Below are 144,179 nucleotides of genomic sequence, written 5' to 3'. Positions count from 1 at the left end.
CTCATGGGGAGCCTGCATCTTCTTCTGCCTGTGTCTCTGCCTCTCTCTCTGTGTCTCTCATGAATAAATAATATCTTTAAAAAACAACAATAACAGAAAACATTTGCCTTCAACTCAGCTCATGATTCATGTTCTCCCTCTCCCTTTGCCCCTTTCCTCTACCCCACCACTTGTGCTCTCTCAAATAAGTAAAATTTTTGGGAAAAAAAAAAAAGGCTAAATTAATGTTACATTGTAAAAGCCTTTCTTCTTCTTCTTTTCTAGATTTATTTATTTCTGACAGACACGGAGAGAGAAGCAGAGACACAGGCAGAGGGAGAAGCAGGCTCCATGCACCGGGAGCCTGATGTGGGACTCGATCCCGGGTCTACAGGATCGCGCCCTGGGCCAAAGGCAGGCGCTAAACCACTGCGCCACCCAGGGATCCCTAGCTGATGTTTCTATAGTAAAATATTCCTTCAATCAAAATTAAGCATCTTCTATGTACCAGGCACTGTCCTAGATGTTGCAGGTTTAATAAGGAATAAGATACAGTCCCTACTCTCAAGAGATCGATGGGAATATAACTGAGGCGCAAGGGTGTAAGAAAGAGCACCTGGCTCCTGGGATCCCAAACAGATCAGGTGTGGCCACTTGCTACGGATAAAATCCAAAAGCAAAGAAACAAGTGGTAGTGAAACAAGAAAGGAATTTATTTCTGTGAGGGCAACACTGGGAAGACAGCAGACAAGGGTCTCAAGGACTGTCTCCAAAGTGCCCTGCTTATATGAGGAAAATGTGGGACCAAAGGCCAGCGGGTACGAGCAGGTGGGCATTAAAGGTCAGGTCATCGCTGTCTTGGGATCAGTCACATGAGATCTTGGTGTTTCGGGGCAGTCTTTATTGCTTGAGGGGTAGATTCAGTTTCAATCATGGGATGCTTTGCCCCCAAGGGCAAAGAGATAAGAGATAAACTGGAAAGGAGAACTTAATTAGAAAGTATAGATTGAGGTCAAAATGGAGGTAGTTGAAGTCCTCTTTTAGGAACTTCTAACTTATAAGGCATTATTATTATTATTTTTTTAAATTTTTTATTTATTTATGATAGTCACACAGAGAGAGAGAGAGAGAGAGAGAGAGGCAGAGACATAGGCAGAAGGAGAAGCAGGCTCCATGCACCGGGAGCCCGACGTGGGATTCGATCCCGGGTCTCCAGGATCGCGCCCTGGGCCAAAGGCAGGCGCCAAACCGCTGCGCCACCCAGGGATCCCGAAGGCATTTTTATATATATTTCCTTCCTTGATTTTTATAAAAGTTCTGTGAAGTAGTCATGAAGAAACAGAAGCTCAGTGAGTTCTAAGAATTGCCCAAGGTTGACGATCAAGTAAATCAGAGTATCCAAACAGGTTTTCTCATGGAAGAGTTCATGATATATACAAGGATTAATATTTAGTATCTGAATTTGGAGAAAACCTAGAGATCTGACTTAATTCTCTGTATTTTCTTTCTTTTTTCTGGTAGGCAAAAGGAAATTTTCATTCTTAGCCAATGAACACATTTGTACTTAATATTTTAGAGAACCATTCATGTTCTGGCTATTTATCTCTTGAGACTACTTAAGCAATAATCTTTAAAAGATCTTAAATGATAGTGTGGAGGCCGAGGAAAATTAAGGCCATCCCACCTAAAGTTTAGCATTAGCACAAGTACAACCATCTTAGGCCCCTGTGAATAAGAGCTGAACTTTACCGGGGAAAACTGCAGAATGTCCTCAATGTCCTTGGCAGGGAATCCCATATCAGAAAGACAACAGAGCCCATGCCCCTGGTAGAAATTCCCATATTAGAATGAGAACTGAGCTCAATACCCTTGAAAGCCCCATATCAGAATGTAAACAGAACTTGAGAAATTCCCTCCACCCCTTCTGAAAATCCCCTAGACCAGCCTATAAAAAACCCAGCTGTAACCCACTTCGGGGTCCAAGTTCCTGCTCCACTGTGTCGGGTATACTTGGACCCAAGCTCGAGTTTGCAAATAAACCCTCGTGTGCTTGCATTGGTGTCGGCTCCTTGGTGGTTTCTCGGATTCGCAGTCTTGGGCATAACAATAGATAACAACTCCAAAGTGCTCTTGTAGGAATTTTTGTTTTTGTCATAAAATTAAATTTCCAGTAGAGCAGAGATTTCTTATATTTTTCTTTTTGTCTGCAATGTGTACTGTAGTTAAGTTTCACTTTCCCTTCGGGTGTTACAGTCATGTATAAAAAGCTTTTATTACATTTAGATTCTGTTGTGTAGGAAGCTCATTTTATTCACCTCTGCTCTTACCCCCTTTCCCATCTTGGCAAAATGCATATGAGGTACATGATAGATCTTCATTAAAACTTCAAGTTGAAAAGAGCAAGAAAAGACAAACTGAATTATGAAAATTCTTTTTGTATGGATTGCAACATTCTTCAGGGTTCATATTTTAGATATTGCAATATTGCAATTCATATTTGCAATTAGAAAAACCAGCTAAGGGACCTATGTACTTTTTTCAGTATTTAGCGAATGAAGATAACATAGCTTTCTTTGTGTAAAAGCATTCTGGTTTAGCTTTTGTTTTGTTTGGGTCAGCATTTTCTTCTCATGTAATCAGTAGCCTGAAAAACACTTGAAGGAGAAAAAAAGTTTTGACTGCAGGAAGAGGTGATCTGGACATTGAGCAAGATTGTAAACATTGGCTCTGCTTTTACTGTCTGATGTTGGCCAACCTGAGAGAGGACTTCAACCGCCTCCATTTTGACCTCAAACTCTCCAACTGATTAAAATTTTCCTTCCTATGTATCTCTTATTTTAGGCAAAAGACCCTGCAGGCCAAGCATCTTTTACCCCCCTCAAGCTGCCCTGAGCCAGCAAGATCTCCCCCATGATTGAGCTCATGATAATGATGACCTGACCTTTACTGCCCACCTGGATGTACCCACCGACCTTTGTCTCACATTTTCCTTATATAAACCTGGGAGTATTTTTGGCACTTTAGAGACAGTCTTTGAGATGCTAGTTCTCTGTCTTCCCGGTATGGGCCGCATTGAAATAAATCCCTTTCTTGTTTCCCTATAACCTGTCTCATGGCCTTTGGATTTTGTCAGTGGTAAGTGGTCACACCTAGTCTGTTTGGGATCCCAGGAGCCAGATACTCTTGCATCCCCATGCCCTGGCTACAATACCACAAAATCCTGTTCAATACCACAGCTTAAAGAAAATATGAGATACAGTAGCCAATTTTGTTCCTAAGTGTGTGTAGAGAGTTTATTATGATGTATTCATTCAACAAATATTTGAGCAGACTGTGGAGACTACAAGGACACAGTAGAGAAAAACGCATGCAGGTCTCTGTTCTGAAAATCCATTCTGAAAGGTTTAATCCAAATGCTTGTGGGTTGACTGAATCACCATTGTGTACTATCTGATTTTAAGCAGACTTTTCTCTCTTCCTAACTCTCCATGGAATAGAACAATCTATATGCAGGAAACATGAATAGTATCTGGTTCTAGCTGATTAAAGGGATTAGTATCCCTTTCCTTTCATGGAAAATCGTTATTCTTCCTACTGCCTGGAAAAAAGGAACACCAAATACTGCGGGTAAAAGCGATATATAATCAACATTAACCAGTTTTGTTTCTGTGCTTTGCCATCTCCAAGATGTGTCCTCAATTGCATTTTGGAAATATAAGTTCCTTCAACTGTTATTTCTATCTTTTACACTTCTATGTGATATCAAGCAGGGAGTTGAAAACATTGGGAAGGAATAGACAGTAAATATTTTAGGCTTTTCAGACTATGGGGTCTCTGTCACAACTACTCACGTCAGCTGTTAGAATGCAAAAGCAATCATAGATTCTACCTAAATTGTTTAAGTGGAACTATGTTCCAATAAAAATTTATTTATGGACACTGAAATTTGCATTTCACATAATTTTCACATATCACAATATGTTCTTCTTCATCTCCTTTTTTCCCCCAACCATCTAAAAATGTAAAAAGATTCTTAGCTTGTGGGCCATAAAGAAGTGAGATTTGTTTTTTTTTTTTTTTTTTTTTATTTATTTATTTATTTATTTATGATAGTCACAGAGAGAGAGAGAGGCAGAGACACAGGCAGAGGGAGAAGCAGGCTCCATGCACCGGGAGCCCGATGTGGGATTTGATCCCGGATCTCCAGGATCGCGCCCCGGGCCAAAGGCAGGCGCCAAACCGCTGCGCCACCCAGGGATCCCCAAGAAGTGAGATTTGGCCCATGAATCATAGTTGGCCAATCCTTCATATGAAGGACTGGTTAGTGCAGTTAATTAGGACCTGGTGATGCGGCCAGGTTGTAGATTTAATTTTCACATGAATAATTACATCAGTTTTGCATTAATGAACCTGTTTCAATTTTAACGTCCACCTTTAGTCCTGGCCAGTAGCTGAAGATGTGGGCCATTAGGAGAAACCAGTTGAAAAACATTACTTCCTTATGCTTTCGTTTCTAGCATAGATTATTCACGCTTTTTCTGTCACTTGAAAGTTTCTGAATTCCACTTTTTCAAAGTAAGGTGACACAAATTGTTGTGTGTTCTTCCTCTCTAAATAAGGCAGAAAAGGCAGAAATCTATCTTGTTTTCATGTAGAAAAACTGACTTGTTGGCTAATTCTCTGAGAAAGCAAAAAACAGTTGTGTTGAGTATATTTAATATTAATGTTGGGGATCCCTGGGTGGCTCAGCGGTTTAGCACCTGCCTTTGGCCCAGGGCGCAATCCTGGAGTCCCAGGATTGGACTCCAGGCTCCCGGCATGGACCCTGCTTCTCACTCCTCCTGTGTCTCTGCCTCTCTCTCTCTCTCTGTCTATGATAAATAAATAAATAAATCTTTAAAAAAATATTAATCTTGAACTTTTTATTGACCAGGATCATTTCATTCTGTGAATGAAGCAACACCCTTAGGAATTCCCTAAGCCATTCTGCTTTTGTATTGGGAAATAAGAGTATTTTGGGGCACCTGGGAGGCTCAGTCAGTTAAGCGTCTGCATTTGGCTCAGGTCATGATCCCAGGGTCCTGGAATTGAGCCCCAGTCGGGCTCCCTGCTCAGCAGGGAGTCTGCTTTTCCCTCTCCCTTTTCCGTTCCCCTTGCTTATACTCTCCTGTTCTCTCTCTCAAATAAATAAATAAAATCTTTTTTAAAAAAGTATTCTTGCTTCATGCTTAGGTCATTTCTAACACTTTTGCAAGACCTAGAGCTCTGTTGACCTTAACTAAGCATTCCAGATAGCTTTGTGCTATTTTCTTATGAGAAGACATTAGTTTTCCTAACCTAGATTCTCTTGCCTCTTTCACATCTCTTAATTCTCTGCTTTTAAAATGGCTTTGTTTTTGAGGTGAAGCAACTGGCCATGGTGCATTTGCAAAGTGTGTAGAGCCCTTGGAGGAAATTTATAAACGAAGCCAATCTTTGTCAGTTAAAATTATAAACTGGCTTAAATTCTTTCAGTAAGAATGATTTCTTGATTACAATATAGCTAGGTTCAAGGCTATTCTAGCAAAGCTTTGTCACGTGGACTACTTCTTAAACCTGATATTACATTGAGGTTTGAAGGAGTGATTCCTGCTGGATTCTCTGTGTGATCAATCATACCAAAAACTTTGTACAAAAGACCTGGGTTCTGGATGCCTGGGTGGCTCAGTCGGTTAAGCTTGCCTTTGGCTCAGGTCATGATTGTGGGGTCCTAGGATGGAGCCCCACGTCAGGCTCTCTATTCAGCAGGGAGCCTGGTTCTCCCTCTCCCTCTATCTGCCACTCTGCCTAATTGTACTCTCTCTCTCTCTCATTCTCTATCAGATAAAGTCTTAAAAAAAAAAAAAAGGAACTGGGTTCAATCCCATCTTCATTAAGTCTGAAAACCTGGAATCATGCTTGATACTCTCTTTCTTGTATCCCAATCCCATCCAAGAACCCTATCATGTCTAATTCAAAACATATCCAGGATTGAATTCCTTCTTATTTCTTCCTACGATGCTACAACCCTGACCCAAGCCCAAACCATCTAGCTCCTGGATTACTGCAAAAGCTCTCCCTGCTTCTCCCTGTTTGCTTCTTCCCTTGCTCTTCCTCAGTCTATTCTTAACAAAGCAGCCAAAGTGGTCCAGTTAAAAACTTAAGTTAGATGACATCTGTCCTCTTCTTAAAACCCTCCAATGATTTCTTCTCTATTGCTTCATAAATCCAAAGGCCTTAAGATGGCTTACTTTATCCCCCCCAGTCCCCATATCTCTTACCTATTGTGTTATCTCTTATCTATTATCTCCTATTACTCTATCCATTGCTTACTCAGTACCAGCACTCCCCTCTTTACTTCCCAGACAACACACTTCTGCCTTGAATCCTTTGTACTGCTCTTCCAGAGGCGAAATATTCCAAGCAGAGCATACTTGTTCAGGTCTGTGCTTAAAATCACTAAACAAGCACAAAAAATGGATAAGATGAAAAAGACTGACGCAGTTAAGTGTTAGCAGGGCTGTAGAGGAGTTTGAACGCCCATACTTTGCTGGCAGGAGTGTAAAATGGTTCCATCACTGTTCATCATTAATTACTAAAGCTAAACATATACCTACTACATGACTCAGCAATTCTACTCCTAGGCAGATACTCAAGAGAAACGAGTGCATACCTATCAGAAGACATATACAAGAATATTCTGTTGTGCCCAAGATTGCGAATCCGAGAAACCACCAAGGAGCCGATACCAATGCAAGCGCACAAGGGTTTCTTAGCAAGCTCGCTTGGGTCCAAGTATGCCCGACACAGCAGAGCAGGGACTTGGACCCCGAAGTGGGTTACAGCTGGGTTTTTTACAGGCTGGTCTAGAGGATTTTCAGAAGGTGTGGAGGAATTTCTCAAGTTCTGTTTACAATCTGATACGAGGCTTAAGGGCATTGAGCTCTGTTCTCGTCCTTGAGAACAGCGTGTGGATCAGCTGGTCGGACGTGGGTGTAGTGGACCCAGGGGGTAATCCTGCCGACCTTGAGAGCAGTGGGAGCGGTCAGGATCATGGCTGGTCCTCCCCTGCCAACAGGATATCAAATGAGGGTCCTCATTTGGTGTTGGGCTTCATGCACAGCGGGAGTCCGCTTCTCCCTCTCTGCCCCTCCCCCTGTTTGTGTGGTCTCTCCCTCTCTCTTTCTCTCTCTCTCTCAAATAAACAAATAAGTCTTTTTTAAAAAGAGGACAATGGTTAAATTGTGATATAATCTATGAAATGGAATACTACATAGCAATAAAGAGGATAGCTACTTTTATATGTAACAATATGGATTAATCTTACAGACATTATGTTGAGTGGAAGAAGCCAGATACAAATGGATACATACCTTAGGATCCCATTTATTTGAAGTTTAAGAACAGGTAAAACTCATCAATGGTGACAGAAGTTAGAACAGTAGTTTGCTCTTGGTGGACATTGACTGGGAAGGGGCACAAGGGAACCTTCTGGGATACTGTAAATGCTGTGTTTCTCAACCTGGGCAGTGGTTATATGAATGTGTGTAAAAATTCATCAAGTTGTGCACAGGTGTGTGGTTTACATGCTTTAGAGTATGTTTATTAGATAGTTAAAAAAAGAAAAAGCAAATTCACCTATCTCAAACAGCCTTTTCTACCTTCTCATCACTTCTCACTCTTATTCTATTTTTATATACAGCACATATCACCAGCTGATATATTTTGTATAATTAATATATTGGCTTATTTATTATCTTTCTCCCCCACCAGGATGTAAGCTCCACGAGAGGGAGAAGAGGGTTTCATTTACTGCTGTCTCTTAGAGCTTAGAACAATGCTTGGAACATAGGAGATCTCAGTAAAGATCTGTTAAATAAATGAATTGCTGTATTTTAGCTTTAGCTCTAGATGTACTTACAAATCAATTTTTCCCTGGAGCATGAGATACTCTTCTTTCCCTATAATCAGCACAATGACTCATTTACAAACTGCTTACAGATTGTGAAATGGACTTGGGGACGATGACGTCAATCTTTGGGCTGAGTTGCAGGTTTTTTTTTGACAAAGATGTAAGTCGATTGACTTCTGGGCCCAAAGCTAAGAAGGCAAAAGAGTGGGGGATATCGGTTCATATTTCTCACTCTCCCAAGATTATTGACTTGCTCGGTATTATTTTCTCAGAAGCCAGAAAAGGAAAATAAATAAGCCATTGTCTCCCTAAGAAAATTGCTTGTGGGCATAGTCAAGATTTTTGACCCTGGAATCAGGTAGGAAAAATTAGCCAAGCAAATCTTAAGAAATGTAATACAGTGAAAATGGTCAGGGTGGTGGAGCTAGTCCCTCCAGATCTGGAATGCTCTTGTTGATTTGAAATGTAAAATTCAGGGAGAGGATGAGGAACATATAACAAAAAGATATTTGTTTTAGGGTAGAAGTGCAAGAATGTAGATATGAGAAATGAAATGAGTAGAGGATTTTGAGAAGTACAGGAGCATGGAAATAGTAATAAATGTGCAAACTTTTCAACTATAAGCTTAATCATAAAGGTAGAAACTGGCATGGTTAGAAATACATTTATTGAATATTTATAATGTGTTTAACATTTAATAGGTTTTTTTCACTTAGTCCTCACAACAGGTATTTAGGTAGATCTTTTTAGCTTTGTTATTTTATTAGAGGTCAGGAAATTGAGGTTCAAAGAGCTACAGAATTTGTTCACAGATGATGAGTGAAGGAACTCTGACTTCTGACACAAGATCATTTTCTTATGTGGTGATAATTCCCTCCTCTACCCACAATTATTACTATCTGTGCCATTCATCATCATAGCATATTTTACCACTTTATTATTTATTTGATCTCATAATTCCATTGCTAACAGGTTCAGCTACCTATGGCTTGTAACACCCTTCACAATCTGACTCCCCACTGTCTTTCCTGTCTTCTTTCTTCCCATTCCAAGCCATCCTTGGTGACAGAATAATTTTTGGTGAAAGCTATTTCTGATCAAAACTCCTTCAAGGGACACCTGGGTGGCTCAGTGGTTGAGCATCTGCCTTCAGCCTAGGGCATGATCCCAGAGTGCCGGGATTGAGTCCCATATCGGGCTCCTTGCTTGGAGCTTGCTTCTGTCTCTGCCTCTCTCTCTCTCTCTCTCTCTCCTTCTGTGTCTTTCATGAATAAATAACTAAAATCTTAAAAAAAAAAAAAAAAACTCCTTCAAAACCTTTCTTACCCTGTTACTTTTCTGATAAAGTTCAAACTCCTTAACATATTTTCTTGCTTGCCTGCTTTTGTTTTTATTATTAAGATTTTACTTATTTATTCATGAGAGATGCAGAGACATCGGCAGAGGAAGCAGCGAGACTTGATCTCAGAACCTGAGCCAAAGGCAGACATCAACCACTGAGCTACCCAGCTGCCCCACATAGTATGTTTCTACCTACCATTCCAGAATCCACCCCCATTCCAAATAGCCAAAACTTCAGCTACACCAAACAAATGCACTGTTCTCCGTGCAAGCAGCAGTATTCAGCACCTCCCCAGCAATACCCATTTGCCTTCCCTCAACCCTTCCCCAGCAATCCCATTTCCCATACCTTTACACAAGTTCTTTCTGCTCCTTAGAATCCACTTTCTCCTTTCTTTGCCTGGTGAACTTTGTTTACACGGCATCAATTTTTGTTTACACGGCATCAATATTTGTTTACACAGCATGACAAATATTACCTCCTTGATGGAGCTTTCCCTGAGGTGTTATACTGCTTTGCTTTATATTTTTTGACCATCTATTTATTTTCCCAAGAGTCTTTCAGCTTCCCAAGGAAACACATAATTCATCCATATCTTCAGAGCCTGGCATAAGCATATGCTCAATAGATGTTGTGATGGGTGAAATTAACAATTCTTCCACAAGACTAGTACATCTCTCTACTAGATAACATGCTTTGTGCTTACTAAGAATAAATGGAGACGGATGCCTGGGTGGCGCAGCGGTTTGGCGCCTGCCTTTGGCCCAGGGCGCGATCCTGGGGACCCGGGATCGAATCCCACGTCGGGCTCCCGGTGCATGGAGCCTGCTTCTCCCTCTGCCTGTGTCTCTGCCTCTCTCTCTCTCTCTCTCTCTGTGACTATCATAAATAAATAAAAATTAAAAAAAAAGAATAAGTGGAGAAATAAACCATATATTTCCAAAGGAGAATACTAATTAGTATAAAGATATTATATCATCAAATAAATTCTTTTTTTTTCATCAAATAAATTCTTAGTGTGGACTAGTTTCCATCAAATCCTCAAAAGTTTTTTTTTTAATTTGTTTTTGTTTTTATTTGAGTTTTGAGACCAATTTTTGAAAAGTTCATCTGGAGGGGTTCCTGTCTGGCTCAGTTGGTGGAGCATACAACTCTCGCTCTTCGGGATCAGGAGTTTGAGCCCCATATTGGGTGTAGAACTTACTTCTTAAAAAGAAAAGTTTATGTGGAGTGTTTATTGTACAATTATTTAAACTTTTCTTTATATTCATAAATTTTCATAATTGTAGGGAAAAAAGAGTTTATTTGGGAGGATGAGCAGGCCTACCAGCAAGGAAGTGTTACAGAAGAATTGTGGATGTGGGTAAACGAGGTGCCTGGCTGGCTCAGTTGCTAGAGCATGCAGCTCTTGGTCTCAAGGTCTTGAGTTCAAGCCCCACGTTGGGCATAGAGATTACTTAAAAATAAATAAATAAAATAAAATGCTTTGCCAATAATCAAAATTAGAATGGAAACAAAGACAAATCAATGGAATACAAACAGATATCCTTGAAACAGATCTTAGGATAGATAACTCTATGACACTTTCATTGTATTTATTAAACAAACATTTATACAAAGCTTACTATGTGCCAAGCACTGTTCTAGATTCTTTACAAATATTGACTTATTTATACTTTAACTAAGAATGAGTCTCTGGAGCCATACTACCTATGTTCAGAGTCTATCTCTGCCATTCACTAGCTGTGTGACCTTAGAAAGATTACTAAAGTTCTCTGTGTCTGTTTCCTTAGTTATAAAATGTGGATAATAAGTTATTTATAAAGTTTTTAAGAGATTAAATGAGTTACTATTTTATAAAGGGTGCATCACAACAGATAAGAAATAATATCATCGGGGATCCCTGGGTGGCTTAGCGGTTTAGCACCTTCCTTCAGCCCAGGGCGTGATCCTGGAGTCCCAGGATCGAGTCCCACATCAGGCTTCTGCATGGAGCTGGCTTCTCCCTCTGCCTGTGTCTCTGCTTCTCTCTGTGTCTCTTATGAATAAATAAAAATCTTTAAAAAAAGAAATAATATCAATAATCTGAAGAAACTGGATATAAATATCTAGTTGGAGTTTTGCCTCAGACCATATATTGAAAATAAATTCCAGAATTTAAAGAAGTATATCTAAAAAAATGAAAATTGATGACTTTCTAAATATAAAGGGGAAAAGAAACAATAAACTTTAATATATCAATAAAAATTAAAAGTTAAAAAAGATAAGTTAACAAAAGAAAAAGATTTAGAAATAGATAATTGGGATAGATGACAGGTGAATACACTTTTGTATCAACTTTTATGAATCAGTAAAGTATTATAGAAAAAAGGAAAATTACATAAGCAATTTACAGAAGAAAAATACAAATAGCCTAAGAAGAAAAATACAAATAGAGAGGTATAAGCATGTGGAAAAAATGTTCAATCTCACAAATGCAGGTCGTTTAAACCAATGATGTATCATTTTAAACAAATGAATTGGTTAGGATTTTAAACAGAATGCTTAATGCTGATAAATGAATCATAAGATAGGCTCTCCTATAAATAATAAATTTGGTATGATCTTTTGAAGAGCATTTTTGTTTATTTATTACTTTAAAATTTTATTTATTTGACAGAGAGAGAGAGAGAGAGAGAAAGAAAGAGACAGAGCACAAGCAGGGGGAGCGGCAGGCAGAGAGCCCCGAGCGGGACTCAACTCCAGGACCCTGGGATCATGACCTTAACCAAAGGCAGATGCCTAACCAACTAAGCCAGATGGGCAACCATATTTTATTTATTTATTTATTTATTTATTTACTTATTTATTTATTTATTTGTTTGTTTGTTTTTAAGATTATTTGTTTATATGAGAGAGAGAGAGAATGGCTGGGGGTGGTGAAGGGAGAATCTCAAGCAGACATCCTGCTTAGCAGAGAGCCTGATGTGGGCTCCATGTGGGGCTGGATCTCATGACCCTGAGATCATGACCTGAGTCAAAATCCAGAGTTAGATGTTTAACTGACTGAGCCACCCAGATGCCCCTTGAAGAGCATTTTAGAAAAATGTACTGAGTTTGAAACTGTTTATATATGTTGATCTTGTGATCTATTTTTTTTTTAAGATTTTATTTATTTATTCATGAGTGACACAAGAGAGAGTGGCAGAGACACAGGCAGAGGGAGAAGCAGGCTCCATGCAAGGAGCATGATGGGGACTTGATCCCAGGACTCTGGAATCAGGCCCTGAGCTGAAGGCACGCTCAACCACTGAGCCACTACTTTGCAGTAGTTTGTTATGGCAGCCCTAGGAAAGTAATACGCTCTTTTGGGGGAATAATTAATATGAAAAAAATAAATGTTCAAGGATACTTATTGAATTATTTTTTAAATTTTATTTTATTTAAATTCAATTAATTAACATATAGTGTATTATTAGTTTCAGTAGAGTTCAGTGATTCATCAGCTGCAAATAACACACAGTGCTCCTTACATCCAAGTGCCCTTCTTAATGGCTGCCATCCAGTTATTCCATCCTGTCACTCACCTCCTTTTGATTTTAATTATGAAAATTTAGAAGTGACCACAATGTATAAACAATAGTGGAATCATTAAATGAAATATATTTATAAGGTGCCAATAAAAATAATATTTTTGAAAATCTAGGTAAATATTACACAATATAATAGAAAAGGCAGGAAATAACACTGTATATTCCATGATTCAAATTTCATTTTAAAAATAATAAATTACATATCTATAGAAAAAACTGGTGGCAAACACTCTAAAAGGCTAATAGCGGTTAGATTATTTTCCTATAATTTTCTACAGTTATAGCAAAGTATAGATGTTAGAAATGTCAGAAAAAAGAGATAGCATATATAAATTTGATGGTCTCAAGGACAGACAACAAAGACAAAAAGAAAAGAAAGAAGCTGCACCTATCCAATTTATACTATTTCATTATTACGTGTATCCAATTTATACTAGTCATTTCTCCACACAGCTGGGACTTGTTTTACTCTGGAAATACAGACTACTAGCATAGAAGGTGGCAAAGACTTTCAGGCCCAAGCCTTTGTTTCTTAATGCAGAACCAAAAGTAGAGGCTATCAATTTGACTCTTACGTTTTATTTTCTTTGTATTCTAGTTTACGCAACTGACGAGAAAGCACTTAGAAGATTCTAATGAGGGGCACCTGGCTGGCTCAATCAGTTAAGCTTCTGCCTTTGGCTTGGGTCATGATCTTAGTGTCCTGGGATTGAGCCCTGCCTTCCTCTTGTTCCTCTACCTGCAGTTCCCCCCCGCTTGTGTTCTTTCTCTCTGTCAAATAAATAGATAGATGGATAGATAGATAGATAGATAGATAGATAGATAGATAGATAGATAGATAGATAGATAGATGATAGATACATAAATAAATTCTTTAAAAATTTTTTATATTGGAGTTCAATTTGCTAACATATAGCATAACACCCAGTACTCATCCTGCCAAGTGCCCCCCTCATTGCCCATCACCCAGTCACCCCAACCCCCTGCCCATTTCCCCTTCCACTACCCCTTGTTCATTTCCCAGAGTTAGGTGTCTCTCATGTTGTCACCCTCACTGATATTTTCACTCATTTTCTCTCCTTTCCCTTTATTCCCTTTCACTAATTTTTATATTACCCAAATGAATGAGACCATATAATGTTTGTCCTTTTCCGATTGACTTATTTCACTCAGCATAATACCCTCCAGGTACCTCCAGGTCAAAGCAAATAGTGGGTATTTGTCGTTTCTAATGGCTGAGTAATATTCCATTGTATACATAGACCACATCTTCTTTATCCATTCATCTTTCTTTTTTTTTAATTTTTATTTATTTATGATAGTCAGAGAGAGAGAGAGAGAGAGAGGCAGAGACACAGGCAGAGGGAGAAGCAGGCTCCATGCACCGGGAGCCCGACGTGGGATTTGATCCGGGGTCTCCAGGATCACGCCCTGGGCCAAAGGCAGGCGCTAAACCGCTGCGCCACTCAGGGATCCCCCATTCATCTTTCGATGGACACCGAGGCTCCTTCCACAGTTTGGCTATTGTGGACATCGCTGCTATAAATATTGGGGCGCAGGTGTCTCGGCGTTTCACTGCATCTGTTTCTTTGGGGTAAATCCCCAGCAGGGCAATTGCTGGGTCGTAGGGCAGATCAATTTTTAACTATTTGAGGAACCTCCTCACAGTTTTCCAGAGTGGCCGCACCAGTTCCCATTCCCACGAACAGTGCAAGAGGGTTCCCCTTTCTCCACATCCTCTCCAACAGTTGTTGTTTCCCGTGTGTGATGGTTTCCTGGTGTGAGGTGGTATCTCATTGTGGTTTTGATTTGTATTTCCCTGATGGCCAGTGATGCGGAGCATTTTCTCATGTGCTTGTTGGCCATGTCTATGTCTTCCTCTGTGAAATTTCATGTCTTTTGCCCATTTCATGATTGGATTGTTTGTTTCTTTGCTGTTGAGTTTACTGAGTTCTTTATAGATCTTGGATACTAGCCCTTTATCTGATAACGTCATTTGCAAATATCTTCTCCCATTCTGTAGGTTGTCTTTTAGTTTTGTTGACTGTTTCTTTTGCTGTGCAGAAGCTTCTTATCTTGAAGTCCCAATAATTCATTTTTGCTTTTGTTTCTCTTGCCTTCATGGATGTATCTTGCAAGAAGTTGCTGTGGCCAAGTTCAAAAAGGGTGTTGCCTGTGTTCTCCTCCAGGATTTTGATGGAATCTTGTCTCACATTTAGTTCTTTCATCCATTTTGAGTTAGATAAATACATAAATAAATTCTTAAAAAAAAAAAAAGGTACATTCCTTCACTGCGACTTCTCTGAGGAGTGATGAAATCCAAGGCCTTTCTCGCTTTCTTCCCTATACACACTTTTTCCTGGTTAAAGTGATCCCAAAACATTCTTTACCTATAGATTTACATTTTTAGGAAGATAATTTACCATGAAAGCGACATAACCTAATAGAAACTTATTCCTGGGGCACTTGGGTGGCTCAGTGGGTTAAGCATTTGACTATCGATTGCAGCTGAGGTCATGATCTCAGGGTGGAGAGATGAAGCCCTGCTTGGGCTCCACGTTCAATGGAAAGTCTTTCCGTTTGCCCCTCCCCTGACTCACACATGCTTTCTCTCTCTCCCTAGAATAAATACATAAATCTTTACAAAAAATGAAAATAAAAAGTTATTTCTAGTAATTAGGCTAACCTTAAAATGACTTGGGGAGTTGTAGTAAATGGTCACTTTTTTTAATGGTCATGTTTTGTATTGCCTGTGGTATTGGAAACTGGTAGTCTTTTAGAAAAACAACATGACAATAAATTTTTTTATGACAATAAATATTAAGAGCTAAGGAAAACAGAAAAAAGAAACAGAATAACAACAGTAATTTCTCTATTTACCATGATCTATACAATGTATTTGGCATACACAATTTCGTTTCATCATTATTACCACAGTCTCCAGAGGATCAGAGAGCTTAAGTAAATCATTCAAGTCACATAGGTGGTAATGGACAGAACTGAGTTTGGAACCCAGGCTGCTTAATTCCAAATTCTGTGTTCTTACCCATTCTGTGTTGCCATATACTGTTTACATTTTTTTACCCTGAGAATTGGACTCCTAGAAAGATATCTTTAAGAAATACTTTAAAGAAAAACACTATTGCAATGTTAGAAAAGAGAATGATTTGAAACAATATAATTGTCTAACAATAGAAGAATGACTATAGAATATTTTTCCTTCAAAATGGATTATCAGACTTTAGAAAAGCTAATGGAGACTCTAAGGATATGAAAAAATATTTCAGATACAATATTCAGTAAAAAAGTGGAATATGATAAGTTATATTTATTGTGCAAACATGAAAAAATATATATGTACAGGAGGGCAATTGAAAGTAGTAGATTGTGGTTGTAATAGACTGGATGTAATTTTTTCCCTCAAAATCTAGTTTATTTGTTATTATTTATTTATTTATTTATTATTTTGAGAGAGAGAGAAATCGCATGTGTGTGCAGGCAGAGGGGAGGGGCTGAGAGAGAAACTTTAGCAGACTCCATACTAAGTATGGAGCCCAAAGCAGGGCTTAGTCTCACAATCCTGAGATCAAGACCTGAGCAGAAACCAAGAGTCGGATATGCCACCCAGGTGCCCCCAAAATTTAGTTTTTAAAAAATTATATGAAATGAAGAGTTTTATCACATAATCATCTCAAATCTGGCCCCAGGCCAGTTTCTTTCTCCACTATACTTCTGCTCAGAACAGCATTTATCGTTTGTTTCTGTTCAGTTCCACAGCATGAGCTCTTGCCACTCGTATTCATGTGAACAAGGTTGACCCAAATAGAAATTGCACGTTCTCAGAAGTCACTTGTGACAGTGTTAAGCTGCACATTTTATTGGAGAATCTGTTTTCATAAAACAGGGTCTCCCCCCACCCCATTATAACATACTCCTTTGAACACAGCTACAACCTTATACACCTGTACACTCCCCTAACCACAGGGCTTCTCGACCTCAGCATCCTTGGCTTCTTATTACTAGTTGTCAGTAGCATCTCCTCCAAAAAGTGTGACAACTAAAGACATCTCCAGGTATTGTCAAATGCTCCCAAGGGCTGGGGTGGGGCGGGTGGCGAGGGAGTGGGCAAAATTCTGGTTGAGAAACACTGAATTGAAAGAATGTCAGTGGTCTAAGGTGAGAAATGTGTAGTTGGCCAGCTATGTCCTTGATTAACCACGAGAGGTCTCCCTAGACCTCATTATTGTTTTATTTATTTATTTATTTATTTATTTATTTATTTATTTATTTATTTTAAAACTAGGATTTTTTAAAAGTTTTTATTTATTTATGATAGTCACACACACACACACACACACACACACAGAGGTAGAGACATAGGCAGAGGGAGAAGCAGGCTCCATGCACCGGGAGTCCGACGTGGGATTTGATCCCAGGTCTCCAGGATCGTGCCCTGGGCCAAAGGCAGGTGCCAAACCACTGCGCCACCCAGGAATCCCCTCATTATTGTTTTAATCTGGAAAATATGGGGCTATGGCCACCACCAAATAATTAATTGTCTTGATTAGGTGGTAACAGCAAAAGATTTACAAAGAAGAGATCAATCTCCCATGCAGAATAATTCTACATAAATTATGTAGATATTCCATTCTATAGAGCAGGTGTGTAAATTCCAAAATTGTGCTGTATGCAGTGACTTCCCGCCAAAGAATGCAGTATGAAAGGGGAGTGGGAGTAACAATAGTGGAGAAACCTGACAAACAGGACCTCAGCCAGGTGTTCAAGGTCAACATCAACATTGATAAATCATATTAATAGATATGCCCTTGATATGATGTGATAAAAATGACACTTTACCTCCATGATCCTCCCCAAACTCCATGCTCTCAGTCTGATTATGAAAAAAATATCAGACAAATTCCAGTTCAGGGGCATCCTACAAATACCTGACCAGAACTCAAAGCTGTCAAGGTCATTAAAATAAGGAAAGTCTGCTCCACATTGGGCTCCCTGTATGGAGCCTGCTTCTCCATCTGCCTGTGTCTCTGCCTCTCTCTGTGTCTCTCATGAATAAATAAATAAAATCTTAAAAGAAAAGAAAAGAAAAAGGACATCAGGTAAATATTAAGGAAATCTGAATAACTATGAACTTAAATTAATCAAAAACATCAATACTGGCTCATTAAATTATAACAATATACCACACTAATATGAAATATTAATAAAGGGAAACTGTACAGGGGCAGGGTTATATGAGAACTCTGTACTCAGCTTAATTCTTCCATAAATCTAACACTGCTCAAAATTAAGTCTTTCATTTTTTCTTTTCTAAAGTTTACATTAATTTTTTCTTTAATTCTAATTCAATTTGCCAACATACAGTATAGCATCCAGTGCTCATCACATCACATGCCCTGCTTAATGCCCGTCACCCTGTTACACCCCCTCCACCTCTCCTTCAATAATCCCCAGTTTGTTTCCCAGAGGTTTTCTTTTCTTTCTTTTTTTTTTTTTTTTTTAAGATATTCATGAGAGGTATATATAGAGAGAGGCAGAGACAGAGACAGAGGGAGAAGCAAGCTCCATGCAGGAAGCCCGATGTGGGACTTGATCCCGGGACTCCAGGATCACACTCTGAGCCAAAGGCAGATGCTCAACCACTGAGCCACCCAGGCATCCCTGTTTCCCAGAGTTAAGAGTCTCCCATGGTTTGTCTTCCCCTCTAATTTTTCCTCATTCAGTTTCCCCTCTTTCCCTTATGGTCCCTTTCAATATTTCCTGTATTCCACATATGAGTGACCGCATATGATAATTGTCTTTCAAAAAAAAAAAAAATTGTCTTTCTCCGATTGACTTCTTTCACTCAGCATAATACCCTCCAGTTCCATCTATGTTGATGTAAATGGTAGGTATTCATCTTTTCAGATGGCTGAGTAATATTCCATTGTGTGTGTGTATATATATATACATATATATATATATATATATATATATATATATATATATATATCCATTCATCTGTTGAAGGACATCGTGGTTCCTTCCACAGTTTGGCTATTGTGGATATTGCTGTTATAGACATTGGAGTATTGGAGTGCAGGTGTCCCATCGTTTCACTACATCTGTAACTTTGGGATAAATATCCAGTATTTCAATTGCTGGGTCACAGGATCGCTCTCTTTCCTTCATTCTATAAGAATGAAGGAGACCCAAATTCCTGTTTCTGTTGTTAATCTGCATCATATTAGAAAGAAGGAACTTCTTTTTTTTTAATATTTTATTTATTTATTCATGAGAGACAGAGAGAGGCAGAGACACAGGCAGAGGGAGAAGCAGGCTCCATGCAGGGAGCCCGATGTGGGACTCAATCCCAGGTCTCCAGGATCACACCCTGGGCTGAAGGCAGAGCTCAACCACTCAGCCACCCAGGCGTCCCTCTATTTTTACTTCTTAAGGAACCTCCATATTGTTTTTCAGAGTGGCTGTACCAGCTTGCATTCCCACCAACAGTATAAGAGGGTTCTCCTTTCTCTGCATCCTCGTCAACATTTTTTGTTTCCTGTCTTGTTAATGTTAGTTGTTCTTGATGGTGTAAAATAGTATCTCATGGTGGGTTTGATTTCTATTTCCTTGATGACAAGAGATGCGGAACATTTTTTCATGTGCCTATTGGCCATGTGTAGGTCTCTGTTCAAGTCTACTGCCCATTTCTTGACTGGGTTGGTTTTTTTGGGGGGGGTGTTGAGTTTGATAAGTTATTTTTTTTTAAGATTTTATTTATTTATTCATGAGAGACAGAAAGAGAGAGAGAAGCAGAGACACAGGGAGAGGGAGAAGCAGGCTCCATGCAGGGAGCCCGACGTGGGACTGGATCCCGGGTCTCCATGATCACGCCCTGGGCTGGAAGCGACGCTAAACCACTGAGCCACCCGGGCTCCCCCGATAAGTTCTTTATAGATCTTGTATACTAGCCATTTATCTGATATATTATTTGCAAATATCTTTTCCCATCCTGTAGATTGCCTTTTAGTTTTGTGGACTGTTTTATTTGCTGTGCAGAAGCTTCTTATCTTGATGAAGTCTCAATAGTTCATTTTTGCTTTTGTTTCCTTTGCCTTTAGAGACATGTCTTGAAGAAGTTGCTGCAGCCAAGGTCAAAAAGGTTGCTACCTGTGTTAAAATTAAGTCTTTTAATTAAAATTTTTTTAAGATTAAAAAAATTTATTTATTCATAAGAGACACAGAGAGAGGCACAGACATAAGCAGAGGGAGGAGAAGCAGGCTCCATGCAGAAGCCTGATGTGGAACTCGATCCCGGAACTCCAGGATCACATCCAGAGCCGAAGGCAGACGCCCAACCCCTGAACCACCCAGGTATCCCAAGTCTTTTTATTTTTTAAAAAGCATCTGATCAAGCATTGTCTTGGAAAAATAAATGAAAAAGTTTTGAAAATGGTGGATTTGCTAGGATTATGATTTCTGACCTAAAAGGAATCATTTGGTGACTATAATTAGAAATGTCACCATCATGAACCAGTCAAACCCCTCACTTTATGCAGTGTTAGGTAAGAAAAGCAAAAATTGATCCTGAAGACAATTTAATAGAATAAAGGAGCCCAAGTACTTAAAAAAAATCTTTGGAGATTATTTCTATACTAACAAACAAGTAAATGTGGCACAATCATCTAATCAGAATATCAACTATTATATCTCACTGATACCCCCTTAAGTTGGTACTATATTCCAGTACTATATTCAGATGAGAAAGATTGTCTCAGAGATTATATATTTAAGATCATGAAGCTAGTACGTAGCAAAACTAAAATTCAGATTTTTACATCTGACTTTAAAGTCTTTGCTTTTGACTCCTGTGTATTATTTTCTGGCTATATTTGGCAGCCAAGGTTATTAACCTCCACTGTAGGGGTAAGTATTGCATAATTAAAAGAGTGCTGAGCAAAAAACAGAAGTCTGGAACCTTAGTCAGCTCAGGATGTTAATTTCCTTACCAGAAAATTGTGGATAATAATACCTGTCCTGCTTACCTCATTGGGTTATTTTAGGAGTCAAATGAAAGAATATGTGAGAAAATGTCTTGCAACCTGTTAAGTGTGGCATTGTATCATTAACACGTTTTTACTTTAGCAGCTTTTTGCAAACATGTCTGTGAGCTAATTGCAAAATGGAATGTGAGCGGATGATTGAGGGGAACTTCAGAGCAGAAGGCTTACAAGAGAATTGTGTCAGCTTCAAATCCTTCTTTTGAATGTAAGATCTCAAGTCTGTGGTCTTCATCACTGACTGCACTTATCACCTGGGGAGCTTTCAAAGGCATCCATGCCTAGGTTGCTCAACCCCAGGCCAATTAAATTACAATTGCTAGGAGTAGGGCATGGTCAGCACTCTGTTAAAAAGGCTCTCCCGGTGATTCTAATATGCAACGAAGGCTGAGAACTTCCATCTTAATTGATCTAACGTCAGCCCAATTCCATGGGACCCACAAGACCCTTCTTGCATAGGCTGCTCCTCACTCCTGGAAATCGCTGGAATCGGAATATTAGCATGAGGCAATGAGGCTAAAATAAAAGTCTGGTCAGCCAAGCTGCTAGGACAGCTGATGATACTGTCATTTGACTAAAGGAAATGGATCATTTCAGTTTCATTCAAAGAAGGAAGAGTCCAGTCATGGGAGGGAGAATGCTACAGCGGCCAGCTATACAATTATTTAGCACTCTGCCACAATCACCAGCGAGGCTAGCAGAGAGGTTGCCCCAGGTCTTTGTAAACTTGGTTCTGCAGGTAAGTTTATCTTGTCTATCATGCTTTCTGAAGAGTCTTTGTTGGGATCCTTGGCCTTGGTGCCTGACAGACCAAAGCAGCAATCAGCTTATAAATTAGTGAATTAATACTGTTCAAAGCCTGGGGCCATAGAAGAAAAAGCTGTTGAGCAAGAATAACTTTAGGTGTGCTACAGAATTCATGTAACGCAGAGCTAGAAACCCCCTTCTTTTAGAAACAGGCCCAGTTTCCTAACTGTATTGTTCTTCAGGATTTTTTGGTGAAAGAATTTAGGTTACTGGCAACCACTGCCAAGAAAGAGTAACGAGATGGAGAGGTCATCTGGAGGAACTGAGGGTCACCATTGTGAGGGTCTCGGTATCACCTTGACAAACCCAGGAACTTATTATGTCATAACACTTAGAGGTGAGCAGTCTTTTGGGGATAAACCCACATTAACCAAGCTCACGAGAAGTCCAAAACTGAATTACACAATGACCAGACAGTAATACCAGATGGTACATCCTCTACTTGTAAGAAAGACAACATTGGGAGCCACATTTGAGGCATAAATTTTAATTGAAAGTCAAGGATATGATTGAGAAATTAGTTGGGTGATCACAAAAGATGGTACCATCAAGTTATAGTAGCGGGATTCATTCAGTCTCTCTCTGTAAGAGTGACCAGTTAAGTAAAATGAAATACCCCAGACTCTGGCTGAAGCACCTTCTGTCTGGATCATGTTGAAGAGTCACTGATGAATTCTTGCTCTACAGTGGTCATTTTTTCTTTCTTTTTAAAAAAATATTAATTATTTATTTATTTGAGAGAGAGTGAGAGAGAAAGAGAGCACGAACAAGGTGAGGGGCAGAGAGAGAAGCAGACTCCCCACTGATCAGAAAGCCCAATGAGGGGCTTGATCCCAGGACTGGATCATGACCTGAGCCGAAGGCAGAAGCTTAACCGACTGAGCCACCCAGATGCCCCAGGGGTCACTTTTTTGAACCAGAGATCTCCAAACTTCTTTTCTGATTGTGTGTTCCTAACAGGAAAAAAAAATGTAAGCCATTTTTCAAATAATCTGTAGATAATTTTAATTTTTTGGTATCATCTTCTTGTCAGAGCTGACAAGAAGAATATTAGCTGACAGCTAATATTAAAGGTAAGAGAAATGTCAGCCCTACCATTTTATTGTTTGCTTGTGCTGTAATTATTAGTATTATATTTAATTTGTGGTTTCTTTGAAGAAATTTTGTTAAGCCTTTGTCCATTTTGTGAGAGCCAATTAAGTGAAAACTGAATACTATAACATTATATAATCTGCAAATCTGTTGAACGGGGCTTGGTAAACTGCAAGGTGCCACAAGCTGTGCTGACAGGCAAGCACTGAGTAAGGTCGCCATTGTCAACCCTCCCGTTGTGGAATTCCCATTCTGGGATACATCAGTAATGAAGAAGGCTATTCTTCAGATGATTATAATACACTGCATTCACTCAGAGCCTAGAATATTTTATAGGTTTAGATACAATAGCAATATACTGTAGTTCTTAGAACAATACTTTTAACAATAGTTCTAGAAATTATGCCCTAATCCTGAATTGGATATGGCCACTCTTATTTTTTTTAATATTTTATTTATTTATTCATGAGAGAGAGAGAGGCAGAGACACAGGCAGAGGGAGAAGCAGGCTCCCTGTAGGGAGCCTGATGAGGGACTCAATCCTAGAACCCCCAAGATCACGACCTGAGCCAAAGGCAGATGCTCAACCACTGAGCCACCCAGGTGCCCTGTACACAGTTTTATTTAAACTAGGAAGCAAAACAGGTGAACAGAGAGTTAATTTGGTTGAAAGAATCAGGATGAACTAGTTTTGCACCTCTCTCTTCAGAGACTTCACCTACAGGGCTTCCCAGGAACGGGAAGCCCTCTACAGAGTTTGAAAATTATAGCTCTAGAACATTAAAAAATTGGTTGAGATGGAATTTTGCTATAACTAGTGCTGTGTTATAATTAAGTCTTCAGGAACTAGAGACAAAGGAGATTCCATGTACAATTTGCATTGAATTAAGAACAACAGAATTCTGATCCATGTTTTATCCTAAAGTTATCATAGTACAGAGTTTTAGAATTTGGACTCTATAGTCAGACAGCATTGGGTTGTTCTTTTAATTTCCTCCACAGAGAATTTATTTATTTATTTATTTATTTATTTATTTACTTTTTCCTTTTTTTTTTTTTTTTTTTAACACAGGTCTCATGGCCCTGAGATCAAGAGTTGGATGCTTAACCAACTGAGCCACCCAGGCAGCCCCTCCACAGAGAATTTTATTTTATTTTTTAGTAGGTAATGCATACATATGATACAAAATGGTAAGATTCCCTCTCCTTCCTCAGCTCCCCTCCCTTAGTTCTTCTCCCTAGAAGCAACCAGAGTTACAAACTTCCTGTGTATTTTCCTAAAGGTAGTAAAGGCATATCAAAGCATACCTGTATATATATATATATACATATATACACTGTTTTAAAATATGTATTTACGTTTTATGTATATATATATTTAAAAGTGTTTATATATACAGGTATATATATATTATATATTTAAAAGTGTTTATATATATATATAAAACGTAAATACATATTTTAAAACAAACTGGCAAAATTTATACCATTGTTTTGCACCATGCTTTTTTAAAAAACTGAATTCTTGGAATTTGTTCATTCTTTTTTCACTATATATTTATGGAGCACTGTGATAGATTGTAATATTGTTCTCTACTTCTCATGATAGGGTTATACATCTTACTTTGACTTTGGAGACTCTTCTAGTTAAGGAAGGTATAATATACTTTTCTCTCTTGTCTTTGGGTTTGGTAATATTTTCTTTGGCCAATGGATTGTGGGTAGAAGTGACAGTGTGAAATTCTAAGTAGAAGCTCTAAGGGGCATCCTATGTTTTCATGTACTTTTTGTACATCAGTGGTCCCTAAATGAGAAGATACTAGAAGCCAGTCTAAACCTAACCTGTGACCCTCAGCCTAGAGCAGTGCTCTACATGTCAATTAGGGAAAAAAATGTTTTGGGGTCACTTGTTACCACAGCCAGAAGTAAATTAATGCTACTATGTGCTCAGACACTTTTCTAGGTATTTAAGTTCATTAGGGAACCAAAGATCCTCACCCTCATAGAGTATCTACATATAGACCTGCCTCTTTTTTAATGGCTACATAGTATTCCTTTGTATAGAGGCATTGTGATGTATTTAATCTTTTATTGATGGATTTAGATTATCTCAAAGCATCAATCTCAAAAGATGAAAAGCATATTTCTAATATCAATGCATAGAAAGCACATATTCAAGTTTTATTTAACTTACAATGAATAACCCACCAGGATGACAAAGTTGGTTTAAAGGAGAATGTGTGGGGTTCCTGAATGGTTCAGTCAGTTCAGAGTCAGACTCTTGATTTTGGCTCAAGTCATGATCTCAGGGTTGAGAGATTGAGCCCTTAGTCGGGCTCATGCTGGGCATGATGGAACCTGCTGAAGATTCTCTCCCACTAGCCTCTGCCCGATCCCTCACATGTACTCTCTCTTTCAAAAAAAAAAAAAAAAAAAAAAAAAAAAAAAAAGAAAGAAAGAAAAAAGAAAAAGAAAAGAGAGGCTGAAAATTGAAAATTATAGTCAGAGGATAAAAATAAATTCTGAAAACAATTGTTAATTTTTTAAAAATATTTTATTTGACACACACACAGAGAGAGCACAAGCAGGGGGAGTGGCAGGCAAAGGTGGAGAGAGAAGCAGGCTCCCTGCTCAGCAGGGAGCCCAATACAGGCCTCCATCCCAGGACTCTGAGATCATGACCTGAGCTGAAGGCAGACACTTAACCAACTAAGCTACCCAGGTGCCTCTAAAATTGTTAATTTTTTAAAAAAGATTTATTTTATTTTAGAGAGAAAGAGAGAGAGAGCAAGCAGAGGGAGGGCATAGGGAGAGAATCCTTGAACAGACTCTTCATTGAGTAGGAAGCCCAAAGTGGGGCTTCATCCCACTGAGATCATGACCTGAGCTGAAATCAAGAGTCAGATGCTTAACAGAACAACTCAGATGCCCCTAAAATTGTTAATTTTGATACAAAATTGGATAATGGACTACAGGGTAAAAATAATTTTTGAGGTTTCCTTCTATGGTACAAAAGAAATAATCATCCCCCATTATCAGTTTTAGAGAGTTGTAAAATATCTGGGCTTTCATCAACTGCAAAGTTACATTCCCCAAAGAGAGTTTTTGCTAACACTAACCATGCTACAAAAACATTTTATATTCATTTTTTTGTGCACATGTGTGAGTGTACCTTAAGAATAAGTTCCTCGAAGTGAAATTTCTGAGTATATCAATTTCTACTTTTTAGAGTTTACCAATTGCCCTTCATTGAAATCATACCAATTTACCTCACTGTGAACAACATACGAATGGCTGTTTCTTCATATCTTCTTCAACACAATGTTATCAAACGTTTTACTAACTCACAATCTGATAGGATAAAAATAACACCTCATCATAATTTAGATTTAAATGTATTCTTGTTATTTTATGATTGATTGAATATATTCTTTATATCTTTACAAGTTATTTCTTTTTCCTCTATCATGAATTGTTACTTCATATCTTTGACTTCAGAAAATGAGCCTTTACCTATCATATGTGTTCCAAATTTTGTTTTCATAGTTTTAGAAAGATTTTTAATCCTAGTTCTGATTAGCTGCATGACCTTGGGCAAATTAATTAACATCTCTGAGCTTAAGTTTATTCATCTGTTACATAGGGATAATAACATAGTCCTCAATCCCATATTTGAAACCCTGAGATAGAGATGTTTTAAATTCTAGGACTTTCAGTGCATATACTGTATATCACATAAAACGCTAGGGAGCGTGAGCTCTTTAAGCATTAGTATTCTCATGAGAAACATATGAATATACTAGATGGGATTAATAAAGCCAACGAATGACCTCATGTCAGTTGAAGTTTGCCATCAAATGAGCTGCATCAATTTTTTCTTGGAAGGTGGAGCATGGGAAAGTCTTCCATGGTTTATTATATTAGTTCGTTGAAAGTTAAAAATTGTGCAGAAGAGAGACATCCTCAATAACATTGCAACAGATTGGGAGATATAACCTATTGATTAGACAAATATTGAGATTAGCTCACGTGGGAAGGACTGGGAATGAAAAAGAGCTCCGTGAGAGTGCGATTAGTAGCTTGTGAAAATAAAGGAAGAAAAATACAATTGCTTGTATCCTGTCACGTTTTTTTACGCTACAGATTTTACATATTGAATACTACCGCTCTTTTATTGTTCCATATGAGCTGTGTCAAACTCACTTTTGATTTTCAGAGCTTTTTGGATTTTGAACTGTGCTTAGGGGACGTAGAACTATGGTATCTTTTGGGCACGTGGGTGGCTGTTAGTTAAGCATCTGCCTTTAGCTCAGATCAGGATTTCGGGGTCCTGGGATGGCGCCCCACGTCAGACTCTCTGCTCAGCCAGGAGTCTGCTTCTCCCTCTCCTTCAGTGCCTGCTCTCTCTCAAATCAATACTCCCCCCACCCCCGCGCCAAAGGGCAGCCCCGGGGCGGGGGGGGGGGGGTGGCGCTTAGCGGTTTAGCGCCGCCTTCAGCCCAGGCTGTGATCTTGGAGACGCAGGATCGCAGGATCGCAGGATCGAGTCCCACCATCAGGCTCCCTGCATGGAGCCTGCCTGTATCTCTGCCTCTCTCTCCTCTCTGTGTTTCTCATGAATAAATAAATAAAATCTTAAAAAAAAAAAAAAAAGACCTGTAGCATCTTTCTCCATAAGGTTCTTGTGAAGATTAGATTAAATGAAACAATGCATGCAAAGTGTCTATACCAGGTCCTAGAACATAGGAGGAGCAAGATAAATATTATTGTTGTTTTCAAGGTTGGAAGTGTTAAGCCCTTACAACTCTTGTTTCCAGACCCTTTAGCTTGACATAGAGTTTGGCTTCGTGTGGTAATTTGATGTTCAGATGCCTTTCCTTGTAAAGGTGACTGAAATATTTGAAGAGAACAGGAGAGAAGCATTTTTATTCTTTGGTAGCATAGAAGAAAGAAAGTGAATGGACTTTGAAGCCATATAGATCAGGGTTCAAATTTCAAATTCTATAAGATCAGCTTTTTAAGAAAAAAAAAAAAAGAGAAAATTACCTATCTTCCAGGTTGCTTTGAGGATTAAATATAACTAGATATAATATAAACTGCTCTGTGCACAATATGTACACAATAAATGATGGTGGCTGTTTTGTTGAGAGTATGTTTAGAAAGGCTTAGGTGCAACACTTACCCATTTACAGTCTGAAAAGCATATAATCAGCCACTTTCATGACTGAAAATGAGGGACTTGGACAAGGATCAGAGAAGGCATTTATTGTACATAAAGAAACAAAGCACTGTTACCATGATCTGTCCAGGGGAAGATGGCACCAGGCCCTCTTCCGTGATGTAATGTCATGGGACTTCACTTGTTGGGGGAGGAGGGGGAAAATTAAGCCTGGGAGGAGCAATTTCCCCTCCCCACACAGGCAGAAGGGAATATTTTCCCAGGTGATGATAGTGGCCTTTAGCCTCCAGGAACTTTCTATTGTACTGTGATTTTAAAATGGAGGTTTTATTATAGAATGTCCTTGAAGTTTCAGGTTTAATGTTGTCATACTACAAAGTAAGATTGCTATCTTGATCAGTATACTCTGAGGACAGGCCCTATCCATTCTTACTTGGATCCCTACTGGATTCAATTCAGATATAAACCTTGAGAGAGGGCCTACCATGTGTCAGTGCTGAAAACACAAAGAACATCTGATAAGGTCCTAGCCTAGGAGGGACTGGCAGAAGGATGGATAACTGACAACTCCTGACGGGGAGTGCAGAGTGTGGAGTGAAATAACAGTGCTATGAATAAAGGGCTATGAGGGTACTGGGGAGAAAAATTAATTTTTCTAGGGAGATTAAGGGGAGCTCCTCTGGAGAAGTGACATTTGATCTCATCTTTGGCCTGAGTCATTAAGCAAAAGGCTTTGAGATGAGAGGGAAAAAAGTAGAGGGAGGAGGAGAGGGGTGAAGGAGAGAATAACATTCCAACTGAAGGAAACTGTGGGTCAAGGTTGTGAGGCAGTGGGCATATTCATTCATTTGTTCACTCATTTATTGAACAAACAAACATTGGTTGAGGGGCAGATACTCTTCTTAGCATGAGGAAAACAATAGGAAGAAAGACAGACAAGGTCCTTGGTTCTTTTATGGAGTTGACACTTTAGAGAGTTGGATGGGGCAGACACAGAAAACAAGTAAATACGTGAACAAGGTAATTTCAGAGAGTGATATGTGGTATGAAGAATATGGGGATCCCTGGGTGGCGCAGCGGTTTGGCGCCTGCCTTTGGCCCAGGGCGCGATCCTGGAGACCCAGGATCGAATCCCACGTCAGGCTTCCAGTGCATGGAGCCTGCTTCTCCCTCTGCCTGTGTCTCTGCCTCTCTCTCTCTCTCACTGTGTGCCTATCATAAAAAAAAAAAAAAAAAAAAAAAAAAAAGAAAAGAATATGAGGTGAGAGAAGATATGACAGAGGGTACACTGGCAGGGAGGCATGAAGATTGGGTGGTCAGGGAGGCTTCTCGCAAGGCGGCATTTGACTTGGGGACCAAGTGGCAAGGAGGCAGCCTTCTGGGGCAAAGTGTTTCAGGTGGAGGGAACAGCAAATAAAAATACTATAACAGTCTAGGTAGGCCTGGTGCATTTGAGGAAAATAAAGGCAGCCAGCTTGACTGGAGCAGCACGAGCAAAGCGGCGATAGGCGAAGACCAGAGAGGTTGGCAAACTTGGTTAACAGTGCCTTATGGGCCATTGTAAGGAGTTTGTTTTGAAAAAGTACCATTTGGTGTGATGAGCACTGGGTATTATACTATATATTCGCAAATTCAATTTAAATAAGAAAAGAAAAAGAAAGAGTATCATTTGGTGTCGTGTAGAGAACAGATTGGAAGCCAGAAGATCAGTTGGGAGGCCATGCTTCCTCTAGGCAAGAGATGTTGGTGGCTCCAATTAGCAGACAGACGTGTCTGGAACAAATATACAAATATACATTTTTGAAGTAGACCTGACATGACCTGCTGATGGATTAGTGTGGGGGTGAGGGAAAGGAAGGTGTAAACATATCAAATGTGGATGTAGCAACAGTGGGAACATGGGATCAGAGAAAAGATGCTGGGAGAGAATGGCTGTTAAGGCTTTGGAAATGAATGTTTGGCCTCACAGACAGACAATGGTACCAGGCCATTAACAAAGCCAAGCTGATGACCTGTGAGGCCAGGAACCTCTCAAACTTTTACTGCCAAGCCTCTTACTTTTACTGGCAGTAAGTGTTGTTTTTTAGAACTCTTTGGCTAAACTTGAACAAATTTGTGTCTTTCCCTACATTCTCTCCATCTCATTTTTTGCCCTACAGGATAAATATCTATTCTTATACACTCTCTATTGGTCCCAGTTTCTCTCGTCTGTAGATTCTTCAGAATAGTATCATCCGAGTCAAGCAGGAAGCTCTGTTCGTAATAGGGACTGAGTTTATATGTACCTAGGGGCAATGAGAGGTGCTTGCTTTCAGAGAGGGACAGAAGTTGCTTCTACTACTTTGTTCCACTTTTACCTTCACGCTTAGCAACTCACCATAGTTGGCGCTTTTGACTGGAGGAGGCATAATCAGTCTTAATAAATATTTTTTTGTTGTCCTTTGGCTGGCTGGTTGGTTCTATTGTCTCCTGGTCCTACCGACCTGTTCCCTTCTCCTGTCCCCGGCATACACACTGCAGGCCTGCAGGGGTCCTCAGATCTCCCTCTGAGCCACTGCACCAGGCTTGTCCTCCTTAGCTAACGTTATCTCTTATTTAAACAGAAACAGTAGCCACCAATCTTGTTACATAACATCCAAGTATCCTAGGTGTTAAACTAATGCAGCATCTACTGTCAGGGAATGTTGATCTGGCAACACAAATATTCACCAGGAGAATATTGCTGAAACGTTGTAGCAAGTTTGATTTCCTGGCCTTACTTAGAATTTTGGAGGGGAAGGGACTTTAGAAATCATGCTATCTCAATCTTCTTTGTTTTCCACTGTGAAATTTGCCCAGAAGGCACATCAGGGTTAGAAATCAGCCTCATGGTAATCTAAAGAGCCCATCACATTTTAGATAAAGGATTGTTAAACCTTTCTTGTTCATGATTCTTTCTTATCTGAAGAGCTTCCCCACCCCCCCCCCCAGCTTTAGACTTTCCAAGTTTGTCAAATGTGAACAGTGACAGTGACATGGTGCTCCTGCTTACACCCAAACTGCAAATTTGAGATTGATATGTATGTATGATACTCATGATTTTTTGTTGTTTTTACGAACATTTTACTGACATTAGGACTGGATTCACATCCAACCATGCAACGTCTATCAACTGAACACAACATGAATGCGATGTATAGTAACTGAATCAGATCTATTTTAAAGACAGCTGGATAGACTTGCAGGTGAAGTTAGAGTCACCTGGGGATCTACTACCCCAGTAACAATTCTCAGCTTCTGTGCAAACCAGTATATGGAAGGAGGTGGAGTCAGCTGCACCTCCAGGTGCATCTCACATCCTGAGAGCTGCTCAATAAAACATGGGGTTTCCTACAGCTCTCTGAGGAACTGCAGAACCTTGGTGGTGATGTGAAAAGGCCGGGCCCCTCTCTTCCCCTCACCCCTGCGGGCATTCTTTCTCATCTCAAACTGACCTGTTTTACTACAGGGACACTGCCCACTCCACCCACCTGGTACCTTCCTGGATTTCCTGACTACCTGGGCTTATTTTTTAACCTTCTCTTTCTTGAAAAGCACTGATCCAGAACGTGGGCTTCTCCCTTCTGGTCACTGACCATCCTACTTTTGTAGGCTAACCATCCACATTTCCCTTCAGAAAACTTGGAAAACCAGCAGCAATAGGAGGCTGGGCGCCTTCCAGTTCCCCTACTACATCTTTCCTACTTTTAACTGGTTGGAATTACTGGCAGAACAGAGGGAAGTGGAGATATGCCTTGCTTCTGACTAGGGCCTGGGCTCGTTCGGCATTATCTTGCTAAATTCAACTGGCCCGGGTCCTGGGGACCTCTTCAGGTAACTTAGGCTCTGAGTCAGGAATGGCTAAGGTGCAAGGAGGCAGTTACTGTCCTGGCCCTACAAGTACTAGGCAGTCTCCCCACTCCTAACCCTAGGTTCTAGGAATCCCGGCCTTGACCTGGGGACAAAACCCAAGCGCAAATAAACGGTCTCCTTCCAGGCACTGAAAGCCAACCGTCCCCATCCGTCTCTCTGCTCCTCGGCCAGTGGCCCAGCTTAGCCTGGCACGGCAGGAGGAGCACGAGCCGCGGCGGGCCAGACCCGGCGCTCGCCGCACTCCCCGCACCCCAGCCGGGCCGGGGCAGAGGGGTGGGGGGTGGGAGGATGGGGAAGCGGGGGGCGGAGTTCCGTCCTTCGCTGATTGGCTCGGGGCGGATGGGCTGCGGCCGTGCCGAGCCAACCCGCGACGTGTTGCTAGGTGCCGAGGCGAGGGGATAGGCGCGGGGGCGCGTCCGTCACCTGGCAGCCCCCGGCCCCGACCCGGAGGGATGCGGAGTGGCGGCGGCGGCCGCGGCGGAGACTGTGGCTTTAAGAGCGCGCCCGGAGCCCGGGAGCCAGCCGGGCGGTCCGCTGCTGCTGCGCACCCCGGCGGAGCCGAGCCCTGCACTGGCCGGACGGGGCCGCCTGCGGCCGGGTAAGCGAACCCGGAGCGCGGCGCGGGCCGGGCGCGCGTGGGCGTGGGGCGCGCTGTCAGCGCGGGCGCCGGGCACGGGTCCCGGAGTCGCCCCGGCCCGGCGCCCGCGGAGCCCGCGGAGCCCGCGGAGCGCGCGGCGCCCTGTGCCCTGCGCGGCCGAGGCGGGGCCCGGCGCGGGGTCCCCGCGGGGGCTGCGGGCGCTAGGGGGCGGGCGGCGGGCCGCGGAGCCACGTGACCGGTTTGTTTACAAACACTGCCGGGCCCCGCGGCTCCTGCAAAAAACACCCGGGGTGCTGTGGGTCCCCGGGTCGCGGCCCGGGCGAGTCTAGGGCGCGTGGCTTGGCGGATGGGACTCGGACACCCGGTGGCTGTGGCTCCTCAGCATAGTTTCTGCGGGTTCGGGCTCCGTCGGGGCCCGGGGGCGGGGGGGCGGCGGCGGAGTTGCTTCGGACGCTCTCCTCGGTGACGCTGGGTCCCGGGGCGCCGCCCTCGGGGCCCCCGCCTGTGGAGGGGGGTGCTGGCAGCCCTCGAAACTCCCAGCGGCGGTTGGCCGGCCCAGGGCCGAGGTAACCGCAGCCGAGTTCCTGCCTGGCCGCTTCCCGGAGCCTCCGGCTGTCCTTGCCAAGGGGGTGGGCGCCGACTCTCTCCTGCCCGACGGGACCGAGGGGCCTCCCCAGCGGGCACCTCCCAGGACCTGGCGCCAAGGGGCAGCCCCGACCTCCCACTGCTTCAAGTCCACCCTCCTTGGCCGCTGACCTCCTGGGTGTCTTGACTCAAGTGGTGGCTCTTCCCCCGTTGGGGTAACCACCTGTTCTTTTGGACGAAGCCCAGGAGACTGCCACTTCTGACTTCACTCTCAGCTTACAACCGCCTAAAAAGCCAAGTGAGTGAGTGTCCTCCGTTTTTCTCTGCTGCATGTAGCAGACCCTCCCACAGCCCCACCGGTGTGAATGGCACACAAAACTGCTCCTAGCTTTGCTGGAGGTTTTGCTTTCTGGCCGCCTTGTCAATTTGCTGTCTTGGGGTCCTGAGGATCTTTTAAGCGAGTCCTTGCTTCTGGTGAATCTAAAGGCTAATGAGACATCTAGCTATTTATCTTTTCTTTGCCCTTCCTCTCTTGTTCCTCTCTTCTGGTCCAGTAAGGTGGGCTCCTCTGTCCTAGCGCATTGGGCAATCAGGGTAATTGCTTCCCTGTATCTCATTCAGTAACAGAACATGGGGAGAGCAAGGAAGTTAGGAAGTTTAGAAGTTAAGTGACTTGCCCAAGGTAACTCCTGTCACTGGCTCTGGGGAGGGAGATGACCTCACATGTTTGTTCTTCAGTACTCTCCTGGTTATGAAAACTCCAGGCCTTGTAGTCAGTAGGGTCAGATGACCACTCCCTGGCTTTGCTTTGACTTTGTCATTGCCACAGGATGCAAAGGTGGGCCGAATCTTGAGTTCTGTTTCTCTCCTCATTTCCTTAGCACTTATGCTAAGGCTAAATCTTGTCCCTGATGTGGAACATTTTAATTCCTCTGGGCTGTGATATGAATGGCTATAAGTTCTTTACTGAGAAACTGGTCTGGCCTGAGGAGAGTTGTGCAAACTTCCTTTTGGCACCATCCCTTATTCCCAGCTCCATGGTAAGGGTCTCAGGCAAGAGTGGGGGCCTTGGGCTCCTACCCCTCGAGTTATTTGCGTTATTGGTTTAGGATTTGGTAATAGAATTTCTGGGACCTGTCTTGGTATCTGGTCTTGAATTAAAATAAAACTTGCTGTTAGGGATGGAAAATGGAAAATAAACATCATGCACAAGAGTACTGTTTTCCTTCTTCCCTCTAGGAGAGTGGTTTTCAAACTTTGAGTGGGATCCAAAGTAAGGAATACCTTTTATATCACTGCACTGAGGTTCACAACTGTGATAAGTTCCAGGAAACAATTACCCTTGTTACCTGCTGTGTGCTCTCTAGTTTTTTCTTAATTAAAACAACAACAACAAACCAACTGCTGGTCATGGGCTGCTAATTTGATTTATTGACCAAATGGGTGAATGGGTGATGGCCCACAGTTCAAGAAACGTTGCTCTAGGGCAGAGGTCCTCAAACTTAAATGTGTACAAAGATGACCTGAATAGTGTTGAGAATTGCGGTCTGTCAGTCCACTCTGGAGATGTTTATTCTCAATGGGGTGCATTTTTAATAAGTGGACTATGAGGTTGTGATGCAGGTGGTCAATAAGAAACCCTGGTCTAATGGGAATTTGGACAATGAACAATGAAAGGCATTAACTGGATATGAAGCATGCAAAGCCTTAGTCATGTATGTGACCCACTCTATGCAAATCCAAGATCATTCATCTGCTAGTCACACTAGCCTAGACTTTGATAGGTCTAAGGGTATAGCATTGTTTGCTTTCAGCTGCTGTGAAGCGTTGGCTTATAAGACCCCCATCCCTCCCATACCACCGTGCCCAATCCATTTGAGGGCTGCTGTTCAGTGTTCTGTATGGCTGGATGTTTTTAGGTGCGTGGGGTTGGGGTTGTGAGTAGTGTTGATGAGTCTGCTGTACTATTCATAGATTATGTGAATTTTCATGGTTTTAATGAATTTAATAGTTTTGAGGCAGTGACATAGTTATTATGCCTGGGGTATTAACAGTTGGTCAGCAGAAAATGTTGATGTTGTTGAATAGCTGAGTATTCCAAGCCATGTGGCCTGGGGGAAGGGCAGGCAAGCTGGTGATTTTTCTTGGAGGATGGGGGAGTCAGGGTTTGTCAACAGTTTAGTAAGAAGAGGCACAAGCTCACCTGACCTTGCCTACCTCAGGCCTGGTTCTTATGATACCATGGCTCCTGTGTGCAGGTGAATCTTGTAAGTTACCTCTATCTTTACCTTCAAGTACAAACATACAACACCTGATGCATCCACATGTTAGATGTTTCCCTCTCACTGTGTCTAAACATGTTGGTAGAAGAAATTTCCTTATTAATCAAAACTGCATTTAGCTTCAAATAGAACTCTATCCAAATTCAAATTAAACTATGGTCCTTCCTGCCAAAAGTATGCTTTATATGGGAACACTAACTGTAGGATTGTTTAATGTTCAGTTTGGTCAGCTGCTTACATTTAGGATGTTTAGTGTTTTGAGCCTACAATAAAAAAGAAAGCAACAAATGGATGGCAAAGGATAGGATATCCTAGTATAGAAAAGCAGAGGGAAGAGATGTCTAGATGGGACTGAAATGGAGGATCAGGATCAGTTTCCTTGGTAAATTATCTTGGCATTTCTCTAGGGTCCATCAACAAACCAGTAGGTGAGGGATTCCTAGGTTGAGCAGCGGTTTGGCGCCTGCCTTTGGCCCAGGGCGCGCGATCCTGGAGACCAGGGATCAAATCCCACGTTGGGCTCCCGGTGCATGGAGCCCGCTTTCTCCCTCTGCCTGTGTCTCTGCCTCTCTCTCTCTCTCTCTCTCTCTCTGTGTGTGTGTGACTATCATAAAAAAAAAAAAAAAAAAAAAAAAGGATTATTTAAAAAAAAAAAAAAAAAACAAACAGGGATCCCTGGGTGGCGCAGCGGTTTGGCGCCTGCCTTTGGCCCAGGGCGCGATCCTGGAGACCCGGGATCGAATCCCACGTCGGGCTCCCGGTGCATGGAGCCTGCTTCTCCCTCTGCCTGTGTCTCTGCCTCTCTCTCTCTCTCTCTCTCTCTCTGTGTGACTATCATAAATTAAAAATAAATAAATAAATAAATAAATAAATAAACAAACAAACAGTAGGTGCCCTGACAATTGCATTCCCTTAGCATGAAGGGGTATAAAGTTCTGGAAAGGGAATCATCTTATAAAATTGTAGCCTCCCATTATGGAAAGCCAGAGCCTGCAGGCTGAAGGTATTTTGTTAGAGTAGATAGTTTTCAGTGATCTATTCCTTAACAAGAGATGTGACTTGTATCTTTTAAGGACCACACCTATTTGAATTTCCCTGGGATTTGTGAATATAGCCCCGAGTTTTTAAAATAAATCGGATTATGCTACTCCCCTGTTTAAAGTTTTCCTGTGGCTTCCTATTGCCCTTTAGACATAATCCACCTTGGTTCCCTGTAGGCACTGCACAGCCTATCCCTTTCCCCCAACTTCTCTTGCCCGGTTTCCTACAGGTCCTTACCTGGTCCATTTTGCTTCAGTCTGCTCTACCTGCACCAGCTTTCCTCAGGTTTCTATAACGTTGAAGGTTTGTGTTTGTTTTTGTCATTGGGCCTTTCTATTGGTAGTTACCCTTTGCAGAATGCCATTCTCCAGACGTTTACATGATGGCATCTCACTTGGGTCTCAGAGAGCCCCTCTGGAACAAGTCTTCCCTTCTCTGCCCCTCAGCCTCTCTTAATCCCTTCAAGTCACGTTAATACCATCTGGAAATACATTGTCTATTCGATGGCCCATGGAAGCTTGGGAGCTTCTGTCTCGCTCACTGCTGACAGTCCCTGGCACGGGTAGCACTGGATAAATATCTACCCGTTGGTGGAATGAATGAATGACTAGAGAGCCAAGATTTTGAGTCTCTAAGAGTAGGAAATAATAACTTTTATTTTCAGGAAGAGAAGAGGAAAAGAATTTTACTCTCCCTTTTCCTGGAGTGTGACAGAGTTCCCTTGGAATTTATTTCAGGATTTCTGCTTTTCACAATATTTTTCACCCTTTCATACTTTTTTTAAAGATTTTATTTATTTTTTCATGAGAGGCACAGAGAAGGCAAAGACATAGGCAGAGGGAGAAACAGGCTCCTCACAGGGAGTCTGATGTGGAACTCGATCCCAGAATTCCGGGATCACCCCTGAGCCAAAGGCAGATGCTCAACCACTGAGCCACCCAGGTGCCTCAGCCTTTTATACTTTTTAATAGATTTCTAAAAGCTCCTTTGTCATTTTGTTATGGTTGTCAGTAAACAACTCTCGCAATCCCAGTAGCTTTATTTTGTTTTCACTGTTCTGACAAGCATTTCTATCAGTAATCACATTTTTTTAAAAGATTTTATTTGTTTATTCACAAGAGACAGAGAGAGAGAGGGGAGAGAGAGAGAGGCAGGCTCCATGCAGGGAGCCTGATGTGGGACTTGATCCTGGGACTCCAGGATCACGCCCTGGGCCGAAGGCAGGCTAAACCGCTGAGCCACCCAGGGATCCCTCACACTATAAGTAAAGGCTGAGAGCCTGGGCTAGGAACCAGAAGGTCTGGATAGTTAGCTCTGTGACCTTGGCAATTTGCTAAAATTTTCTCTAATCTCTGTTCCTTATTTGTAAAATAGGGCTAATAGTTACTATCACACAGAATTGATGGGAAGAGTAAATGACAGGATGTATAGGAATGCAAGCACAGAGCCTGACACAAGTACTTGCTGTTAGCTTTTATTTGTTTTATTTTTAAAAGATTTTATTTGTTTATTTACTTACTTGAGAGAGAGAGGGCGCGCGCGCGAGCTGGGATGGGGGGGGCAGAGGGAGAGAATCTCAAGGACACTTGGCCAAGGGGCTGAGGCTTAGCCTGACATGGGGCTCGATCTCCCAATCCTGAGATCATGACCTGAGCGGAAACCAAGAGTCCCATACTTAACAGATTGAGCCCCCCAGGCTCCCTGCTGTTAGCTTTTAATAACAACAACACTCATAGTAATAGATTTCCCTCCTCTCTTTGGCAGGAATTCCCGATCTGTTGATTTGGGAGTGTGTGGTAAGAGGAAGATCTTAAATCAGTGCCAGTAAATGAAGACCAAACATGTCACTTATATCTATCAGAACTAGAAAGGAAGTTAGAAATCATCAAATCAGGGGCGCCTGGGTGGCTCAGTGGGTTAAGCCTCTGACTCTTGATTTAATCTCAGGTCATGATCTCAAAGTCGTGAGATCTAGCCTAACATGTGGCTCCATGCTCAGCATAGAATCTGCTTGAGATTCTCTCCCTCTCCCTCTCCCCCTCTCTCCCTCTCTCCTCCTCTGCCTTTCCCCCATACTTTCTGTCTCTCTAAAATAAATAAATAAAAAACCCCAGAAATCATCTAATCACAAATTGATGCCTAACTTTTACTAACACCTCTGTGGAAGAAGTCATGGAAATTTTTGGAAGGATATGTTGTCTGGCTGTTCCTCAGGCCATTCTTAGTTTTATCCTTGGATTAAGCTGGGCTGACTGGAAGCTGCATCTTTGGGCCATATTACCTCAGCCCCTCCAGGATTATTTTCACTGAGATGAACTTTGGTGTCCTGCCCTTTGCTTTCATGGAGGGGCACAGTCTGAAACAGCTTTAAAACTCTACTACATTTCTCATAAGGGTTGATGATGTTGAGGCCTTAAGCTACAATTTCACTTAGTGTCCCCTTTAAGTGGTTAATAGGAGAAATTGCTTTCAGGAGCGAATGCCAGAAAAAGCTTTGCCTCTCTGAGGAACCAGTATGATATTTCTTTGTAGACAATTGGAAATGGATAACTGATCATGTTTCTCTTTGCTTTGCATGCCAGGAAGCACAGAGCCAAATCCCTCATCCTCATTTTTTTCCTTGTAATTTCTATTTTTTTCTAATTTCAGGTTAATGATTTATAATTCTTTTAAAATTAGGTATATGCTTATTTGGGTATTAAACTCATTTCAGATTTTACATTTTGGAGATACAAACACTGAGTCTTGAATAGGCAAAAAGGACCTGCTTAAGACAGCTAATTAAGTCAAAACAGAGACTATAAACCATACCTTTTGTTTCCAGGCTCTCTGGAAGTAGGAGTACAAAGTCAATATTCTGGAAGAATGTCGACTCATGAATAAAACCCCAAATAACCTGTAATGTCTTGATCCTAGGCAAAGCCTGCCTCCTCTGTGATGAGGCACAGGAACATTCTGCCAGTGAGGTAAACACTGCCACTCGCATTCCTGGTTGGGTCAGCAGCACTATGCTCTCCTGTTTCCTGAGCTATGGCTTTCTCCTGTGGTCTTGAGAATGTGGTATGTCCAGATTTAGTGGTTTTGATCTGAAACTAGATTGCCAGCTCAGAATGAAATTAGTCTCTGTTGTTGGAGTTCTCTTGTCTATATTTCTTGTTAGAAGGGGAAGGTTTGGTATCCAGATGGCAGATAGGTGCTACTGAGGCTCAAACAAGGTCTTCTGGCTGGGTGTGAACAGTAGCTCAGTTTGGTTCTACTGAAGAAAATGGCATCATTTTATCTGATAAGAAATTTAATCATAGGAAATATTGACTTTCCTAATGATTTGTTTTGTTTTCCCATGCTGTTTTGGTTGTGAGTACCTGGGGCAAGAGAGGATAGACTTGGATGGAGCACATCCTGCCTGAGTCAGTAAAATTTTGATTCCTATTTTGAGCTACAGAAGAGGAACCTCTGCCCTACGGCTGAAAATGAACCTTTGGTTTTGCTTTATTTTCCTGGCTAATAATAATTCAACAGATAATATATAAGACCTTTGGGAGATAAAGATGGATTAAGATAGGGCCCCTGCCCCTATGCATATACTCAAATAAGAGTGATTAAGGCATATGTGTCAATAACCAGAGCATAAGGTACAAAGAGTTTATAGTCCTTATGGAGATACAGAAAGAAGGGTAGGCATTTTGGAGATGTGGCTGTGAAGAATGATGAGGATTTAAACATGCAGAAATGCTCCAGGGGGAACAGTGTGTGCAAGGGCTGAAAGTGTGAACCTAAGTGGTACTGTATGGGGAATGTTCAGTAGGCACGTGAGATATTGGAAGAGAACATTGGGATTTTGCTTGGGCTACTATTGCTACAATTATTTTTTTCCAAAACTTTGTTTTTTAAACAATCTCTACATCCAACATAGGGCTTGTACTCATGACCCCAGGATCAAGAGTTGCATGCTCTTTTGAGCCAGCCAGGCACCCCACTATTGCTACAGTTTAGAGTAATTCCATGGAAATGTACTGTTGCTTCCATTCACAGAACTCTGAAACAGATAATAGGCAGTCTCAAACCTGGCTCCTATGCATAAGAACTTCTAGTCCAGCCAAAGGCCTACAATATCAGAATGTTCAGGATAGGGAATCTAATAAAAGAAAGCAAATAATAATCCCCCCTCCCCCCAAAAAAATTCCCAAGTTTTTCTGATGTAGCCCACCCATACATGTCTGAGGTCTGGAAATCCCTGAGGTTGATCGCCTTAGCAGAAACCAACTACTAAGCATCTTTGACCTTTGGCCTCCTTTCCCTCACTGTATTTTTGCCACTTCCTTTTCTTCTCTTGTTTGTATCGCTCCTGCATATGTCATCCATTATATTTGCCTCCTGTTTATCTCTTCTTTTGCTACTTTGGCCTTTTGTCCGTTGGGGGTCCCTCCCTAAATTCTAAATTGATTCTTGGCCAAATGGACCATAAAGTAGAAATGAATTCTTTCAGTATTTGTTGTATTAATGGTATAAACATGTTTATTATTTATAAATGCAAATTAAATAGGGCTTTTGGTTAGTTTTACTTATGGCTTAGTTTGTTTCCTGTAGAATTTGAGGGAAAAATTAATATGACTGCAGCCTTAAAGCTAAAAACCTCTTAGCAGGAAGATGCGACAGGAACTGAAAACTAGCTTTTTCTTGTGCCAAATGTGTTGTCCTATCTTCTGGTTGAGGTTATTCCCTTCTTTCATTTTTGTTTTCTCGTGTTTCTATAATTAAAAGTTGAAGTAGTGAACTTACCCTGAGAGTTTGTGAAGATGTTTTATGAGAATTTGACACTTTTGTTTGTTGACTTAGTCTTCCTCTGGAAGATAATCTGCTTGTTGCTTTAAAGGGCTCAAGGACCAAGGATGCCCATCTTCAGACTCTTCTCAGGCTCATCTGGGTTGAGGGATCCATGGTGGGTAGAAGGTTGTCCCAGGATTCAAATGCTGGTTCGGGTACTTTCTAGCGGAGTGATCTTGGGCAAATTGTTTAGCTTCTTGTGCTTTCTCCTCATCTTTCAAATAAGGGTAATCATAATAATGCCTGCCTCCCTGGGTTGTTATGAGGATTAATTGAGATAATGCGTGTCAAGTACTTGGTCCCTCATGGGACCATAATAGGAAATTAATAAACTGTAGAGTTCTGAAGGCTTACTGACAGTTTGCTGCAGGGCCTCAGATGACTCCTCCCTACCTCCTTCCCCCACCTTCTGCATTTCTTCAACCAACCTTCCTGAGCTCTTACAGCAAGCTGGGCTTTGCCCTGGGTATGAAGGATGATTAACCAGATGTGGTCTTTGGTCAAGAATGGCTTACAATCTAGTGGGAAGACTGACCCATAAACAACTAGCTTTGTGGATGTTTCTTAAATTATATGAAAAAGCTGCACTGGCAACGTGCATGATGCCCCTTGATGTGTGTGCCATGCCTAAAAGGAATAGAAGCTATAATTTTCACTAAAATCCCATAGCAGGAGAAGTCCAGAAATCTGCTCTAGAACCAGTCTTTCTCTCCCACCCTACTCCTTTTCTTCTTAATGAGATGGCAATACTAGGTGATAGTTTAATAATTGTCAGGACAAAATACATCCATCTTCGAGCTGGTTGGGACTTGGGACTTTAGACATGCAGGCATCCTTTTGAAAGAGCTTCTGCCCTTTTTTTTCTCTTCAGTTTTAAGTTCAATTTCCAACTTCCAATTGTGAAAAGGTGGGGAGCCCAGCCACAGATGTCAGAGTCTAGAGTTTTGGATTTATTTGAATCAGGAGATTAAAGTGAGGATGCCAAAGGCATGCTGACAGCTGAACAACAGAATTGTATTGGCAGATTTGGGATGGATGGTTTGTAACTAATTGGGACCCCAGCTGTGCCCTGAGGGAGCAGCAGTTAAAGAGAAATCAAGGTCACACAATGCCCAGGGTCCAAAGACATTAGTTTATTCAGTAAATAATATTTGATCTTTGAGAGAGTGTGAGATACAGATGACAATCAAATAATCTCAGCAAAAGTACAATTGCAGCTGTGAAGAATGCTCTGCATGCCTGTGGAAGAGGAACCATTGGTGGAGGCTAAGGGGAGGGTTCCCTGGTGAAGTAACTTCTAAAGATGGGCTGCATTGCTTACCCTACTTTCCAAAATGTTGTTTTCTTGATAGATCTTCTAAATGACTGTTTTACATTGTAGTTCAAGAGTAGCCCGGTCTGGGGGACAGACAAATGGAGCAAGTCCCTCTTTGGATTCCAGATCATGAGAAAAATGTATTTGTTTGGTTTTAACCAGGATTATCTTCTCTGAGCATGGCCAAACACAAAACAAAGTACTGATCCTGAGGGCGGCAGCTCTGGGGGCTGGAGGAAAAGAGCAAATGTGGCTTTTTACATGTGGAATAGAGAGGCAGCATCGAGGCACCCCTTTCCTTGCTGGCCGGAACCAAATCTGACACTTCATTTTTCTCATACTCAGACTGCCCTGGGGGTCTGAGGGCAGGGTCCCACCCTGGGAGAAAGAAGCTTCCTGGGTTGGAAGTCTGAGGGTTTCTCCAGGAGTCAGAAGTCAGTGCCAGTCTGGGGTCTCGTGGGAGGAGGCTACCCTGGGTGGCACACAGATGGTGTGAAGGGCAGGGGAGGTGGAATGGGAAATGTCTCTGCCATCAGACAGCACCCAAGTAAAAACCACCAGAGGATCTTGTTGTGTGTCTTCTCAGAGCTTTGGCTCTACGGTACCGAGTGAGTACTGTGCTCCATTTGCCAGCCCAAGCGAGTTAACGTCACAAGAGTTTGCTGGCTTTTTAACTTTGTGGAGCATTAATGGTGTGTGAGTCCCACATAGTCGCCAGAATTAGATATTTTAAATGTACTGGATAGTGTTTAAGATTAAAAATATCAGCTTTATAGGGTGCACAGTTTCACTGAAGGTCACTCATTTTACTCAGTTAATTACCATTTATCAAGACTCTGGAGGGATTTAAAAAAAAAAAAAAAGACTGATGTGCCCAAGACTGGGAGTGCTGGGGAAGCCAAGGAGTGTTAAAGACTGGACTTGAGCTGCAGGAAGCTCCCAGTGTGGGAGACAGATGTGTGAACAATGTGATGGAGCACCATTCAGGAGAAAATAATTTCTTGCATGCTGGAAAAAGGGGGCTCCCACCTCTTCTTAGGGTCTTATTTGGTTATTAAGGGATGAGCAGGCATTTACCAGGCAGTGAAGATAGGTTAAGGCTTTGCAGGAGGCTGAACCAACTTGGGAAAAGGTAGTGAGTGAACGAGGTCGGTCTACTGGGGAAACAGGTTTAGAGTGAGCTGGGAAGGTGATGGTGAAGATAAGGAGAATCAGCCCCGTTTCTTGGTGCCATCTGAGGGGTTGGACCTTTTCCTATAGGCTGCTAAGAAACCACTAGAGGGGGAACCCTGGGTGGTGCGGCGGTTTAGCGCCTGCCTTTGGCCCAGGGCGCGATCCTGCAGACCTGGGATCAAATCCCACGTGGGGGCTCCCGGTGCATGGACCCTGCTCCCTCTGCCTGTGTCTCTGCCTCTCTCTCTCTGTGTGACTATCATAAAATGAATAAAAAAAAAAAAAAATTAAAAAAAAAAAAGAAACCACTAGAGGTTTTGAAACATGAGAGATGTGATCAGAGTATTGTATAAATAGAATTCTAGAATGGGCTGGAGAGGTAAAAGCTGAGTCAGGGAGACCAGTTTAGGAAGTTGTCAAGTGAATTCAGGATGAGGGAGGGTAGGGCTTACACACATCCAGGTGTGAAGATGGATATGGGAGACTGGATTACAGAGCCAGAACCAACCGTCTAGGGCACTGATGCAGTGTGACATAGAAGGGAGAGAGAATAAAGGGTCGTTCCTGCTTTGGCAACTGGGCCTTTAGGAGAAAGGAACAGAATTAGAGTATAGGTGGTAGGAGCCAGGGGAAGGGGAAAGATGGTGCTGGCTTTGGATGCATTTGGTGTGAAGTGCCTTCCTAGAAGCCAGTTAGAGACATCTTTTAGAAAGGGATCCAGGTTTCAGGAGCAGGAGGCAGAGGTTTAGAAGACTTGGGTGTGGATGGGAATGTGCTCATCATGGGGAACAGGCGGTCAGGCACATGGTAGAAGCACTTCAAAGGAGAGGGAGGAAGGAAGAGCAGCCAGGGAGATTGAGGCTCAGAGAGAGAGAAGAGGCAGGAGAGGCTTGAAGAGGCAGAAGGGGAGTGTTTAACAGAAAAAGCAGGCTGAAGCAGCCACAAGAGAGCTAACTGAATACAACACCAAGGCCAAATTCAAAAGTATTAGTATTGGGACTTGGCATGTTGGAGGCTGCCCATGTTTTTGTAACTTAAAAGCCTGGTTGTGATAAATGATATTCGTGGAGCTTTGCCAGAAGGTTCTGTAGCTCTTCCATTCCTCTGGAGAATCTATATCACTGGATAAAGCCAGATCATCAGAAAGTCATGGTCTTGGGTTGCCTTGATTTGATTCCCATGTAGAATCCCTTTTACTGAATTGCCCTTTGGTGTTAACTGTTATGCCGTGCATTTTCATGGAGGGATCCCTAAGAAACAGACTTGTAAGAGTTTTATGGTAGGAATTATTGGTGTGTGCTGAAGGTCTTGTCTATTGGGTTCACTGCTCATCATCTCCTCTGCAATCATGCATAGGAGAAATGTATTAGAAAATCTGTAGCTTGAATAACCAAGATTTATAGGAATTATGAACCTTATAACTACTGATATTTTCTTTTCTGCTTTGCTTACTGGGGAGCTCAAAGCCAAAGATGCAATAGAAATTCGATTAATATTTCGCAACTTAAAGCATGCATTTCTCTGTCCTGACTCTCTTTGTGTTCTTACATTTTTCTTACCCTAATTTCTTTATTTTAAGGTATCATTTATGTTTTTGTAAGTTACCTTAAGTTCTCTTTGGAGTTGGGAGTTGTATCAAAAACAGAAGGAAGTCATTGATGAACTTTAGCCAAGCGTCCTTGGTAATGAATCTTCAGACAGATCATTTGTGCTTTTTACCTGTTTTTTTTTATGGAAATGTAGAAACAACCCAAAGTAATATCTGATCTCTACAGAGCCAGCTAGTAACAGTTACGTCTGATATCTAGTGAATTACATGCAAGTGTCAGGATGTTAAGGGGAAGAACCTCTTCTATGCAGATGTTCTAACAGATGCAGTCCTCATGTGGGACCTCCCCAGGCAGAGTGCTGAACTAAGGTCCATGTGGTAATCTATTGCTCTGCTAACAGATGTTGCAAAGGCACCGTCCAGCAGCCATTTCTGAGTGGACTCTGCACGACTGACATGTTCTGTGACCTCGCTGAAACCAAGGTCTTACCACAATGAAGGATGTTGGATGGATACTGTACTCTGGGGCAGGATTCGGCTGGCAGAGACATCATTACAACATGGAATCAGGATTTTAAGGTCCGAAGGAATCCTAGCGATCATGTAGGATTATCATCTGATAGATAATCCCTGTGAAATCAAGACTAGGCCCTGTGTCCAGGGTAGAGATGAATGGTTGGCTTTGTTTATGAAAGACCGTGGTTCCTTGAATATCCAAGCTGGCTTTTATTATCTGGATGAATTTGAAGTACCACCTGGGTCCGGTGCTATACACAGTAGGTAACTATGAAATGATGACCCTGATCTTGTGTGTCTTGATGGTCAGCTCCAGAGTAGTTATTTGTTATTTCAGGGGTATTTCAGTGAAGTTTTAGTGGTGGCCCCATACTGGGAGGAGTTGAGTCAGTGTGGGCTGCAGAGGTAACTTTTCTACTGTGTTACATGATGGCGTGGTTCATTGTTTGGAATGATATAGCAATAATTTCAGATCCCCAGCTAAGCTTAAACCAGTGTACCTTTAAGTGGATCACTGTAGGCCCTAACCACCATGAGTCAACGAGGGAGATAGGAACACTGCTCTTTTGAGTCCTGTGAATAGGAACAGTTCCCGTGCTTTTTTTCCCTTGCTGGTAAGGACGATTATAGCTAATCAAGGTTCTTGAATGTTAACTCAGGTGCCAGGTGCTATGCTGAATGCTTCACTTGCAGTATCTCATTTGAGTCCTTTATCTCCTCCATGAGGTAGGCACTATTGTTATTCCTTTTCGGGTAACTTGCCCAGTGGTGATGCAGCCAGTGAGAGAAAACGAGACTAGATCCAAGTCCATTGGCCTCTAAACCCTATAATCCCTCAACAGTGGACTACACTTCCAGCCACTTATTTGATGGTCCAGGGAAACTGGGTTTCTCCACTCTTGGGTCTGGGTTCAGGATTCTGGTGAGATTAGGAGTTGGGAAGGAGGACCTTCCTTCTGGGATAGAAGCCTTCTATCCCACAGTTTATTTTTTCTGTTTCCCAGTCCTAGAAATGGCGCACCTGGTCCTTTTCCACTGCCACCTTTTATTGCCTCCAACTAGAACTTCTGTTTTTCTCGATACATGTATATATTTAACCTAGCCTCCCCACAAAGGCAAAGAATGGACCTGGAGGTCAATGACAGGCCTCTGATTAATACCCAGGACTTAGAAATCTCCTATAGCCCAGAAGAACCATAGTTCTTAGCATCTCTGCACAGGATCTAAATGGGGGCTGTCAGAGAATAATATTTCATGGGCCCTGGGGACCCAGAGTAACTTTGTTTCCTACCTCATTACTTGGAGGGGGAAGGGAAGGTCTTCAGTCACGTCTGCTACCACATGGGTTGGTGAACTGGTCTAGTCAGCAGCCTGACGGGAGGCAGAGGGAGGCAGTAATGGCTGCTACTGTGTGTTCTGTGCTGCTGAGTCCAGGCAGTACAAAAATGTGGTCCCTACTCTTGGAGCTTACCTCCAGTAGAGGATCCAGAGTCAGAAAAGGATAATTTTAGTTTCGATAGGATAAGTGTTAAGATAGTGAGCCCAGGGGAAGGACTAGTAAGCCCCATGTTAAAGGGCATTTGAGTGGAGCCTTTTTTTCTTTTTTTAAAAGATTTTATTTCTTTACTTGACAGAGAGAACAAGCTGGGGAAGTGACAAGAAGAGGGAGAGGGAGAAGCAGGCTCCTGGCTGAGTAGGGAGCCCGATGTGAGGCTCTATCCAAGGACCTGATCAAAGGCAGATGCCACCCAGGCATCCCTGAGCTAATGGGCAAGTTTAAGGGCCTAGTGAGGACAGGTAGGAAGAATGCATCAGGCCGAGGGAATGATATCAACAAAACTGTGGAAGGGTGAAATATAAGCATGGTCTTTTAGGGGATACTAAAGGAGTTTGGTTGCCAAATCTGAGCACTTAGAGTCCCTGACACAAGGTAGACCCTTTAGTGTCAGTTTAAAAGATAGGAGTATAGAGAATGAAGTGGTAAAGATGAGTCTGAAGCAATTCGTGAGTGTCAGTGGTAGATGGTTGTCAGTGGTAGTACACACCTGGAACTTACTGTGTACTTACTATATGCAGGTGCACATGTGGGTATTAGCTTAGCTAATCCTCACAGAGCCTTATGAGGTTGATATTATTATTTTCTAATGAGGAAATCATGGTCCAGAGAGGTTAAGTAAACTTGCCTGTGGTCACACAGCTTGTATAGGATAAAACTGACATTTGAAACCCTTGAATAAGATTCTAGAACCCATCTTCTAAACCACTACCCACTATTGTCTTTCTGAAGGCCATCAGAGTGGTCATGGTTAAATCTGCTTTTTTAATAGGTAACTGGTTGAACTGCAGAGGGTGGATTTAAGGGGGGAAAGAGGCTCAGAAGAAGCCTGATAGGGCTGTGTAAATCAGAGATGTGTTCTTTGTACTTCTTTAGGGCCTGTAGGGAGTATGGCCACTGAGGAAGCCACCTCTTAGAAGGACCTCAATAGCAATTATGGAAACACTCCTATGGTTCCTCCAGTGTCATCATGTCTTTGTCTCATCTTGAGATGAGAAGTCTAGGTTTGGAGAGACCTCACCCCAATAGTACCATCTCCTTTGGTGCCCGAGGACAAGCTAGAGTGTCCTCATGGAAGTGACAATGTAACTCAGGCCTCCTCTTCTTTTTTTAAGCAGCAGCATCTTTTTTTTTTTTTTTTAATTGATCACTAAGAGTAATAATAACTATAATTCTCATGTGTGTTGCATGCCAGCATGTATGTACTCTGACATAATCTCATTTGCTGTTTATAACCCTGTGTGTGTTGGTATCAGTTGGGGGAGCTGAGGGTCCAGTGGTTGAGCAACTTGCCAGAGGTCACTGAGCTAGAATGGAGTAGAGGTGGTTTGTGATTCCATGGGCCACTTCTTTTCCAAGCAGTCTTGGCCCATCCTCTACCAAAACACCTGATAAAAACAACAATGGGATGGTCCCCTCCTGTGGCTGGAGGTGTTACTTCCTCTAGTGAGTTCCCCTTCTGAGTTCTACCTTCCCTCATTCATTGAGTCCCTTCATGGCTTACCTGGAGAATCTGTACCTCCTAACCCTCCATCCTGGGGACACTCAGAACTTTCTCTTTTAAATTTCAGCTGCCTTTACAGCTCTTTGTGGAAAAGGTCCATCAGGTGGGACAGCCAGGTTTGCTGTGTGCTTCCTATGCCTTTGGCTCTCAAAGTAAGATATCTGAGGCCTTTGTTTTTAATCATAATAGTTCACATCTTTTCTTTCAATGTTGATCAGCAGGAGCCAGCTGGGGGTGGTAGCAAATCTTCCTTTAATTTCCACTGATGGATTATTGCTTCACTTAAAATGGTGTTTAATTTGTACATATGCCCCGAGGCTTTCTAAATATCAAGTTTGTTTGATTATTGTTGGAAATCAATTTGGACTCCACAGTTTGTTGGACTCTATGGGTTGTACTTATGAAGCCCCATGGAGCTATGGCCCTATTATAAGTACCAAGGTCCAAAAATCAAAATGTGGTGAGTTCTGCAGCCCCATACCCTTAATTTTTTCTTTTAAAGAAAATTCAGGGCACCTGAGTGGCTCAGTCGGTTAAGCATCTGACTTCTTCAGCTCAGGTCTTCATTTCAGGGTCTGCTCAGCAGGGAGTCTGCTTGTCCCTCTCCCCCTGCTTCTCCCCCTGCTCATGAGCTTCCTCTCTCAAATCTTTAAAAAAATTTAGAAAGAAAGAAAAGAAAGAAAGAAAGAAACCATCGATTTTTACCCTCTTTCTGAGAATTGACCCAAAGAAGCAGCTTTTAAAATTTTCCCTCAGGAGGGAAGAAGACAATAATAGGTGATTATATTTCAGATCTAGCTGTTACCTCTTTTCTGTGACAACCTACTCTCTCTCTCAGGCACAAGGGCCCTCTCTTGATTCTGCTTCAGCGTGCTTTCTATTTACTCCTCTCACTGCTTCCAGCTTGCCCTGTAGCAGTTGGATGAGATGCATATTTCAACAAGCCACTTGTTCTTTCCTTGCTTTTTTGGAAAAGAGTCACCTTTTGGATGCCTGTAAATTCCTGTTAAAGAGGGAGAAGAGCAGAGTGATCCTGAAACAGCAAAGTCTTATGCGGCTCCTTAGGCACTATGAGGTTTCTCTAGTACCAAGGAGCCTGGGACATTGCTTATGGGGTCAATTTTTCTCTTGTCTAAAGTTCAGACCTATGGTGTGTGATAAATGTGTACATGGGTACGTATTTGTGTGTGACATGTTCACATTTAGTACAGACTATAAATGCTTATTCCTCAGAAGGTAGCTTTGAACAAGTTTTGGAATTTGGATTTGAAGCTGAGCATAACCAGAAACCCCTGCCAGCCTGCAAACTTCTTTTTCCCGCCCCTACAGAAGAGAAGTGAGAGAAGAAATAATTCTACTCTGGGGAAATGCATAATTTAGAAGCTGTCTGCATGTATAAGAAAACAGACTCTGTGGCTATTCTGTAAACCCAGACTGGCAGCCAGGGCTCGTTGTTTCCTTTTCTTTCTTCAGTGTTTGTATAAGACTGATGGGACCCGTGCTCTGAGTGCTCCCCACTGGGCAGCTAAAGCTGTGTGGACTTCAGAAGCTGGCCTGAGGCAAGCCTCCAGCTCATTTTGCTGCCTGTCTTTCCTAGTCCTTACCCTGACCTACCACCCCTTCCTTTCCTGGAGATATTGCCCTTCCTGAGAGCAAAACAGGGGTATTGGAAAGTTCAAGGGTATTTCAGGAAACCTCAAGCAGGATACTTGGCTCTTTCTACCACCTTAACACCTCAACACCCTGAACACCCAACACCATTGATTGACCATGGGTTTTTGTTTTGACCGCATTCATCTTACCTACTATCAGAGGATGTCCAGGGTGAGAAGGAGGGGCTCTGGATCTAAGGGGTCATGTGTCTTCCTTCCTCATCTCCTGTTATGGTCAGGCCTAACTCCCAGGAAAAGCTGGGGAAACTAATTCTCACCTCCATATTCTTCCAAGTACTTCTGTAATGTTCAGTTTCACCTGATTTCACATCTTTAAAAATAGTGGTGGGTGGATCAAGTAGGGAAGACACTGTGCCTGGGCTCTTGTCTGAATCCCTTTAGCAGTTGGACATCTTATGTGTAATTGGTCACCCTGAGTGTGGAGTGCTCTGTGGCTCAGGACTGCACAGAGGGACATGCAGTGTAAGAGTAGTGTGACCACTGTTGTCCTTCAGTCTAGAGCTGGCCAGTGCTGTTGGCAACTCAGGAAGATGTACAGAGACCCAGGGATACAGTACTTTCAGTGACTGCTATGGTGGGAAAGATGTCAGCATCCGTTTGGGAAAATTTGGTTAGTAAGGTTTAGAGGAAAAAGAGAACTATGATTTGCAGCTTTCTCTAACCATCCAGATGGATCCCAGACATAATCCAGCAAGGAAGATCTGATTTTGTTGGTCTTCCTCCCCCATCTCTCTAAATAATTTTATCTTCAAAGCATGATGCAGGCATTAATTAACAGTGTGACTCTCCTGGGAGGTAGGCAAGTGGGAACACCATCCCTATTAGTGAAGCCCAGGGAATAGGCAGGCCCAGAAGCTTCAGGCAGGGGAGCCAGAGAAGCAGAGTGTGTACTGGACCTTGGGGCTTTGCCCTCAGACCTTTATTTGGACATAGTCTGGAAACCACCCACTTTCTCAGTGCCCTGGTGCCCAATAGAATAAAATTACTGAGGCAATGGCAGGAGAGCTGTTTGGTGCTATGGGATGACTAATGGAAACTTTGAGGATTGAGGAGAAATTCTGGTAAAATTCACTGTCCTTGTGAATTTTGGTTGCAGAAGTCTGAGTATGCCATTTGTTTCATTCATTTGCTTGCTTTCTTTTCAAACAAAAAAGTACTAAGCATCTATTTCTGGGCAAGGTATGGCAAAGGAAATAATGAGCTTAAAAGAGCTTGCTAGCTGTGAGGGTCCTTGCTGGTTGGGAACCTTTGTATCATGCTTAGTCTCAAGCAAAGGGTAGTGTGAGGTTTGTGGCCTCTGTAGGTGGTGGTTTTAAGTGTTGGAAGACTCCTGGCATCTGGAGATTGATTAGAAATACATGCCTGTTGATATAATGATTTTGTAGAGGCTAAACTTTTCCTTTTCATTTAGTCCCTTTTCTTGGTTGGCTCAGAAGAAGAGGCTTCTTAGGAATCTTCTCTCTGGGGCTACAGGTGGCATATCCTTAATCCTGGCCTTTTCTAGGGTTCCCTAAGAATAGTGATCATGCCAGTTTCGAAATGTTGGTTGAGGGTACCTAGGGTAACTGCTGAGAACCTTGGGTTGATATTGAACCTCCAACTCTAGAAAAGCAGCAACACTGGGATCTTCAGTAGTTTCATTCTCATAATTGGACATCTTGGCAATGATGGTAAGAAACAGAGAAGGAGTCATTTCTTCCTGTAAATGTTGCCGTCTCTGTTGAGTGGTAGTTGAACTCTACTTGCTTTGCAGGAAGTCCTGTTCCATCAACTAATGATATTCCCCTTATCTTGGTACTGCAGGCTGCTGAGAACCAGCCCTAGACCTCTGCTTGAGGGTCCTTCCTCTGAAGACATCACCAGTGTGTGGAGCCTGCCCCACACCTACCCCCTGCCAAACCACGGCCTTTACCTGTGTCTTTCGGTGTTTCCCCTGCGATCCATCCTGTGGGAGTGCCTCGTGGGCCACTCCAGAGTTCACCCCACGATCAGCGGCGCCAATGGTGAAGATGACAAGATCCAAGACTTTCCAGGCATATCTGCCCTCCTGCCACCGGACCTACAGCTGCATTCACTGCAGAGCCCACTTGGCCAATCATGATGAGCTCATTTCTAAGGTATATGTTCTCTGTAGGCCTTCCTTGCCCTCCTCTAGGTGGGGGGACACTTCTGGTTCATAAGGTTGTACAGGTTTATAGTTCTCCCAAAGAACCTGGGATATTTGTATTCTGGTTTTTTTTTTTTTGGTACAGGGAGGGCTAACCTGCATGGCTTTCTCACTCAACTGAGAGATAACTAAGTTGGAGGGATGATGTACTAGTTTAAAATTACAAACTAGTACTAGTTTGTAATTTTGGAAATTAGATGTCATCCCTTTTGGAGGCTGGGGGGCTGGTGGCTCATAGGCTGGAGGGGAGAGGGACTGAGGAGTGATTGGAACCTCTCACTTGGCTGGCTTAGCTAAGTTTGCAGCTAAATGCTATGTAGAGTGCTGCCTGCCTGGAAAATGAACTCTAAGAAAGGTGGTAGGGGCAGGGTATCTTGTAGGAGGGGCTTTTTTAGCTGAGATGAGAGGATTGCCTTCCAAGCTCCCTGGGAAGGTTATAAGACGGTTGGTTGAATTACTAAAATGAGTGGCCTTTGGGGAGGACCAAAAGTGGCTTGGTAAAGAGCTGACCCATTGACCTCAGGGATCTTTAGGGGTTCTACACTGTATTTTACCTCATGTAACACTTGGTCATAATCAGAAGAATAGAACCCTATCTTCCTGGAAAAGCTTTAGCGACTGTTTCCTACAATTGGGTTGGGGGGATTATGAATCAATAAACCCAACATCCCGGTGGGCAGTCCAGGAAGTGGCTCCTTCAAGGCAGTATTTTCAAGGGAACTCCCTCCTGGCCCTAAATTCCCATGGGAGGAGAAGTGGGTTTTACTAGGCTGCACAAAAAAGAGAAAGATTATGAGGACCTTTTCTCTTTAAAAAGCATCCTTCCTTAGAACTTGGGACTTCATAACATAAAAAAAACAAAACAAAACAAAAAACAACTTTATACATACCTAGACTAAATAAAAAATCGTGTTCTTGATCTGCTTTCAAGAGCTGTTAGAAAAGGTGGCATCATTTTCTCAGCCTCTGGCTTGGTACTACCAGCCAGAGAGGTATGAAAGATCAGTAGTTCTAGAACAGTCCTATCCGGCTGGCTGATTTGATAGGAAGTAAAGGAGGCTGTTTGAATAACTATGTCTGTGGTTGTGGGGCTTCTCAAATCAGAACTGAGGACAGAAGTCCTCCTCTTATGTCCATTCCAAGATCCAGGGTTACCACAGAGCTTGAACCCTAGAGCCCTCAGAATCTTAGCCTCTGGACCACTTTCACTTCTCTAGGTTTCTGCTAATTACTCTCTTTTATGCCATTTATGTTCCAGCCACCCTATAGCTTCCTTCTCTGTCGGCCTCATCTTGTCTCAGGTTCTTCTTGAATCTTTTGGGAGCGCCTTAAGTCTGGAATTTGTTGTTGTTTTTTTTTTAATTTTTATTTATGATAGTCACAGAGAGAGAGAGAGAGAGAGAGAGAGAGGCAGAGACACAGGCAGAGGAAGAAGCAGGCTCCATGCACCGGGAGCCCGACATGGGATTCGATCCCGGGTCTCCAGGATCGCGCCCTGGGCCAAAGGCAGGCGCCAAACCGCTGCACCACCCAGGGATCCCAAGTCTGGAATTTGGATGTGGGGAGGCTGTGTCAGTGAGGGAAGAGAAGAGTCAGTCCCCCTTGCCTTGGAAGGGGGCCGGCAAGCTTGCAGGGAAAATGTAAGCTGTCCTATTTCTGGAACTCTCCAGAGAAAATAGAAGCCAAGACATCTTTTTAATACCAGGAGAAAGTGCTATGTATCATAAGAAACTGAGGTAACAATAAAATAAATGTATTTTAGCACCTTCTATGTACTAAAAACTGCTAGTTGACACTTTAAACTGTTATCTCACTTAACCCTCATAAGAAAACTTTAAGGGAGGTGATGTTAATCTTATTTTATGGATGGAGAAGTTGAGACTCCTACAGGCTGTCCAAGAATGCAAATTAGAGGCCCAAAGAAGAGAGAGCAGTTACTTTGAGCACTTCAGGAAGGATTTCTGGAAAAGGTGGTGTTTAAGCTGGGCCTTGTTAGATGGACAGAACATGTGGAGATGGTAGTGGCCTTCTACACTGAGATTTGAGATTTGAAGCTGGTATTCCGGGCCTCGGACAATCTGGCCTTTTTTGAATGAAGTTTCTTGCCAGTTCCTTGCTTTATGTTCCAACCACTTGGAACTAAACAACGTCCCTGAATATGCAGATGGAGGTATTTTAGGCCTCTGCACTTCAGCCAACAGCAGCCGTTTTCCTTCACCTCTTTCCTCTCTCCCAGGAGCCTTTGTATGTTCTCTCTCACCTGGGACCTTGTCTACTAGTTTTGCATCTCTGGGTCAGAACCTGACCCATGGCAAGAGCTCAGGAAATTATCAAATAAACAGATGGGTGGAGCTTGAGCCTTGGGAGAAGACAAGTGATGAGCAAAAAAAGTCTTTGTTGGCCTCATGTCCTCCTTCCTGCCCCTTCTGGGGCAGAAAGGCTCATTCACAAGTCCAAGCCAAAGTCAGCACAGGCTTCAGTTTCATTGGCTACAACCGGCACACAGATGGGGTGCATTAGAGCTTGATGATTTAAAGAGTTGGGTTAAATGCCTGGCTGTGGGGAGGGAATGAGAGAACTGTGGCTGGCATCGCACAAAGATTCCTTTATTTCACTCCACAGCCACCCCCAGCGTTAAATAATCTATAGATTCTTATGCAGGTCCCCTTAACGGAAAGATTGTTGCCCCAGCCCCCTCCTTGAAAAATAGGCCTTTCTTTTCATTTTGTTTCTCTCTCCCATTTAAGAAAGTTCAGGGATAGAATGTTTCTCCTGTTCTCCCCTCCTGACACAATCTCCTATGCGGTTTTAGAATCTGCCCAGTGGGAGTTAGAAGCTGGAAAGCAGATAACTGGAGCAGCAGTGTAATTAAATGATACTTTGTACTTGTAACAGAGCCTTTCATCTGGAAGCTTGACATTCCGTTGTTTGGTTTAAAAAAAAAAAAAAAAAAAAAAAGTGTGTCTGACTTCATTATGGAGATGGCAACACAAAGGTCCAGAGAGCTAAAACTCTATTCGGCTAGTAGAGAACTGGGAACAAAATCAGGACTTTGGGCTCCCATGGAAATGTGTGATTGTAATGTTTTGAACTATTAGGATCTATCCTAATAGGGTGCAAAGAATCCTCCACTAGTTTTTCTGCCTTCCCAGCTTGCTATAAGCCCCAGAGGCCTCATTGCTTGGAATCAACTGTCCAACCTCAAGTCTCAGTTTCTCACTAAAAAAATGAGTGAAGTAATATTTGCTGCTGTATGTAATGCCTAGTAGCTAGCACTCACTGTGTGCTTACTATGTGCCATCTCCATAACAGTCCTATGAGGTAGGCATACCTTATTTGAAGGTAGAGTGAGGAGGTTTACCTCACTGGGTTTTTATGAGACTGGATGAGATCATGGGTGTGTGGGTGGTTGGCAAATCACAAAGCTCCTATGCAGATAGAAAGTAGTCCCTTTGCTTGTCTTGGTTTGCTGTCCAAAGGAGGTTTGGAGGGGGTGGAGGGGATTGTTCTTGCCTGATACCAAGCAAATTTGGTCTAGCCAAGATAGTTTCACTTTAGAATGTAGAGCCCAGGAGTTGGATTTCTCAAAAGGCCATAGAAGCAAAGTTGTATGTGTCTGCAAAAAGGTAACAGAGCATTTTCTCTGTAGGATGGGGATAGGGGGCCTTTTTGAGTTGATGATGGAACTATCTAGGGAATGTGCTGAGACATCCTACATTTTCTTTCTTAGGGGGGTGTTGTGGTCTAAATACTGGAGTGTTTGCAGGCAGAGGTATTTTAAGTTGGCATGAGGAATTGCTCATATTGTTTTTTCTCACTTAATGGTGCAAGCCCCATTATGAAAATATACTTGGGTTATAAAATAATAATAGTTTCAGTTAGACCAGCTAGTTGCCCCAAGCAAGAAAAATCTAATGTTCATTTCAGTGGGAACTGGCTGTTAAAGAAAGCTGGATCGTCATAAGCTTTTCTGTGAAAATTTTCTGTCTGTGATCCTTCCTTTGCTTCCCTCCTGCTGACCCCATCACCCTTTGATGGCTTTGTGAAATAGGCTATTTGGGAATGGTGAATTGGATTAATCTCTCACAAACTCACTTTGGGAATGGTGGCTTCATTCCAAGACACAGTTTGCTCTAGTGTTCTAGGTGCAGTGGTGTCCAGTCCAGAGGTGAGGCAGAAATCTCTTCACCATCCAAAGCTATATAAATTACTATATCAAATATTCAAGTCAGATTATCGCCTGGTGACAAGTACAGAATTCCCAGAACTATGGGTCATCTAGTCTAGCCTCTTTTCCTGAGGAAAGAGGCCACAGACAATTCAGTGACTGGCCTGAGGTTCCACAGCCTTAATGCCAGACATCTCTATCTCACACCCCCTCAGCTGTGCTCTGTGTGAGGAGCACTGGCTGTTTTTCAAGCCCTGGGCCTCCCTCTGAGGTTGGGCACTTTTAGGAGGACAGTTCTTTTTGTTTCCTCTTGGGTTCCATCGGGTTTACAGTAGTAGCATTTTGGATTTACCTGCCTGCCTAGATGTAAGATGCAGCATTGCTTTGAGAAAAGTGGCAGAGAGGAAGATGTTCTGAAGCCATGTATTGGTCTTCTGGCTACCGAGAAGTCCACCCTGCCTGCTGTTTCCTACCTCTGCTTCTGAGACCTAGTGTTCCACACCAGTGATTCTCAAGAAGACCTATACCCCTAACACAGTGGCCTAGAGGTATTAGACTTGGAGGGGTGCTGGTATGGAGGTACAGAGATCTGTTCCATCCTTTCCGTTCTACTTATCGGGGATTTGTTTCTCTTAATTTACACTGTCCACCAGCTTGTCTTTAATGTCTAATAAATATCCTAGAAAATTGATGTAAAGAATACATACAAGAATAGGATTTCTAAAAATCCACTAATTTCTTTTAAGTGTCTTGAAAAATTATAGTGAACTTTGGATTGTATGTAGTAGTGTTGATGGCTGCTGTGTCACATCAAGTAGCATAATTCATGAAGAATATGTACAATAAGATATGTCTCTTGAAGATAATTCTGAGCTTTTCTAACTTGCAAAAAATATATGAATTCTAATTTTATTAATTGAAAGATTTTTGGTATCTAGTAGATATGTGAGAATGCCTTTTACAAAAACTATAATTCAATAAAATTAGTATTTCTATTCCAGCAGGAGGAAAAAACCTTAGATTGTATATAAACATATAAATGTCCATATCATAGAAAGTGAAAATTTTGTTTCTACAATACTGGGATCTATAATTGTACCAGAGTGACTGATTTAAGAAAAATGAGGTTGAGAAAAACCATGTTGGTAGGACCTACACCATAGTGGGTACCTTTACTTCCTTTGTAATGTTGATAAAACATCATTGAACATTTGTTGATTTCCTAAAGACCATTTCTGAGGTACAGCAAAGGCAGAAATGATAAATTATGAGAAGAGTTCCAGAGTAAGCCAATAAGCTCTGTTTAAAAACACATTCAATTAGTAGGCTCCATGCCCAGTGTGGAGCCCAATGTGGGGCTTGAACTCAGGACCCTGAGATCATGAGATCAAGAGTCGGACATTTAACCTACAGAACCATCCAGGCACCCCCACTTTCAATTTAGCTTTTGTAAAGAAAATTACGTATTTAATCTAAAGTTACTGACTTCTTTTCCCCAACTATCTGACATTTAAAGCCCTAATCTTCTAATGAAGTATTATTTCTGGAGGAGGGCAAAAATCTGTTGATCCCTCAGGAAGGGGTGACAGGTAAACCAAGTCTATACAGAAAATCTCCAAAGGGATATAGTTAAATGACAGTGTTCCTTGGTGAAAAGAAACCATTTGGAGCTTGTAAGATGTAATATTTTATGCTATCTTCTCTCCATAGGGAGGGAGATTGAATTACTTCAGGTGAGATAAAACATAAATTAGTCTGGGATAATTTGTTTGTATAGCATGATTGCTCAAATAGGGAACCACCTTACCTGGATCCAGAAGCCTCTGACATATGTGGGTAATGGCAGTGGGGACTGTGCCTATACTTGCTGTTTTGTCTCATTGGTTCTGTTCTGTCATTACACATCCACTAAATCTGTACTATGTGTGTATGTAGCACTCTAGTAGTATTAGAATATTACCCTCAGAGGTTTTATCTTCAAGGAACTTGGACTCTAGTTAAGAGATAATAGGTTCATAAGTTATTCTTTTTTGAAGTTTGTATTTCATCTTATGTTTATCTTAGAGCAGTTATCACAGTGTAACAGTGCATGTCTCCATTAGCTTGTGAACTGCTTGAGGAGATAATTGTGATACCATCTTTGTTTCTCTAGCACTCCACACAGCTCCTAAAGACTGGTAGATTTTCAGTAAATATACGAATGAATGACTGTCAGTACTCTGAAATAGAGACAGACATAGATGATCTTAACTTGGGATCCATGGACTGGCTTTAAGGGATCCCTGAAATTGTATGTTTAATTCTGTGTGCATGTCTGTTTTTCAAGGGAGGGTTCCATAGCTTTCTTCAGGTTCTCAAAAGGTTGTTGACAAAACAAAAACAAAAACAAAAACAAAAAAACCCCTTAAGGTCCATCTGTCTAGAAATTGAAGTTCTGGGAAGACTTGGTAGAAGAAATGACATTGAGATGTGCTTTGAAGCAAGAATGTAGACACTTGGAAATGGGTGGGGAGGGGCCAGTAAAAAGAGCAGCATGAACAAAGAAGTGGAGGCAGGAAGCATGTGGGGAGCTTTAGGTCAGATACTGAAGAGCTATGAAAAGAGATCCAAGGAGTAGGTTGAAGCCAGATTGTTGGAAGAATAGAAGTCCTGATTTTATACTGCTGGCGTTTGGGTGCCATTGAAACTTTTGAGCAAGTAGTGACACGACCAGAGCTTTGCAGATGTTGTGGTGTGGTAGGTGAACTGCTAAAGAGGAGTTTGGAGATGGAGGAACTAGTGTGTATGCATTGCAGTGGTCTCTGGCTGTTTGGGGCACATGATGGTTATTCAGTGAAGATTTGTTGAGCATTGCTTGAGAAAGAAATACAAGCGTTCTAGGATTTTAAAAAACCTGCCATTTATAGTCACAAATAAGAGGGATTAAGTTCAGGAAGTCACACTCTTTGGATGGGAGGCAGACCTGTCCCATCGTCATGTCTGCTCCCTCTGAAAATGATATAGACACAAGTAGAATTGCTTACCGATTTATTATCAAAGGAGCTGCTAGGGACTAAGTCTGGTGAATCATCTGTGTTTTTTGCTGCGGACTGCAGGCAGCTGGAACATGAATCTGCTCAGATGTGATCCTTTCTATGTGGTTGCTTTAAATACCAAAAGGAAATGTTGACTTGAGCTATGAGGCGTACCCTGAAAACTCTGTGGTTTGCAAATGCCTGTAAGGTTCCAATCCTAAGATTGGTTTGTACATTAATGCCTTGGCATTCAGTAAGGATGCCGATGATTGCAAGCTTGTGTACTTAGTCAAAATCCAAAGAAACTCTTTTCAACAGAATGCCTTCTCTGGGAAACAAGAAGTAGGTGCAGGACCCTACCCCTATGTTTTTATTTGAATGCTGGCACTCGGTCTGTCTCTGGAATAGTAAAGCTGCACCATTGCTGGTTCTGCTGTTTTCTTTTTGGGGCCTGAACAGAATCCACCGTCATATTCTGATTGTTCAGTTTTTATTTCAAACAACATGCCAGGCTTTATGCTGGGTATTGGGGATAGGGATGAAGTCAGTGTGATTCCTGTACTTAGCCTATTATCTTTAGGGTACAAAGGAATGTGAGGCTCACTGTGGAGGGCAGAAGAATGTTTACATATGTGGTTGTGTTGTTGCCCTAAAAAACACAGGATGAAAAATGTACATTGCTGCTTAACTACTATTTATTGAACATATACTATGTTCCAGGGACTCCTTTAGACATTTTTCTTATTACTCCATCCCTTACTTTACAACAGCCCTTCACGGTGGGAATTAGGTGACTTGCCTAAGGACATAGGTTACCAAGAAGCTGTGTGTTGTGAGATCTAGATAGGTCTGTGCCCTCTTTACCATAGCTTGATAGTCATGGCCTTGGGTAGCTTTTTGGCATCAATTATTTTTCTTCTTTTTTTTTTTTTTCTTCTTCTTCTTCTTCTTCTTTTTTTTTTCTTCTTCTTTTTCTTCTTCTTCTTCCTCCTCCTCCTCCTCCTCTTCCCCCTCCCCCTCCTTTTTTTTGTTTTTTTGTTTTTAGGATTTATTTATTTGAGAAAGGGAGAGAGCACTCGTGCGTGCACACCCAGAGTGGGGAGGGGCAGAGGGAGAGGGAGAGAGAATCCAAGCAGACTTTGTGCTCAGCACAGAACCTGATACAAAACTTGATCTCAGGAGCATGAGATCATGACCTGAGTAGAAACCAAGAGTTGGACACTTAACTGACTGCACTACCCAGGTGCCTCAACATCACCTATTTTCTGGTCTCTCAGTAGTGTTGGTGGTAAACCCTACTCTACTGTGTTTCCCCTCCTGCCATTTCCCTTGCCTGAAGAGTCCTTCCTTCTCCCTCTTTCTTTTTTTTCTCTCTCTCTCATTCCTTCCTTCCTTCTCTTCTTTCCCTTCCTTCCCTTCCTTTTTCACTTTCTACCCATTCCTGAAGACTAGTTTAAGTATTTTCTAGGATGTCTTGCTGGACTAGAGGATCCTTTCCCTATGTTGAACTCCTAAGTTCACTGCAATTAATAATGACTGTCTTATAATAATATGGTCTGTGTTATTGTGGTTATATGCACTTTTTACATATAATTGTCTTCCTAATAAGACTCTAAATGACCTAGAGTCAAAGGCTCTTCAGAACGTTAGAGCTAGAGAGGCCTTTGAACCTGGATTTTTTATTTCAGCTCCTCATTTTATAGATTAGGAAACCAAAGCCCAGAGAAACTGAGTACTTCTTGACTTTGTACTTTGCCACCTCCTCTCTGCCACACCACCTACAGCCATGTACATAACTGGTGCTTGTAAATGCTAGAGGAAGGCCTGGAGGAGAAGGCTGACAGGGGCAAAGCAAAAGTATCAAGCTGTATGATCTTGGGCAAGACTGTTCCCTTTGGCCTTCTATTTTCTTCAGTCATCCAAATGAGGCATTAGATGAGACTGTCATTAAAGTGTCCCTCCCCTCCTCCCCCCATCTTCTGATTCTAATATATAGCAGCAACAGATGATACAAGGCAACGTAACTTAGTGGTTAACAATATTAATCTCTGAGCCAGACTGCCTGGGTTCAAAGCCTGACTTCACATAGTAGTTATGCAAAGCAAGTCACCTCTTTGTGTCTTAATGCTGTCATTGGGAAAATGAGAATAATATTAATATTAGATACCTAAAATATTTCTTTTTTTAAAAGATTTTATTTATTTATTCATGAGACACACACACACAGGCAGAGACACAGGCAGAGGGAGAAGCAGGCTCCATGCAGGGAGCCCGACGTGGGACTCGATCCCGGGTCTCCAGGATCATACTCCAGGCTGAAGGCGGTGCCAAACCTCTGGGCCATCAGGGCTGCCCTAGATACCTAAGATATTTCTGAGGAAATTAGGGGAGGTCATCAATATAAAGTATTTCTCACAGTGCTTGACATAATAGGAAATGCTCCATAAAGATTGGTAGTTGTTACCTTTGTATATTCACTAAGTAAAACTAAAGTGGCAAACATAACCAGATGCTGGCACCCCTAACTGTCCTGGTATATTGGCCCTTACTTCTTTCTGAGTCTCAGCTATTACCTATTGGCTATACCCTTGCCAGTGGTCTTCTGAGACCTCTATAATCGCCGAATTTCTTGTTCCTTGTAATTCCGAAGGGATGAGCAGGTCTCTGAAGATAAATAACAGCAGCAGCCTCTACTCTCTGACAGCGGTGGGGTTTGGCTTCCCTGCAGGCAGCCATGAGGGCACTCTAGAATTTAAATGGAAAAAACTGCCCCTGCCCCTTTCCCTTCTAGTCTGTCAGGTGGTGATTTTTCCTCCGACTCACACTGCAACCAATCTGAGACCTTAAACTGCTCTAACAGCAGCCTGGATTTGACTTCATAGCCAAGAATTGCTTGTCAGTTTGGTTCACCCTGTGATGCTTCCTGGTATGGATGGAGTAAGGTTCTTTGAAAGAAGCCATTTTCATTATTTTTAAAAAACAAGGCCCTAAAAGAATCTCTGATATCTTTGTTTCCAAAGCAGTGGGCCAGCTCCTGAGGGGAGGGTTTGACCTGGTGACCCAGAGTATTGTCTCTGGGGTCAGGGCTGCCAAGCCAAGGAGAGCTTTAGCTCTCTGCTTCCCTCCCCTCCCTTGCCTGTTGCTAGTGTCTGGACTGTGACTCAGGGGCAGAAGGGGGAGGAGTGGAAGAGAGGAGGAGACAGCTCCACCAGCTGCTGCTAAAAACAACAACATCTAATCAGTCCATGAACTCCCTCCCCTCCAGACCACAGTGATGTCAAGAGGCGGAACAGATGGCACTGGCTCTCCCCTCCTCCTTAACACCTTTGGGCCTTTGAAAGGACAACTTACATTGTCAAAACGAAAATAATTTAGTCTGGGGGACCAGGAGACTCCTTTTCCTCCCTGTTAGGGCTGGTCCCACCAATAGCATTTGCTTTAACTTTAACTCTCCAACAGATTGATGAGGGGATAGAAAAATTTTTCCTTGCCAAAACAAAAGATCCCAGAATGAAACTCCCTGCACTAAATCCTACCATTTATTCCTCTCTCTTTCTCTCTCTGTCTCTTTCTTTTCATGTATTCAACATTTAGTAAACTCCTCTTACATGTTAGATATTGGGAATATAGTTGCAAACAGATGTATGCTTTGTCCTCACCCAGCTTGTGCCCAGTACCTTTTGGTCACTGGAAAGCCCATCATCTGCAGAAGCAGCTGGTGGCAGAAGTAGGGATTCCCATCCTGAACTTGGTACCCAGGGTTGTCTGGGGCAGCTGAGAAACCAGCATTTCCATATTGCTTTCCATCCAATTTGCCTGATTTCATGAGGATGCCCACCTACGCACGGCTCTTTCCCTGACTGTCCCAGTCCTCCATTGCAGTGTCAGCCTCGGCTCTCCCAGCCCAGTAAAAACTGCCAGCTAGGCTCTTGAAGTTTGAGGTGGCCAGTGGATTAGACCCCCTGTTCTCTGATGTGGCTTTGGAGGAATGTCTGTTCTCAGGAACAGGCCTTCAACCATTGGGTGGTAGTTGTTTTGTTTACTTCTGAAAACTGTACAGTTCTACCCTAAGTCCCTCCCCCTTTAGATGCAGAATGTTCCAAATGACAGGTAGAGCTCTGGAGAGCCCTTTAAAGTTTTCCCTAGACAAATTTACCCAGGTAACCAAAGGAGAGAGGAAGCAGGAGAAACCAGACTTACTGGAGCTTGTTAAGCTCCAAGTCCCCATATTTCTTGATCCTCACTTCAGCAGGAGAAAGAAAAGGCAAAGTATATTTGTGGGGGAGGAAAGCTCCTCCCTGTCTGTCTCCTTCTCTGTAAAAACAACAGGCCAGTCTGCCCTGGGCACTGTGGGGGCAGGTGCTGGGTAAATACACAAGGAAGGAAAGCCGATAAGATAAGGTCTGACAAATCTAGGTCACCAGGCTGCTGCCAGGCACCTGTGTGACTGGTCACCTTGAAGCTGACAGGAGGGAGGATGGACTTTTGTTCGGGGCACAGGCTGACTTCCCATGCCTTTGTTTGTTTATTTAATAAACATTTGTTGAACACCATTATATGCCAGGCTATATGCTAAGTATTTCAGGCCCCTGTATGTCTCTGTCAGGCAAAATCTCCTTCTGGATCCCAGGCCTGTAAACAGTGCTAAAAAAAAAGAAATGACATCATGCAAAATCCAGTCGGTCCACTAACTTCCAGGGTGGGGGCAACTAGTCTCTTGGTAGAAGGGAGGGCTCTTTGGAGTCCTTATTCCGTCTTTCTTCAGCTAAACCAAGGGTCAGGCAAAATTTTCTGTGAAGGCTGGATAGTAAATATTTTAGGCTTTGCCGGCCATGTGGTCTCAACTGCCCAACTCTGCAGCCATAGAGAATATATAAACAAATGAGAAGGGCTGTGTTCCAGTTAAATACTTATGAAGCAGGTGAGAGGCTCAATTTGTCCCTTGTGCATCATTAGCTGATTCCTAGGCTATAAAACAAGAATTAGTGTTGTGAAGCGAATGTTGGAGAAATGGGTTTATGTGATTTCAGGAGGACTCTAAAACCAACATGGTGGTTACATTTGGTACGGATAATGTAGGAGCTGATGCAGTGTGCTCATTGACTAGTCCTGTTTGATATTCTGTGGTGTCAGCTACACAGGCCAAACTTTAGCCTCAGCCATCAAGCACCCCCAGATTTCCACTGAAGGTTACAGAGTGACTAAGCCAGACAGTGCACAAAGTTTTACACAATCTCATCACTCTCATGGGAAAACAATGTGGGGCCCTGCAGACACAGAGTCCGTGGCATCATTTTAAAAGCCCTGAATGCAGGGTTAAGATGCCTCTGCTCTAGACCTGGCTTTGCCACTAACCAGTGTGACACTGAGTAAATCATGTAACCTCTCTGACCATTCAGCATATATCGAATACTACTGTATGAGGCATTGGGGAAACAGCAGTGGACACATGAAAATGTTTGCCCTTAAATAACTTATGGTCTAGTGGGGAAGACAAATGGATAAATTATTATGAGATGTAGTGAAACACAGTCTTTGAGGAGGTGATTGTTCAGGATGCTATAGGGGCAAAGAGCAGGATGAGTTTTTTCTAAGAGAATGGGAAAGGGAGAGAGGTTCATTCTGAGCAGAGGCAGAGAAATGCCCTAGAGGAGATCATGCCTAAGGAATCACAGAAAGAGATGGAGAGGGTGAGAGGGGGAAGCAGGAGGTCAAAAAGAGTGCATTGCACTAGGTCCAGAAGGCTCAGCTAAGAAATTTAGATTCAGTTTTGTATGCTCTGGGAAGCCATGAAGAACACTTTAAGCAAGAGATGTTAATGTTTGATTGAGATTAGAATATTATACCATGGCCTATTTCACAAAATCAACGTATCCAGCTTCTAAAAACTGTATATCCATGAACTTTGTGTGGACAGGGATGTTGATATTGTATAAAGTTAATCAACACCGATAATTAAGCCAGTGCTATAATTCTCTGGTAATGCCTTCAGCTAAACAGCAGCCAGGTCAATCATCAGCAAACACCAAGCACCCATAACTTGGATGGGTTTTCAGAGGAAGGCCTTTCAGAGTTCCCTGCTTTGCTGGGCCAGGTATTCCCTTTTGCTTGGCCCTCTTGGCTGGCTTCTTGAAGCTCACTTAGTCATCATTAGGTGGCAATTGCAACCCCACGTTTATGAGTTTTTCTATTACATTAAAGTGAGAACTGAGTTGCAGAATTCACATGGCTTTTGGTGTAGTCATGGGGCTTGGGACAGTGAAAAGTGAAGGGAAGAAGTAGATGGCTTCTGCACTCTTCCCAAGAGTTCCCACTCTTCCCACTACTATGTCTGAACGTAGTGGAAGCCAGCCTTAGAAAATGGGGATTCTTGGCAGAGATTCTCAAATCTACAACACATCAGAATAATCTGAGACAAAAAAGCCTATCTTCAGGACCTACCTCCATAAATTCCTATTCTGTAGCTCTAAATGTGACTGGGAATGAAAGCCGTGCCAGGGGAAGGAAATAAGTCACTTTAGCCGCAGGATTTAAGGAGGCATCCACTCTTAGGGCTGTACAGGTGCAGGGGCAGCACCTCCTAGCGAGGCCCTCCTTAAATGCCATGTGCTAGCTTCCTGGCTTGCCTCACCCAAGTCCCAGCTTCCTCAGCACTTTGAAAGTAGCCAGGGCTTGCTGGCCCTACTGTTCCCTGTATGCCTTCTAGCCTTTTCCACTCCCTGAAGGTACAAAAGGGTTTTTTTGTTGTTGTTGTTGTCATTGTTTTAGATTTATTTATTTGAAAGATAGCACAAGTGAGATGGGGTAGGAGAGACCAGAGAGAGTGAGTCTCAAGCAGATTCCCTGCCAAGTCCTGAACCATACACCCTAATTGGGCCACCGAGCTACCTAGGCACCCCACAAAGGGTGGTTTTGACTAACATTTGTTTGAGAAAAGAAAGAGTTCTTTGGAGACCTTCTTCTAATAATGATGATAATAGTCCTCATTTTACTGAGTGCTAACTATATACCAGCACAAGTGCTGGGCACTATTTGTGTGACTCACATCTTTTGTCCTACCGACCAAGGGAGAGATGTACTACCATTGTTATCAGTTGGGGATGAAGAAAACGAGGCTTAGCCAAATTGAATTGGCCAAAGGGACTCAGTTAGGAAATGGTAGAACCAGAATTGGAATTCAGTTTGTGACCTCCAGTTCATACCCCTAAATGCTATGCCACTCTATTTCTTGTTTTTTTTTTTTTTTTTTTTTTTAAGGATGTTATTTATTTATTCATGAGAGACACAGAGAGAGGCAGAGACATAGGCAGAGAGAGAAGTAGGCTCCCTGCAGCAGCCCAATGTAGGACTCAATCCCAGGACCCTGAGCAGATGCTCAACCACTGAGCCACCCAGGTGCTCCTCTTGTTCTAAATTAGTAGGCTGGGCTGGGTTTCTCTGCTGTCTTAGCGCTTCCCAGGCTGTCTGCCTGGCTCTGAAATCTTTAGGTAACCCCCTGGGGTCTTGAACTTGCACCAAACATGGTACCCTATGGTCTATGTTTTCTTGTTTTTTAAAAAATAGGGTTTTTTGACCCATAGAGCCTTGGCAGACAGGGGAAGGGTTGAAGGAAGAGCATAGGTGATTCTCAGCAGAGGCAGAATAAGTTATTCTTAAGCTGTTTACTAATTAGCTCCTTTTGCTCCTGAAACCAGAAAGAAGAGGAACTCAAGAGTCAGCAGGGCTCGGAAGCCCTAATTAATTTGTGGTCCAACTGGGTCAGGGAGAGTGACCCTATGCAGTGGCTTTTTTTTTTTTTTTTTTAATTCCCCTCAGGGACATGTGTGCCTCAGCTCACTAGAGCAGAGTTCCACAGCACTGAGGGGAGGGATTCCACTCTGGGAGTTAGATCTCCTGTGAAACACATGTCTGCCTATTCAGTCCCTTCCTCCCTAACCTTCTGGCTGGGTTCCTGCTGGTGTTAAATTGCCCCAAATACTCAGTCTCTTATTTCACATCGTCAGGCAAAGATCCCACAGCCAAGGTGCCCTTTCAGCTTAGCTTTCCCATTGGCTGCTGCTCTCTGACAGATAAGCTTCTCAGAGAGGGAGGAGGGAAGATGGAGAGGTGGGTAAAAACTGGAGCAGACCCCTTTGTCCCTTTGTCATGCGGTGCAATGGGTCCTGCAGCTCCCCAGGATTGTATTTGACGGGGCAGGCTCTGGGGTGGTGGCTAAACTTCCAGCCCTTCTTTTATTGACAGATGGAACCTCACTTGGCTGAGGCACTATTATACATATGTTTAGACTTTACCTTAGGGTCGAAATTGGAGGCTGAAAAATTTTAACTGTCAAGAGACAAGGAAACTTTGTTCAATGTGTGGGCTGGGAAGAATGCAGGGGCTCCTGAGCCAGGCTCTGTTTCTGCATAATCTGCTATGGCTGTGCCTGACTCCCTGTCTGTTCAAACCTTGAAATGTTTCATTCCTTGGGCTGGGTGGAATGGAGACATGAATGCTACTGCTAGTCAGGAGGGGGAAGAAGCCAGTGGACAAAATGTTCCTGTGCCTGGATGACCAGCCACAGCACAGGCTGAGTCCCTAGGAATTGAGATGAAACCTTGCCTCTTTCTTTAGCCAACCCATATCTTGAGTAACAGATGAGTTACTGCCAGATGAACTGGTTTTAATTTACCTTTTTGAAGAGATAGATACACTTAAAAATGAGCATGGGGTTTGCAGGGTTAGCTTGCCTGTCTCACTGCTGTGTGGAATGAACATGTACTCCTGGATTTACACATCTTCTCTCTTCCCTGTCATTTGCAACCAAAACAAGTCCCTGGAATCTAGTTATAGAAATTATCATGTTATGTGGAGTTAGTTGATATTTCAGTCAGGAAATTTCCTCAAGACAAGGTTCTCAACCATGGCCTCTAAACACAACCTTGAAGGTAGGTGATATCATGATAGAACCCAAGAACTGGGCATGTATGTATAAGTTGATCTTGAGTATCCAGAGACCATTTTAAATGTGTACAGAAAGGTAGCAATTAAATGTTTGTCTTGGAATAAGCCTGGCCTCTGCATTCTCCCAGGAGCCCTCTCCTAGGGAAGATGATTAAAAATAGATCTGAGTAGCACTTCCTGCTTGGCAGATGGCTGATAGCAAATGCTAGGGCTTGCAGCTGACCTTTCCTTTCTGAAATCTGCTCTATGTTTCCATGATGCTAATTGAGTCCCTCTCCAGACCTAATCAAAGAGCTGGCTGCAAAAAAAACAAGGTTTGCTGTCCTGGCTGGGCTCAGTTCATGGAGCAACTTGAAAGTGCTGGAATTTGCATGGAAACACCCACTCTGTGGTCCAACTGGCTGGTCCTTGTTTAAAAACTAACAAGTTCTGCTTTCAGATTTGCTGCCTGGTGCTGTTAAGGATTCCACACCCTCTCCACCCCCATCAATAAGAAAAAAATTAGTGGAAAGAGGAGTGGTAAGAATTCCCTGTGTTAGATGTGTACACAATAGACAATGCTTACACTCATCCAAAAAAGAGGCAGAGATTTCTTGAGATTTGGCTTCCAGGAGTGGTTCTGTCCCTATCAGCTGTTGTATTTCCTCACTTATAAAACACTGATAATACTTGAGACAATGCCCTGAGGTGGTATCCAAATACGGAAAACACAAGATATGGTTGCAAGCATCTGTGGATCGCTGCTGAGTTCTCATGGAGTTATTCACCTCTCCTGGAAGGGAGATGGGGAGGTAGATGGGTCTTGCTGAGACTGTGCTAAGTGCTCTTGTGTCTTCAGTGGCAAAGCACCCCCACTGTATCCACCCTTTGAGAATGTTCTCATCCTCTTCAGTTCCATTCTCAAAAACTCTTAATGTTCATAATGTGTCACAATGATATACATTGTTTGGTACACATTTTTTGTATTTTTGTCCTGTTTTCTAGTTAGCTAGAGATTACAAGCACCTTCAGAACAGAGCTGACTTTCTGTATTGTTCTTGATGCCTGGCAAGGTCTGGGACATAGCTCCTCATTAGATACTTGTTGATTTATAATTATGGAGGTACGGTATTCCTCATTATGATATATCACAAGATTTTAAGTAGACCCTTATTACTTACTATTAATATTTAGATTTCTCCCCAGTTTTTTAAATCATAGACTATATTCATGTGACACAAAACTGTTTTCCTTGGGAAATGATTTTCCAATGCCTGATATTTCACAATGTGCCTGGGGCTTTTGTGTTGGCCAGGGAAGAATGTTGAGCACCAGAATATGTGAAAAGAGTTTAAGTCTCTGTCTTGAGGATGAGAGCCCTAAAATAGGAATTGTTGGATAAGATAGGCCAGCTGATGAACAGAAAAGGCTTTTTATGCAGATAAACAGGAAGTTTAAAAACATGAGAGAAGAGGTCTAACTCTGAGTCAGAAATGCTCATCTAATGTGTGAGACGTTTACTCTCTTGAGAACGTGGACTCACAGAATGTTTACCCTCGGAAGAGACCTTACTCAACCCCCTCATTTCACAGATGATGCAACTCCCAGTTCAGAGGATCAGGATCTTGCCCAAGGACATCATGCAATTGGAAGCAGGCGATCTAGCCTTGCCTGGCAGGGGTGGGAGTGAGTTGGCTGGTTGTTCTGACCCAGTCATGTTCTGTTTCTAGAAGGAGTACCCTGAATCACCGGTGCCCAGCTTTTACACTTTGGCAAGCACCTTATCCTCATTTATAAGAACCCTTGGGCTGTGATTTCATCAGGCCCCACCAGGGCACTTTTAATTAAATAACATTGGCTCTTCCTTCATAACTATTTCTTATAACTCTATCCCTTAATCCAGTCCTTTGGGTTGTGGAGGTATATGAATCTAGGGGTTAAATGTAGATGTATACTACTATGTTCACTGGAAACATCAGGAAAACCTGATGCTTGACAGCTGCCACAGTGGCGGGGAACGCATTAGTCAACCTACTGTAGCGTGTGCAACCTGAAGTCCAATTGTTAAGGCCCTGTGCTATGATTAGCATTTCCAGGAGAGCAAAGTGTTGAAGGTGTTAGGGAACACCAAATAAGAAATGAAAAATGAGGTTTAGAAGATAGTGGTAAACTTGGTAAGGGTAAAACCATGCTATATACAGAAATTTGAAGGAACTGGTGGAAGGAAGGGTGCTGCCATTAAAAAAATTTTTATTGTTTATTTGACAGAGCGTGTGCGTAAGCACACAATTAGGGAAAGCTGCAGAGGGAGAGGGAGAAGCGGGCTCCCCGCTGAGCAGGGATTCTGACTTGGGGCTTGATCCCAGGATCCTGGGATCATGACCTGAGCCAACGGCAGATGCCCAACCAGCTGAGCCACCTCAACACCCTAAGTCCTGGCATTTATGAAAGGCTGTTATATGCCAGTGACTTTACTTTCTGCGAGGTGGGTATTGTCATCCTATTTGGCAGATGAGGAACTTGAAACCAGAAAGGTGAACATATCCAAGAACACATGGTAGAGAAAGTGCCACAACTGGGAATTGAATCTAGTTCATACAACTATATAATTCTTCCACTATACCAAGCTACTAAACCGGGAGAAATTCACCCAGTACAAGGAAACCTTGATGTGAGCAACATAACAGCTTGAAAGCTATCACTCGGAGTTTTATTTGGCACCAGAGAAAATAATGATGGGGCATCCAGGAAGCTCTCAGGAGGCGGAGTTCAGCCTATATGAGGAATTTGGTAGCATTGGAGTGACCAGCAGTAGAATGGGCCTCCTGCGGAGGTAGTGAGTTCCCTCTCCCTTAGAAGAGGTTTGGTAGGAATGTGGATAAAAGCCATGTATCAGATGATCTTTGGAGATCCTTCAAATCCCGGTGGCTTATGAAATTAAAACTGGACAAAGTCATATGCATATTGTTCTGAGATCCTCTACTATAACCAAACTATAGTCTACTGCATGAGATTCCTGCAGACTGCAATTAGTTAAGTCTTTCTTTTCTTTTCTTTTCTTTTTTTTTAGCTATCTCCCCAAACATTTTTCTGGGTTCTCTGCTCATTCTTTGCCATGGTGCCCAGGTGCCAAAGAAGAGATTTTAAGTGATTTCTTTTAATTTTTTTCCGCTTGTTGTGAAATGAGAATCATTCATTCAGTTGTGAACTGGGAAGGCTGTTTTCAGGCTGGGTTGCAGAGAACATTCCTACGGTGGTCCTCAATCAGCCTTAAACATTGTAGGCTTACAAATTTAATTTTACCTATTCACTCAAGAGTGGCCAAACTCTGGTGAAACAATTCACCTAGCACAGCTCACAGGAATCTAATTGATAAACCAGGTTTCTAATTCATTAATTTATAGTGGAACAGGTAATCCTGAAAGCTCAGACTGTGTGTTGCCTTCCTTGAAAGTAAACCCACTTGAGTGAGAAAATTAAATTTAGGCAGTTGCTAAATAAATATGGAATCAGAGCAGAGGAAGCTGAATAGCCTAAGAGATTTTCATCAATGCTGACAGCTTGATCCATCCTTCTTCATCAAAGAGACAGAATTTCCAGGTGAACACTCTCTAGAAAAATCTTGGGACTTTGAATCAAAAGCCAAGGATTTGTGTTCTGACCTTGACTTATAAACTATATGAAACTGGGAAAGTCACTGGAACAGCTCTGGGTTTCAGTTTCCTCTGCTGTGTAGAGAATGAATCATTTAATGTATGTGCAAGTGTTTTGTATAGTCTGATGTCCTGTATACATGTCAGTATTAGTCTAATTGTGTTAGGCTCCTTTTAGGGAGTCACTTGGGACAACACCATTGTTTTCCATCTTTATTCTCCCTTAGACTTTGGAGCCTACTGCCTGAGTTGTTGTCATCTGTTTGTTGTTTGACCATGGGCATAACCTTAAGACCCTGGTTTTAATCTCTCTCTGCCTTAATTTTCTCATCTTAATGGGAACAATGATCGTCCTACTTCATCAGATTGTTAGAGGATTAAATTACTTGGTTTATATAAAACAATTTGAATCTTGCCTGGCATATAGTAAGCAATATTTACATGGTAAGCACTATATACAACTGTACTGTTGTTATCTCAGTTTCCAGTTTAATGAGCCAACTTAATCTCATCTGTAAACTCTCCGATTTCACTATAGTGATTGGTTGTTAAAAATATTTTAAAGGGCACCTGGGTGGCTCAGTCAGTTAAGTGTCCCAACTCTTCATTTCAGCTTAGGTCATGATCTTGGGGTTGTGAGATGGACCCCTGCTTCAGGCTTCGTGCTGGGCATAGAGCCTCTTAAGACTCTTCTCTCTCCCTCTGCACCACCTACCCCCCAAATATTTTATTTTTTAAGAGATTTATTTATTTATTCATGAGAGAGAGGCAGAGACATAGGCAGAGAGAGAAGCAGGCTCCCTACAGGGAGCCTGATGTGGGACTCAATCCCCAGACCCAGGATCACACCCTGAGCCAAAGGGAGATGGCTCAACCGCTGAGCCACCCAGGCATCCTCCCCCCTGCCACCAAATATTTTAAAAGCAACCTCCTCTATAGTGCATGGTTTCAGTTTGGAAGCCTTTTCTGGCCTTTTTTTCTTTTTTTCTTTTTTTTTTTTTTTTTGGCCTAGATTGGTTGCAGGGGAAGATTTACCTTGAGAGTCTGTAGGTTTTGCCCCCTGACATCAGATATCTTTTGTAGTGTAAAGATGTTTTATCTGCCAGTGTTGAGTTGGCTTTGGAAACAGAACTATAGATTAAAACAGAAATCCATGAAATTGTTATTTGTTCTTTCGTATATTAACTTGTGTTATCTTTTTACTTTTAGCAGTTTGTAGTGAATTATTTTAAAGGCCCGATGGTTTTGAGAGAAATTTGAGTTCCATTATTTCAGCTCCCTTAAAGTTTTAGTTTTATATTTGAACTGCAAAGGGCCCCAGTATTAATCACTGCCTGCCATTACATTCTGATTCTACTACCTCTGCTCTCTTTACTTAGAAGCCAGTCTCCCTGAACAGACCTAGATAGGGTGATCTGTGCAGCTTTCTTATGTAGAGGTTGGGCCTTGTCTGATTATGGGAATCCTCCACCCCTTTTCTTCCTGAAAAATGCCTATTTTCTGTGCCTTTTCAATGGAGAGCAAGGAGTGAATGCAGGATGTTGAGAGCTGGCAGCATTTGTTTTCCCACTGGCTGCATGTTTACATTGGCATCTACTGTCCTAACCCTTTGCCATCAACTAGGGTGTCTTATCTGCTCATGATTCAACAGAGAACAAACCCACGGCCCCAAACCACATCTGAGGCCCTTAGAACAGCTGGGAGAGGTGTGGGAGAGGAGTTGTGGGGATCTGTGGCAGGAGATTTGGAAGAGAGTCTGGGGAAGCTCTGGTAAGACAGTCCAGAGTAGTCTCACAACTCCCATTTTAAATCCGGAAGGACCGTGGTGGTGAAAGGAAACAGACATTTACTAAGTGTTGTTTCATGAGCCAGGACACTGTGCTTTATGTACGGGCATTTGTTTAAACAACATCCCTTTAGAATAGGGCTTTATGGAATAGGTGTTATGTTTCTCTCTTTTGTAGATGGGGCCCTGCGGCTCAGAAGGATGCAGTGACTTGCTTAAGGTGACACAGCTTGTTCCAAAACCTGCATCCTTTACACTGAACATCCAGCAGACATGGTAGTGAGAGGGAACAGACTCTCCAGCCTCTTTCTCTACTCCATCTTCCAGTTTCCTTTCCGTGTCTCTAGTTTAGGTTCATTCCTAAAAGCAGCCTGTTTCATGTAGGTCTACAGGAAGGTGAATTTGAATGGTCTGATCTTTAAGTGACTTAGATCCCAGAATATCCCCTTTAAGCAATAAAATGTGGCACCCAGATTGCTCAGCACCTTTTGTTTTTGCCATTCATTCCTTGCATCATTTGCATCATGTATGCTCCCATGCCCTTGGAATTTTATGACTCCACACAGCAGATATTTCCTCCTTGAGCCAGTCCCTTCCCAACCCCTCCCTTCATCTGGTTAGGGAATATGAGGGTGAACTGGAACCTTCCAAAGCTCAAAGCCAGGGGAGGAGGGCTCTGAGAGGCTATGCTTTTGTCCCAGGCAGCACACGTGGCTTCCTACCCCATCTCAAAGTTTCTAGACAGATAATGTGAAAGCTTTTTGTAAACCATAAACAAGTGTAAAAGACTTTGTTCTTTCCTCATCTTTCTTAGTGACCCATGTCCTCGTGTGGAAGTCCTACAGAGTCAGGAAATCCTTCCCTTATAATTAACCCAGGTCTCTCTTATTTCCATTTATGTCCATTTCCTCCTCCTCCTATTGCAGAGAAAATGGAAGAAATCTCCTTTAATCTTCTTTTCCTCTTAGCTAAAGACTCACTGTCCCTTTAAGTTGCACTTGGGTTCTAATTCTGGAAGTTTTTCATCATTTTCATTGTTCTGTATTATCACCCTTCCCACTTTTTTTTTTAAAGATTTTATTTATTCATTAGAGACACACACAGAGAGAGAGAGAGAGAGAGAGAGAGAGAGAGAGGCAGAGACACAGGCTGAGGGAGAAACAGGCTCCATGCAGAGAGTCTGATATGGGACTCAACAAGATCAGGCTGTGAGCTGGAGGCAGGCGCTAAACTGCTGAGCCACCCAGGCATCCCCTTCCCACTTTCTCCATATGCTTCCTCAAGGGTGAAATCCAAACAGAATCCAGTATTACTTTGCATGGGTTTCAGCCCTTTGGAATGGAGCCTGTGGCTTACCCTGACCCTAAATGGGAAACTCTACTGGGCCTGACCATGGATGGAGAAAAGAATGAGAAAGGAAAAAAGACTGGGCCCTCCCCAGCAGAATGTCAGACCTGCTGAGGCAGGATGTTTAGCCAGCACTCCAAGGACAAGGGTTTTGCTAATCTTCCTTTATATATCTTACTAATACTCCTACTGTCTTCTTGCTGAAATGATGTATAGCATGGTATATGGTGCCTTCAGCAAACACCTGGAGACAGTAGATTTGTGGATGCCAGGAGCTGCAGCAGGGGACATGGAAGGTGACAGTGGCATGAGATTTTGGAGAGTGGAAGTGAATTGGTGATGATGATTGCACAACCTTATGAATATATCAAGAGCCACTGAATTGTATACTTTAAGAGGATGACTTTTATGGTAAAATGTATTACATTTCAGTTAAAAAGAACTCAACTTTACATTTGTACTAAGTTCTTCTATAGCTATCTAATAAGAAATTGTAACAATGATAGAAATATATAAAGCCTTGAAGTGTATGAAGTGCCTTCTTGCATACACAATATCTCATTTATTTCTCATAGAAAGCTGGTATGAGTGTGAGTACTGTTTTACTGTACCCATTTTGCAGATTAGGAAATCAAGTCTGAGAGTAGTTAATTGGCTTGCTCAAGTTAGTAGCATAGCTGGTACATAGCAAAGCCACAACTCAAACTCTGGCAGTTTGCCTCTTTGAAGCCCATGTAATTCACACTGCCTGTGGATGGTAGGTCAGAGAAGCAAGCACTGAGTGCTTTAAAGGATTCACGGTATATGACTGGAAAGGATCATGGGGAGTGTCAGTCTCCTGTCCATTTTTATGGAGACCTTGAGTTGCAAAGAGTAGAACACTTGTCCTTTGTGGTAATAGTAGAGAAAAGGGAAGATCAAAGTCACTAAAGAAAAGGATTTTGAAAATCCAAGTAGATTAGAATCAGCCTTTTCATCTCTTTCTTTTCTAGGCTCCTGAAAAGGTCAAAGAGGAAAGAAGGAACTGACCTTCCTTTTACTCTGGACTTCATTTACCTTGTTTTACTTATTATCTTTAAAACCCCTATAAAATAGGTGTGGTTTCCATCTACAGATGTAAAAGATGTCAAAGCTGAGAGAGGCTGAATATTTTCTCCAAGGTCAAGGAGCTAATAAGTTGTAAACCATGATTTCATCCTGATTTTCTGATACCAAGGCTAGATCATCTTAGTGTATGCAGATAGGCACTGAGCTCCCAGATACTGCAGCCAGATAGGCAGGTGACATCTGTTTTCCTTCTCTCTCTGTTCACCTCTTGAGGCACATGCTTCATTAAAAATGGTTGACCTTTGTTAGGGTGTCTGAGGGACTCAGTCAATTAAGTGTCAGACTCTTGGTTTCAGCTCAGGTCATGATCTTGGGGTTGTGAGATTGAGCCCTGCTTTAGGTTCTGTGCTGAGTGTGGAGCCTGGTTGGGATTCTCTCCCTTGCCCTCTGTCTGCCCCCCCCCAACCCCCAATCCTTCTGCCTCACCTAAAAAAAAGAAAAAGAAAATGGTTAACCTTCCCAGTGAGAAGAGAGAGTGCAAGTTGGAGAGGTTCTGCTTCATGCTATGCTAGGAGGACTTCTTGCCTGACTCAGCTCAAGGGTGAGGACCTGTACCTTATAACCAGGGGAAGGAACCCATATGTTTGCTCTTGCCACCTCCCCCCAAAAAAGTATTCATTTTCCAGGGTCCTCCTACTTTTTTTTTTAAACATTTTTATTTATTTATGATAGTCACAGAGAGAGAGAGAGAAAGAGGCAGGGACATAGGCAGAGGGAGAAGCAGGCTCCATGCACCGAGAGCCCGACGTGGGATTCGATCCCGGGTCTCCAGGATCGCGCCCTGGGCCAAAGGCAGGCGCCAAACCGCTGCGCCACCCAGGGATCCCCTCCTCCTACTTTTAAACAGAATTGCTGCCTTCAGACTTTCAAAGGGGCCAGAAATCAGTGGTTTTGGATACTAAACAGGAAACTCAAAGCCTTTTCCGTTCCTTTGAGCTGGCTGGAAGGGCTGGGCCTGGAACTATTACTTTCCTTTAAAGGACAGAAGAAAAATATTGTGTAATTTAAAAAAAAAAAAAAACAACAAAAAAAATAAACCCTTTCCTGGAGTCCTGAACACCAGCCTTGGTTGATACACAACATGGAAAAGAGCTGTCTTGTTGCCTGGCAGTAATGACAGCAAACAAATGTGTCTGACAGTCTGTTTGGGATCTCCTGGTCTGAAATTCTGTTTGCTTCATTCTAATTGCTTCCTTAACTTCCTTTCAGTCTCCCCACCTTTGGTACCACCCTCACTCAAGGGAGTGCCAGGCTGTGCCTGGTTATGCCAGGCTGGGCTGGGCCCCACAGGATACAGTGACCCAGCCGGGGCTATTCTTGTCTGTGTCTATTTGCAAGATGCCTGTTGTTTTCAGTGGCTGTTTTTCCCATCATAAATGTTGACTTGGCGGAGGCCCAGAGTGGAAGCCATGGTGGAAGAGCTTTCAGAGTTCTTCCCAGGAAATTCAGCTGGTCCTGAGTGCCAGGCTGAGCAGACAGTTTCATGGTCACCCAGGAGGGTACCTCAGTGGATACTGCCTCCAACACACCCCTTTGCAGAGTGTGGGTATTGGCCAGGGCACTTTTGTAGAACAGGCCTGGAAGAACCATAGTGGCCCTGGGCAGCACCTCTGGGCCTGGCTGGCATTTCTCTTCTCTGCCATGTGTCCTCCCCATCCCCTACTCTCTAGGAATCCTAGGCTATGCCAGACTAGAGGAAATTACTTGTAGGCCCTGTCCTGAAGCAGACAGAAACCCCCAGAGTGGTCTCCAAACCTAAAATCGCATATGCCTATTAGTAAAAAGTTCGAGTATATACTCCTAATATATGGATACTTATATGTGGTATGCACATACTGCTATGTAATATATACATTATAAACATATATTCAAAGAAATTCTTCATTATTTAAAAGGAAGAAAAAAGTTATAAATTGGTTTTCAAATCTTATTGAAGGTATGTGATTTAATATGTTCTTTTAAAAAATTATTGGTCTATCACTTTCTGATATAGTAATTCTAAGGTATGTCCTAATGAGGGTATATTTCAGTACTTTGACAATTTCCCTTGCTGAAAAGCTCTTACAAAGAGAGGTAGGTTCAAATGCAACGTTGGCATGTTTGTACTTATGAAAATCATGATCCCCACGATCTAACCCATTTACCCAGTTACACAAAGGTTTCTGCAGAAATTTGCAGTTGCTCTTTGTTTGTTTTTAAGATTGATTGATTGATTGATTTGACAGAGAGAGAACTCAAGCAGAGAGGAGTGGAAGAGGAAGAGAAGCAGACACCCGCCACCCCCTGGCCCCCTGCTGAGCAGGGAGCCTGACATGGGCTGGATCCAGAACTCTGGGATCATGACCTGGGCTGAAGGCAGAGACTTAACCAACTGAGCCACCCAGGCGCCCCTACAGTTGCTCTTTGTTTGGAATACTTTTAAGTAGATTATGAAATTGTTTCCTAATTGTCCAAATACAGCGTACAGATGGGAGGTTGTAGAGATGGCTTATTTTAAACATTTTTATTGGATTTAAAATTTTTTGATTTTATAAAGTAACATTCACTCTTTGATATACAACCCTATGAGTTTTGATAAATACTTGGTTTTATAACTACTGCCATAATGAAAATAACAATTCTGTCTCCCCTGTTATGCCTTGTGGTCAAACTCTCCCCTTAGCAATGACCTTTGTTACCTACTTATCTTAGCCTGATGCATTTCAGATTCATCCATGATGGTATGTGTATCAACAGGTTGTTCCTTTTTTTATTACAGAGTACTGTAATATGTGAGGTATCAGTTTATCTACTCACCAACTGAGAGACATTTAGGCTGTGTCCAGTTTTGGACAATTATGAATAAAGCCGCTCTAAAACCATTGTCCTGCAGGTTTTTACATGAACATAAGTTTTCTTTTAACTTCGATAAATGAAACCATCAACTCTTGTCCAAAGTGGCTGTGCTATTTTGCAATGTATGAGAGAGTTCCAGTTGCTACACATTCTTGACAGCACTTGGTTTTGTCAGCATACAAAAATTCAACCATTTAACCACAACCATAGGTGTGTAGTGGTATCTCACTGTAGTTTCTGTTTGTTTGTTTATTTGTTTGTTTGTTTTACTTATGATGACCCTTTTATTACAAAGGATACAACTCAAACAGGCAAAGGGTAGAGATACATAGAGCAAAGGATGAGAGTAGAGGGGATGGTGGAGATTTCATGCCCTTTCAGGATACATCACTCACTGAACACTTTGAATTTTTAAAAAGTATTTACTTATTTATTTTTAAGATTTTATTTATTTATTCATGAGAGACACATACAGAGAGAGGCAGAGACGCAGGCAGAGGGACAAGCAGGCTCCCCCCAAGTAGCCCAATGTGGGACTCGATCCTAGATCCCAGCATCACGCCCGAGCCAGAGGCAGATGCTCAACCGTTGAGCCACTCAAGCGCCCCTTAAAGCTTTTATTTATTCATTTGATAAAGAGAGAGAGCACAAGCAAGGGGGGTGGCAGAGGAAGAGGGAGAAGCAGGCTCCCCACTGAGCATGGAGCCTGATGTGGGGCTTGATCTTGGCCCCCAGGATCATGAGCTGAAGACAGATACCTAATTGACTGAGCCACCCAGATGCCCTACTCACTGAGCACTTTGATGTGTTCACCAACCTGGAAGTTCTTAGAATGTGATTGTTCCAGATTTTTTAAAACATTTTTATTTAAAGTCAATTAAACATTTGGTGTATGATTAGCTTCAGAGGTAGACTTCAGTGATTCATCAGTCTTATATAAAATTACATCACATGCCCTCCTTAATGTCCATCACCCAGTTACCCCATCCCTCAAGCCCCCTCCCCTCCTGCAACCCTCAGTTTTTTTCCTATGATTAAGAGTATCTTGTGGTTTGTCTCCTTCTCTGAGTTCATCTTCGTTTTATTTTTCCCTCCCTTCCCCTATGATCCTCTGTTTTGTTTCTTAAACTACACATATGAATGAGATTGTATGATTGTTGTCTTTCTCTGATTAATTTCTCTTGGCATAATACCCTCTAGTTCCATCCATGTTGTTGCAAATGGCAAGATTTCATTGTCTTTGATGGCTGAGTAGTATTCCATTGTATATAGATATACCACATCTTCTTTATCCACTCATCTGTCGATGGACATCTGGGCTCTTTGTGGACATTGCTGTCATAAACATTGGGGTGCAGGTGCCCATTTGGGTCACTACACTTGTATCTTTGGGGTACATACCTAGTAGTGCAATTGCTAGTTCATAGGGTAGCTCTATTTTCAACTTTCTGAGGAACGTCCATATTGTTTTCCAGAGTGGCTGCACCAGTTTACACCTGCACCTACTAACAGTGTAAGAGGGTTCTCCTTTCTCCCCATCCATCATTTCCTGACTTGTTAATCTGAGCCTTTCTGACCAGCATGAGGTAGTATCTTATTGTGGTTTTGATATCATTGTGTTTTTAATTTGCATTTACCCCAGTGACTAGTGATGCTGAACATCTTTTCATGTGACTGTTTACCATCTGTTTATCTTTGGTGAAGTCTGTTCAGATCTTTTGCTTATTTTATTTTTTATTTAAACATTTTTTAAGGTTTTTTTTTGGCTGGGTACAGTACATTTTATGATACATGATAAGGTAGGGCTCCCTGAACCCCTCCTCTTCTTTAGGGGGTCTAGGATTGAAACTGTCTGGAGGTCAGGGGATTCTCAGTGTATTGAGGGATGCGTTGGGGCAAAGACTCCTCAGCAATTGAGGGCATCTCTCTTCCTCTTGCTCTCCCTGTTGCTGGTGGTCCAGGGGTCTCCTACTCCTTGAAAGCCATAAGATCACCACCTGGTTGCTGTAACCAAATTCATTGTCATAACAGGAAATAAGTTTGACACAGTGGTCATTGAGGGCAATGCCAGCCCCAGCATCAAAGGTGTAAGAGTGAGTATTACTGTTAAAGTTACAGGAGACAGCTTGGTTCTAACTGTATCCCAGAATGTCCTTGAGGGGGCCCTCTGATGGCTGCTTCATCATCTTCTTAATGTCATCGTTTTTGGCAGCTTTCTCCAGGCAGCAGGTCACATCCATGACTGACGTGTTGCAAGGTGGGGACAGGAAGTCCGTGCCAATGAGTTGCCCATTCAGCTCAGGAATGACCTTGTCTATAGCCTTGATGGTGCCAGTAGAAGCAGGAGTGATATTCTGGGAAGCCCCTTAGCCCTCACACCACAGCTTCCCAGAGAGGTCATCCACAGTCTTTGAGTGGCAGTGATAGCATGGACTGTGGTCATGAGTCCCTCCACAATGCCACGTTATCATGGATGACCTTGACCAGAGGGGCCAAGCAGTTGGTAGTGCAAGAGCCATTGCTGACAATCTTGAGGGGGTTGTCATACTTCTCATTGTTCATGCCCATCAGAAACATGAGGCATCCTTAGAAAGGAGCAGAGATAATGGCCCTCTTGGCCCCAGCCTTCAAATGAGCTCCAGCCTTCTTGATGGTAGCAAGGACCCCAGTGGACTCCACCACATACTCAACACTAGCATCACTCCATTTGATGTTGGTGGGATCTTGTTCTTAGAAGATTGAGATGAGCTTTCAATTCATGACAAGTTTCCTATTCTGAGCCTTGAATGTACTATTGAATTTGTCATGGGTGGAATGATACTGGAACATGTAGACCAAGTAGTTGAGTTCAGTGAAGGGGTCAATGATGGTGACAGTATCTACTTTGCCAGAGTTGAAAGCAGCCCTGGTGATTAGGTGCTCAGTACAGCCAAATCTATTTACTCTGACCTTCACCATCGTGTCTCGGGATGTGGCTGGCATTATACCAGAAGATGTGGCTGTCTGTCAAATGGGGAGGAACAGAGAGCCTCTTTGCTCATTTTAAAATTGGAGTTTTTGTTCCTTGTTGTTTGAGTTTTGACAGTTCTGTATGTATTTCAGGTACAAGTGCTTTGTTATATATGTGATTTCCAGATATTTTCTCCCAGTCTCTGGCTTACCTTTTCTCTTTGTTTTTTCAGAGAAAAATCTTGAAATTTTGATTAAGTTCACGTTAGCAGTCTTTTTCTTTTATAAATTGTTTCTGGGACAGGATCTAAGAAATCTTTTCTAACAGATTTCCACCTGCATTTTCTTCTCTCATTCATCTTAAGTCATTTTTTTATACAGTCCTATCCATTCCAAACTACAAAGATCATATAAAATGAACACATTGCTAGATACCAGTTCTCTCCATAGCCCAAGTTCCTTTTGAAAAAAAGTTATATTCTCATTCCCTGTTAAAACGTCACCTTTACTTTGAAGGGAGATTTAGTGGGCTTATTCTTTGGAAAATATTGCAGAATAAGAGTACCATACTACTGTCAGCTCCCTTTTACAGCAAAGGCCAAATACTTTGGAATGCTCATCTTTTTGCAAAAGAAAAAATTTAACTTCTGTACATTTTTAAGTACTTTGATGTAAATGAACTTCTTTGTGGTGTGCTATCCTATACAAAAAATTGCAAGGATCCTACTGTTTGAATATCCTGTTTTTTAATAATTTATTCATTTGAGAGAGAGAGAGGGAGGGAGAGAAAGAGAATGAGCAAGGGGAGAGGGAGAAGGAGAGGGAGAGAGGAAAGGAGAGAAAGGGAGAGAATCCTCAAGCAGACTCCCAGCTGAGCACAAAGCCCAGTGCAGAGACCAATGCAGGACTCAATCTCATGACCCAAAGATCATGATCTGAGTTGAAACCAAGAGTCGGAAGCTTAACTGATTGCCACTCAGGCACCTCAGGGAATGAGCTTTTGATAAAATACAAAATTCATCTGTGTTGAATCTTGAAAGAATTATGCCATGTGAGAGAAGCCAGACAAAAAGCACTACATACTGTGTGATTTCATTTATTAAAAAGCAGAAAATACAAGTGATAGTGACAGCAGTGGCTGCCTTTGGGTGAGTGGAAAGGAAATGAGGGAAGGCTATAAGATGGAGGAGGGACAGGAGGAGACTTTCAGGGGTGATAATCATGATTGTGGTGATGTTTTCATAGGTAGATACAAATAATGCACTTCAAATATGTAGAGTTTATTACATCAGTTATACACCAGTAAAGCCACTTAAAGAAAGAAAAAGAAATAAGAGGCAGTTCACCTCTGGAATAAATATTTACTAAATGCCTACAGATGCCAGATTCATGGGCTCTGTGCGAGGGGGTCAGAGAGAGTGAGGACTTGGCCCACACTTTCTGGGAGCTCACCATTGAGTAAGGGAGTTAGAAAATAAACCTATAACTTAGATCCAGTATGTGTTAAGTGCTAAGAAAGAAGAACAAATGGGGAACAGGAGGAGTCGAGAACATGAGTGCCAGTGGGTGCCTTTTCTGGGGGAGGTCAAGGAAGACCTAGGAAAGAGGAAGCTGAGCCGAGGCCTAGCATTGGTCAGGTGGATGAGCCTCCCCATCTGGGGGAACATCAGTGGCAAATTGGTGAAATGCAAGTTCCAGGAATTGCATGTGGTTTGTCCTGATTAGAGCAAAGGACACTATAGCAAGAGAAGAGATGGCAGAGGTTGGGGCCAGACCATGGAGCTTTTGCTTTCATGGCAGTGCCTGGGTGCATTTGTGCTCCAGGCTTGAACTAACAGGTTGTCCAGATCTCTGGTCTGTATCACAGGGACACTGTCTCTGCCAAACACTTGGCACAGACCTCCAGGCTTTTGAGGCTGGGACACTCATATTCATGCTTAGCTCTAGTCTGAGAGGTCTTATGTTCCTCAGGAATGTTTCAAAAGCCAAAGGAAACAAGCTGGTTTAGGTCTGAGCAGCAGCTGGGGAACATCTGCTTGCTTCTTACAGCTATACCTGGGAGCAAAGGTCTTTGGTGCATTTGTATGTTGGAGGTAACCAACAATCCAGCTGCCCCAAAAGCAGTTTTTCCACAAGTCAAGAATTTTGCCTTTCTTTCTGGCTGGCAGCACTGATCCCTAAAGTCCTGTATTTCTGACAATGGCTGTCTGGGGTGCAGTGATCTGTGTCCTGTTTGGTTCTCTCCTACCCTCTGGTCATCTGTTAACCAGTCACCACTGGATTTCTCCAGCCACTGAATAATAGAGGTCATGAGAGAGTCCCTAATTTATTTGTTTATTTTTAGAGTGGGTTTTTAGAGGAGACTAGGATGTTTGATTCAGAGTATGATTGTGATTGTCAGACCACATTAAAAATTCAGGCAGCAGTACAGAACATGGATAGCTCATGTCAGCCAGACATTTCAGTGTAACCAGAGGAGGAAAACACAGCGAGGGCCCATGTTAATGGAAGTAGATGCCAAACTGCATGGCAAGCACTGGCTCACCTTTCTCCTGTTACCTGCCACCCTTCAGCCGGAAGAAAGCAGCTCATATTTAAGCTAGAATTTAAAATGGGATTGCTGCTTAATGAGCATTCCTGTGATCTCAAGATCAAGTTGCTTATGCTTCAAAAGGAGAGCTCCTGTCCTTCCATTTAGGATTGTTACTGATATGGCAGTTAGGATCTACAAGAAGCGAGAAGCATAGGTGTGGTGGTTTATCTTTTTTCCTTGGGGAATTTGTGCCATCTTCTGCAGGGTTGGACCAAGAGGACGAGCAAAGGTGCTCACACTGATTTCCCTAACCAACTCGAGGAAAGCTGTGGCCACACAGATGCCTGAGATCAAGTGGGTCCAGCAAAGGCCAATGTGGATGATCTTGGGTGGATTAGTAAAACAGATGGTGTCAGGAGGGGAGAAGTTTTCAATGATATTGTGGACTTTGGTTTTTGTATCTTCTCACCTGGGCTGGAGAAAACAGTCCACATGTGGGCTGGCCTAAACTCTTTAACTCTGTTTATCCTGCCCTCCTGTCCTCTCCCATGCTATCTACCATCTGGACTGTTAAATGGCTGAGTCCCTTTTTTTTTTTTTTTTTACTGTGTCAATCCTGGAAGGTCATGATTGTTGTGATTTGGGGCTGGTTTCTTGAATGGGTGGGTGAAATGGATATCTAACTATTGATTTGTTTTCTTGCATTTCAGTCGTTCCAAGGAAGTCAAGGACGAGCATACCTCTTTAACTCAGTGTGAGTATCTCTGAATGGTACACCCATGATTTGGTGCAAGTCTTGTCAAGTGGGGGGAAAAGCAGCAGTCAGTGATAATTAAACAATGGACCCTGTCCCCTCGGCGCCAATAAAAACCCTGCAAAGCATTGCTCTCCACGGTAGGTAGTCGATTATCTTTAGGGATTTTTTTTTTTTTTTTTTTGCTGAATCTTTGGCTAAAAATAATACATTTACTACCCACAGTAGGGACATCAGAGGGCTATAGACTCATAGGGAAGAAGTTGAAGTGCTTCTGAGAGCCTCATCAGGAGGCTTCAGAACCAGGTATGAGATGAGTCATCAGGGAATAGAGGAGGTCAAACCAAAGACCTGGAGCTCTGCTGCAGGAGCGGAGACTGGAGGAAAGTCCTGGTTAGTGAGAAGCCTCCCCTCCCCCACTGCAGTTGTAGCCCGATAGGGCTCTGCATCACTGCTGGGAGCATCCCTGGGTGCCTGTAACCTGGAAAAGGAAGGTGAAGTTCACACAAGTATGATGAACTGTGAGAGTGGCAATCTAGCATGTTCAGCTTGATACGATACAGGGCTTGTTCATCCTTGTAATTAGGGCACGCCTGTGCCAATGTCATGTTTGACATCTTCAGCTGCATCCAGTCCTCAGTAAGCTCATGGTTGTGGTCTTCACAGTGTAGCCATCACTTAGTCCCCTTAGCTCACAAGATGAGGAGCATCAATCAGAAACATTCCAAGGAAAATTTCAAACCATAAAGACTGTATCAGTAGACTCACTGAATCAGAATTTGCAGATCTCAAATGCATTTCAATGGAGATGTTTCCATGTAGCTGCCTTTTTTAGGGGCTGTTAACACTTTTGGTCATAAACAACGCCCTTCTCAGTGTTGGCTTCCCTTGTGGCATCCATGCTCAGTTATTTTCTCACTGCAAGCTCAGCTTGAAAGACCAATGATGAGTGTGTGACTAACTACCCGTTCTCTCTGTCCCTTGGCACAGAGTTAATGTGGGCTGCGGGCCTGCAGAAGAGCGAGTGTTGCTAACAGGACTCCATGCAGTTGCAGACATTTACTGTGAAAACTGCAAAACCACTCTGGGCTGGAAATATGTGAGTACTAAGGAGTCTGGTTGGTGGCAAGAGGGCTGTGAAGGCAGTAGTTGAGAGAGCCTTCTGCTAGAGGATTGCTTTCTTCCACTGGCTTCTTCTGGCCCTGTGCGATTATCTTAGTTCAAGAACAGGCAGTTGAACCCAAAGAGCACTTCCTGGCACACTCCTGACTGCCATACTCATTCTTCCTTTTTCTCCTACTCATTCCTTCAGAGTTGCCCCTGAAACAGACAGATACACACATCTGCTTTTCAGCTTAATTAATAACAATAATAGCACATAATATTTCCTGATAGCCTACTGTGTTCCAGGCATATATTATCTTATTTACTCTTCACAGGGTCCCTAAGAGGTTAGGTCATATTTTAATCCCTATTTTATGGATGAGGAAACTGAGGCTAAGTGGGGTTAATCGTATTTCCAATCTTATCTAGCTGTTGTCTGGCCAAACCAGGACAGAGACGTCCAGGAGCCTAACTGCAGAGCCCATGCTCTTTGCTCCAGTAAATGTCCCCGGAACATCTCTCAGGTCCTAGGTCCTGTGCTAGGCATCATCAAACATATTAATGTCCACTGTTAGATACAGTCATGGCTGGACTCTCCGTATTGGATGTTCATTCCTTTGCTCTTTAACTCAACAAATAATTTTAACCTCTTCTTGACACCTGGAGTGAGCAGTTCTTTGCTAGGGTGAGATGAGGTATGGATGTTCAGTGAAAACAAACTTTTGTTGTTGTTATTGGCAGATATATTTATGACGGGCAGATATTTTCACGGGCTTTATCCTGCCCGTCATTGTGAGAATAATGGAAAATGAGTCTTCCGGTCTCTGGGAGGACAATTTCTTCCATGTAAATGCCACAAATTCCATGTCCTGTCAGTTGTACAGGGTGAGTGTGGGGCTGGCTCATATGACCTGTGGTTAGTTAGCTGTTAGTTAGCTTCGGAAGAGCCTGGAGGAGTAGTCAAAACTGCCTGCCGAGTGATAATGATGTGTCAGTGTAAGCTTGTTGATTGTGACAAACACACCACTCTGCAGAACTCCGGTAATGGGGGAGGCTGTGCGTTATGTGGGAGCAGGGAGTACAGGGGAAACCTTGCCTTCTGCTCTTTTTTTTCTGTGAACCTAAAACTGCTCTAAAAATATGAAGTCTATTTCAATAAAAATGATGCTGAATAAAAAAGCCCAGCATAAAAACATGATTCCGTTTAACCAAAGTTAAAAACATGCAAAACATAACTACCATAGGTGGAGTCTGCAATGGAGCAGCATTGCCTTTAGATTCCATCTTTCACATCTACTTTGAGATATTCATCTACCTAGATGGCATGTTTCATGATGCCAAGATGGTCACAGATCCCTATGGATGCCTTGATTGCTTCTAGTGGGAAAAACTATCCTTGGATATTCTGTTTCCTCTGTATGGCCAGTGCCCCCCGACCCCAGGTGATCTGGGGGCCACAGTTCTGGGTTTGATTATTCAGAAATGTTCTCCTCCTGTTCTTCCAACTTCTTGGTCATCTTGTTCCAATGAAGATGTACAGGATTACAGATAGAAGATAAATGTGAATTTATTGGTTTTGCTCCTTGAGGTAAAAATGAATCACTCCTTTGACTCAGGTTTATTAAAAGCCTTTGTGTTGGATACAAAAGTAAATGAGATCTAATACTTGCCCTTAGTTGGGTGTTTACAGTCATGTTATCAGGGAGGAAAGCTACAGGTAAACAGATAAAACAGCTTGACAAGCATACTGATATGTACACGACAGTAGAGAAACATCCATCTCCCCAAATATTTATTGATTACCTCTCATGTCCCAGGTCAGGACTCCAATCCTTCATTCCATTATTTCTTCAGACCTTCACAGTAATCCTGTGAAGTACTTTTAATTATCCCAGTTTTGTAAATGGAAAGTTGCAATTGTAAACAAAAGTGGTTAAGTGATGCTTCTGGTGCCAGGAAGCAAAAGCAGGCTTCAGTCTGGGGTGTTTCTGTAGACTCTAGATCTAGTGTTCTGTCCACTAGAGTCCAGTTAATGACATTTTTCAAGTGGCTTGGGGGCTGTTGAATTTTTTTTTTCTTTTGGCTTTTTTGCTTGTTTAATACAGATATACTCTTACTTTCCTAGTTTTCTTTTTATTTACCTCCCCCCCTATCCTGAGCACACTGCCACAGAACAATAGGTCTTATTCTCGAACCACATTCCTTTGTTGTGTACACATCACACAACACACACACACACACACACACTGAGCTGAGGAATAATGAAGTGTCAGGGAAATTACTGCTGAGTCCACAGCTCTTGTGTGTGTGTGTGATGTGTTTGCACATTCTCTCTCAGTGCCCTTCCCCTCGCCTCTCCCCTTTCCCCTCTCCGCTTTGTGGAATGATTTGTCTCTCAACACAAGACTCAACTCTGAACTCTTGTCCCGAGACCCAAACCTCTGGAGCTTGGGAACAGAAGATACAGTTCATACAGATGCCTCCCAGAACCTATGGCCAGTAGGGTTGAGTTACTAAGTTGGAAGACTCCGAAAAAGAGTTGTTGTCCACTGCTTCTGCACATTGGACTCAGCCATCTAATGACTGTGATAACACATGTTTGTTTGTGTGTGTGTTTTAAGATTTTATTTCTTTACTCGTGAGAGACAGAGAGAGGGAGGCAGAGACCTAGGCAGAGGGAGATGCAGGCTTCCTATAGGGAGCCCAATGCAGGACCCATCCCAGGACCCCAGGATCATGCCCTGAGCTGAAGGCAGACGCTGAACCACTGAGCCACCCAGGTGCCCCTGACCTGTGTTTTTCATATAATACACCAGATGTTTTTATACCTCTATGCCTGGGAATACAATATCCGTTTGAGCCTATACCTATGCAGGGCTCTTTTTCTATGGGGCTTCTTAGCCTGCAAGCCCACACACAGCGTTATAAATTTAGGATGGTAATCTATCAGGTGATTTATATTGAGTTTTCTCTCTGGAGGCCTGGCAGCTGGGTGGGGCTTGAGGGCTGCCAGGTTCTTCAGCCTGGAGTTCACGTAGCTCTGATCTCCCTGGAGAAAGGCAGTGAAGGAAAAACAGACTTAATACACTTGACATAGAAATAGCAAGATAAATAAAAAAGAGACCTATTTGGCCTCACAATACTTTCTCTCCCTGAGTGTTTTTTCTCTAGGTGTAATAAAGTACAGTTGAGGATTATGACATAGAAACTTCATGGATACATCCACAGAGCACATTTCTGGTCAACGTCAGAAACCAAGTTCCCCTGATTTTACATGTGCATGTGCATGTGCCCACCCGCACACAGACACACATTCACTTATCAGTTATTTATTGAAGACCTATTAAGTGGCAGGCAGTCCTCTATGAAGTGAACAAAATGAATGGAAACTTCTGCCTGTCATGAAATTTGTCTTAGTAGTGAAAGACGATATGTAGAACAGATATGCAGCTTGTACTGTGTATTTGAAAATAAATGCTGTGGAGAAGAATGAAGCAGGTAGAGAGGGGAAAGGGAGTTCTGGGGTGGAAGTCATGCTATTTAAAGTAGAATAGGAAAGACCTTACTAAGATGGTGACATTTGGGCAAAGACTTAAAAGCAGAGATCCTGAAGAAATTCTGTTGTAAATATTGAGAAAATTTTTAGAATATTTAAATTGCAAAGTGTTTAAACTCTGTTGTAAATATTGAGAAAGTCTTGGTGCTGCCTCAGCGCTGGAGCTCAGTGAAGAGGACGTAGCATGTTCGAGTGGTAGGAATTCTCTCAGGCTGGGCAAAGCTGGTCCTGATCCCTATCATTGGCCTGCCTTTGCTCCTGTGCTACAGAAGTCACCTATTTGTCTTTGGTCATTTGGTGTCTTTTCCTTTCTGTCTCCTAGGAACATGCCTTTGAAAGCAGCCAGAAGTATAAAGAAGGCAAATACATCATTGAACTAGCACACATGATCAAGGACAATGGCTGGGACTGATCGGAGGGTATCCACCTAACCCAGTGTCTACATGAACACCATCCAACCGAACATTCTACCCAAGAGTGAGAGAGTGACTGAACACTTGGTTCCATCCATTTAGGGGCCTTGCCATCTGGGGCATTCTCCCACCCTGACGCCGCCTTTCTGGTGACCGGCCTCTAAATTGCTGTCTCTCTGTCTCTTTGCTTTGTATCTGTTTGTGAGTTGATCCTGGCTTCTCTCTCTGTTCTCGTGTTGGCTGAAAACAAAACAACAAAAGGAACAGATGCTTGACCTCATGGCAGCAGCCCACCTTGATAAGGGCCCTAGGGCCCATGTAAGCGCTGCCCGATGGCCTCTTGTCAGGAGAGCAGTGGCACAGCACAGGGGTGTGCGGAAGAGGGAAAGGGGGAGCCTTTGAGGATCCCGGGGGTGGGCAGGGGATGGGACGTGAGAGGTAGGAACAAAATTGTGCTGCTCCTGGAGTCCTGGTAACTTAGGCTTGAAATAATCGACTTGTCTCAAAGGACAAAGAGAAAAAAAAAATACCTCATGACTGCATTTCTCTCTGATCGGAAGTTTCTGTTCCTGACACCAACTGTGCCAGGTTAGCATGTGAGCGCAAGAACTGGTCCTAACTCTAGTGGGGGCAGGGGACTGGTTCTCCTGGGTTGAGTTGGGAGTGTCCTGAAAAGAGAGAATGAAAAGCCCAGGTGGTTTTGATAACTCTGATGCCTCACTGCTCCTTCTGGTCATCTTCACCTCTTCAGCCACTGTAGGTGAGAGGAGGGGGGTATTTGTAATGGGTGCAAGATCCAAACATCCCAAAGACCTTGGCCACCAACCAGTTAAAATCAGTAATTGAGGACGACAGGGAACAAAGGGGACTGTAGTTTGGGAGCTCCTGTAGAGATGGCTCAGATATTGGGCCAGAAAAAATAAAAAGTAGAACCAGCTAGCAATTCTGATTGTCTAACCTTTTTTTTCCTGACCCCTAATAAGAGCATTATGGCAAAGAAGGGGGCGGGGTGGGACAATGCTGGGAATAGTTTAGAGTTGAACCGTTACAGGTTAGTGCATCTTCCCCTTTGGTATGCAATGGCTTCAGAGAGATCAGCAATTCTTTGTACATAGTTTTGGGTGTTTTTCTCCAGTTCTATCATTGTAGAGTGTGGAAAACAAAGTCCCAAGGCTTTGAGCTTAGAAGTAACCTGGCCAGTAGATTCCTCATACCCCTAGCTATTCTTGGATTTGAATGCGTTGTGTGGAGAGAAATTGTCAGAGTGGTCCAGCAGTAGGGAGGGCTTAGATATGATTGTCAAACATCAAGTTAAAAATTCCAATATTAGCCCCTGCCTCCCATCTCCCAAAACAAACCGAAGTTCATTATATTAGGGAAGCGGAGAACAAATCCTTAATAAAGCTCATGAGAGAGAAGAGTTTGTTACAGTTAACCAACAATGTGAAGTGTATTATACCAACAGTTCAGCCAGTCCACGGTGCATAACCGAAACTCATTTAACTGAGTTAATTTTATGGCTTAGACCGAAAATGTAATTATTAAGGTATGTGCAGGTTATATTAGGTAATTCTCAGCATCTCCTTCTCTAAGTAGGCTGATTCTGTAGGAAAATTCACTGTAAAGTCACAAAAGAGTGAGTTTGTAGAAGCAACAATCTGTAAAATTGAATCAAGATTTAAGCAGCCAACCCGGGACATTTCCAGAATTTGAATTTTCATAGGGAGTAGATCATGGTAGAAATGCCTTTTCATGTCTCTGTGCACTGATTGCATAAAGGGGACCTGAGCTAGGTGTGGTCCTGCCCTGGAGGTGATGGACAGCAGGACTGACAGGAAGCCAGGTGGCTCTAGGTTTAGCAATAGACCGCTTCTTTAACACAAAAGGATTCTTAGAAATTGAATCTTATTCCCAAAGGCTTTTTACCCACATCTTCTGGTACTTCAGCAACCCTGGAAGATTAAGTTCTCCCCACATTACTAAAAATCAGACTGAGGTTCAGAAGAAGCTTTTCATTTCTGCTCCCAGAGAAAGAGTTCTTCTGGCTTCCAGGGCCAAGATCTCAATAAAAAAGCATTTTCAACTTTCACATTCCTAAGCTGGCTTGCTGGCACAAAAATCATAGATCCCCCTTTCTGTCTGCCCCGAAGTAGTGGCTGTCACTTAGAGATTTTGATTAGCACCTTAGCTCAGGGAATGTCCTGGCTGTTGATGCTCCTTTCCATAGAAAGAAAATGGGGGTTAAACACAGGTAGGTGTTTTGTCTTTGAGACTAAAAATTGAGTGTGGTGACAGAGAAACCAGACACGGGGTGCCCTAAAATTTTCGAGGGGCAGAGGAGACCAATGTGCCACTGTTCTTCCTTGGGGATGAGGCCTCTGACTGCCGCATGGATCAGAACAGGCTTCAGTTAGACCCAGGTTCTAGTTTTTGGTTTGTGTTTTTTTTTTTTGTTTTTTGTTTTTTTCCAGTTAACCGATTGAGCATCCAATGGGTGCGTGGCACCATACTTGGTGCAAAAGATCTGAGTAGAATGTTGGTTTTTCCACAACTACAGGGGAAAAAGAAAACAACTCATTAGGCTTTCCCTTTGTGTCAATGAAACCAAAAGTGCTTCTTATAACTTTAGCTCCATTCATGGCTTGTCTACCTAACGTCTAGCAGTATTGGATTGACCGCAGCTGAGTGATGAAGACACATCAACTCATGGCCTCAGTCAGTTCATTCTTTAATTTCTTCACCAAATTATTGACTCAGAGTATAACCAAAGACCTCATCTATTCACCCCTGACAGGTTCAGGGAATTGGAGTTGGATGGTAAAACCTAGGCAGGATGCAGGGAGGAGGGCAGGGGGAAAAGGAGAAGCAAGAAAGGGAAAGGCATGACGTTCTATACCTCAACCAGCAGCTGCCTTCATGTGCAACTGAAGTCCGGCTGGCAGACTCTCTAGGTCCATCTTCCCTGTGCTGTCTTAGGTCATGTGGCCTCAGTGGCCCTGGATTACACCCAGATCCCCGAATGCTAACCTTAGGCTGCTGATGGGTTGATTTGACATGAATCAAATACAGCCAGACTTGATGCCCACAGAATGTCAACTGGGCCTGATAGAATGCTGCCCCCACTCCAATGACAGCAAGACCATGGAGATAGGATGAGCAAATCTTTACTGGTGGGTCAGTGTGTGAAAAAGAGGTGTCCCCTTTATAAAAATATCTTCAAGTGGATATATATATATATATATATTAAAAAAGTTGCTTGTGAAATATTCTTTTGTAAATAATATTTAATTTTTTAAATAATATATTTGGTGCTGTTTTCTCAGATCCCCTGAGAGCACTTTTTATTTTCATTTTTAAATTCTATGGTTTATTCTGCATTTCTTGAAGTATATTTTAAGGGAAACAGTGATCACCAATATAGTCTTCCTTAAAAAAAAAAAAAAATCTGTATCCCTTTAGTCTGGACAGAGGCAATAAGGCAATGCCTCTCTGCATTTTTTTTTCCCTGATGGAACAGACTCTGCAGTGCATTACCAGGTTGAGAACTGAAATATTTTCTTGCACCAATATTGACTAGAAAATAAAATAAATAAAATCAGATTTAGTAACAAATTAGCGATTCCTCTTGTTGGAAGAATTTCCAACAATTTGGAATCTTGTTTTTAATTTTTGTGCGTACGTGTGTGTGTAAAGCACTTTGTGTTGTGCCTCCTGTTTTCTTCTTTACTGAGGACACTATACAGTTTACACCTTGGGCACATAAGGCTTTCTTCTCTTTCTCTCGGCTGGTCTTGTTTCGAGTGGACCAATAGCACAAACCATGAGGATTTTGTTTTTCTGAGCATGGAGCTATTGCCAGTTTGCTCCTTTTTCTTTGTGTGCTCAACTTTCACAGATCGTAAAGGAAATCTGTTTGTGAAGATTAAGCAGAGTCAAATCTGTGTATTTCTGAGATGTGAGTGTACTCCTTACATACCCCAGGTTTCCACTTGTGGAAGCCACATCATTAACTGGTTTGGGTTGAAAGGACATCAGTAAAATAATTCACATACCTTGTAGGTAAAACAGTTTTATTTTAAGTTCAGATTGCCTCAGGTTCAGGAAGAGGCTGGGAAATCAAATCTTGAATGCAATCAAGTTACATATTTTAACAGAGTCTGCCTCGAATGAGAAAACACGCTAGTGGTCAAGGTAGAGGAAAGAGATGTTTAATTTTCTTAAGCAAAATACGGTCATGAAATCTGCCAGCAGTGAAAGGTAAAGCCAAGAAGAAACAAGCTATTCCCATTACCAAATTTAATCTGCCTGTATATTTTTATGTAACATTTTGGTGAAAGTGAGAGTCGGTTCCCTTTTCCAACCTGCAGAGACGATCTTTCAATACAGAATCTGTCTATGCTTGTGTTTACAAACTGTATTTGTTGGGTTTGGGTTTTATTATATTCCCTATTTTTTTTTTGTGGCATTTTTCAGGTCACTTTGCTTCAATAACAAAGATAATTATTTTCAAATAATTTGTCTTCACCTTTTCCTGTATTTGTACATAGTGATTCAGTATTAGAGAAAAGTGCATTGTTTCTGTCATATTTCCAATCTGTGTTGGTGCTCATTTGAGAAAATAAAGTTTTCAAATATTCTTTGGAGGGCTCATCTGTCTTAATTGACCCAGCATGTTTTATCTTGACTTTAACGTTTAAAGTAACCGAAAAGCCTGTAGGAGGTCATCTGTCTAACCCCATTCACCGAGCTGTCAACTGAGACCCTGCAGGATTGTTTTCTCCAAGGACAGTTGGCCAATTAATGAATAAAAATCAGGTCTCCTGCTTATCTGCAAATGCTTCTCTTATCTTTAGATATCAGAAATGCATGAGTGACCTTTAGGATTTTGGTCTACTAAACCCCATATTTTTAAACTGCAAACTTTTCTGTTTACACCAGTTGCTTTGGGGAAAATTGGATTGCATTAGGCAGAGAAATAAAAGAATCATAAAATAACAAAATTCAGTCACAAAGAGGCAGCATTATCTCTGAGTAATTAGCTAACGAAGGGAAAGAAGTATTCACAGTTATAGTATATGGAAAATCAGGTCTTCTCACTCACTAAACAAATATTTATTAAACAACTGTTAGGTTCTAGGCTCTGGGTGAGGCAGTTCGACCATTCTAATAAATCAGCTGTTTTTCCTCCAGTATCCTCCATATGCATAGCCTTGCATACATAGTTTTGTATTCTGGTGCCTTCATTTAACAGACTAAATATTTTTGCCTAGACATCAATTTATACCATAACTTTTTCAAAAGCTTGCCCCCACAACTTACAGGGTTCTCACCTTGTATAGGCAACTTTAGTGAAGACAGAGGATATTAAAACTGCACAAATGCGTGTGTGTATGTGTGTGTTTTCACACTGGTTAAAGTATTTTTAAAAGCCTGTTCTCTATAAAACAAATACCTTATCTTCTTCCCATGAATTTTCACCTATCCATTCTGGGCTGCAGTTGACTTTTATTTGTCCTTGAGCATATTATCTTATTCCTGTGACCTGTTTTGCTTCAGTGGATGTGTCTGTTATCATTTCCCTCTTGTTTGCCTTTGGCATACCAGGGGGAGAGAAAAGATAATATGTGCGGGAGACAACCAGTTCCAATCCAGCAATCCTTGGGTCCTCCTTTCCAAGCTCTTACAGCCTACTGGCTGTCCAGGAGATCAGGCCAGATCCTGGGTAGGGTCCGTTGCCTACGTGACCCCTCTTAAGATCCTGGCAATGAGGCATTATCTCACGTCATCCCAGGAGTCCTCACCACCCCAAGGGAAAGCGATGACAGATGCCGATTATACCCATTTTGTAGATGATGAGGTCAGGAAGGTTTCATGGGGATGACAGGGTCAGGAATCCTAGCCTGACTTTGCAGCCGTGTTTCCCTGCACTGTGTCCCAGATGTCAGCCTCTCTCTTCCTCTAGCCTTCTTAATTCTTCTGTGGCTTCATAGGACACTTTCTCAGTCTGCCCATCATGACTGCTTAAAAAGTAAGGATTCGGGATGTGAATCAGCAAATTATTGTAGGCAGAGCCACAAAGGTCACTGCTACCTGAAAAGTATTATGTATTTCATAGTTGAATGTAAGCAAGGCTTTGTTGGTTTTTAATACTTTGTAGTAGATCACATGTGTAATCCTTGGCCCCTTCGTTAATAGTAGGTACCTAACAACTGCTTGGTCAACATTGAATTGATGTGGATAGTGGAGAACTAACTGCTTTTCAAAATCCGTTTAATATGTTAGTATCCCTAAGAGGAGAAGAGAGGAGGTTAACATTGAATGTTTCCTGCACAAGATAAATGGTTACATCAGGAACAGTTTACTATTTGCATTTATTTATTTGACAAGTGTGTATATATATATAAAATATGTAAGTATATATAATTATATATAATATGTACATATATAATTATGTAAGTGTATATACAGTATATACTATATTATATATACACTATATATAATATATACTATATAATTATAATTATATACATAACTATATAACTATATATGTATATTTTTTGAACATCTATTATGTGCCTAGTCTAGTCAGGAAACTAACCCCAGGGAGCAGAAAATCAGTGGTACTAATTGTGCAGAGTGAGAGAACAAAGGCTTATGCATGATCCTCCCTAGTTGGCCAAATATCCCCCCACATCAGCCACCACCCTCACTGGCAGCTGTTTCCTGCAGAAGCAATTGCTCATAAATCCTTTAATCTGAACCGAGAGCAGGGCACAGGGCAATCTCTGGAGTTAGTGCACCTGCTTTCAAATTCTGGTTTCACTTAGTAAGAAGGTGATCTATGGAAACGGCTCAGCTCAGTGCCTGGCACGTAGTAAGGAGTCAGTGATAAAATAGTGGTGATGATTACCAAGTGTCATATTGAAGTGGGAGTGGGATGAAGAGGACTATTATATTTGATCTTTATGTACATTATTTGCTTAATTTAGCAACAACTCTATGAAGCAAATACTCCAATTTTCAGAAGACAGAACTGAAGTGCAGAGTGTAAATTATATGCTCGTGGAAAAGCTGGGATTTTTAAACTCTTGTTCTGATTTGAAGCCAGACCCCCTGCCCCAATCTGTGGCCCCAGCCTGCCATTCAGGAAGCAGGAATAACCACCAAACAGGAAACTTTCTGGCAGATCAGACCAAGAGTATAACCAAACTGTCATGGCTGTTTTGTTATCTCCTATTTTACTTTTTTTTTTTTTCCATGAAATAGAAATTCTGCTTTTTCCATTGGAAGCCCAGAGCTCAGAACTGAGGAAGAGTTTGAGTTGTATCATTATTTTATATGGTTTCAGGCATGTTGATTGCAGGGCTATGATTTTAAGGAGGAAAAGTGTTGTTTCAATTGTTCAGACTGATAGAAAAGATGAAAATGCAAATCATGCCCATGTGGAAGTATCCTAACATACACCTCCATCTCTGTGGGGACCTTTTGAGGGTAACTCTCCAGGCCAGCTTGGAACAAGCCAAATATTAAAAGTTCATGTGGCATGACGGTACTTCTAATCACTGCCTTTCCCCGCCCAGGTGATAATGGGATCATTTTAATGACAGGATACCTGGGAAAGCTGAATTTACAAGATGTTAGCAAATCATTTGAAAACAATGACAGAACTATTGGGTTATATTTATTTTAAATTAAGATCATGCTAATGGTTTATTCCAAGCTCAGAAATCAGCAGGGTCAAATAGAAAGAATGTTGGCTTTGGAGTTGGACAGGTGGGGATTTGAAGCCTGACTGCTTATCTTTTGATCACTTTGAAGAAGTCACTGCAGTTCTCAGGACTAGTTTCTGTCTTCTGTAAAGCAGGGACCAGCAACCACACTCAAGTTAGTGTCAGCATCAGATAACAGCCATGAAGTGCCCAGCACATAGCCTTGATCACATAGGCCTTAGCACGTGTCACTCCCCGCTCCCCCCCGCTCCCCCCCCCCCACACACACACACAGAGCACTGCTCTCACATAGGATAGTTAGGATCCAAAATTCATCCTCCTAACACACCTCTACAAAGGAGGAGAGGAGGTTAGGTCATTAACCCCTGGTCATGGGCCTCAGAAGTAGCAGACAGACATTAGAACCCGGCACCCAGCTGGTGGCCCCTGCACCATGCTACTTGGTTTTAGTTCTAGGGTGTGTACATTTATGGGAAGAAAAAAGGACAGACAGAAAAACATCCCTGAATTTTGGAATCTTGCTTTAGAATTTTTTTTTAAGATTTATTTATTTATTTATGATAGAGAGAGGCAGAGACACAGGAGGAATGAGAAGCAGGCTCCATGCCAGAAGCCCAATGCAGGACCCAATCCCGGGACTCCAGGATCGCGCCCTGGGCCAAAGGCAGGCGCCAAACCGCTGAGCCACCCAGGGATCCCCCTAGTATTTTTATAATAACCATTTTTGGTGATCTTCAGTAAAGTATAATTTGCTCTTGATTGTTCCCCCCTAGTCTGATAGGCAACATGCAGAGGAAGCAGAAATCTTCATTCACCTCCCCAGCCTCCCTTGGACTGTCTGCCTCTAATTCTAGTTCTCCAGAGCAAGGCCATACAAGCACAGCAACCAAGCCTGGATGTTTTGTTTATGGCTTTAATAATGGAGTCTCTTGGGAAAATTTTGGTTTCCCATTCCCAGAAGCAAAAACTCATCCACAGAATGTTCTTAACGTTTATTACCATTTATGTTTTTCTCCTACCATGTTCTTTGAGCCACCTTAACAGACTTTAAAATGTCCCTTCAGGGCAGCCCCGGTGGCACAGCGGTTTAGCGCTCCCTGCAGCCCAGGGCGTGATCTGGAGACCCTGGATCGAGTCCCATGTCAGGCTCTCTGCATGGAGCCTGCTTCTCCCTCTGCCTGTGTCTCTGCCTCTCTCTCTCTCTCTGCATCTCTATGAATAAATAAATGAAATAAAAAAAATAATAAAATAAAATGTCCCTTCAAAAAAAGTAGTATAATTTGAGCTGCCGTTCATTTGCCTGGTATGTTCTGTACTAAACCAGCACAGTGTCAAAAAATTTAGAATATAGGTTGATAATGCCGCCGCTGCTGACATCATCCTACGTTGAACATGCTGTGTATTACCAAAACTGCCACCGACCCAGCAGGAGCTTGTTTTAGCTTCGTCCAGTTCCCTGGACTGATTGCCACTGCCATTGGAAGAACAGCACCCACTTCTTCTGAAGGCACTCAGGCTTGAAGTTGTTTCCATGGTGATGAGACAGACCCAAGACCCGGGTTTAATTTCATTTTATATCTCAATGATATAAAGAAATAGCACCAGCAAGAATACCAGCCATCTGAGGGAGGAGGATGGAGGAAAGGAAGAGCCACTGACCTTCTGGGACCCTACCTATCAGAAGGACCCGTGGGAGTTTCTATTAGCAAGGGGGAGTGGGTAGTCATCTGGCAAAGGAGAAGTCAGAGTTACCACAGACTTAACTGGTTTGGACCTGTTGTGTCCAATGCATCAGGTGTTTCATCTTGCTTTGAGTAGACCTAGGTTTAGCTGGAGGGAGATTTGCCCAAAAAGGCTGTGCCATAAGGTAGGCAGAACTCAACAGAATGCCTGTAAAGATCCTTTCTGCCTATGGGCAGGACACTTAACTGGCATGTGGGCACCAAAAAGCAGGTTTTCAGGCTCCATTTAGCTCTGTGACCTTGGATAGGTTGGTTATCTTTTGAGGCTCCACTGACTCGTCCGTAAAAGAAAGTTTTGGTGGGGCGCCTGGGTGGCTCAATTGGCTAAGCATCTGTCATCAGCTCAGGTCATGATCTCAGGGTCCTGGGATCAAGCCCCACGTTGGGTTCCCTGCTCATCAGAGAGTCGGCTTCTCCCTCTGCCCCTTCCCCCACCCATTCCTTCTCTCTCTTAAATAAAATCTTAAATAATAAAATTTAAAAGTTAAAAAAAATAAAGTTGTGATAAGAACTAAGTGTGATAATGTACATCAAGTGCTGAGGGTGCCTGGCACCCTGGAGCTTAAGAAATGTCAGTTATTGTTGCGATAGTAGTGGTGAGGCAAGGCAGGGATGTGTGTTTTTCAAAGTGGAAAAATGCATGTGAATCACCAAATGGGAAGAATCATAGTAGGATGGTTTATAACTATCCTTTTTCTTTGCATGCATTTAACAAGGGGGAGTGGGTAGTTGCCCATTGAAGAAAAGTCAGAACCAACACTGTAGTTACTGGTTTTGACTGTAAAGCATAACTGTAGAAAGGTTTCCCACAGGCCCTTTGCTGCCTGCCTTCCACTGGGTCCCTCCAGCTCTTGATCTAGGCCTGTACTATGGTCCTTAACAAATTATATTACCTGTCTCCTTCCCTAGGATTCCTTCCAGGGCAGGAACCCAGACTTTTTACAGTTGACCGCACTTGCAGCTCAGTGAATGTTTGATGAACAAACATTCGTGTGGATATAAGGATGGTCATCAAACAAAAGAATTATTCCTTTCAACCCCAACCCAAGAGGAAATAGTAAAATTTATTGACTGTTGTGGGGGCGGGGGAAGGAAAGATTGTTTTAGCTTTCATCTTCATTCCATTGGAAACAATAAGGTAAATGAGAGAGAAGCTTAGAAGATAGGAAAGGTCACTAAAGCAGACCTGTGTTTCACATCTCATGGTGGGAGTAAAGGTTCTCAAATGGTTTCATCCACTTCAACCTAAGTATAAGGGGTGGGCAGCATGGGATGGTTGGTGGTCATTCATGTAATAGCAAGGGAAATGGGGTATGTTGGACACACCTGAGCAAAGTTTGGGGGGCACAAACATGAGTCATTTTAGCCGGCTGGTCAGAGAGTGATGTACTATCTGCTGCTCAAGGAAAGTCCTCAACAGTCTGGCCTGGTAAGACCATGTAATGGGCTCATTCAGTTATGGGTTGGGCAGTCAGTGAACATGGACTCTAATTCTTTCCATGGGGTCTTTCTAGCTTTAATCTTCTTGTCTCCAGACCTAATTAATCTCTCTGATCTCTTTCCCTCTTTCATCCCTATCTCTTTAAAGTCTAGGGAATCCCCTCCCCTTTTTTAAAGATTTTATTTATTCATGAGAGACACAGACTGAGGCAGAGACATAGGCCCAGGAAGAAGCAGGCTCCCTGTGGGGAGCCCGATGCAGGACTCAATCTCAGGACCCCGGGATCACAATCAGAGCCAAAGGCAGATGCTCAATCACTGAGCTACCCAGGAGCCCCTAAGGAATCCCTTTCAAGTAAGAGATAGAGGTGAGGAAATCTTGCTTTCTTTTACAGTAGTTTCTCCCAAATGCTTTGTTCTTGATTAGAATCTTTTTTTAATCTTTGATATCTTAGGATTTTTTTAAAAGAGTTTATTTATTTATTTATTTATTTATTTATTTATTTATTCATGTCTCTGCCTCTCTCTCTCTCTCTCTCTCTCTCTCTCTCTCCCTCTCTCTCTCTCTCTCCTGAACAGAGAGTACCCCACATGGTACTCAATCCGGGGTCTCCAAGATCAGGCCCTCGGCTGAAGGTGGCGCTAAACCGCTGAGCCACCCGTGCTGCCTGGCTTAGAATTTTGAAACTCAAAAGCCCCCAAAATACAAAGTTTTTCAAGTCAGATATAGCTTACGGATTGCAAAATTCACCCTATTGAAGTGTATAGTTGAGTTTTAACCGATGTATAGTCATGTAACAACCATCACAGTTAAGATATAGAATATTTAAATCACCTCAAAAAGTTCCTTTATGTCCCTTTTATAATGTGACCCCTCCTATTTCCAGCCCCCAACAGCCACTGATCTATCTTCTGTTAATGTAGTTTTGCTTCTCCCAGAATGCCATATAACATGTAGCCCATTCAATCTGTCTTCTTTTATAATGCTTTAACATATACTTTGAGATTCATCCATGTTATTGCATGAATCAGTAGGTCATTCCTTTTTGTTGCTGAATAGTATTCCATTGTTTGGATATACCGCAGTATGTTTATCAGTGATGGATATTTGTGTTGTTTCCAGTTTCTGGCTATTAGGAAAAAGCTGCTACAAATGTGTGGACAGTTTGTAGCATATTGTGTATATATTTTTACTTCTCTTGGGAAAATCCTTCAAAGTTAGATTGCTGGATTATATGGCAAGTGGTTGTTTAAATTTAGAAGGAACTAACAAACTTTTTCCAAAAAGGTTGTGCCATTTTGCATTTCTACCATCAATCCATGAAAATTCTGTTTGTTTATGTTTCAATTTAGCATTCTGATAGATGTGGATACTCTTTCTCTTTTTTCCCTGGTTTCTTTTGCCACATTCCTCCCATGTAATAAATGTACAAAAATTCCTATCTGACCAAACAAGGAAGAGAGTGCAGAAGAAATTTAAAAGTGACTTTACATAATAAGCAAAAATATCTCTTTTGCTTCATAAGAAAACAAAGACAAGAATGAAAAAATGGAGCCAGAAAGCAGGTGTTGGAAAGAGGGACCCAGGTATAGGATCTCATAAGCTCTCCAAAAGAGCTTTTTGTCATTCATCTAAGTAGGAAACAGTTTGTCCAAATTTTCTGATTTATCCATTTAGAAAAATCTGCTTCTGCTCTGGGCATAGATTATAAAACCAACTCCTTCTATTAACTCTTGTGTTCTAACCTAGTCTCCTTTAAACCAGAAATGGGAGCTTTTGCAGAAAGATGGCTGTGGTGACAGCATTGCTAAAACAGCCACACATAAAATAATTATGACGGATTGCACATTCAAAGGAAACCTCACCTTGATCCCAAATTATGTTATTAGTTCTTTAGAAAGTGATTTGCCACGAAGGCTTGAAATCTTTTGAGGAATCATCTTGTTCTTTTCCTCGTTACTCCTCATTCACTTCATTGGCACACACATTTACTACAAGAGAATCTTGCAATTTATAATCTTGGCCATTTAGTTCAGGGCCCTAGTGAAACTCTTACAACCTCTAAAAGAGGATGCTAAAATCAGCTTCTAGAACACTCAGACCAGAAATAGAGACTACAACCCCTTCCTTATACATGGGAATTGAAAGAAGGCATTTCTTCCAGATGTGTATGGAATACACACTGGGAGACCTGTTCCCAGAAGTTGTTTCTTGTACTTCTCTGTGGCCAACAGGAGGAACAAAATACCCCATAGTCTACCCTGAGAGTCTCTACATCTTCTGCTTTTCCTCCTTCCTTCTTTTGCTATTCATAGTCAGAACTGCCTCTACCAATCACCTCTTTTTCCAAATTCAAGAGAGCAAGAAGCGAGACGGGTGGGAATTTTGAAGAACTGAGGTAATTTGCTGACTGGTTGGCAATGCTTACTTTTGGTTTCTAGGCAATAAATCATGACTTACAAGCAAAAGGCCACTCCTGGTTTCAGCTACCATCTGGATCCATATTCCCCAAGGCCCTGTATCCAGGGTGACCGAATACTTTGGTAAATGCAAAACCTGCTGAAATCGAGTGTCCATGTTTGAGAACCAGACTCTAGACATTTGGTTCAAAGAGTGATGGTGACACAATGGGGTCAAGTGAAGCTGTCAGGAAAAGAGCTACTAATAATAGCTCATATGTATTGAGCACTAGCTCTGTACCAGTCATCAAATGCTCCACATATTTTTTTCATTAACCCTCACTAACCCTATAATGTAGGTTCTATTATTAACTCAAAAAAAAACAAAAACAAAAACCCCTGAGATACCTGGCTGGCTCAGTCAGTGGAGAATGTGACTCAATCTCGGGGTTGAGTTTGAGCCCCACATTGGGCATAGAGATTACTGAAAAACTGAAAAAAAAACTTTAAAAATAAATAATAATAAGTTAAAGAACCCTGAGGCTTAGTGAGATAGTGATGGGCCCCTGGCTAGTAGATGATAGATCTGAGTGAAACCTAGGCAATGTGACTCCAGAATCTAAATTCTTAACCATTCTATATTATAACTACTATTAAAGCCCCATCACAGTAAAAATCCCCAGGTAGATCAGTCTGACAACAGAAAAGTGTGAGAACAAGATGTTTCCCAGATTTTGAAATCTACTTTGAAAATCAATTCAACAGGTCGTACATTTATTTAACAATAATTTTTGAACATGTACGGATGCTGGGGATACAACACAGGGTGACTATGGTTCCTGCACTCATGGACCTCAAACAATCATAAAAGAGAGTTTGTGAAGAGAAAATTGCAATTTAAAAAATGATGAGTTTAATCAGAGGTATGAAGAGGTAATGCCAAAGAAGAGAAAGAGGTACCTAAATCTGGCTGTGAGAGAAAGAAAATGTTTCGTAGAGGAGGCATGTAGGGAGCCGGGTCTCAAAGAATAAAGAGGAATCACGAATAGACAAGGTATGCGCACATACGTGCACGTATATAAGGGAGGGCTAGTGTTGCACCCAGGAGAGGAGGAGGAAGCATTGTGGGTAGAGAGGGCAGTCCAGCCTCACTATTCCAACCTGAAAGAGCATGTTTGGTGATGCCTGCCACACCGAGTTCAAGGTAAACAGCAGGAGAGGAGGAAGAGGCTACATAAGATGGGTGGGGCCAGGTCTTGAAGGGTCTTATATGAGTTTGGGTTTTAACTCCGGCAGCAAGAAGCCATTCAAGGATTTTGAACAGACACATGACATAACCAGGTGGGCATCAGATTACAACTTGGTCAGTTCCAGAAGGAAGGATGAGACAGAGAGAGGTGAGATGGGAACAGGGAGATAATTTAGAAGGATGCAGTATTATTGCAGATGAGAAAAGATGCAAAACCTTGCCAAGGGCAGTAACCGTGGGGATAGAGAGGAAAAGATGAATGAGGCTATGACTAAGAAGGCCGACTCCACAGGACTTGAGGATTGTTCAGTGAGGTAGCATAGGGGTTAACCGCCCAGACTGTGATTTCAGACTGCATTGATTCCACATACTTCCTAGCAGTGTGACTTGGCCAAGTTATTCAAGCCATCTGCCTCAGCCTCCTCATTTATAAAATGAGGATAATAATAATATTTACAGCATAGGGTTATGGTAAAGATCAAATGAAATCCATGTGCCTAGAACATGTGTCTGGCATAGTAAGTACTCAACAAATTTTCTCTTTTCATTATTTTAGTGATAGAAAGAGAGGGATCTGGGCTGGGTCCCAGGTTTCTAACCTGGGTCACTATACCAACACCAACTAAATGCAGGTTACTCTCTTTGAGAGAGCTGTAGTTTAATAGAGCACCTATTAGAAACACTGTGGAACTGATCCTAATAGACTACAACTTAAGTTTGCTGTACTTGTTTAGCCATGGAAGTAAAAAGTGACACTGCTGAGTAGTTCCAGGTTCTGGGCTGCCTGACCTGACTCACAGCAATATTTTCTGATTAAGTTTCAAGTTTTTTAAACATCAAAAACATTTCATGTGATCCTAATTTTCTAAAAGTCATCTCAGATCCCTGAAAAAAGTATTAGAAAAATGCTTCCTGAAAAGATAATTTCTTCAAATTTATGTATATGTATATATATGTGTATATATATATATATATATAATATATACATATTTTAACAAAGCTTTCTAGGACTTTCTATATGTTTTTCCTCTAGACACTGTCGTATAAATAATTTTCATTCAATAAGTATATTGCCCTTCCATCCATTCTTTGACCCACCTATCCACCCACCCAACCCTTCATCTACTCACCCATCCATCTACCCATCCACACTATGTGGTGTAGTGATGAAAAGCATGGAATTTTGAGCCAGACACACCACTATTAAGCTTTACTACTTAGTAACAGTGAGACCTTGAGGCTATCCTGTCACCTCTCTGAACTAGTTCCTTGTTTGTAACATGAGGATTCAAACAAGTATCTCCTGGGGCGCCCTGGCACCAGTCGGTAGAGCATATGACTCTTGATCTTAGGGTCCTGAGTTCAGGCCCCATGTTGGGCTTGGAGCCTACTTAAATAAATAAATAAATAAATAAGCAAACCACCAAGTATCTCCTCACAGTTCTCCTGTGAGTATTAAATGAGACAATGAATATAAAGTATGGAGCACAGCATAGTGTATATACTAACACTTGATTACTGGTAGCTGCTTCTATTATTCTGCAAGCCAAGCATCATTCCAGACACTGAGCATACAGCAGTGAACAAGAGTTAGGGGCCCTGCCCCCATGGAACTTTCAGTCTAGAGGAGGAGAAAGGTATGGATAAGTGATTTCTCCCACCAAACAATCCCATCTCATTATACAGCACTACTATCCTCCCAATTTTTTAGTTTCATAATTGAGGAGTCATCTTTGATTCCTCTCTTTTCTATCAACTCCCACCCCCACATGTAACCCATAGGATAGTCTTTTTAGCTCTACCCCTAAAATATATCTCAAATCTGGCCAGTTTTCACCATCTCCAATGCTACCTGGTCCAAGCATTCATCTACCTTTCTGTGGTCTCCTGCAACAACTTCCTTAACTGGTCCCCTTACTTTCACTCATGCCCCTTATAGCACATTTCCAAAAATAGCCAAAAGGATCCTTTAAATCAGACTTTGCTGGTCCTCTGCCTAAATGCTGTAATTAGAATCAAATTCAACATTCAAGGCCCTACATACTCTGGCTCCTGCAGCTTCACTACCCACAACCATGTGGAAATTCTTTCTGTACCTTGAATGCATCAAGCTTGCACTGAGGTCTCCGCTGCTTAGGATACTCTTCTCCACATCCTCCCATGTCTGACTCCTTCTCACCCATCATTTCTCTGATCAGATGTCAGCTCAGAGGTCTCCTCTGGCAATCCTGTCTCATTACCCTTGCCCCCCACCACTCTATTCTCTTACCTTGTTTTATTTTCTTCATATCATTTCTCTCTCTGCCCTCCCTCCCTCCCTCTCACTCTTCCTTCCTCCCCGCTCCCTTTCTCGCTATTTTTCTTTCTTTCTTTTTTTTTTCAATCTCTACACATAGCTGGTCTCATGAGGGGCGGAACTTTGTCTTCTCGCCTCCATATGCATGTGCCTTGGATAGTATTCAACACATAGTAGGTGCTCCGTAAATATTTTTTAAATTAATGATTGAATGAGTGAAGTAGTTCCAGTAAAATGTGTGTGATCACAAGAACAATACTGCTGGGGCAGCATGGTGACAGCTGCTCAACGATGTATTGGAAAAGATTTCCATCTGTCTGAGAGTTAAATTCAGTCCTGCCTGATAGCAAGAACTTGGACCAGAATTTTCTCAGGATTTCTTCCAATCTGAGATTCTGGGATCCATGCCCTTCATCATGTCCTGAAGTGTCCTTTTACCTGGTTCTTAGCAACACACAGATTAAAAAGCTATTGTGGCCAAGTGTTTGGTGAAATGAAGACCTGGCCACCATTCTTAACCAAGCAATCAATTCCCTTCCTAAAACATGCACTGCCGAAATTCTACACAGGTTATTTTATAGCTGACATAATAACAAAGACTCCTACTTGTAGTGCACCTAATATATTCCATTCATCTTATATATTCTTTTTTTTAATGGATATATTTTTTAAAGGTTTGATTTATTTATTCATGAGACACACACACACACACAGAGAGAGAGAGAGAGAGGCAGAGACACAGGCAGAGGGAGAAGCAGGCTCCATGCAGGGAGCCTGATGTGGGACTCCATCCCAGGTCTCCAGGATCACACTCTGGGCTGAAGGCGGCGCTAAACCGCTGAGCCACGTGGGCTGCCCAATCTTATATAATCAACTAATTCTTTTATCAGTTCTGCAGAGTGTATTAGCCTCCTTCTGATCTTGAATATGTGGAACCTGCAGCCAGGAGAGAGATCCTTACTTATCTAAAGTCACAAAGTTGGTAAAAGGGGGAGCTGGGGTTCAAACCCAGGTATATCTGGCTCTAATGTCTAGGCTGGTTCTGTAACAGTCTAGGGGGCCAGTTCCTTAAAGTGAGGAATAGATGGTATGGATATCGCTAATGCTAATTTAGAAGAACAATCCTGAGATAAAGAGTCATAGAAAGAAGTCTCTGTAATTAGCCTGCTGGCCCAGCAGGAATGGCGAGTTTAATCTCCTATAGGTCAGAGCTATTGGGCATCTGGGTATTCAAGGGCAGGACTGTAGGGACCATGGAGAAAAGTGTTTTCAAAGACAAGAGGGGCTTCTCTTGCCTGTGTCAGGGAGGGCAGTATGCTCAGAGTGACAAAAACATGCTGGGGGACAGTAACACAGAAGAGGTTATAGGGAAGCAAAAGGTTTACAAAAAGGCCCTGGACAGAAGGCAGATGGGGGTGGGGGTGAGCTGGAGTAGAAAAGGAAGAGAAGTAAGTGCATCCACAGCAAGAGACTTGGAAGGATTTTGTAGCCCCTGCCCTTCTCCCAGAATATTCGTCATTGCATTTCTGGCTGAGATACACTTTCACTCTCATTAGAGCCTTTCACTAAGAGGCAAGGAAACTCTGCGGAGTGAGGGAAGACCTTCATGGGCAACTACCACCAAAATCCCAAGTCCTTAAATGTCACCACCTCAGAGATCCTTCCTTCACCTAAATGAGACACACACACACCCCATTCTCTATTACTGCACCTGATACTTCTCTCAATAGCATTTCTCACAGTTTATAATCATATTTATTCATTTTCATAGTCACTGTTCCCCTAGGGCAGAGACCGTCTTTGTTTTATTCACCAGTGTGTGTATTCAGAACCTAGAATGGTGTGAGGGAAATGTTCAAAAACGATTTGTTGAGCGTCTGAAGGAGTGAATGTTGTCCATGCAGCTGATCCTTAAATTGGGTGGTCTTCATGGCCTGTGAATAAATTACAGGGTTCTCATCCCCCTTAACATGTGCGTATTGATAAAATCAGGTTAGAGTTAATACCAAGGATAGGTTCAAAGGGTAATTAAGGATCACTATCCAAGAGGTCTCAGAGAAGTCTTGCTTCTTTGCCTACCTTGAGGTGAAGCGATTTCTGGGCTGCCTTTATGGAAATGAGCCTAAGTCATTTTAGCCCCAGCTCTCTCCCCCACACCCATCCCCAATCAGTGCCCAGTTGGGGGCAGATCACGGTGGGGCAGGTCATGCTAGGGCTTGCCCCACTTTGTGCTGCCAGAAGCTCTGGCTGGCTCCCATCAGGTATATGCCGGCTGTTGGCAAGAAGGAAGGAAGCAAGCTGTAGCAGGAATAAAGTCCACCACCCCTCAGACTCAAAGCCGTTGTTGGCTGAGGGAAGCCAGCTGGTACCAGGTTAAAGAGACCATTATTTGCCATCTAATAAGCAAGTATTTGGTGGGGGTGGGGGGTGCAGATTATTTCTCAGCAAGTTGGAAAACAGGGCATACATGATATTTTGTTTCTCCTTTGGCTTTGCTGATAGTAGAGTTCACTCTTGAGGTTTGGTTGACCTGGTTCTTTTCAGGGAGACCTTGAAATATAGATAAGCACACGATAGTGGAACAGACATATGCCTTCCCTACTTGTCACCTACTCATTCTTCCTGATGCCACCCTTTGTTCATGAACTATGATCATGGTTACTAGGGAAGAGAAATGGAGCCAGGAGAGTCCTCACTGTGGCCTTGGCAAGATAAAGAGCGCCGGAGGCCAGATAGGGCCTCAGTTTGGGACTTCTAAGTGGTATGAATCTAGAGAATGAAACAAAGTTCTACTTGTTCCTGTGAGCCTTCATATCTGAGATGTTTACGTCATGAGTCTACAGTTAGAGATGCTGTCTTTTTTGTTCACTAGTAAGTATGAGAGGCTTGGAAGGCCTTGGTTTGCCCCATTTCCTGCCTTTTATTTTTCTGGAAAGAAAATTAGGAGTTTATTAATCACCTACTGTATCCCAGGTATGGTACTAGGCATATTTTTCAAAGTTGTCTCATTTCACTTGTATTATAATCATTTATGGAGAGGGCAGCCCCGGTGGCCCAGAGGTTTGGCGCTGCCTTCAGCCTGGGGTGTGATCCTGGAGACCTGGGATCGAGTCCCACATCAGGCTCCCTGCATGGAGGCTGCTTCTCTCCCTCTCCCTCTGCTTGTATCTCTGCCTCTCTCTCTCTCTCTCTCTCTCTCTCTGTCTGCATGAATAAATAAATAAAATATTAAAAAAATCATTTTGGGAGAGATTATTGTTCTCTTTATACACATGAGAAGATGGAGGTTTAGAAAAGTGGAATAAATTTACTAAGCCCTCTCAGCCAAGAGGCTGAGTCATAATTTGAACCCAGGGCATCTCACTCCTAAACTCGTATGTTTTTCTCATCCAGGGTTCACAAAGAACAAAAATGCTGGAACACAATACATGGCGGCCTAACTACGTTGCTTAACAATATGAATCTACACTAAACATTGCTTAGCACATTTGCTTTTACTGGGGAGAGACAGAGGAGGGAGAGACAGGTGTCCTGAAAGCAATTTTTTTGCTGGGGTTCAGTCTGCTCTCAGCACCTTGTCTCATCCAGACAATCAGAGCCTCTCTAAATAAGCCACCATGTTATTACAGCGTCAGATTACAGCATCGGAGAAAAAGCGACCTCGGTAGCTTGGATCAAACCCCAGCTTGGACCAGAACTTCCGTCCAGGGGAGCTGACTACTCTTATTGCAGAAGAGCCACAGTTTTGCAGCTCTGTCCAGGAATATCTGTGGGAATAAAGGCTCCAATAAAATGAAAGCTATCCTGCATGCTTGTCTCCTACCCTAAATCGGAGGCAGCCCAGCAAAACAGAAATCCCAAAGCAGTGACTTGTCCTGGAGGCCCAACCTGTATCCAGCTGTTCTTTTTGCAGAAAACAAGCCCCCAGCTCCGCCTTCCGGGACCGAGTGTGAGCTCTACACCCCACCTCCAGGAAGTTTGCTGCTTCCTTATTTGAGATGTATTATTAAACTGTAATCATACTGTGAGTGGAGCCAGCCAAAGCAGTGGCTATTAATAGGGAGGTGAAGAAAGCTGACTCAGGAGGAGGCTGACTTAGGCTGGAGGAGAGAGCCTGGCCACCTTGGCCTACAATCCTCAGCGAGAGGTCAGACAGAGAGACAGAGAGAGAGACCTGAGCTCATTTCGCTCCCAGGCCGGAGTCAGCACTCTCTCAATTTCTCAACTTTGGAAATAGAAGCCTGAAGCTGTCCTGAGCCAAGGTCTATGCAGCCATTTCCCCCAGGTCCTTGGGGAGCCTCAGAGTCCTGAACACAAATAGTTTGAATAGCTCTGCTGCAGCAGAGTTGTAACTCTTCCCTCACAACGTGACCTGGACTGGGCTGTGGGGGCTTTACCTCCTGCTGCTCCCCTCAACCCCGAAACCGTCTTCACCCAGCCCTGAGCTGGCCAGAGCTCCCCACTGGCAGAGATGTCAGAGTAGGGAGATTCTATTTCTGGCTTCTTGATGAGGCTTGGGGAAGTGGATATTTGGAGAGGTGGAAGCAAAGAAGTGAAGGTCCACGGCGAAGAAAGGGCATGGTGCAGAGAGGCTTGACATGTGGCAGGTCATTTTCAGTAATTTCTGTAAATGCAGTGCATTTCTCAGGGAGCTAAGACTCCAGCCATTTGGTAGATTCGCCATCACCTAGCAGCTGGGAGCAGGATAGACTCCAAAATCTGGCCCATGCTATGCCACAAGAAAAAAATAGAACTGCTCCCAGACACTGGGTTCATAGTATCCCTTACCACGTACCAGGCACGAACACATGCTCTATATGCTGCTTCACTGTGTTCTCACCAGCCCCAATAGGTATCATCACCCTCTTCTCAGAGGGAAAAAGTGAGATTCAAAAAGGTAAAGAGACAGTCACAGAGCTAGAAGGTGACAGAGAAGGGACGAAAACCTAGGTCAGCCTGAGGAAAAGTCAGGCTGCCGCAAGCGGCCTTTGTGCCCAAGGCACTTCCCCATCTCTTGGGCTTCTTCTACATGGACCCAGTTGTCCCTCTGCTGCTACCCTGGTGCTCACACTGAGTCAAGGTGATGGCACTCTGTGTGTGTGTTGCTGGGAGGTGCTGTGATCTCCTCACTGTTCTTTTAGTTGGTTAGGCATGCCTACGTACATCTCCTCAACGTGAAAGATTCTGGATCTCTGAGGAAAGAGGGTCAGATGGAGATAGGACATGAAAGATTTTTTTCCTGTCCCTCCTAAAAACATTTACTAAGCACCTATTAGACTCAGCTCTGGGTGGCTTGGGCACATTCAGATTATGGAACAATTTAATGACACTATCGATCTGGTCTTTTTCTCCACTATTTTTCATATATCCTAGGAACTATCCGCTGGAGTTTATCTCTTCAGTTACACAGGTGTCGTAATAGACACCTTAGTCACTCAGAGGTATCTACCAAATACTTTGCCATGGAAAAGTGGGCTTTCCTTCCACTGATTGTCATATGGGTCACTTCCTAAACCTGAGAAAGATCCCCAGGACCCTGGACCACAGCTCCCAAGCTCTAGCAAGTTCATGAGGGAAGAATTTCAGCTCCCAGTTGTCAGGGAGCCCAGACACAGAAGTGGACCAGATCAAGCTCATGGGGATTTGTTGATCATTTTATAGCCATGGTATAGCCCATCCTGAGAGGGTTGGAGAGTAATCTTCATGCCCTCAGCAGTAGATAATCAAAGGTATTGGTTTTGGGTCTTATGAACTCTTATGGCCAATTCTTTTTTCTTCCTTTTTTGAAAGACAAACAGATAACCTAACAGTAATAATGGTCAACAGGGTGGTGGCAGCATCCAGGTTCAGACAGCTGCCTCCTTTCACTATAGTCAAAGTTAATTAATTCCCATTGTACCTTGAACTAGGTCACCTGCAGGTCTGTGCTGAGTCCTGACCTGGCTGTCAGGGGAAGGCATTTCTAGTCTGGCTTTTGATGTGCTGTCTTGGGCAGACGGGTGGAAAAGGGGGTATTTTTCACCTTTGCGTGGGATTGTCTCTCCTCTTCTCCCGGGAGGTGACCATTTTCAGATCTGTGGGTGGGGAGGAAAATCTTCTCTTCCAAAAATAATCTCTTTCTGCAGTGGGGTTTGAAGCTGGACCAAGCTGCTAATGCTATTTTTACCCAGCTTGCAATTCAGGGTGTAAATAGCAACTCTGGCTGTTTTTTCCCACAGCTGACAACAGAGTCAACCTCTTCAAGGCAAAGGCATCCTGGCATTTTGCACAAAGGAAACAGAACAAAGTTAGCTCTCAGGCCTAGGGAGTGATCCTTGACCATTAGGTCGGTATACAAACAGGGGTGGCATCTCCATGGTTGTGTTATCTCAGTCACTGCTGTAAACACCAGGCCTCTTGATAGCTCCTCGGCCGAGACCAGTTTAAAGAAACTCCATGTGGAATCACGAGGGAAAGGCAGGCCCATAAATCTCGCCTGAGCATGCTGAGGGTTCCAGGAGCTTGAGCAGCTCTAGGCTCCAGCTGGCTGTCTCCCTTGCCCTCTCTCTCACATTAGCAAGCATTTCTTCCAAGGTTGCTGTCCCTGGAGGGTTTCTTGCCCCAAACTTACCAGATGTAGGAGCTGAATAAAGACAGAAAAAACACCTACTCGAGGCTATCCAGACAACAGGATGTCTCTAAAAATATATGCCTCCTGTCTCTCAAGTGATAAGAGACCCCACCATCTTCAGTATTAGAAATATCATTTAGAGGTCATGGTAAGAGGACTGGCTGCCTCCATGCTGCGTATGAGCAGAAGCTGCGAGAAGCTAACCAGAGCCCTGGAGTGTGTCTCCAACTGGCTTGGGTGAGGCAGGAAAGTTTAGTGTCACAGAGGACCCTTTATTGGGACTGTCCATGAGCGGGGTGAACCAGCAAAGACCGGAGTGAGTTCACGCCCCTTCCAGGCCAACTCTCTTACCCAAATCTTTCCCTGGGGCCCTTGGATTGAAATTAGAAAGGAGCTGTGAGTCAGCAGGAATGCCCTTCATTCTGAATTACACAGCAACTCTTCATGGAACCGCCCATTCCCTTCCTCTAGGTACACATTAGTCAATCATCAATAAGAGAATTTCTCAAATAACTCCTGCATCCTCCTAACTGGGCATTTAGGCACATGCTTCAAGTTTCAGGTTCTCCCAGCAGATGATGTGTGAGGTAAGAAAGGGATTGGAGGGCAGGTTAAGCAGTGGAGTAACCCCCAAATTTGCTTTTTTTGGAAGCGGTTTCTGTGCAGCTCCTCAGAATTGATTCTGGGCAGCTGTTAAATTGCAAAACTCGTGCCAATTATCAATGGCTAAAGTGGCAGTGGAAAGCTCCCAATAGTTAAGAATAGGGGCAGGTAACAGATGAGAAAAGAGCTTTGCATTTGAAGAGAAGATGGGGACAGATTGTCTCACTCTGCCATGTTGTGGGTTTCCACTGATAGCTTGGGTTCCCGCCCAGAACTGGCCAGCAAAATCTACTTAGTGACCTCCAGCAAAAAGTCCACCAGGGAGTTGGGCAGGATGAGTTCAAAGCTTTGTCTTAAGCAGCCGGAGGAGGCCAGTGCTGGGTTCAGGGTATCCTGGTTCTCACTATGCTCAGTCACATGAAACAGCCAACACTACAGGTTCCAGTAAAACTTGTTGAATTTTAAATATACCCTGATGTACCAAATGTACCACCTGCCAAATGTCTAGTTGATCTGGTCTGGTAGTTCATTCGTCCGCCAAACTTCAAATTTACAAACAATGGTTTTTGGGGGAAATCCTCTTGGAGCCTTGATGGTAGATGTTTACCTTAAAGAACAAAAACCAAAAAAACAAAAAACGGAAGGAGGAAAAAGTGCCCTGGTGAGTGAAACTAAAAGCATGTGGCAGACAGTCATATTTGCTAGACTGACCGTTTGTTTTGAAAAGTGTTCCCAGCCCCAGCCTTGACACTGAGGAGATTTGGAACATGGTAGCAGACTTCCTGTCTAGTATTTCCCTAGATTTCCTGGAATCCAATTTGAAGTACCATTTCCCCTGTGTCACCAAGGAGTTAAACTTTGGCTCTGCTCTCCTGGTGACTAATAGGCACCGTGTGGCTCTGAGATCAGCGAGAAACTGACAGTCCGTGTGGGAAGCGTGTGAGGTTTCTGTGCTCCTCAAATGCCTTTGATGGGCATGGTGAGCAAGCACAAGGATGGTTGCCACTTAGTGCCCCTGATTGTGTAATCTCAACGTGAATTCTTATTTCTTCCTATGAATTTTTCATGATTTAATTTAATTTAGTTTTTTAAAGGTTTTATTTATTTATTCAGGAGAGGCACAGAGAGAAAGGCAGAGACACAGCAGAGGGAGAAGCAGGCTCCCTGTGGGGAGCCTGATGCAGGACTTGATTCCAGGACCCCAAGATCACAACCTGAGCCAAAGGCAGATGCTCAACCACTGAGCCACCCAGGTGCTCCAAATTTTTCATGATTTTAAATGAGAATCTTTAACTCCTTCTGGAGCTTGATATTACCGTGGCGTGTGGTTATTCCACAGAGAATGATACTTTAGACAGCTAATTTCTCTACTTTGAAAAATAATCTGTTTTGACTGAAACGAGGCAGAATCAACTGACGTGTTAGGAAGACTTGGTCTTTCTCCTCTTGCTGTTTTCACCCTTGTGAAAGGAGCGCAATGAGCCTTCTTCACCTCCTCATTCTTCCCTGGAAGGAGGAGTGGTGTCATATGACTGGTGAGTTTGCAAGGAGAAGCTGTGTCTTATACTTTTCTCTTCCTTTCTTCTTGGAGGTCAACACTGCTCCTCCAGGGTGGGAAGGGAAAGCCCTCCTGGTCCGGCTGCCTATTACTGAGTGGCCAAATCTGTCTAATTCTGAGGTTGAGTATTAGGAAGCTCATTTGTCTGACAGTATCAGCCACATTCTCTCTAATATGAGCTTTATTAGTAATAAAGTTTATTTTTGCTCCTCATCTAGCTTACGACAGTTCTCTACTTCAGTTCAAAACTCGCAGATAAGTGGGGGGACTGCTGTGTTGGGACCTCTACAAAGACCCCAACATATTTACTGGGAGACTTCCTGGTGGCTAGGAAAAGCCTTGTTTTGAAGTGAGATCCTGGTTTCTAGAGCCAGGTCACTACTTTCCTGTAGAACACCAGGTTCTTTAGTAGTCAAGTAACTAAAAGGGGTTTATAGAAGGTGTTCCTCCAAGCTGGAATGTATCCATTCAAAACTTATTTATTGAATGCCTATTATGTGCCAGGGGTATAATGATCAAGATAGATACGGTCTCTGCTGTCGCGCAGTTTATTATCTAACTAGGGTATATCAATTAGAAAGTTTAACATTCCAAGTGAAATAAAACAACCTCAAACAGGCTTAAGCAATAAAGAGAATTTATTGGCTCTCGGGAATCCAGGCACAATTTGATCCAGGTTTCAAACAACAGGGATCCATTTCTTGGTTCTGCTTCCTCTGGGCAGTTTCATTCTTTTGTTACCACATGATGCAACCCCTCCTCTCTCCTGCCAGCTTTAAGCTTTTCACTATGGCTGCAGCAGAAATAAGCCATGCCATTAACAGGCTAAAAAGAGTCCAAGTCCCAACATTCTCTCCCAAAGTCCACTCTGATTACACTATTTTAGGTTACAGGCCATCCTTAAAGCCACAACTGGGCTCAGTGTGAGAGGATGCATGGATGAGCTTATAGCCAAAGGAACTCATCCCTAGATGAAAGAAAGTTGGGCCCTTCGCACGTGGCTCAGAAACTTGGAGACATATTAAGAAAAGAGAAGGTGCAGCAACCAATAGTTGTCCATGACAGAAGGAAAAGAAAATAAATAAAATAATTCTGCTCTGAGGGAACAATTCAATCTGCAGAAAACGTAGACATTTATTATTACCTGGTAAGTCAAGCACAATTCTGGGAATCCAGAGATTTGGGTTCCAGATTCTCTGCAGGATCCCTATATAGGACAGACCTGTAGAAAAGTTCTGGAGATTAAGTAGCCTTTGCTTCTTTTTTTTTTTTTATTTATTTATGATAGTCACACAGAGAGAGGGAGAGGCAGAGACACAGGCAGAGGGAGAAGCAGGCTCCATGCACCGGGAGCCCGACGTGGGATTCGATCCCGGGTCTCCAGGATCACACCCTGGGTCAAAGGCAGGCGCCAAACCACTGCGCCACCCAGGGATCCCGAGCCACCCAGGGATCCCAGCCTTTGCTTCTTGATCAGTCCCCTCAGGAACTGCGGTTGGGTTGGATTCTCCTATTCTGATTCCTTTTCTCTTTTTGGAAAGGAGGATGACACGTGTCTGAGAGGAATGCAAAAAGGATAATTGAGGTGCTTTCCACAAAGCACCTGTCACTAAATAAACCCAAGCTATCTATTAGCATGTGCTTGTTATTCTTTTAGTCTTAAGGATATTCAACCTGTGGTTTAGAGGCCAAACATTAACCACACTGGGGCAGATCAGCACTAAGGGAGCTATAAGCCATGAAGATGCACAGGCCTTCAGTGTTCTAAGTTCGAAAGATCTATGTGAAACAAGATACAATCCAAGTGAATTGAAAATGGACAGAAACGCAGTCAGACATGCAGGATAGAGAGGGTGTTTCAACTTACTACCAGAGCTAGTTCTCAAGAGATATGAGTGTTTGCCACGCAACTCAAAAGTACCAGCTGGCCTAGGCAATCCTTTAGATCTTCATTCAGCAAACATTTAGGTACCATCTATACAAGAAGCTAAAGTAGGAACCCATAAGCAGTTATGAGGTTGCCAAACATATCCTTTTTAGAAAAAAGAAGGGACCTCCATTTATAAATAGGTAAATTATTATGAGTCCAGATTATTATATGCAATATTATATATGTTATATGAACTAAAGGTCTATTACACCAGAGCCAGAAGGTAATTTTAGGGTCATTTTGGAGTGGAAGTTGAAGAAGGAGTGAGCCATGAGTGAATCCTATATTAAGACATAAACAAATATATAGGATTAAATTGAAAGATTACAATCAATTATACTTTTTTTTGTCTCCCAAATAAATATGACTCAGTACCCTGAGCACCCTATGGCAGCAGTTTACTTGTACCTTACTGCTCTTATTCTGACTCCTATCATAGTCACTTATTTATTCATTCAATTATTCAGTCATTCATTGAATATTTAAGACAAGCTTGACATGCACCAAGTACCGTGGCAAAGGCCAAGATACAAAACAGAGTGACACATGGTCGCTGTATTCTAGGAGTTCAATCCAAGAGAAGAGGAGGCATATAAAAGATAATTATAATATGACATGAGAAGTGCTCATAGAAGCAAGCACTGAGTGCCTTAAGGTGAAGTCTTCACAAAGGAGATGGTATTTGAATTGACCTAAAGATAACAGGAGTTTTCTAGGCTGAAATTTTAGAGCATCTGGAAAGTCCCTGCATGGTGTGCTGAGAAAATGGTAAATGAGTTTGGTCTGAAAGGGTCTTAAGGTATGTAGGGAGAGTGTCAGAAGGGAAGTGGGGTTAAAGGTAAGTCACGTAGAACTTTGTAGCTCTCAATGTGGGCTTTGGACTTTATTTTATAGATAAAAGGGATTTGTTGAAGGACTCAGTAAAGGAAGGGCAATATTAGACTTGGGCTTTAGAAAGACATTCTAATAGCAGTCTGCAGGAAGGGTTATCCTGGGGAAGGACTGGAAGAATCAAAAGCAACAAAAAGGATATTTCAATAATCTAAATGAGAAGTGATAATGTCCTGATGGTTGAAAAAGAGGGAACAGAATGGGTTTAAGGAAGACTTAAGAGGTTGAACCAATAAGACTTGGTAATTGATTGATGGGAGATGATGTCGGAAAGGAAAAAGTTAAGAATGACTTAGGAATCAATAGCCTGGGTAGATAAGGAAATGAGGGTTCCATTAACCTGACTGTCGAGTAGAAGAAGAACAGGTTTGTGAGGAAAGATAAGGGCATACTGTGTTTAAGGTGGGTGCATGACATTCACTTGGGCAAGCTCCACTTGCTGTTAGAAACATCTCTCTAGAGTTGACGGGAGAGATAGAGGCTAGAGATTGACCAGGGCCTAGGTGGGTACTGAGACCATGAAATTAAATAGCATGGACCAGGCCACTAAAGGGCAAAGATTTTGAGGGCAGTAGGAATTTGATAATCCCCATAGCCCCTGGCATAGTACTTTGCATAAAGCAAGCAGAAACTATGTAAAAATCTACAGATACATACATAAATAAGCCAATTTGGAGGTTGCTAGTAACACCCAGATGCCCTGAGACCTCCAATTTGGAGCCTCTGCAATTTTATAGATTTATTTTAGGGTCAAACTGGCCATAAGAAAAATGCAACTAGCATACTAATATTCAAAGAGATTCTAGCCTTCCACTAAATTCCATTAAAAAACTACTAGTATCACCTTGTGTATTTCTTTGCATTTCATCTTCCAGAAAAGATACCATAAAATGAGGAAGCTGGAGTAATACAGCTTATAAGAATTAGGGGAGTTTAGTTGCAGTTGCTGGAACACAGAAATTGGTGTCAATGTGTTTGATCTTTAGAAAAGTCATTCTGAGGGCAGCTTCATGGTGTTTTAGGAACTAAGTGATGTCTTCTTCAAATGTCACTCAATGTCACAGTTCTTTTGCATTTGCTCATTCTTTCAACAAACATTGTTTGAGCACTTCCTATGTTCTAGACATTGTGCTAGGGACGAAAGACATCTTCCTACCTTTCAAAGAACTCAAGAGTCCAACAGTTAAAATATACTGGAAAGTATTATGATAGAGGTAAGCACTGTGTGCAGATGAAGGTAGAGAAAGACAACCCAACACAGAGTGGAGGAAATGAGGGTGGCAACATGGTTAGTGAAGTCTTTCAGAAAAGACAACATCTGAGCCAGATGATATGAGAGGGGTAAGGGTTCCAGATCAGGAACAGAGCAACTGTAAAGGCAAGGAAGAATAGAATTTATTCTCGTTGAACACGGAGGGGATTGGCAAGACATGAACTAGGAGTGGGGGGAGGGACCTCATCAGGCCCTGATAAGCCCCTCTATGGAGTCTGAACTTTTAGCTTGAAAACAATGGACAGTCACTGATGGATTCTTATGGAGGACTTCAGAACTCTTTGATTTTTAGTTTTTGTCTGATTTCCTATTCTCCCTCTGTCTGTCTGTTTTGACAGCTTATCTTCCTTCCTCCTTCCTTCCTTCCTTTCTTCCTTCTTCCTTCTCCCCTGTAAGCATGATTTTGGAAATTGCAGCTGCTCTGGCCAATGCCTAAAGTGTGAGTGATTTATTTATGTCTTGTCCATGCTTGGATTGAGGAAAAAGGAGTTGTAGATCCCTGAGACCTGAATTTTGATGGTAGTAAGAAGCAAAGTGAGAGGATCCCAGAAATAATTAATATCACCCAGAGAGTCTCCTTTTACTCAAACCTGGAGATACCTATATTCAGGTTTGAGGAAGGCAGGAGAAGTGATAGGTGTAGACAGGAATCTTCTTTTTTTTTTTTTTTTTTTAAGATTTTATTTATTTATTTATGAGAGACAGAGAGAGAAAGAGAAAGGCAGAGACACAGGCAGAGGGAGAAGTAGGCTCCATGCAGGGAGCCCAAGGTGGGACTCAATCCTGGGTCTCCAGGACCAGGCCCTGGATCGAAGGCAGCACTAAACCGCTGAGCCAAGTGGTTTTTTTTTTTTTTTTTTAAGGTTTTATTTATTTTTTAAAAAGATTTTATTTATTTATTCATAGAGACACACACAGAGAGAAGCAGAGACACAGGCAGAGAGAGAAGCAGGCTCCATGCAGAGAGCCTGACGTGGGACTCGATCCAGGGTCTCCAGGATCACACCCTGGGCTGAAGGCGGCGTTAAACCACTGAGCCACCCAGGTACCCTTTTTTTTTTTTTTTTTAAGATTTTATTTATTTATTCATGAGAGACAGACAGAGAGAGAGAGAGAGAGAGAGAGGCAGAGAGACACAGGAAGAGAGGCACAGGCAGAGGGAGAAGCAGGCTCCATGCAGGGAGCCTGACGGGAATCTTCTCATGAGAGATTTACACTCTCGATACTTAAAATTGGGCCCCTGGACCAGAGAATCAGCAGTGACACCTGGAGATGTTTAGACAAGTGGAATTTCAAGCTTCAAGCCCAAGCCTACTAAATCAGAGTGTGCATTTTTTTTAACACCTAGGTGATTCTCACACACATGGAAGTTTGAAAAACCCTGATCTACAGGATAGGAAAACTGCATAGCTGGTAAATCTTATGTCACCATGTTGCAATCTTGTTGTTTTGCATGGCTGATTGATATGTAATCAGTTTGTCAACCTCTATGATTATAAATTTATGTCCTAAAGTAAACTTAATCAGGGGTTAAACCACTTGTACTCCACTGAACATTTCCAAGAAATCTCCTTGGAACCAGTGATGTTGAGATTCCTTTAAATAAAGGGTTTGCTGAATGATGGATAAAAGATTCATTTTCCCCCCTTATTGTGACAAAATATACATTAACATAAATTTACCATTTTAACTATTTTTAAGTGTACAGTTCAGTAATAGTAAGTTTATTCACACTGTTGTGCAACCATCACCACCATCCATCTCCAGAACTTTCTTATCTTCTTAAACTGAAACTCTCTGCCCATTAAATAGTAACTACCATTGCCCTCTCACCCCAGGCCCTGGAAACCACCATTCTACTTTCTGTCTTTAGGAACTCTACTCTAGGTGTTTCATATAAATGGAATCATACAGTATTTGTCCTGTTCGTATCTGGTTTATTTCACTTAGCATAATATCTTCAAGGTTCATCAATATTGTGGCTTGTATCAGAATTTCCTTCAGGAAAAGACTGAATCACATTCCACTATATGTATCTGCCACATTTTTTTTTTCACCATTCATCCATCAATGGACACAGGAGTTACTTATGTTTTAGCAATTGTGCATAATGCTCCTGTGAACATGGGTGTAGAGAGATTCATTCCTATCATCAGCATTCATACCAGGCATGCAGCTCCTCTTCCTGGCATCTCCACATTATTTCTAGAGGTGTGACACAATAAACATAAAATTCACAGTTAATGGATGTTCTCAATGAATTTTCTTTAACATATCTAGTCTCTAGTTGACTCCTCATTAAGAAAAGGGAATTTGCTATTGCTTGGAATGAAATGTCTGTTCCGTTTAGTGTCTCTGTCTGAGAGCAATGGCCTCCTGAATATAAACTCAGAGCCAGAGCCAAGACATTAATCTGTGAAGCTTAAGTATTGATTTGGTGACGCCATTCTCTTCCCCTGATGCTATTCCTATCAACTCAAATTATCTCTGTGAATGTAGGAACCATTTTTTTCTGGGTGCACTGGGCAGCTGGTGACAAGCTGTTTGCTGATGAGCTGTGACAGAGATGAGCAGTCAGCTGCTCCTGGGCATTAGACGTCCTCCCTCCCAGTGCTACTGGTCAAAGGAATTTGCAGCCCTGAAGCCAAGGGGCAAACACCCACTTGGGCAGACTCAGGGCTCCAGCCTGATTTCAGAAACCCCAATAGCTCTCAGAGAAAGGGGAAGAGTCCCTGAGCTTGGTGAAATTATTCTAAGGAATTATATAAAGGGTATTATTTCCTCATATTGATCATATTTCTTTTGTGGACTCTCCAGTTTAGGTGTGCTGCTTCAGGGAGCTGGTGGGACTGCTTACCCTCAGGCATCCAGTGGGGGCGCTCTTCCACTTTCCATTTCATGCCTACTGTTTCACCCCTGGGTCAACTCTTTGGGTTATCAGATGTGTGTGTGAAGAAGAGAGGGTTACAATCACACCAGCTCATTTGGAAAATAAACACTGAAACTCTGGATTTCATTTTCTGTGCAATCACTTTTGCTTTGAAACTAAATCTAGACCTAAAGACAGGAACAACACAAGTTTCCAATTTTCATGTTAATTCCTGGCCCTCAAGGATGATTAACTTTATCTAGAAACTGAAAACACATTTGGGCTAATCTTTTATGAGATCTGATTAAGAGCTTTACAGCAAAGATTTGCACCACATTAGAAAGGCTCAAGCAATTTAGGAGAGTGCACATGTAAGGAATTTTTTTTTTTTTTTTTTTTTTTTTTTTTAGGAATTTTCCTTTTACCCGATTATAAAAGAAGAGCTAGAAATCACAGCCAACTGCACAAGAAGGGAAAGGGTAAGGACCGGCCTGTTTGAATCCAAAGGAAAAAAGTTTGCATGTTGGTGAGCACATTTGAAGACTTTCCATGAGAACCACTGACAAAACCAAAAGGCATAACATGTGATGAGGTTATATGCATGCAGAGTCACAGGAGCATGTAATGTGCTATAAGGATTCAAGGAAAGTCTGGGGACATGCATAAGATAATAAAATATCTGTAGGCCACTGTCTAGAATTTATACTTTGCCTCTTCTGGGGTTTTATCCTGATCTCTCCACATCATATGCCTTCCCCTGTCTTTTGCCCTCCCCATTAATACATGCTTATCAAAATCTCACCACCAGACACCTCACAGATTGACACCTCTTAGCCATAATCGTTCTTTTGCGTCCTGTCAAAATGTGTTGTATATGCTAGGGCAGCCTATCTGGCATTAATGACACATTTCTTAGTGGTCACTTTCAAGACATTTTTTCACATGGGTGGTTTGTGCTCCTAAACCAGTCTGTAAGTTCTTTGAAGTAAGCACTATTTGAGGGTGTATTTATTAGAGTGTCCTAAAGCAGTGCTCCCTAAACTTTAATATTCATGGGCATCAATAGGGGATCCTACTAAAATGAAAATGTTAATTCAGCAGGAGTAGGTTGGGCCTGAGATTCTGCATTTCTAACCAGTTTCTAGGTATTGGTGCTGGTTGGAAGACCACTTTTTGAGTAGCAAGGCCCTAAAACACCCAGGATGGTGCCTCAACTAAACAAGTAATGCTTTATATTGGTAGTAGTTCCCAAATTCCTCTCGTGAGGCCAGATCCATTCAAGTAAGTGCTACCTCATGATCAAAGGGTAAGTCCTCTTCCTTTCGATCATGAGACTGCCCTCTAAATTAATTGAAACCTGAGGACGTAATTTTGTTATAATGCAATTGTTTGAATTTGTGTTTAAATTCGAGGAGTATGAGTGGTTTTACTAATGTAATTTGAGAGGACTGATGAATTATTTGGCTGTGCGTGGCCCAGCCCTGATGCTAGGCCACTCTTGATAAGAGCCACAATTATACTAGCTGATCCCAGAAACAAGAGCACCCACTAGCCTGCATAGTGTTGAGAGTTGTAACTCCCCTTCTGGACAAAGGGCCCTCACTTTTCTCCAGATGGGTTAAGTAGGTGGAGGCAGAAACAAAGCTTACTTTTGTTGACCTGGGTCCAGTCTATAGTCTCTGTTTCCTATAAGAAGTCCTGCTCTGTCAGAGACAAAGAACTCCATCTTAGTTTCACCTTCAAAACAAGGAAAATCGGTCTTCACTTTTTTTAAAAAAGACAATTTTTTTTAAGTTTTAAAGATTTTTATCTATTTATTTGAGACAGAGAGCATGAGAGAGAGAGAGATCATAAGCAGGGGAGGAGTATAGGGAGAAGCAGACTCTCCCACTGAACAGGGAGCCCGATGCTGGACTCAATCCCAGGACCTGAGCTGAAGGCAGATGCTTAACTGACTGAGCCACCCGGGCACCCATAACTAGTCTAACTATACAAAGCAGACTTCAATAAATGCTTTTTAACTAGGAGGGATAGACCAGAAGGGCTGGCAGCACAAGTGAAGCTGTGGAAATGTCTGACTGGTCTCATGGCCTAGTACCAATAGGTGGACAGGCCAGCCTCTCAGGACCTGGCTTTATTTGTCAGTAAAACCAAGGTGTGGGAGTGGAAGATGTTTACCAGCACCAAGAATCTGTGATTCTGATCATCATATCAGGGAAAGGCACAGAAGGAGACAAGAACTCCACACTTGGCTATTCGACAGCACAGTGGGACTGGGAGCCTCTTGGCATGTGCCTATCCTCTTTCTGGTCTCAGCCCCAGTGCTGGTCCTGACAAGACACTAAGTTGTCCTCTCCTAGATAATTCGGTGCCTCCCATCTGCCAGCCTGGTATAGAAAGACTTGAAAAGATATGCCCTGTGCTGCCACCTAATGGCTCTGATTCTATCAAGGTGATTCGTCAGCACCATTCGGCTATTACAGAATCTCTAGGCCCTTTATAAAACGTAATCCACCAGCTATGAGAACCTAGCAGGAAAGAATAAACATAGGGGATTTCCAGGTGCCATTGCATCCCCAGAATCAGGAACCATGATTGTTAAGGACCATAATTTGTTTTTTGAACTTTGTGATTTCCTCCTTGTCATTTCCTGTTTCCCTGTAATGATTAACAGTAAAACTCTAAAAACAGAAAGAGCCCGAGGAAGCAGGGGACTGCGGGGACAGCAGTCCAGGGGTTGGGGTAAACAACTCTAGGGGATGGAGTGGGTGGCAGGAGCTGAATAGCTGGAAGGAAAGTAGGTTGAGTCCTCAGGCTTGTTTGAAAATGGAAGGAGGGGGTGGAATAAAGTTGTGTTCTAGTGGGAATGAAGGTAACAGTCTTAAAAGCATTGTCATTCTTTCCTGTTTTGCCTTTAGATGTACCAGTCTCTTTTTCCATACAAGATGAAGCAATAGTAGTAGTCCACTAGTGTTATAGTTCAGGGGCCTTTGTAGGAAATGATTGTCTTAGAGTGAAGATCTTAAATACAAGTATCCACAAAAGGGCCAAGCAGATAAGGCTGGGGTCAGCCTTGGGTAAGTCTATAGTGAGTGGGGGACTGTGGTGGGCTGGACAGGACTTACCTATCCTGAGAGGCAACAGCTGCCCAGCCCTTGGTGGTCATGGCCCTAACCAAATTGTGTGCTCACATTGCTTGATCTTTCTAATTTTCGAGAGAAGCTGGAAATTTACATTAATATGTGAAGTCTCTTTAATTTTAAATGTTGGCAGCTAATGCTCCTTTGAAAACAAACAACAGCAACCTCATATGGGCCAAATAAAGCATGTCAATGAGATATTTTTAGCCCAAAGGCCAACTTTTTGAAAACTTAGACCTAGAGCAGTTTGCATTCTGGAATCTCAAAGCATTAATATGCTTTTTGTGAGGCATATGATCTGTCAACAATAGCAAACTACTATCAAACAAGCAAATATTGGATAAATCATATCTGAAGGGTTTGAGTATATTCATTCAATAAATCAAGAAGCATTGATTGAGTGCCTAATATATGCTAAGTAATGATAAATGAAACTTTTTCTATAACAGGCCATATAGCAAATACTTTAGGCTTTGAGGGTCAAATAGTCTCTATCATGACTACTCCGCTCTGCCAGTTATAATTACAAAGTAGCCTTAGACAATACATAAACAAATGGGTGTAGCTGTGTTCCAATAAAACTTTATTTACAACAGGCAGCAGTTCAGATTTGGCCCGTTGGCTATAACATGCCTATCTCTGATCTAAAAAATCTCAAGCCAATTTGAAGTCTAATGCAGCAGCTTTCTTTAAGGAAATCTACATGTTTATGCTTGGCCTATTCAGACAAGGAATTAGGGTGGTATCACTAATATTTTTAAGTTATAGGGCAGCCCGGTAGCTCAGCGGTTTAGTGCCGCCTTCAGCCCAGGGCCTGATCCTAGAGACCGGGATCGAGTCCCACATCAGGCTCCCTGCATGGAGCCTGCTTCTCCCTCTGCCTGTGTCTCTGCCTCTCTCTCTCTCTCTCTCTCTCTCTCTCTCTGTGTGTCTCTCATGAATAAATAAATAAAATCTTAAAAAAAAAAAAGTAAGTAAGGGGTAAGTAGTTTACCCCAAATAGATCTCTGTTACCATTTAGTATAATGCAAGGTATCATAATTATTCTATAAACATAAACAAGTTACCATAAACGTTGGAAACAATGCTGGTCCAACTAAGCCACTGAAGTTAATTTGGCAATACTGAATACGAATTTAATTTAGGATAATTTTTCAAAAAGGGAACCATTTATGTGAGAACATTGAACAGTTGACTGAGCTAGTTATCTTAATGGAGTAATTCAATTCCTTATTTTTTTTTTTAATTTATTCATGACAGAGAGAGAGAGAGAGAGAGGCAGAGGAAGAAGCAAGCTCCGTGTAGGGAGCCGACATGGAACTCAATCCGGGGTCTCCAGGATCACACCTCCGGGCTGAAGGCGGCGCTAAACCGCTGCGCCACCAGGGCTGCCCCAATTCCTGTTTTGATTGCATTTGAAACTGTTGTGAAGAAGCAACGTAAAGCTGAGCACACCTACTTGTCCCCTGAGTCCTAGGACTCCCTTACTACTTGGAACTTTCTTTAAAAAAAAAAAAAAAAAAAAAAGGAAGAAGAAGAAGAAAGAAGAAGAAAGAAGAAGAAAGAAGAAGAAGAAGAAGAAGAAGAAGAAGAAGAAGAAGAAGAAGAAGAAGAAGAAGAAGAAGAAGGAAGAAGAAAAAAGAAGAAGAAGAAGAAGAAGGAAGAAGAAAAAAAGAAGAAGAAGAAGAAGAAGAAGAAGAAGAAGAAGAAGAAGAAGAAGAAGAAGAAGAAGAAGAAGAAGAAGAAGAAGAAGAAAGAAGAAAAAAGAAGAAAGAAGAAAAAAGAAAGAAGAAGAAAGAAGAAGAAGAAGAAGAAAAGAAGAAGGAGAAGAAGGAGAAGACTTCATTTATTTATTTGACAGATCACAAGCACCAGGAAGGGGGAGAGGGAGAAGCAGACTCCCCAGTGAGCAGGGGCCCTAATGTGAGGCTTGATCCCAGTACCCTGAGTTTATGACCTGAGCTGAAGGCAGATGCTTAACTGAGCCACCCAGGCACCCCCTACTTGGAACTTTCAAAAAGATGTTATGAAGAGAACAAATGAAGCAATGTATCACATCTATCTTTATATTCTCAGCAAAGTATTAATAGGTAGAAGATTCTCAAAATTTTTTGCTTTATGAATGGAAGGCAACAGACTCTGGCCATGTTAACTTCTTTAGATGTCACTTTTATGAAATATTAACTAAAGATACCTAGCTATTTACATGCCTGTAGAGACTGTGTATTGGGTGCCAAAAGCTATTCGTAGCTCTCTTCTCTTTCACTTTCTTCTACCATAGACTGCCTTGCAGGGAAGGGGACCATGTGTTCCAATTCTGGCCAACAAGATATAAACACAAGTATCTGCTTGGGGCTTCTGAGAACATTTCCTGAGAGGGACTGATTCAGTTTGGCCTCTTATCCCTTCCTTTTTCTTCCTGACCTAGAACACAGATACAATACCTTAGAAGTTCAGTAGCCATCTTGTAACATTGGCAAAAGTGACACACTAAGAATGGTGGAGTAGAAAGAAAGAGGAAACCTTGACAATGTCATTGAGCACTTCATTAGCCCTGAACTGACCACATTTGGGTTTATTAAATGAGAAGAAATACAGTCCCCATAGGGTAAAGCCATTGTCTGGCTTTCTGTTACTTACAACCCAACCCAATACTATCTATCTGGGGGTTACTTAGAGTTTTCTTCTATTCTTATACTCCATCAACATTGCTCAGGATATGAAATTTCCAGCATCCAATGCAGTTGTATTAATTTTCTGCCTCTTCCCATGCCACTTTGAAAAATTGGGTTAAAGACATTTAAAATCTTGTTGTAAACTCAAATAATATATAAAGATCAAAATTCATTGGTATTCTCAGGAAGAAGTCTTGTTATAATACATCAAGTTCAAAGAAAACATTCTACAACATAGCTTCTAAGAATATCAAAGATATTGTCAACAGATTCCTTCTGAACTTGTTTTACGAAGCAAATATATTATGCCAACAAACTGTCCAAAAAATATTTAATAAAAACTTTTAACAAAAGTATTTTTAATATTTAAAAGTATTAAAAGTATTTAATAATAATGAATATGGTCTACTTTTAACAGTTTCATGGCCCCCAAACCATTGTATTTTGTGACATATACATTAGCTTATTATAAAGACCTTTCAAATCTTGGGTTTTAGGAGCACCCAGTTGCCAAATTTTGGGCAATTTGGCCATCAAAAAAATTAATGATGGTAATGGATTATAACATATTAAATGAAATGTAAAAAAAAAATCTATGAGTTCACAGTGATTCAGAAGCATGCCAGCTAGTAAATGTAGATGAATAATGGAGTTTGTAAATAGTAATTGCTTTGGATACCATTATTAACAGACGCTAAAACTATTGAGTGAAGGATGTTAGGGAACGAGATAATCACATGGCTTCAAAGTAGCATCTCAGAAATCAGCTAATAATTCCAAAAGGAAAATGTGTCTTTACTTTGGTGAGACCTGGTAGACATGGTCTTAACCAATCAAACTTTGGCATCACCAATGATAAGACAGTGGGCAGTTTTCTGATTTTATGCCCTAAGAGGTACACAGTACCCTTTATGCAGAATTCTTGCCTGAATCTAAACAAGGAAATAGGCAATCCAGAATTTGAAAAAAAAAACTGTAAGACAACTAGCTTATATTCTTAAAAAAGTTCAATGTCATGGAAACCACCAAAAGGCAGAGATTTTTCTTGACTAAGAGGGTGTAAGCAACCAAATGCAATGTGTAAATCTTCATAAGACTGCACAATAGAGGAGGAAAAAGTCTGCTTATAAAAGACATTTTTTAAGATCATTGGAGAAATTTGAATATAGAGAGTATATTATATTCAATTGTATTATTGAATTAATGTTAATTTTCTTAGGTGTGATAGTAGTGGTATTGTGGTTATTTATTAGAATGTCTTTTCGAGAAGATCAATATATTAGGCATTTAGGGGTGAAGTGTCATGATGACTGCATCCTGCTTTTTTTTTTAAAGACTTCATTTTTAAGTAATCTCTATACCCAAAATGGAGCTCGAACTTACAACCCTGAGATCAAGACTTGTATGCTCTGGGGCACCCAGGTGTTAGACTCTTGGTTTTGGCTCAGGTCATGATCTTGCAGTGGTGGGATGGATGGGATTGAGCTCCCCCACCCCAGGCTCCATGCTGAGCAGAGCCTGCTTCAGATTCTTTCTCCCTCTCCATCCCTTCATCCCTCTATCCTCCCTCTCCCTGCCCCTTCTCCCATGTGGGTGCACTCAGTCTCGTGCTCTCTCTCTCTCTCAAATAAATAAATAAATAAATAAATAAAATCTTTAAAAAATAAAAAGTGTTGTGTGCCCTACCGACTGAACCAGCCAGGCAGTCCTGAATCCTACTTTTTTTTTTTTTTTTTTTTTAAAGTATGGTGTATGTTTGTGTATGTGTAGAGGCAAGTGCGGCAAAATTAAAAATTAAAAATTGGTAAATCTATATAAAGGATTTAGGATGTTTACTCAGCTATTCTTTTAACTTCTTTGGAGGTTTAAAACTTTTCCAAAAAAAGAGAGAGAAAAAGTCTTGGACTTCATACTGTATCTAGGAATTTTTAGAATACTGTGAACAATTGTCATAATCACCTCCTGGTAGATACTAAGATATGCTAGCTAGACATCCTGATGCAAGGTCTAGGTGTCGCATAAGGATTATCAGTAAAAAAAAAAAAAAGAAAATAGTGTTACTACAAGCCAGACACTATTTCAGGCAGCTGGGATACCTGAATGAACACAACAGCAATCTGTCCTGTGGGGAGACATGGCATTGGGAAGCAGGCAGGTAGAAACAGTAAACATAATAAGTAAGTAAATTGTGCAGTGCTATGGAAAAAAATAGTAGAGAAGGGGTTGGGGAACATATATATTTTTTAATTTTTAAGCTGGGCAATATTAAAGTAGAGACTTAGATCCGTAAATGAAAGGAACATAAGGATTGATTTAAGGGATATACAGATAATGTTCAAATTTTCTATACTATTCTAGAATATGCTGGTTTGTTTTCACATGAAGAATCCTGCACTCTTATGTCACATAAAACCATTTCAGTTGTATCACCCACCTAGGGTGATCACCAGTCCTGGTCACTTTTTATCACCAGGACCAAGGGATTTCCCAAGAACAGGACATTCAGTGCTAGAATTGGTACTGTCCTGGGCGAACTGGAATGTTTGGTCACCCTAATATTGCTACTTACCACTGGTGTGACCTCGAGCAAATCGCTTAGCTTCCCAGAGTCTGTTTTTGTTTCCTCATCTATAAAAAGGAGATGATATATGTGCTACAAAATGGATGAACCTTGAAAATATTGTGCTAAGTGAAAGAAGCCAGACACAAACATCACATATTTATTATATGATGATTCCATTTATTTATTTATGTATTTGTTTATTTTTTTAAGATTTTATTTATTCATGAGAGACATACAGAGAGAGAGAGAGGCAGAGACATAGGCAGAGGGAGAAGCAGGTTCCCTGCAAGGAACCAGATGCGGGACTCGGGACTCGATCGCAGACCCGGGATCACAACCTGAGCCAAAGGCAAGCACTCAACCACTGAGTCACCCAGGTGCCTTGATGATTCCATTTATATGAAATTTTCAGAATAGGCCAATCTGTAGAGACAGAGGGCAGATTAGTGGCTGCCAGGGCCTGGAGGGAGGGAGAAGTAGGGTATGACTGACTGCTCAGGGGTATGAGATTTCTTTTGAGGGTAATGAAAATGTTCTAGAATTATATAGTAGCAATTGTACAGCTCTGTGAATATACCAAAAACCACTGAATTGTACATTTCAAGATATTATGATATATGAATTATATCTCAATAAAGCTGTTATTTTAAAAATTTTAGTAAAACAGTATTACCATATAACCAACAATTCCACTCTTAAGAATAGGCAAATCTCTAGAGACAGAATCAAAATTAGTTGTTACCTCAGGCTGGGAGGAGTGGAGGAAAATGAGGAGTGATTGCTACTGGGAATGAGGTTTCTTTTTGGAGGGATGAAAATGTTCTAAAATTGATTGTGGTAATGGTTACATATCTCTGTCAGTATACTAAAAATAATTGAATGGTACACTTTATTTTCAATTTTTAAAAAAGACTTTATTTATTTATTCATAAGAGACACACAGAGAGAGGTAGAGACATAGGCAGAGGAAGAAGCAGACTCCCTACAGGGAGCCTGATGCAGGACTGGATCCCAGACCCCAAGATCACAACCTGAGCCAAAGGCAAATGCTCAACCACTGAGCCACCCAGGTGCCCTGAATGGTACACTTTAAATGGGTGAATTGACTTGCATGGCATGTGAATTATACCTTAATAAAGCCATGAAACAGGTAATATAGTAAAAGTATTTTAGGTTGAAAAAAGGAGATGATAATACCTTTATCATCTAACTCTAAATGAGTTTTTGCTCTCATAACACTCACACTCCCTCCCCAACATACACTATTTATCACACCAAATCATCATTGCGTATGCTTTTTTCTTGCCCAGTGAGCTGAGAATGCTTTGATGACAGAAACCTTCTAATTCCCTGAGGGCCAGTTTCCTGGGCACATAACCTACACGGTCATACAAGACCCCATACTCAGAAGAGCCTCACATTTGGTTTAACGCTCTGCTGTCACTGTTTGAAATTCTTACTTTCTGAGCCAGGTGCAGGTGCCCCTCATTTCCATTTTGCACTGGGCCCTGCAAATCTTGCAGCTGTACTGAATCCAACTTTGTAGCCCAGCATTTAGCATAGTATTGATGCTCATTGGGTGTTTTCTTTCCCAATCCCGGAACCCTGAGGACAGCGCATTGACCTTCAACACAGATTTATGGAGAGTCTCCTATGTGTGCCAGGGAGTGTGTCAACAGCTGGGGACACAGTGGGGGGTTGGGGGGGCGGCCAAAGCAGGCAGCAGGCAGCAGCAGGGGAACTGCTCAGAAGGAGGCTATTCACGCAGGTAAATGTGCCCACCTAACCACTTGTCTCAAATGGCAATGACAATGTTTGACTCATTTGTACTTTTAGTTCGAGAAAAACACATCACCTGGAGATCCAATTTTGTGAGTTCTGCTTTATTACAGGAAATAGAGGACTCTGATGAATGAGGATGGGACTTTAGTTCTTTTCCACAGTGTGAATAAAAAGTCAACGCTGCCTTTTTTGGTCTATCACTTTGTCATCTATTATTAAAGAGATCTGTCAGCACCTTTTAATCCAATTTAGTTTCTATGTACAAAACACTGTGCTAGGCACTGCTGCTCATGGGAAGATTGTAGTTGGATCTTTTTAAGCTTGTCACACAAGCTCTTTGGGTAATGATTACGGTGGGCTGCAACGTCGTGGAAAGTCTCAGTCAAAACTCTGAAATTCCTGATAGACCTGGCTTCTACCTGCTAGATCTTCTTTATTATGGCAAATTCCAAGGATGACTCCTTAATCTCTCTACATTTCAGTTTTCTAATTGGTTCATACAACCCTGGTGTCAAAGGGCTATGGTAAAGATTAAATGAGGTAGTGCAACACATAACTTTTGGCACAGTGGCACTTAATAAGAAAGCCACAGTAAAAACAAAACCTGAAACATCCTGTAAAACTGTGTTGCTCTACATCTTAATGTAGCCATCTTAATGGCTAACTAGGACTGTTCCTGGCATACAGCCATACGTCATAAACTACATCTGTCTGCAGCCACTGTTCTACTAGCTAGAGGTGAAGGCAGATGATTCTAACCAGTATCTACCTATTTTTTTTTAAGATTTTATTTCTTTATTCATGAGAGACACACACACAGAGAGGCAGAGACACAGGCAGAGGGAGAAGCAGGCTCCATGCAGGAAGCCCGACGTGGGACTCGATCCCAGGTCTTCTCCAGGATCACGTCCTGGGCTGAAGGCGGGCACTAAACCGCTGAGCCACCCAGGCATCCCTCTACCTAACTCTTTAAAGTCAGTAAGGTCCTCTTCCTCTCAGCCTTGTGTTGACCCCACACCTGGGTCCCATGCTCCTGGGCACAGTGTCTATTTGGAGGAAGGCTAAGTGATGGGGCTGGAATGCCTGCAACAGCTGGTGGGGCCACCGAGGGGTCAGTTTGGCCTGTCCTGGCATCTTTAGCTTCTTTAGAACCTGGAGCCCACACCTAGACTAGCACAATCTACTCACTGGGCACCTAAACACTTGGGTTCTCTCCCACCACCACCCCTCACTGGCCAGTCATCAGAAGTGGCTGCCACCAGCAAGAGGGGCAGGACCCCGCGACAAGGCAGCTTCTGCTGAGGAAAGGCAAGTCTTGGAAAGATGTTCCTCTGCGAGCTGTCAGCCGACTCTCCCAGCAGGCAGAAGGATGACTGCCACAGTTCTGAAGCAGGGAATTCTAGGAAGGCAGCACACCACAGAGTCCATAACAATAACTAAATGGTAAGAATTTCTGTTGTATATACCAATCATTTCTAGGATTTCCGGAATGAGGATGGGTTGAGGGGATGATAGAGAATCATGAGATATGCCATCAAACTTCACAATTATCTGGGAAAACTCACTGAAAACTATATATATTAGAGTTATGTGTACTTTACCAATCTTAGCATTGATCCAAGCAAAAAATTTCTAAACAGATCTACAAAAAGTACAAAGAAGTCTTTACCACAAAATATCCACCATTTACAAGATTGTGGTTGCTTTCTTTAAAAATCTTTATTGTTTACAGGCATAACATTTACATAATCAAAAAAACAGCAACAAAAGGACTTGGTTTCTGGAAATTGACAGGACTGTGTTTGATCCCAGCTCTATAATTTATTCTCTGAGTCACTTCTATTTAGTGACCAATGTAGTGAAAATAATATTACCGACCACACCGTATTAATGAGATAATGTACCTGGTGGACCCAGCACATTCAAATTTCTTAATCTTTCTTCTTCTTGTCCTCCTCTTTCTCGTTATTATTATTTATTCTGCATTTCTCTGTCTGAGCACAGGAAAAAATACTGGGTTCTTACTCTCTAATTACTATTCCAATAATCCACATGTGTAGTCTATGTTCTAGTACATTGATGTTGTTTTGTTTAGTATTTAATGAAATTCTTACCCTATATCCATTTTATGATGTTCCCATCTCTTAACCTAATTAGACAATGAAGTGAGGCCTCTTTGTTGACAAATTTTAGTGTCACTTGAAAAATATGTTCACTGGGAAATATCTGTAACTGACCTCGATTCCATGGGCTATTGTATCTCTTAACACTGAGTAAACAGTGGGGAGATTTAAACCACTTGGACCACTCACCAGGAAATTATTTTCAGAGATCGTCTTCATTTCATTTCCCCAGTAAGTCAAAACTATGTCGGGTGAAGATCATAGCCCTATTTGGGAATGTCCTTGAGATCTTATATATGGCAGGATTAACCCTAAAGGCAACATTCACTGAGAGGCACTCTGCAATATAAACAAATCAAACATAAATCTTATCTTCAAGGAGTTGGAAATTTTATAGAGATAAGACATGTATATACAGAAATTAATACAGTATAAAAAGCAGTAAATATCTATTATGGACTGAATGTGTTGCCCCAAAATTCCTATGTTGAAATCCTAACCCCCAAAGTGATGTTATTAGGAAGTGGACTTTTGGGAGTTGATTCAGCCCTTGTGAACGGGATTAGTTCCTAAAAAATAGTTCCTTATATATTAGTTCCCCAAAGAGCTCTCCCACCCCTTTTGCCATTTGAGAACACAGCAAGAAGGTGGCCATCTATGAACTAGGAAGCGGCCTCACCAGACCCTGAAGCTGTTGGCAGCTTGATCTTGAACTTCCCACCCTCCAGAACCATGAGAAATAAAGTTCTGTTGTTTAAGTCACCCCACCTATAGTATTTTTGTTATACCAACCTGAATGGACTAAGACAGTGTCATAAGACAAATACAGAAAAAAACACAGTAGAAATTCAGGAAAAGATTTATTTCTGACTGAGAAAGTTAGGAAAGGCCTTGAGGAAAAGAAACCTTCATACTGATCCTCATACTTGGGCCTGGAGAGATGGGAAAAAATTGGACATGCGAAATAAGAGTGTCATGGAAAGGGAAAATTACTATCAGTATTAAAAAAAAATGATGATGGCCACCTGGGTGGCTCAGCTGGTTAAGCGTCCAACTCTTGGTTTCAGCTCAGGTCATGATCTTGTGGTTATGGGATGGAGCCCCGCATCGGGTGGGCTCTGCACTCAGTGCAGTCTGCTTGAGATTCTCTTTCCCTCTCCCTCTGCCCCTTCCCATTCGCAGGCTCTCTTTCTCTTTCTCTCTATCAAATAAATAAATAAAATCTTTAAAGAAAAAAGTGCCAGTAACAGTTTCCACATCACAGGAAATGTTGCGATTTCCTCTTTATTTTAGGAAAAACAACTGATGGACCTTTTGGTTACTAAAAGCAAGGTCTAGGACGAAGAGGAAAAGTAGAAGTCAAGAAGCAGCTGAACTGCCCTGAAGAATCCAATAAACGTGTCTCCCTTGAGATACAGAGATTGTTCCAGAGTAAAATGATATTGACTTTCTTTTGAGAAGCCCCAGGGCAGGCCCCAGGGGCTTAGAACTTCAAGTAAGGAGGCAAGGAGATTGTATGAAAAGAGTGCAGTTAGCAATAGGGCCGCAGGTTGTGGGTCATAAGAAATGGCCAGTAACTAAATTCTCCATGGCTGGAAGGGCCAGTCAACTCCAGCATCAGCAGGACCTATTAAACACCTCCATTTTTCCCAAAACTTCAGTGGAGGTTATTGATTATTCAACTGTCTATTGTAAACAAAACCAATCAGGCTCTCATGGGCTTGCGATCTACTGGGAGACACAGATAATGAATAAATCATAAGAGAGCAACAATTGCTTCATACAGCTTTAACGTAGGTTGATATGATAGAATGTGTTGATAGATACTTAACACAAGTTAGCCAGAGAAGGTCTGTCTAAGGACATGATTTTATGCTGAGGTCCAAAGGACAGGCAGGAGCCAGTCAAGTGACAATAGGAGGAAAGAGCATTCTAGGGAGACAGCTCAGCTGGTGCAAAGGCCTTGAGGCTGAAACAGGTTTGGCTTGCTCAAGGAATCAAATGGCCAAGTGGCTGGAGCATTAGTGAGGAAGAGGCTGAGGAGCAGGCAATATAATCGGAGGTTGGTTTACCATAAAACCAATGGAACGGCATTTTGCAACATTTCCATAAACAAGTGAGAAGTTATAGATTCCTGATTTGGATGTTAGGGCACCTTCTCTTGAAATCTGTACATTTATTGATTAAGCAAATAAAGATTCAGATTAAAATTTAGTAGAATATAAAACAAAGTGAAAGATGAGCGATTAAGGCAATAGTAAATACTCTGACATTGTAAAGTGAATTCAACAACAAAAACTTCAAATCCTATGGAAAATACTAGTGTTAACAGAAGACACAAAACTTAAATAGAAGTAATAAACTTTTAGATTGTTTGATGATCCAGTTAATGAAGATGAAAGAATCATGGGTACTTAACAGCAAAAGATTTTGAGTTCTTGCTGATTTGACACAAACTATTGATGTCATGAAAGTAACATAATCCTCAGGATTTACCACTCAAAAAGGACTCAGACAACAAACCAGTTAGGTGGTTATTGCCAAAGAATATTTACGATGAACTTTTAATAAGAAAAAACAAAATGCCTTGAAATAATACAGCTCATCTGTGATAGAAACTTGATAGGTTTCACCAAATCTGACAACAGTCCTAAAATTTTACTGAAGAAACTCTGCTTCATAAAAACCAAATTCTTAACAACAATGTTGGAGGAAAGATGATCTTTCTTTCCTCTCCTTAGAAAATAAAATGATACTAAAAATTGTCACAAAGGAGACAAAGTATTTGCAGCCAGAAAAATGTAAGAAAAAGTATTATAGTTGTGAGCAGTTAATTCATAGAAATATGATACTCTGCTATTTTTCTGAATTTGATATTTGTAATATTTGTCAACTTTTGTAAATATGAAATTTTGTGGTTGCTTCTCAGATTCAAAATAAATATTCATTTTCAATTTCTTTTTTAGAAATAAAAAAAGGACTTTTTTAAAAAAAGATTTTTATTTGAGAGAGATGAGCAGAGGGGAGGGGCGGAGGGAGAAGGAGGAGCAGACTCCCCGCTGAGCAGGGAGCCCGATATGGGGCTCTATCACAGGACCCTGAGATCAAGACCTGAGGTGAAGGCAGACACTTAACCGACTGAGCCACCCAGGTGCCCCTAGAAATACATTTTTTTTAATTTTTTTATTTTTTAAATTTTTATTTATTTATGATAGTCACAGAGAGAGAGAGGGAGGCAGAGACACAGGCAGAGGGAGAAGCAGGCTCCATGCACCGGGAACCCAATGTGGGATTCGATCCCGGGTCTCCGGAATCGCGCCCTGGGCCAAAGGCAGGCGCCAAACCGCTGCGCCACCCAGGGATCCCTCCTAGAAATACATTTAAAAAATAATTCAGAGTTAGGAGGTGAAAAGCCCCAACTGAGAGAATTCACCCAGAAAAGCTTTGGGTGAATTCAGAAATTTTGAGGAAGGGTTTGAATTTCCTCTAGGACCCGGGGGTGGGGGTGGGGCTCTAGTTAAGGGAACTATGCTCTGTGAGGGACATGGGGAGTTCATGACTGGCAGGAAGAATGAACACACTGAGGGAGCAAAACACAGGACACACCATGGTAGAGGGACAAGTGAGAAATTGGTTGGACTGAAACAAAGGTTAATAATAATAAAAAATAAATAATAATAATAATAAAAGGTAACACACCCAGAGTGCTCATTGTAGAGGAAGCACTGTTCTGGGCATATATGAACCCATTCATTTTAGAAAGATGGGCTGCAGTGAGAACATGGTACACTCTGTATGCCAGGCTAAGGAATGTAGACATATTTTACTGACAGTGGGGAGCCACTAAAGGTTTTTGCACAGCTGTTGTTATGACACAAAAGAGAGGAATCAGAATTGCTTTGATAGGAGAGCCTGAAGACCCCCACCCCCGAAATTTTGAGTAACTACTTGTGTGAATAGCCGTGTGTTTCTTTTCTGGGGAGAACCGATAACTTCCGTCCAATCTTAAAGGTGTCTGAGACTTCAAAAAAGGGCTAAGAATCACTGACTTAGCAATTTCAAGCCTCGATGACCAGCAGCATAATAGTAGCATTGAAGAAAAAAAAAGGGGTCCCAGGGAAAAGAGTAAAGGAGGTGAGGTTGGCTGGAAGAGTAGACAGGATCACTTCCCCCTGCAATTTCTTGCTTTTATGACACTGTAGGTGGATCTTCCGGTGGGCACCAGACATGGAGAACCCAGCCTTCTAGAAACTGTAAGCTGCAGCTGCAGGCAGGCACCTGACCTCCATCACAAGCTAGATGTTGAATGACGTTGTCAAGGAACACAGAGAAGAAGGCCAAGGACAGATCTTTGAATATATTTAATCTGTCTGCTGGGCTTTTTCCTAAGTGCTTTCTGACAGATTATTTTTCTCTACCCAGGAAATTCACATTTTGAACTTTAGTTCCTAAAATACATTAAATCACAATGTGGAGGGGCAGGAGGGTATGCACATAATGACTACTTATGTGGTTCACTTCTCATCTGAGGAAACATGATCAGGTGCTCCTGACCCTGTTAGAAAAAGTGTGGGTACTTTTGAGCTAAGTTAGGAAGTGTGTGGGATAATTGTTATCACTCAGATGATCTACTTCTAGCCCAGTGTTGGAATCTCAGAAACCCACAAAATTTCTCCTCTCCCTAGAGAGGAAGAAAAAGATACCTGTTACTCTTTTCCTGTTTATGCCACGAAAGCTACTTAAAATGTTTGAGCCAATCCAAATTGATAGCTTCTGTCCTCAATCAATGTCCCAACCCAGTTATTCTACTGTGTAGAAATACCTCGAAGAATAGCCAGCATTTTCCTATGAGTTTGTGGAATTTTGTGTGGGTATGTAATTTCAAGAAGAAAGGGGCAGCAGTTCTAATCTGTCATACCCAGAAACTACTTAGTTGTCAACATCATGGAACTTTGTAGAGGCAGTAAAATGTCTGTAAGTGGCCATCATAGTCACCACAGGTAATGTATACTGAAAGCTTACTTTTGACCAGACACTGAGGTAAGGCCATATATTCATTATTCATTTAATCACCACCAGATTCCCATAAGATCACTTCTGTTTATGGGTCTGATTTTATGGATGCAGAAATTGAGGCTTAGTGAGCAAAATTCATGTTCCTAACCACTCCTAGACTATTCCTGCTTTACTCTGGGGTAGGAGCCATCTGCAGACCTTCACATGGCCTTAATCCAGTCTGTGGGCCTGGGCCCATCCATTCAAGGGGGGCAGCAATAAGCACCCTAGATCTACTGAGGTACACTCTAACTCTGCTTACCTAGGCATCCTTCTACCTGGCTCTGAACTTTGCCTGTCTGGATGTAAATGTCCTCACTTCCATGAACTTCACACATTGCTGACATCCCTTATAAGGCAGCTAGGTTTGGCCCCACTACCTACAGAAGCTGGGGACACAGCTAAAGAAACAGGGACCTGGATTAAACACAACCCCTGAAGTGAGGCCAATTCTAAGAAAACACTCAGCTTTTGCTGGCAGACAGACAGTAAAAAATACTGGCAGATTAGAGATATAGAGGTGTTTACCCAGGGGTGAGAGGGAGCTAGATCACTGAAGGGGAGCATGTTGCTGGGCAAAACTGTTGTAGGGCTAAAGGCACAACCCAGAATATCAGAGCCTCGCTGAAAGGAAGGTAGTCAAATGGTGAGAACTTCCAGAAGGATCGATATTTAAGAACCAAGACAGGTGTCATGGGATGGACTTTCCCCACCTGCACCCCCTATTATGGGTTGAATTGTATCTTTTCAAAATTCATATATTGAAGTCCTAAGCTCTAGTACCTTAGAATGTGATCTTACTGCGAAACAGGATGCTTATAGATATAATTAGCAAAAATGTGGTCATTAGGCAAGGCGGGGGGTGGCTAATCCAGTATGACTGGTGTCCTTACAAAAAGGGATAAGTTGACATAGATGCACACACACACACACAAAATGTCATGTCAAAGTGAAGGTAGAGACCAGAGTGATGCTTCTATAAGCCAAGGAATGCCAAAACAGGCCAGGAAACTCCAGAAACTAGGAGAGAGGCACTGCTGCCGACACCTGGGTCTCAGACTTCTAGTTTCAGGAACTGTGAGAAGATAAATTTCTGTTGTTGAAGCCACCCAATTTGTGGTACTTTGTAAGAGCAGCCCTAAAAAACAAATAAAAACGAATACATTCCCTTTCTCTAAAATTGTAGCTCTGTTCCATTCTGCTTCTGGCCAATCTAGTCCTGATTTCCCGAACCGAGTCCTCAGAGGAAACTGATTGAGGCAGAGGGCGTTTGGATCAAAATGGCTCCTGCAGAGTTTGCAAGGTAAGCAGAGCTCAGTGGAGGTCAGCAGGCAGAGTGCCGTGGGTACCTTCCACCCTGCCTTACACCGTGAGGAGCACTGTGGCTTAAGGGAGGGGTCCCCAGTGTGGGGCTGGGTGCTAACACTCCTAGGGATCAAAATATTCAACCCCAGGTCAGGAGCATGGGTTTTGCTTCACCTGGCTCTTAAAAGTCTTTGTTCTCAGTCTTTCTCCCCTTCATGTCATCAGGCTGTTAACCAATTTGCCTTTAGTCACCTGATGAAGGCAGCAGGTTTCCATGGTTACCTACAAGCAGGCAGCAAGGTGCCATTCCCAGGAGGTCGCAGGATAAAGCAAATAACAGGGTCCCTGGCACAAGAAAAATGACCTGGATCCGACGATCAAAATGGGATAGTGGGGACAACTGGGTCTCAGAAGCAAGTCAGAAGCCCAGGAATGAGAGCTGGGCATGAAGGCTGAGGCGGAACAGCAATCCTGTAGTACTACCGTCTGCCGGATATGGAACCTTTATCATGACCCAGGTGCTACACTATATATTTCATGTACGTTTTTTCCTTCTGGTCCTTGGTTACTAAAGTCTTCTGTTTTATCAAAGAAGAAACTGGGTTTCTGTGATCATGCAGCTGGTAGGGCAGAGAAAGGATTTGAACCCAGGTGCTGAGTATCTTCCATCTATCCCTCTAGATCTGCTTTCTGGTCTTCTCCATCCCACAGGTGACGTGCATGGGCTCCATCAACAGCCTCCCTTGCCCCTTGCACTACAGCTCTCTTTTGTCTATATTTTTCATATTGCATGGACACTCATCCCTTTATTTTTTAGGTTCATTTTTGTTTTTATACACGTGATACATGTATATAATAGTATTAAAGTTGTGTAAAGATTTCCAATAAAAAATCAGTCCCCTATATACCTCCCAGTTCTACTCCCCAGAGGCAATCACTTCAACTCTTTTAGCTGTTTTTTCTCTAATATTTATTACTTTTTTCTAAATAGTATATTTTATTTAACTTCTTAACTGACTGATTTTAGATATAGTCTACTGACCTTCCTTCCACCGTGGTAAATGAGGATTTTGTTTCTCCATACCACCTTTCCCATTTCCCTTTTTCCTATGTTCCCTGCAGAAGCACATCAACCCTTTTGTTATACCAAAGACAGTGTTTACATTAGTATGGCCAAGAAATGCTATTGACAGACAAGCCAAGCTGCCTTCTCAACCACACCTCCTTTCTTCAACAATTTTCATTTATCCTATGTTAAAAATTGCCTTGCATTTTCCTTTGATATTTGTCCATGAATCCATCCAATTTTCCCCAAGCATTTCAATACCCTGTCATCTACATACCAACCAACAATATTCACATATGTCACTTCCACAGTTTTCCCAGAGCTCTCTCAGAATCTTCCTTTGTGCTCCTATATAGACAGAATGTTCTCTGAAGCTGTACACACAGCTGCCAATTTGGAAATTCCTAGCCTTTTATTTTTATGTGTCGTTAAAGTGTAAAACAAAATACAAAAAAACCCAGACATGTCTTTTTCATAATAAATCCCTATTTAAATTTTAAATAGTAATCTAATAACCCACTGTTTTGAAAACTGGAAAATAAAGGAAATGAATGAAGCATTTATCATGCCATTCTGCTTTTTCTATTCTAACCATATCCTTGGATAACCACATGGTAGGTAAAGGGAAATTTCTCTTTGTGGAATTTCCACAAAGAGAACTTCCATAACAAATGATAAAAGCATCTTTGAAATAAAATACCACCATTTTGTAATTTCTCTCTCTCTCTCTCTCTGTCTCTCTCTCTCTCTCTCTTTTTAATGTAGACTCCACACCCAGCATGGAGCTCCAGCATGGGGCTTGAACTCATGGTCTTGAGATTGAGACCTGAACTGAGATCAAGAGTAGATACTTATGGACAGCCTGGGTGGCTCAGTGGACAGCCCGGGTGGCTCAGCGGTTTAGTGCTGTCTTTGGCCCAGGGTGTGATCCTGGAGACCCAGGATCGAGTCCCATGTCAGGCTCCCTGCATGGAGCCTACTTCTCCCTCTGCCTGTGTCTCTGTCTCTCATAAATAAATAAGTAAAATCTTGAAAAAAGGAAAAGAGTGAACCACCCAGGTGTCCCACCATTTTGTAATTCTTTCTAAGGTATTTATTTATTTA

General features: G+C 42.2%; 1 protein-coding gene across 2 annotated transcripts; it reads left to right on the top strand.

Annotated features, from left to right (window-relative positions):
- The first annotated feature begins 32,277 nt into the window (after nucleotides 1–32,277).
- YPEL2 (yippee like 2) lies at nucleotides 32,278–95,412 on the top strand. 2 transcript variants are annotated; one of them, XM_072779745.1, is made up of 6 exons: nucleotides 32,278–32,450; nucleotides 45,621–45,798; nucleotides 52,271–52,584; nucleotides 85,659–85,702; nucleotides 86,693–86,801; nucleotides 90,685–94,291. In XM_072779745.1, the coding sequence occupies exons 3-6, from the start codon at nucleotides 52,468–52,470 to the stop codon at nucleotides 90,772–90,774; spliced, it is 360 nt and encodes a 119-aa protein (XP_072635846.1). In that variant the 5' UTR covers nucleotides 32,278–32,450; nucleotides 45,621–45,798; nucleotides 52,271–52,467; the 3' UTR covers nucleotides 90,775–94,291. The 2 variants fall into 2 exon arrangements, with proteins under 2 accessions (XP_072635846.1, XP_072635845.1); XM_072779744.1 differs by lacking the exon at nucleotides 45,621–45,798 and having other exon boundaries at nucleotides 32,307–32,450; nucleotides 90,685–95,412.
- The last annotated feature ends 48,767 nt before the right edge of the window (nucleotides 95,413–144,179 follow it).

This window comes from Canis lupus, chromosome 16 (assembly GCF_048164855.1).
Source record: "Canis lupus baileyi chromosome 16, mCanLup2.hap1, whole genome shotgun sequence".
In the NCBI taxonomy this organism is placed as follows: Eukaryota; Metazoa; Chordata; class Mammalia; order Carnivora; family Canidae; genus Canis; species Canis lupus.
This window is presented reverse-complemented; position numbering and strand designations above follow the sequence as displayed.

Coding starts and splice junctions, on each gene's coding strand:
- YPEL2 (XM_072779744.1), top strand. CDS start 52,468: ATGGTGAAGATGACAAGATCCAAGACTTTCCAGGCATATCTGCCCTCC. Junction 52,585..85,658: donor ATGATGAGCTCATTTCTAAG/GTATATGTTCTC, acceptor CTTGCATTTCAG/TCGTTCCAAGGAAGTCAAGG. Junction 86,802..90,684: donor CCACTCTGGGCTGGAAATAT/GTGAGTACTAAG, acceptor TCTGTCTCCTAG/GAACATGCCTTTGAAAGCAG.